Genomic DNA, 107344 nt, shown 5'->3' on the forward strand with positions numbered 1-107344 from the left:
CACTCTCAGTGAATCCAAAGGAGCAGAACAAGAGTGGTGGTCATTCGAGTTCATCTAGAACTCAGAGAAATTGGAATTCTAAAGGCAAGAAATGGGAATCAAAACCCAAATTTCAGCAGAAATCTCCTCTGCACAATTATCAGAGTGCAAATGCACCTCAGTCTGTGGGTCAGGAGGTTGCAAAGCCTCAGTGCAAAGTGTGTTCTAAGTATCACTTTGGTGAGTGTAGATACAAAGGGAAACCAAAGTGTTTCAACTGTGATAAATTTGGGCATTGGGCTAGGGAGTGTAATGTAGGCAGGTCAGTGCAAAAGGCAAATAATGCAAGTCAACTGGAGATGACAGGAAATCTGTTTTATGCAAACAACACTGTCACAGAACCAAAGGTGAATGGAGAGTGGTATGTAGACAGTGGTTGTAGCAATCACATGACAGGAAATGTCGATTTGCTTGTTGAGGTTAGAACCAATGTAGCTGGTAAAGTCCAAATGCCAACTGGAGATCTTGTGAATGTTGCAGGAATGGGATCTTTAGTTATTTATACAAATAAAGGGAGAAAATATGTTAGAGAAGTAATGTATCTTCCCGGGTTAAAGGAGAACTTACTCAGTGTTGGTCAGATGGATGAACATGGATACTTCTTGGTGTTTGGAGGTGGAATGTGCAATGTGTATGATGGTCCATCACTAGAATGCTTGGTTATGAGAGTGAAAAAGAAAGTAAATAGGTGTTATCCACTGACTTTGTTCTCTGAAAATCAAATGGTGCTGAAAGCAAGTGTTACTCACTCCACTGAGATTTGGCACAGGAGATTTGGACATCTACATTTTGGTGGTCTCAAACAATTGAGAGACAAGGAAATGGTACATGGTTTGCCACAGCTTGCAGAGTACAATGGAGTCTGTGAAGGATGCCAATTTGGTAAACAGCACAGAGAAGAATTCCCTAGAAATCAGGTGTATAGAGCAACTGCTCCACTTGAATTGATTCATGTCGATTTGTGTGGACCTATGAAGACTGAGTCACTTGCTGGAAATAAGTATTTCATGCTGCTGATAGATGATTTTACCAGAATGATTTGGGTCTATTTCTTGAGATATAAGTCAGATGCGTTCAACTGTTTTAAGAAATTCAAAGCTATGGCAGAATTACAAAGTGGTTTCAAGATTAAAACATTGAGAAATGACAGAGGAGGGGAGTTCAAGTCTGCAAAATTTGATCAGTTCTGTGAGAAAGAAGGTTTACAAAGACAGCTTACTCTTGCATATACTCCACAACAAAATGGAGTAGTGGAAAGAAAGAACAGAACAGTGATTGAAATGGCGAAATCTATGTTGCATGAGAAGAGGATGCCATACTTTCTCTGGGCAGAAGCTGTGCATACATCTGTGTATATTCTGAATAGATGCCCCACAAAGGCCTTAAACAACATTACACCTTTTGAAGCTTATTCTGGTAGAAAGCCAGGAATAGCTCATCTGAGAGTATTTGGATCTCTGTGTTATGTTCATGTTCCAAGTGAACAGAGACATAAACTGGAACCAAAAAGTCTAAAAGGAGTATTTGTGGGGTATGCAACTTGTGAGAAGGGGTATAGGGTGTTTGATCCATTATCTAAGAAGTTGTTCTTGTCAAGAGACATTGTGTTTGATGAAGAAGCTGTCTGGAATTGGGAAGAGAACTCAGGGTCAACATTTCTTAATACTGGAAGTTTCATGCACAGTGATATAAGCACAGAAAGTAATGACAGAATGGTGTTGTCCCCTACATCACCTATTCTATCTCAGTCTAGAAGAACTCTTAATAGTGAAGACTATGAATCTGAATCAAGGTCACCTATCTTAGGTGAATCTTCAAGCATGTCAAATGCAATTGAAGGACAAAATCAAGCATTTGACAATACACCTTTGAAATGGAGAAATCTGAATGATGTATTGGCTCAATGTAATCTGTGTATCATGGATCCAGAGAAGTATGAGGATGCCAAACAAGATGAGTCTTGGTTAAAAGCTATGGAGGATGAGCTGTTTATGATTGAAAAGAATAGCACCTGGAAGCTTGTTGACAGACCAACTGAAAAGCCTGTCATAGGGGTTAAATGGGTTTACAAAACCAAATTAAACCTTGATGGTTCAGTGTTGAAGAATAAAGCCAGGCTGGTGGCAAAAGGCTATGCACAAAAGCCTGGTTTGGACTACAATGAGACTTATACACCGGTTGCTAGGTTGGATACCATTAGAACCTTAATAGCTTTGGCTGCACAAAAGAGCTGGAAACTGTATCAACTAGATGTGAAATCGGCTTTTTTGAATGGAGTTCTACAAGAAGATGTCTATGTTGAGCAGCCTGAAGGTTTTGTAGTAAAAGGCAAGGAAGAAATGGTGTACAAACTTCATAAGGCCCTCTATGGTCTAAAACAAGCTCCGAGAGCTTGGTATGGAGAGATAGACAGTTATTTCTCACAGTGTGGTTTCAAGAAAAGCTTGAGTGAACCAACACTGTATATAAAAGCAAGGGGAGAGGATATTCTGATTGTCTCTATCTATGTAGACAATATTGTCTACACTGGCAATTGCAAACCAATGCTAGAAGAGTTCAAAGAAGATATGAAAATGAAGTATGAGATGACAGATTTAGGTCTCCTTCACCACTTCCTTGGGATGGGAGTGATACAAACTGATTCCTGCATCTTCATTAATCAGAAGAAGTATGCTAGCTCTTTACTGAGCAAATTTGGTTTAAATGAAGCAAAAACTGTCTCAACTCCTTTGGTAGCTACGGAAAAATTGTCTAAAGATGATGGAAGTGGATCTGCAAGTGATGAATTGTATAGGAGCATTGTGGGAAGCCTTCTATATCTCACTGCTACAAGGCCGGATATAATGTATGCAACTAGTTTATTGGCAAGGTACATGCACTGTCCTACCAATAGACACTATGGGACTGCAAAGAGAGTACTCAGATACATCAAGGGAACTCTGGATTATGGCTTGGAGTATGTGAAAGGAAGAAAATCATGTTTAATTGGCTTCTGTGATAGTGATTGGGGAGGTTCATTGGAAGACAGCAAAAGCACATCAGGATATGCATTCTCCTTTGGCAGTGGTGTGTTCTCTTGGGCTTCTGTCAAACAAAACTGTGTGGCATTGTCCACAGCAGAAGCAGAGTACATAAGCGCATCCGAAGCCACAGCACAAGCAATATGGCTGAGATTTGTCTTGGAAGATTTTGGAGAATTACAAACTGTAGCCACTCCTCTTCACTGTGATAACACATCTGCCATTGCTATCACAAAGAATTCTGTGTTCCATCAAAAGACAAAACACATTGATAGGAGGTATCACTTCATTAAGGATGCACTGCAAGAAGGAATCATTGATTTGATATACTGTCCCACTGAAGAACAGATTGCAGATATCTTCACAAAACTTTTGGCTAAGGATCGGTTCAATTTTCTCAGGGATATGCTTGGTGTGAAATCAGCTCAAAACTTAAAGGGGAGTGTTGAATTATAAGTATTTGAGCTGAAAAGTTTTTTAGAATAAGTTTATGTTTTGAATTGGTGTATTCACTTGTGCAAATGAGGCAAAGTGTAAATGTCTAGTTTTGTAAAAAGGCCATGAGTGCCATGTGTTGAGTGATCCATGAGATTAGAAAGATGTGTGTCTAGGATGAAATGTAGTGTATGTGTGGTCCCAAGTGCTAGGCCATCAGTTATGTAAAAGCATGTGCTTCGTGTTTTTTCATTAACATAGAAAGATATTCCTCTGCAATTTGACAGAGAGTAGAAGAAAACTATTCATCTTCCATTGTGTTCTTCGGTTTGTTTTTGCTCTTAGTTAAGCTTCCTTTCTTAAGTTTAAATCTCTTAAAATTCAGAAACACTAACAGGGAGAGGGAGATTACCACTGTACCGACTCCCCATAGGGAGATTGAAATAGTATAGGTTGGATTTATTTGAAATTTGAAGCACATGGTAAGAATATTTTTGGAAAAAATGTAGGTCAAATTTTCTATTTCTCGTTTTGCTTGATTGTCCATAAATTGAATAACCATATTTCATTAGTTCGAAAAAAAATAATACAATTTCTCATTAAAATTGGAGACAATAGACAATGAGACAATAGGGAAAGGAAAATGCAGCGACATTTTTAGGCATAGAACATGAGTTAAATATGACAAACATTAGAAACAACATAAAGCCTTTTCAGAGCTTAAAAGGTCGCTCAATCCAAATTGGAGGTCGGTTGGTCATTTGCATTAGAGTCGTAATATCTTCTGGGTAAGGTTGCGAAAAGCTTTGATCCTTGACGTTATACACACCAAAATCATGTGATTTCAAGGGTTGGAAAGCTCCTTGACGCATGTAATCATGGTTGAAGTATATGCAGTTAGATTGACATCCTGAATATTTTGAAGCCACCAAAGCTATCGAAGAGTTATCACCAACGAAGAGAGCAACATCACCCAATTCGTCTATTTCAGTCCACTTACTTGTGAGACTTGAGTTCAAAAAGTCTGAATTGAACAGTCACGCGTTTGCCATCTATATCATCCGTACACCTTTCGACCATTAAAAATCTTTTCTCGTTTAAATCCACAAGGTACCTCTTGACTGGCAGTCCATTCCTTTCCGGTTCATCCAATATCAGATTGCACTTGTATTGAGCAGTAATATCAAAAGTGACAAGATTTTGGTTGCGTCGATCAACGCCATAAACTTGATCTTCAACAGGAACAACATCTTCAATTATATGCCGACTATCGTCAACAAAAGTCCATGTTGTGTCTTTGCCGGGTCTAATAAAGGCCATTTGACAATATCCCTCGCATATCACCGCAACAATGTAATTGTCTGCACATAATACAGGGTCTGCTGAAAGTATAGCTTTGTAGGCAAAATAGTAGCTGATAGACGAATCCCAATTCTCCAATGGTGGAACACCGCCGATGAGTGGAGGAAGGCGAATGATGGAATTTTCTTTCTTTCTCGCCCCTTTAACCCTAAAGAATGGATTAACCAGGGTTACTACAGAATCCTTGTCCACATATATCAACCATCCCTTTGAAGAGCCGCAGAATCGCACGTTAGGAACCTGTACGTGAAAATCAAGGACCTTATTCTGCATGACATCGCACAATGACCATGTGCCTCTTTTTGCAGTCTGAATCATCAAGAGCACTGGAGTTGTCACCTTAGCACGCTGATTGTAGTTATCCTTTGCCACAGAATACCACCACTTACAAACAATGCTGAAATGCAAATAATCCTTTGGCGACTCCAATCTCTCTAAGACGGAATCTAAAAGGTGCTTATGCAAAATTTGCCAAACTACTGAAGCCATAGCTTCGACTTTCAAGCACGAATTTGCTTTGTCTCGGTTTTGTTTTTTTTTTTTTTTGTGAGCAAAACCCGTACTCCTCTTGTTTATTTATATACACTAAATTCTTTCCTTCCTGGTAGTGGTAACATCGTAATCCCTCCCTGCAAGAGTAGGAGAAGATGATTTTAAGGACTAGGAAACAATAAATTACCCAAGTCTCTAATAAGTCTCTAATGCTTGTTTCCCAAAACAAATAGATCGGAGTACCAGGATTTCCTATAACATTAAGGAAATTAATTACTCACAAACAAAAGTTTTTTTCCGGCCGCTGCTGGTCACTCACCCATTTTTATATGTGGCCATCCGATTGAACATGTGAAGTGCATACAACGAACTTGATTATGCAAGGCTGTGTAAAAGAGTAAAAATGTATGTATTTATTATTTCCTTGTAAATAATAACCGGTCTTTCATTTTAATATTTTCTTCTCTTTTCATATTCAAAAATCTCTCAATATGGAAAGTTTATTTAAGCAAATTTAATAGAGGAAATTTCAAGCATGAAAAATTCAAATTCGTAGGTTTGCAAAACCTGAACCCTCATTCTTGAAAGCGTCCTGGTGCGAGGAATTTCAACACGAACCCTTCTGGGTTTTTTTTTAAATCAGTTCATGGGCTCTTCTTTGTTTAGGATATTTAGCCTCATAAATTAATCTACCGTTAGATTAGTTCAAGAGCTCCCTTAAGGGGGCGTTTGTTTGGCCTCATTAACTGGGACTGGACTGGACTAGACTGTAGTCCCATGTTTGGTTTGTATTGGAGCTAAGTTAAATGGGACTAAATGGGACTCGCGTGAATTAGAGGCCTTGCTAGGAGTTCTTAGCGAGATCCCCGCAAAACCACGGGATTGTTAAGACCTTCGTCTTCTCTCGTCTGTTCCTGCACTTCGTATCCTCTCTCTCCCTTCCTCTATCTCTTTGCACCGACATCCCAGACTCGGATCAATGTCGGCACCAACATCTAGTCCCTGGGCTTCTAACTTCTTTCTTCTGCGGCCCCGCCACTGTGGCTAGGCAGTCAGCAGTGCTTGCTCTCCCGTGGCCCGATCTGGAGGAACAACATCTCACAGCCGATGTGGCCACACCCACCGCTTAAATATCAAAATTCGACACGGTCCGCCGTCCACGCCCACCGCCGAAATCTCAAAATCTTATCTGTTTTTTTTAGCGTAGAGTTGCAGATGGCGAAAAGAACCACCAAAATCCACCCAGATCTATATCATTTGCCATTAGTTGGGGAAGGAGTAGAGAAATGGATTGAAAAGGGGAGAGAAAGTTGTTATGGGGACGAAGAGAAATAGAGAGATGGAAAAGCAGAAAGAGGGAGATAAAGACCGGACGGAAACAAAGAGGAGAAAGAGAAGTTTCCAGAGCAGGATTTTTTTGGAAAAGCATGGAAAAAAGTAGAATTAATAAAAAAATATTATTAAATATGTATTGAATAATACAATATTGTAGTTTGTTAAGTATCTACTTTTTAGTCCGACATTACATCAAACGCTTCACTAAGTTAGTCTAGCTTAGTCTAGTCTAAGCCAGTCCAACTTAGTCCCTGAAGCTAGTCCAGTCCGAGACAGTCCGGTGCAACAAACGCACCCTAATAGTCCTCAAGATGAACATGTAACATCTTTTGATTGAACCAAATGTGAGTATGAGAAATACTCACTTTGGCCCCAAAAGTAAGTATGAGAAGTATTTACTAGTGAGTGTGTAAGTACTATTGTTAAAATTTCTCTCTCGATAAGTATCATTGTTAACATTTTTCTCTCGCTAGCTTGACAAAACCGGGTAAGTAGGAGTTTTTACTAAAAATGAATTACAAGTAAGGTCCTCTTGTAATAAATAGGACACGACTAACACAACGTGAGGCCTCTTGTGAAGAGGTTGGAGGAGCTACGGACAAAAAGAAGACCCAACTTAACCTTCCTACTACTTTGCCGCTGCAACCATGGTCGCTGAGATCCGAAGTTTTGATGAAGATATGACTGCAACTGTGGCAAACAAACTTCCCTTCATAGTCCTTCTTGTGAAGCTTTTTGGCATGAGTGACCACGCCACCTTCTTTATCAAATTGTTTCCCACAGTTAAAGCAGACGAATTTGGGGAAATCCTCATGGACAAGGCAATTGTGTTTGGCCAAATCATCTTTGCTGGAAAACACAAGACCACAAGCGCTGCACTCCGTCATCTGCAAGGTTAAAAAGAAAAAGGGTTTTTAAACATTAGTCCTTGCAAAAGATTAAAATTTAAAAAAAAAACCTGGTGCTAGTTACATATTCAATTTAATCCCTTAAAGTGTACTTTTATCAAAATTTATATTCAATTTTTGTTATTTAATGTGTATTTTTATTTAATCTCTCCACATTAAATTTTAATTTTATTAATATGCATATTTAGTTCTTTAATTATAAATGAACATAAATGAGAAAATATTAAAAGAAATTTGTGATACAAAATATATAAATACATGATTGTACTGTGCCGAAATATATATAATTGACTTTTTTGTACCTACATGATTGTACCGAAATATATTATAATGAACCTAAATGTATGTACCGAAATGTATTATATTGAATTAATGTACCTAAATATCAATACCGAAATGTATGTACCGACGTACAGAAATGTATGTACCGACGTACCGAAATGTATGTACCGACGTACCGAAATGTACGTACCGAAATATACGTACCGAAATGTACGTACCGAAATATATATACCGAAATGTACGTACTGAAATGTATTATATTGAATTAATGTACCTAAATGTCAATACCGAAATGTACATATCAAAATATACGTACCGAAATGTATGTAACGAAATATATGTACCGAAATGTATGTACCGAAATGTACGTACCGAAATATACGTACCGAAATGTATTATATTGAATTAATGTATCTAAATGTCAATACCGAAAAGTATGTACCTAAATGTATGTATTGAAATATAGTATATTGAATTAATGTACCTAAAAGTCAATACTCAAATGAGATGTATTAGGTTCGAATCTCGTGGATTGCGAATTCGATACCAAATTAAGTTGTCTATTGTGTGGCTTAACCGAACCCCCATCGCCTTAGTGTAAAATATATCGTTGTACTTAAAAAAAAAAATAAATAAAACTCAAATGTATGTACCGAAATGCATGTATATGTTTGTATCGATGAATTAATGTACCTATATGTTTGTATTGATGGATTTACCGAAACATTCAAATATATTAATGTACCTAAATGAAGAACATACAAAATTGTTATCTGACTATATATTATAAAAAAAATTAGTTGCCTAAATGTAGACATTAAAATATTATGATAAATGAAATGAAAATTAAATTTAAATGTAATTAATACATTAAAATAGGAATAAAAAGATAAATAAAACATCAAAATATAACTAATAACTGAGATGATTAAATGTACTAGGGACTAAAATTGGATTTTAATTTTACACAAGATTATAGTGTAAAACTCATCTTTTTTAAGAATTAAAATGAAGTTTTCTAAAAAGAAAAATATCAGAAAAGAAAAACAAAATAAGATGCATCATAGAAAGTGGGAAAAGAAAAGAAATGCATATCATATAAGCAAAAAACCTTCCACTTTTGGAGTTTCTACTGCAATAAAAAGCAACTAGGTTTTTGAAGTTTTGAATTGCCTTGCCTATTATATGGCAAGACATGCAAGTAATGAAATCAGCCAACAGCTAATGAATACGGTCACTCTCCATCTATTAAATTTCTTCACCTAAGTTTTCTTTTCTCTCTCTTTTTCCAGTCACTCTCCATCTATTAAATTTCTTCACCTAAGCTTTCTTTTCTCTCTCTTTTTCCTCCCACCAGCGAATTGTTTGAGCTTGAAATTTCAAAATATAAATCACTGCAATTATTTGAGCCTGAACTTGCCAGATCTGTAAATGTACTACTTGTGCCTGCCTAAAATATGAATTAGGTTATGTCGCATAAATCTGTGTAAAGTAGTGCTTTTTTATTTCAGTGTGTTCATGCATCAATGGTTTTAGTCTACTATCTGCAAGCTCATGAATGTGTTATGTATATTGCATGTCTCTATTGATGAACGCATGAGCCCAAATATATGCATATGGATGGTCCTGATGACTGTTCTTCTCTGTGCTGCTTGGATCCCTACCCCCAAACTTCAATGTAATTATATTTTCAATGAAGTGTGAGAGAGTGAGAGAGTGAAAGGGGTCCATTAGCATAGAGGTCTTCTCAGCTCCCCACTGTGAGTATCCCTGGACCTCATCCTGTGCTCATTCTGTATTATGTGCTTGCATTTGTGTTGAATTTGACTACCATGAATATTCTTATGAATGTGATGATGAATTTTGTTGTGATGAATGGATGGTTGAATGCATACTAAGATGAATGGATGAATGTATGAATCCACAAGTAGTTGAGATTAGATCAAATTAGTTCCGAATGCAGCCTGCAATCACAAATCAAAAACCTAATTAGATAAGTAAAGAAGAATAACAAGAATTAAAAATTGCAATATTTTTTTTTCAATTTTCTGATTTTGTGTTGTTGTGATTTTTGTAGTTAGGAATAAAAACAGGAAAATAAAATAATAAACGAAATAAAAAGAAAAGAGTTAGAAAAATTGGGTTGTCTCCCAATTAGCGTTTTAGTTAACGTCTATAGCTAGACGGATTTGAAAGAAACCGGTGATCACATTACTTGTCATTTTAGAATCAACCACTCTTTTGCAGCATCATAAGGCAATGGTAGGTAAGGATTGTCTTGAACTGTGCATTTAAATTCATTGGTTGAATCTTTCTTGTAACTCCGCCTATGTAAGTTTATCTTACATTGCCGGTCCCAAGCCCGGGTAAAGGAGGAGGGGGAGGGCGTCAGGTAGTCGACAGCCGGCACTCCACAGTTACGTCGAATCCTTATGAAAATGAATTCAGAACGAAATCGCGCTAAAGCTAGGGCGTCACCCGTAAGTGGCGCGCTGTGTGGCCCGAGCACAGTGATAAGTGAGCAAGGGTCGCTGTATCTCCATAGGCACCCGGATGCAGTGTTAAATGAGCAAGGGGGCCATAAAAACTTCTTTTCGAACGACTCCACTCAAAGTTGTTTGGGAGCATATGCACCTATCAACTTTACACGGGACACACAAAAGAAGTACTTTGATTCCATTGGACGGGGGAGGGTGAAGAAGCTAGGACAGAAGGGTAGAGTTCAGGAGAGTAGAATGCGTTTAGGAACGTGGAATATAGGAACCTTAACGGGAAAATCTATGGAAGTAGTGGAAGTTATGGTGAGGAGAAGGATAAATATTATGTGCCTACAAGAAACTAAGTGGGTTGGTCTTAAGGCAAAGGATCTAGAAAACTCAGGGTTTAAACTTTGGTACTCGGGCACAAATAGAACGAGAAACGGTGTTGGCATCATCGTGGACAAGACCTTGACACAAGATGTTGTAGATGTCAAGAGGGTAGGAGATAGAATCATGGCAATCAAGATTGTAATATGACAAGAACTTATCAATGTGATTAGTGCATACGCACCTCAAGTAGGGTTGGATATGAGTTCGAAGGAGAAATTTTGGGAAGACCTTGGAGACTTGGTGCAAGGAATTGCTCAGACGGAGAAGTTATTTATAGGAGGAGATTTAAATGGACACGTGGGCAGAGAGACAGGCAACTATGGAGGTTTTCATGGTGGCCATGGTTTTGGGGAGAGAAACGAGGATAGGGAAGCTATCTTGGATTTTGCAATGGCATATGATCTCTTCTTAGCCAACACCTTCTTTAAGAAGAGAGAAGAACATGTGATCACCTACAAGAGTGGGTCGTCAAAAACACAAATAGATTTTCTTCTAATGAGGAAAGGGGACCGTATAACTTGTAAGGATTGCAAAGTTATACCAGGAGAGAACATGGCTAATCAACATCGCTTGTTGGTGATGGATGTACATATCAAAAGAGTGAGAAAAAATAACAAGACTTGGAAGTGCCCAAGGACTAGATGGTGGAATCTAAAAGAAGAAAAACAAGTCATTTTCAAAGAGAAAGTAATCACCCAGTGTGTGTAGGATAGAGAGGGGGAAGCTAGCCAAATGTGGGATTCCATGGCTAGTTGTATCCGAAAAGTAGCAAAAGAGGTATTAGGAGAGTCCAAGGGCTTTGCCACACACCAAAAGGAATCTTGGTGGTGGAATGAGGAGGTACAAACAAAGGTGAAGGCTAAGAAGGAATGTTGTAAAGCCTTATACAAGGATAGGACCGATGAAAATGGTGAAAGGTATAGAAAAGCGAAGCAAGAGGCGAAGAAAGCTGTGAGAGAAGATAAGTTAGCGGCTTATGACGATATGTATAAGCGACTAGATACCAAAGAAGGAGAGTTGGATATCTATAAACTAGCTAGAGCAAGGGAAAAGAAGACAAGGGACCTAAACCAAGTGAGGTGCATCAAGGATGAGGATGGAAAGGTTCTTGCTACAGAGAACGCGGTTAAAGATAGATGGAGAGGTTATTTTCATAATCTTTTCAATGAAGGACATGAAAGGAGTGCTTCTTTAGGGGAGTTGAGTAACTCAGAAGAGTGTAGAAACTACTCTTTTTATCGTCGAATCCGGAAGGAATAAGTGGTTGTAGCTTTGAAGAAGATGAAGCATAGAAAAGCAGTAGGCCTAGACGATATACCAATCGAAGTGTGGAAAGTTTTGGGAGAGACATGTATAACATGGCTCACTGACCTTTTCAATAGGATTTTGAAAACGAAGAAGATGCCAAATGAGTGGCGAACGAGCACTTTGGTGCCTATCTACAAGAATAAGGACGACGTACAAAATTGCATGAACTATAGGGGTATTAAGCTAATGAGTCATACAATGAAGCTCTGGGAGAGAGTCATTGAGCATAGATTGAGGCAAAAGACATGGGTTTCGGACAACCAATTCGGGTTCATGCCAGGGCGCTCAACCATGGAGGCAATCTATCTCTTACAAAGATTGATGGAAAGATATAGAGATGGGAAAAAGGATTTACACATGGTCTTTATAGATTTGGAAAAAGCGTATGATAGGGTCCCAAGAGACATTCTTTAGAGGATTTTAGAGAAGAAAGGAGTACGAGTAGCATATATCCAAGCTATAAAAGATATGTATGAAGGAGCAAAGACTGCCGTAAGAACTCATGAAGGACAAACAGAAAGCTTTCCCATAACTGTAGGATTACATCAAGGCTCATCCTTAAGTCCTTACCTTTTTGCGTTGGTAATGGATGAGTTAACAGGACATATTCAAGATGATATTCCTTGGTGTATGCTTTTCGCAGACGATATAGTATTGATAGATGAAACTCAGGAAGGGGTAAATGCAAAGCTTAACCTTTGGAGAGAAGTGTTGGAATCTAAAGGTCTTCATCTAAGCCGATCAAAGACAGAATATATGGAGTGCAAGTTCAGTGCAAATGGAAGCCAAAACGAGTTAGGAGTGAGGATCGGAGATCAAGAAATACCAAAGAGCGATCGTTTTCATTACCTAGGATCTATCTTGCAAAAGAACGGAGAATTAGATGGAGATCTCAACCATAGAATACAAGCTGGATGGATGAAGTGGAAGAGTGCATCCGGAGTGTTGTGTGACCGCCGTATGCCACTGAAGCTCAAGGGTAAATTTTATAGGACGGCAATAAGGCCGGCGATGCTGTATGGCACAGAATGTTGGGCGGTGAAGCATCAACACGTACACAAAATGGGTGTAGCGGAGATGAGGATGCTTCGTTGGATGTGTGGGCACACAAGAAAGGATAAGATTAGGAATAAGGATATCCAGGGTAAAGTAGGAGTAGCCAAAATTGAAGGAAAGATGAGAGAAAATCGGTTACGGTGGTTTGGACATGTACAAAGAATGCCTACTGACGCTCCGATTAGAATATGCGACTATGGGACAGAGGTTCAGGGCCGAAGGGGCAGAGGAAGACCTAGGAAAACTTTGGAAGAGACTCTAAGAAAAGACTTAGAGTACTTGGATCTAACGGAGGACATGACACATGACCGAGCATAATGGCGTTCAAAGATTCATATAGCCGATCCCACTCAGTGACTTGGATTTTCCAAGTCTCCAACCGAGAAGTTTTCCTCACTCGGGAAATTAAGGGAATACTACCTCAACCTACATGCTCCACTCACAAAGCTTCAACATACAAGCTTCAACAAAAGAAAATTCAGAGAACTTAGCGAAGAAGGCTTTGGTGTATTTAACACAATACGTTGAAATGAAGGAAAGCTATTTATTGATATCCCCGATAAGTCACAAATATGTACATATACATGAGTCAAAATAAACGAACAAGAGGGAGCCTTCACAAAGGTTGCTTAGGAGAAGTCTCAGCAGTCGGTAGAGCCCCAGAAAGAGCAGGCACTGGAGAGGGATCATTTGGAGCCGCAGTACTGGACAGAACCCTAGAAGGATGAGGCATCAGAGGTTGATCATTTGGAGCTTCATTACGCGGTACAGCCCCAGAAGACGAAGGCAATAAATGCCTTTGGAACAAACCCACAAATCTCTGATGATCAAGTAAAACCTGACCATCAGATTCCTTCATCTGGTCAAGCTTCCTCTTCATGTTTGTAGCATAGTCATGTGCGAGCCGGTGTAACTGTTTATTCTCATGCTTGATCCCTCTAATCTCCTGTTTGAGACTCATCACTTCAGCCGCCAATGATTCAACTTGGCGGGTTCGAGCAAATAGGCGTTGGGCCATGTTAGACACAGAACCTGCACAATGAACACTGAGAGCCAGAGAATCCTTAACAGCCAACTCATCAGACCGTTTAGAAAGTAGTCTGTTATCTTTGGGAGTGAGAAGGTTCCTGGCCACTACCACAACGGTCATATCATTCTTCATCACGGAATCCCCAACGGTAAGAGGACCAGTAGGGGAGACGAAGGATGGGCGCCATATGTTGTCTGGAAAAGGCGTGGCTGCCTCTTCAACAAGGTTCAAGTCAAAACGACGGTCGGAGGGGCCAGACATTTTCAAAGGTGTTGAAGAGAGAAGAGGTCGGACAAATCAAGATCTTAGAAGTGCAAGAATGGAGCTTCTACTGGTGGAGATTCAAGTGTGTTTTGGAACTTAATGCCAGCCTCTATAAAAATCTGCACTCGACGGAGCTTCAGAAATCGAAGAGGCGTTTGCTTTCTCAAAAGCTGGGCTGCTCAGAGACCACGAGACGTTTGCTTTCTCAAAAGTTGGGCTGCTCAAAGACCACGAAGGCGGATCTCAGAAATCGAAGAGGCGCTTGCTTTCTCAAAAGCTGGGCTGCTCAGAGACCACGAGGGCCAATCTCAGAAATCGAAGAGGCACCTACTTTTCCAGCCTTGTCAGCACCTGTCAGCTTTGCGGAAATTATGGGCATTATGTCGAAGATTTCTGGTGAAGTAGAAAGCACATGAATCTTACTGTTCAATCACCCACTTCCCACACACAACATTAGCTCATGGGTACCACAGATAACTTTGCCAAAGTTCTCTGACAAAGTTGAGACACGTGAAGCTTGTAGCTCCCACTACACCGCTCTGACCAAGAAGGGTAAAAGAATAGCAAAGAAACAGCACTAACAAAGTTTAAACACATAAATTTTGAAGGTCTAGCTACCATATTATTACCCACAAGGGTAAAGGAACAGTACCATTGCTGGATAATTGGAAAGTCCCTGTGTGTCAACCTCTGTGCTTCGTGGCAAGATAGATTAGCAAACATGCCCAACCTTTTCTCACATTCGAGAAAACACTCCCAACAAGATTGCTTGCTCCAAAATCGAAGAGGCACCGCCCTCCGAATCTCGAGAGCCAGACTCCCAACATGATTACTTTCTCAAAAATCGAAGAGACACCGCTCTCCGAATCTCGAGAGCCAGACCCCTAGCAGGATTGCTTTCTCAAAAATCGAAAAGGCATCGTTCTCCGAATCTCGAGAGCCAGATCTCCGACAGGATTGCTTGTTCGAAAACCGAAGAGGCACCACTTTCCCAACTTCAAGAGCCGGATCTCCTTGGATAAAGCTTGTCTGTAATCTTTACACACAACATCAGCTTTCCAGATACCACATACCACTTTTTGAAAGTGATCTGACAGAGTTAAAACATGTGAAGCTGGCAGCTCCCACTACCGTGTTATGACCAAGCAGGGTAAAGGAATAGCATTACTACTTGTTGTTAGGGAGACTCCTATATATGTTGACCTCCATCCCCAACAGACAGGCAGACTTGCAAAAATGCTCAACCCTTCTTCATATCTGAGAGGGCACTCCCAAAGAAGCCTTTCGAAATATTCAGCTTTCTTTCCCCCCGATAATACCTCTGCAAACAAGCTATACTAGAGCAAGAATATCTTATATCATCAGGGTTAAAAGCAAGAGTATCCCATATCATGTTTTTTCCCTGTCTTTTCCTTTGGCCTTGTTCTTACCTGCAAGACAAGGAGAAAGAGAGCAATCAGTCAACACTTGGAATCAAGCTTCCAGTCAGGAACTGACTGCCTGGAACCCCTTACTTGATTACTTACCTGGCATTGCTCTCGAGTACTCATCTTCAACATCTTATGCTTCCAGGGAAGATACCGCATCTGCCTGAGGAACATATAGGGCAAGTGAGAAGGATACAAGGAAGCATGTGGAGACAAGCGTAACAGCACACGTGCCGATACATCCACTACTCTGTCAAAAGCAAAAGTATCCCATATCAGCAGGGTCGAACGTACTATAGATTTGATGGACTTGTTTTGACCCTCAAATTCTTCAGTCGGCCTTATACTCTGGAGGAAACCAGAAAACCCTTCAGCCCAGTTCAAGAATAAGCCTGTGGAAAGTTACTTCTTCAAAAGCAAAAGTATCCCATATCATCTCTTCTCATTTTTCTTCTCTTTATCCTTCATGCTGCCTGCAAGATAGGGAGAATGTGAACAATCAGCCGGAACTCGAAATCAAAGTTCTGATCTGGGACTGATTGCTTGGAGCTCTGATTGCTTACCTTGTCTGTCACCTCTTTCAGCAGATCCCCTAGCTCAGCGACTTGGATGACTCCTACTACATGGTTTGTATCGCGCTTGACCAAGCCTGAAACTACAAGTAAGCTTCAAGTGAAATTGATACATTACCTTGTGCATCTCCACCAGTTAAAGATACCACCCCTGGATGGAGAAAGAGTACTTCCAGAGAAGATGCCACATCTACCTACGAGACAGATAAGGCAAGTCAAGACGATACCACACTCCGGAACTTAGAAGTTTCGTGATTACGAGATCATTCTCCCACAATATTTCCTAATGTCATTTGTATTAAATCATTCACTTGTACTCACTAAAAGAGAGCTTGAACCTATGTACTTGTGTAAACCCTTCACAATTAATTAGAACTCCTCTATTTCGTGGACGTAGCCAATATGGGTGAACCACGTATATCTGGTGTTTGCTTTCCTATTTCTATCCATTTATATACTTATCCACACTAATGACCGGAGCAATCTAGCGAAGATCACAAAAAGCGACCGTTTTCGCTACCTAGGATCTATCTTGCAAGAGAACGGAGAATTAGATGGAGATCTCAACCATAGAATACAAGCTGGATGGATGAAGTGTAAGAGTGCATCCGGCGTGTTGTGTGACCGTCGTAGGTCCCTGAAGCTCAAGGGAAAATTTTATAAGACGGCAATAAGGCCAGCGATGTTGTATGGCACAGAATGTTGGGCGGTGAAGCATCAACACGTACAAAAAATGGGTGTAGCGGAGATAAGGATGCTTCGTGGGATGTGTGGGCACACGAGAAAGGATAAGATTGTGAATGAGGATATCCGGGGTAAAGTAGGAGTAGCCGAAGTTGAAGGAAAGATGAGAGAAAATCGGTTACAGTGGTTTGGACATGTGCAAAGAAGGCCTACTGACGCTCCGGTTCGAAGATGTGACTACGGAACAGAGGTTCGGGGCCGAAGGGGTAGAGGAAGACCTAGGAAAACTTTGGAAGAGACCCTAAGAAAAGACTTAGAGTACTTGGATCTAACGGAGGACATGACACAAAACCGAGCGCAATGGCGTTCTAGGATTCATATAGCCGACCCCACTTAGTGGGAAAAGGCTTTGTTGTTGTTGTTGTGGTTGAATCTTTCTTGTCCACCATTTTTTGTGATTAGTCTTTCAAGGCAAATAAGGTCTCTTCCAGCGAGGCTTGTGTCTTCCTTGAACTGAATTAAATCTTGTATTTAATACCCACAATTTATGCACTGGACGAATTTGTCTATGAGGAATTTGGCTGCCACAAAACGTCTTCTTTTCCTTGTATGTCTTAGCCTTCTCAATGGACCTGCACTCAATTTCTGCAATTATGATTGGCTTTGCTGGTTCATTGTCTGTTACAATAGCAAAAATTATTTTATCTTGAGTTGTTTGCCCTGTATCTAAATCTGGCATATTTGTCAAGTGCTGGTTATGTGTTGGATTAGCTTCTGAATTTATATGAATAACCCTTCGAACATGTCGGTTCCAATGCATTCATGCAGCTTTGTTGGTTGCTTTGCAGCCTCTGGATAGGGAATGTGTGGCATATAAGTCTGGGTAGGAATGGGTTCTGTGGGAATTTCAAGATTAGCAGTTTCCTCCATTAGGCGAAAGTCAATGCCTAGTGGCTTCTTAATTCTAGCGTCTTCTTGCATGTAGTCATAACTCTCTACACATTGCGGTGTTTGAATTACACACCATTCCTCTGAATCTTGTGGGCCATCAATTTGTTGACAAGGAAACTCGCATTCCTTGTGTTCGTCCCATTGATGCATGAGCTGCCCAACTTGTTGCGCCAAATTATCTAATGAAGCCTAGGTATCTTGAATCATACGGTGGTTGTTTTAAGAGGATTTAGCCATGTTTTCGATTGCAATCTCCCAATCAGCTTTTGCTGGTGCATGAGGTTGTTCAAAAGGTTGATGGTTACCCATTCACATATGATTTTGATGCTCTGGCCATGAGGAATTTTAAAATTTTGAGTAGGAAGTGCACCTAGGCTTTTGAAAAATGTTCCTCATATTAATATGGTGCTGCACAAACTCTGGAAAATACTGCCTTTAAGGACAATACATAATATCATGGGTATTTAAATTGCAAAGAGCACAAATTGTAGGTGCTTCTTGTGAGGCTCCAAACCAATCCATTGCTGCAATTCTCTTAAAACCAACAAATTGTTACCTAAAAAAAATTAAAATCAAGTAAATAAAAAATATATACAAAAAATAATTAACTAAGAGTTGATAAACACAAATTATTTAAAACAATCCCCGGCAACGGTGCCAATTTCTTGATAGGATTTTTATCACCTACAAAAGTATGGATAAAAACACTTAAAAATACTTGCAAGAGTACAATGTTATTGTAGTATAATTGGCTCAAGTAAGGTCGTTCTCCATAGGGATTAATTTAAAAAGATCAAAGCGAAATCAATTATCAACTAATTAATTAAAACAAAGTTTTTAATAACCTAAATTAAGAAAAACGAATTTAATTAAAAAATTACTTAAAAACTGCAACGTTAAAGAAGGAGAAAGAAACAGTTTTTTAGAATTCCAAGTGAGAAAGTATTAAGGTTCTGCCGTCACCCTAACAATCCTATATAGTTCTTCTAATTACTTATGACTTATACATGCATATTTTGAATGTTAGGTTTTCCTAAAATATGCCCTACTTGGAACTTCCAACATAAAACGTATATCTAACATGCAACCTGTTCGTGGCGTCCAGATCGAATGTGAATATGCAAAACTCATTAAGTTTTGTGAAAACCTTATGAAAAACCATATAACCCTTAAGACGTGTCGCTCATCCCAAGAAGTGTAATTAACCATAAGAAGCCAGACCAATTTCAGGGACAACCCTCCACCAAAATTGCATCAAATTACTTTTCTTTAATGGTGGCCAATCATCAAGACAATTAGATAGTTTAAACCGGTGATTAATAATTCAAAACCTGCATGCATAATATCATAAGCAAATTGAAAAGAAACTACATATTCTTGCTAAGGCTCGTCGTCTCGCCCTAGCAAACGGAAATTAGTTACGAACAATCATAAAACTAAATATTATTAAAAACATGAATAGAAAACACCTTGAAAATAAACTTGAAGCGTCAAAAGCTCTCTAAAGCCAAAGTGTGTGCGTTCTCCTCCTTATCTCCCTCTTAAACCCTAATGGCTAAAAAGCCTTATTTATACTACTGCAAAATAAAACCCTACCTAGAAAAGGTCTTAGAATAAGATTAAGAAACCAAATCAATTGAAATAAATTAGGAAACATAATTCTAAATTAACTTGGAAATTCGCCCAAAATTCTTTACACCCACGTTTTGGACCCATATCAGCTCCAAAATTGGCCCAAAATATCTGAGTTTAAAGCTTGGACTATTCAGAACACTTCTCCAGAAGGCCACAAACTCATCTGAGATCATCTTGGGCTCCAAAAACTGCACTAAAGCCCAAAAACAACACTTTCCAGCAACGTACACTGCTAATTCAGTATACTAAAAATTTATGGCACAACGAAGTCCAATATACTAAAAATTTGGTGTGGTAAGGGTACTAGATTTTTCCGTAACCTGCTAAACTTTTTGGGTGGAAAAATGTACATATTACATATAGTAACTCCATGTGATAGAGCAAATTCAGTAGATGAATGATAACATAGAGATTGGATGGTATTGGTAGTAAAGTTGTTATGCAACACTTTTAAAATATGAAAATGCATCGAGAAATATTATAATATGTTGTATGTATGTATATATATATATATGAAAACCTTAAGAATTAATATATATATATATATATATATATATGTGTGTGTGTGTGTGTGTGTTTTGTTTAGTAAATTCTTGAATTGTTTTAATTTGAACGACCATATTCATTAGTTAAAGAAAACAAAAAAAGAATACCATTTCTCATTAAAATTGGAGGAGCCAACAGCCAATAGGAAAAGAAAAATGCAGCGACATTTTTAAGCATAGAACATGGGTTAGGATATGGCAAACATGAGAAAGAAAAAGTAAAGCCCTTTAGAGCTTAAAAGGTCGGTCAACCCAAATTGGAGGTCGATTGGTCATCTGCATAAGGGTCATAATATCTTCTGGGTAAGGTTGCGAAAAGCTTTGATCCTTGACGTTGTACACACCAAAATCATAAGATTTCATGGGTTGGAAGAATCCTTGACTAATGTTGTCGTGGCAGAAGTATATGCAGTTGGGCTGACATCCTGAATATTTCGAAGCCACCAAAGCTATCGAAGAGTTATCACCAACGAAGAGAGCAACATCACCCAAGTCGTATATTTCAGACCACTCACACTTGTGAGACTTCATTTCAAAAATTCTGAGCTGATGAGTCATTCGTCTCCCATCTATAACATCACAATACCTTTCAACCATTAAAAATCTTTTCTCATTTAAATCCACAAGGTATCTCTTGGCTGGCACTTCTCCCGTGTAGCCGGCATCCAATATTACATTGCACTTGTACTGAGCACTAGTATCAAAAGCTACAAGATTGCGTCTTCCTTGATCAACGCCGTAAAATTCATCTTTAACACGAACAACATCTTCAATTATATGCCGACTATCGGCAACAAAAGTCCATGTTGTGTCTTTACCGGGTCTAATAAAAGCCAATTGACAGTATACCTCGCATATCACCACAACAATGTAATTGTCTGCACATAATACAGGGTCTGCTGAAAGTATAGCTTTGTAGGCAAAATAGTAGCTGATAGACGAATCCCAATTCTTCAATGGTGGAACACCGCCGATGAGTGGAGGAAGGCGAATGATGGAATTTTCTTTGTTTGTCTTCCCTTTAACCCTAAAGAATGGATTAACCAGATATACTACAGAATCCTTGTCCACATATATCAACCATCCCTTTGAAGAGCCGCAGAATCGCACGTTAGGAACCTGTACGTGAAAATCAAGGACCATATTCTGCATGACATCGCACAACGACCATGTGCCTCTTTTTGCAGTCTGAATCAACAAGAGCACTGGAGTTGTCACCTTAGCACGCTGATTGTAGTTATCCTTTGCCACAGAATACCACCACTTACAAACAATGCTGAAATGCAAATAATCCTTTGGCGATTCCAATCTCTCCAAGACGGAATCTAAAAGGTGCTTATGCAAACTTTGCCAAACTACTGAAGCCATAGCTTCAACTTTCAAGCACGAATTTGCCTTGTCTCTCTATTTTTTTTTTCTTTTTTTCTTTTTTCTTTTTTTGTTGTGAGCAAAACACGTACCCCTCGTGTTTATTTATATACACTAAATTCTTTCCTTCCTGGTAGTGGTAACATCGTAAATTCGTAATCCCTCCCTGCAAGAGTAGGAGAAGATGATTTAAGGACTAGGAAAATAAATTACCCAATTCTCTAATGCTTGTTTCCCAAAACAAATAGGTCGGAGTACCAGGATTTCCTGTAACATTAAGGAAATTAATTACTCGCAAACAAAAGTTTTTTTCGAACTAAAGATACATTGCCGCTGCCTCTTATATAGCAAGGCATGCAACACAAAGCAGTAGAAATCACTCTCTTTATGACAGCTAATAGGTAATAAATAATGTCTCTTTCCCTCTATTAATCTTATTTAACTAAACTTTCCTTAATCTCTAACAAGTTAAGATATTCATAGAATTTTTTTTATCGAAATGGAAAGATCAATTAACCCTTTTGTGTTTACTATGTCATACAATAAGCTTAAATCATTAGCGAGGAGAAGAGAAAGGAAACCAGGCTGGGACATTGTTAAGGAAGTAGCACTGAATGCCCCTTGCCGCTATTGGTTCTGGTGTTGCTGGTTTTGCTGAATATGTTGAGAGTTCTGATCATGCTAATATTGTTGGAAGAGCATTACATGGCCGGTGCTGGTAAGCGTAAGTACAACTCTGTATTGATGCTTACACTTTTCTGAAAATGGAGACTTCGTAAAAGTAGAGAGTTTATATTCTGTATGAGCTTTCAACAATTTATGATGGGGATCTAAGATAAAAGGAAGGAAACAACACTATCAGCAGCATAACGAGAAAAAATAAACACAGAAATTGAACTAGTTTCCAAACCAACATTAGGCAGAAAGTAGATTCAACATTAACAACCAGCACGAAACACACAATCGGATGTCTTCAAATCTAGCATTGAATTAGAATCAATTATTGCAATTGAGAAGTTGGCCCTAAAAAAGTGGCTAAGTGGAGGGCTACATTTGATCAGCGTGATGCCCCTTTGGCCAAATAATGGTTTGGTAGGCTCCACAGAATTATACCCCAGCTATCAATTTGAGATGAATTTTTGGCAAATCAGGTCATCGTTTGCCTTTTGGACAACCTTTAGCCCTCCCCATTGGAGATGGCCTAACTTGTAACCAAACTACCCTTGAAAAAATGACATAAGCTTGTCAACCCTGAACCCACCAATTACTAGAGAGCCTAAACAAAACCAGTTCAATTGAGCTGAAAATTTAACAAAGTAAAACCGGAATAAAGAAATTATAAGCTAAATTCTTATCAGAGAGACAGATTTCAGACTAGTAACAAAATATTAACGAAATTAAACTAGTCAAACTCTTAAGCAAGTAGAAAAACAAGAAGATCGAGCAGCAGAGTCAAAATTTTGAAGACCAAGTAGAACAAAAAATCAGTGAGCTCTTTGCATTCCAGAGATCGATCGATCATAGCTTAATATACATAACCAAAACGAATAATCCTAACTAGCTGCAAAAATTTAAGCCAAAATACACGGCCGCAAATGACCTCAAGAATCGGGAGCTGTACAAGCGGAACGTTACCTTTTCGTCGACCAAAAATTTGCAGACAACTTTTAGAGAGAGTGAAACGGCAGACCTAAAACTTAAGGGGTGTGCTATCCACATATCCTATTTTACTTCTCACATATCTTTTGATAATTTTTGTCTGTTGATCTTCTTAAATTCATTCGATCCGAATGTTAAAAATTAAAAAGATGTGTAAGAAGTAAAATAGAGTGTGGATATCACACCCCAAAACTTAAAAACATGAAGAGTGAAAACAGTAGTGTTTATATACATGGCTGCATTTGAAACTCTAGAAGAATATTATTCTTGCTCATATTCATCTATGCACATTTGTTCAAGCCTTGTTGTCAGTGTATGGTTGAGATGATTCTAGGTGAGTCTTGGGTGTGTTGATCCATAAAGAAAGAAAGAAAGAAGCCAGGTTAACTTCTCTATCTATACTTGGCAAGTTATTTGGTAGCGTTACTCGGTAGGAGTAATGTTAGGTATACCAAAATTTTAAATTTAATTTACAAACTAAATAATTTATTACCAATATAAAGTAGGAAACCTTAAAAAAAACACTCTCGGTACTATTCATTTTAACAAAAAACCACATTTTTACACTAAAAAGTCAATCATGTACTATTTACTTTACCTTCTATTTTATCTTTATCATTAAAACTCAAAGTTTTCAAACCATTTTCATTAGTTTCTTTATAAAATAAGCACTCCAGCATATCTATTTCAACATTTAATCCCAATGTCTATATAAATTAGACAAACAACACCACCCCAACGTGCATCATAACCCTATTTCTTTGGGATTTGGATCCTCTCCTGGGCCCAAAGAGAGGATCTTTCCGTACCACCCAACCTCCAAGCCCTCCAAACCCTCACTATTCCCTTGGATAAAACGCAACGTCTACGACTACACCTTACCCGTCATCCTCTTCCTCTGCATCTGTTCCTACTTCTTCGGCCTCTGGCAAGTTGGCAACACGGCGACACCACCGCAGTCACCAAAACCGTCACCTCGCCAACCTTCAATCTCCCATGCAAATCCTCCAACGAAATCCAAACAACATCAATCACGTTACCCCTAGATTTCAACTCCCACCATAGCCCCAACTTCACCGCCACCACGTCCTCCCACTCCGCCGCCACAAACGAGTACCCGCGCTGCAACGCGAAATACAGCGAGTACACGCAATTAATAAACACTTGGGTAAATAATTCATTTTTAACTCGAATTTATAATGGTTATTTCTTAGAAGAAAATTGGTGACCGCATGTGAATTTTGACAATTTTCGATATAATATGACCTAAGGCGTGGATTAGAAGAAATTTTTTATTGTGACCGGAACACGAATAATACATTACGTGTTTTTATATAAGTGGTGAGAAATTGTATTCTTTAAGTTCTTAACTTTTTAACACACATATCCTACCATTTGTATAGTGACACATGGTGTACCACCTCGTGTACCGTCACACTGAAAAATTTCTCGTGGATTAGGAATAATTTTATATTGATCACCTATTTGTATCATCTTTCTAATAGAGATAGGGTCTGCCAATACATGTGAATCTTATTTCCATTAAAGAAATGATACAAATAGGTAGTAAAAGTAGTATTTTGATGAATTTGTGGTAGTTGATGATTACAACTAAATAGGAAGGGGAGGGGCGATTTAATTTCCCAAAATAAGACATTCCCTCCCTCTTAATTTTTTTGCTTTTTAAATTTACAAATTAACCCCAAAACTTGAGAAAGGAATCTCGCACGAATATCAAGTGCAAATATTTTACTATACATTGTTAACTATGCATATTTTGGTCAACCATGAAGGCTAAATTATTGGTTCCTCTATCCGAAATAAAACATTTCGATTTAAATAATTTCATCAAATCTTAATTACAGTGTTGATGATCTGTAGTTTACGACAAATCAATTTTTAAGAGAAAGATACGTGTTTGTATATCAAATGTCATGATAACATATATATTTTACATAGTCTAATTGTAACCTAATCGTAACATCAAATTATGACATCAAGTTGATCATGTGTTATAATATTTTTCGAGAAATAATTTTCTGCACCTTATTTCAAAGTTGATCTCATGCCACAAATTTTTTCGAGAAACAATTTTTCACACCTTATTTCTCATTCTGCACATTGAAAATAATTTTTTTTAATTTTTAACAAAGTCAACGCCGTTGACTTGGACACATTCCACTTGGCAGCCATGCGATGTTAATTTATTGTTTCCTCTACGTGCATGCAATGCAGGTTGCAAGTTGGGGAGCGTACCCGCTGTCCCGCGACATCCTCACCATGTCGTTCGCGCCGAGGGACACGCACGTGTCGCAAGTCCAATTTGCTCTGGACCGAGGAGTGCCCGCCCTCATCGGAGTCATTGCGTCGAGCAGACTTCCTTACCCTTCTAGAGCCTTTGACATGGCCCATTGCTCTCGCTGCCTCATTCCTTGGGGCCAACACGGTAAACTTCATATCAACTCCAAAATTCACATTTGTTACCGGTAGTGGCGGATTCAGATTTTCAAGATCCGGGGGGTCCCAATATAAAAGTTATATATATATATATATATATATATATTGGGGCCAACATGGTAAACTTCATATCAGCTCTAAAATTCACATTTGTTACCGGTAGTGGCGGATTCAGATTTTCAAGATCGGGGGGGGGGGGGGGTTCCCAATATAAAAGCTTTATATATATGACTAATTTGGTTCTATATCATTATTTTCTACTGAATTTAGTTCATCGAATAAATCAAAATTAATCTCAAGGGTAATAAAACCAACAAATTCTCCTCAGCAACTGTTGACCCTAGAAATTACAAAGCCTACGTGGCGCGCAGGCCGAATATATTCTAAGCTAACTACGTCCTTCGGTGATTGCGGGGCGTGCCAACTCGTCGGCCGAGGCTCGGCCGAGGAGTAAATTTGATGATGCTGCGTTGGGTCGCGCTACTGACTTCTGCGTCTTGCGATTGCGGCCGAGAAAGGAACGCGTCTCGGCCTCTCGGGTTCTCGAGCCTGAAGACAAGGCTGCTATTTCTTACAAAGTTCACGAACCGAATTCGGCTTACAATGTGCCGAATGTAATAACTGTAACACCTCACCTCGCCGAGAAGGCTAATGAGATGACCTCGACCAACAAGGATTCGAAAACCCTTCTCGACCGAGACTTGGATAGGCAATCGACCGTTCTCGCCGCAGTGCTGTTGATGCCAACGGAAGATACTGCGAGACCGACCGACTCTACGGTGACAGAGCTATCTATGCCGACTTAAGATATCACCGGTTGCTTCCACAGTGCTGTTGATGCCAACGGAAGATGTGTCAGCGAAAAAAGAAAAGAAAAAGATCTCAAGTTGTGAGAGTTTGCGCAGGGCAATTTTGTATTGATGTTTGTGGGGTCGCGCTACTGACTTCTGCGTCTTGCGATTGCGGCCGAGAAAGGAACGCGTCTCGGCCTCTTGGGTTCTCGAGCCTGAAGACAAGGCTGCTATTTCTTACAAAGTTCACGAACCGAATTCGGCTTACAATGTGCCGAATGTAATAACTGTAACACCTCACCTCGCCGAGAAGGCTAATGAGATGACCTCGACCAACAAGGATTCGAAAACCCTTCTCGACCGAGACTTGGATAGGCAATCGACCGTTCTCGCCGCAGTGCTGTTGATGCCAACGGAAGATACTGCGAGACCGACCGACTCTACGGTGACAGAGCTATCTATGCCGACTTAAGATATCACCGGTTGCTTCCACAGTGCTCTGTATTTATAGGAGCAAATGTTGTGTGACGCGGCCAAATAATTTTGTAGAGTCCAAGTGTAACTCTATTTTGTGGAATTGACCTTGATCCCGTATCAAATATGACGCGCATATCCTTCAGATAAACCCTGATCCCGTATCAAATACGCCGCACATATCGTTCAGATAAATAAAGCCTACCTAGGCTTTATCACATCTCACTAGAGATCTAAACCACCTAGGCTTCTTATTAAAAAACATGAGAAACCTTTAAACCCATATTGCCATCACCATGCAAAACCATCATCTCCATTGTCGCATGCCACGTGCACAAAACCAATCCCAAAAAACCATGCATTAGGATAGAATCTCCATATTGCACAATTCTTTTGCAAATTACACGTTTTGGCATGTTTGGATTTATCCCTTATCACTTCATTATCTTTACATCCCATGCATGCATGTCCAGCAAAACAAACCAACCTGATTCAAAGCTCACTTCCCCATCACAACTCTACTTGCCTCCATCCCATTTATTTTGCATAAAAACCGAGATAGCTTATTAAAAAAATAATTATTACGATTAAAAATCATAATATTATCTCTTAACAATAATATCTAAACTTTCTTATCCAACGGTTGAGAACCATGCTTACTCAACGGCTTCGATTGCTTAGGCCGATGTGTAAAATCGGGTCCAAACATTGCCCCCCAGTTTCCGTGAGCTTCGGCTCGTAAGCCGAATGGTTAAGGAAATTAATTGCTCGTAGCCAACAACACTTCGTTGTATTGCCGAAACAAATTTTGTCTATCGGCATTAAAATCACCTATGTTCTGCCAATGTCATAACCTCCCTCATTTCCTTTACACATATATGCCGAGGCTTATACATGAGGTGGTCGAGGCCGAGGCCTTTGTAAAGTGGCCGAGGTCAGGACCGAAACAGAATAAGACGTCGGCCTGCCTATATATATAAACCCGTTTTACTCGGCCATATACAAATCATTCCTGACAGTGCAACAACACGATGAAACCACGTGGTCTTGATCAAAATCTCGTGGTATCGTCGAACAAGAGAAAAATTTCTCGGCAAACAAAAAGCACATCATGCTATTATGAACTCATAGTTGAGCAAGTGTGGCCGAGAAGGTTTTATGGCATGATAATCCACCTTTGGCCGAGCTCGACCTGCTTATATATATATATATATATACTCTCCACCGCATGGCATGAATTGATCTGCACCCATACATCCATTGAGGCCTGCATGCTCTGTCGTCCATGATACCCAAAGCCACATCCAGAAGGGTCTTGTCTTCCATCATTCAAAGGGATGTCAAAAATACTTTAAAGTCGAGCACGAGCAGCTTATCATCTCCATCTTCGACGACCCGAGTGTCAACAATCATGAAAAGAAGCATGATGGCGCTGCTATATATATATATATATATATTAAACCCAATGTCAGCAACGCAGCAAATAAACATTTCAGAAACTAGCATACTAGGCCGAGGTCGAGAAAAGGCAGGTTGAGAAAAATTAGAACGAGCTCGAGAAACATGGGGCCGAGAAAAAGGGAGCTCGGCCTGCCCATAATTCATCAATATGCTGCTGTCTCCTAATATATATATATATATATATATATATATATATATATATATATATATATATATTAACTATGCATTATTCCACCGTTTACCATTACCAATCTTTGAAAAGCCAACCTTTGAACAGTCAACTCCATCCACGCATGGCGTTGCGAGACCTTTATTTCAAATATGGGTACGGCACGACCTCTGAAAACCTTAAACAAACTTGTGTTCATCCAAATCTCCTCAACTTTTTTGTAGTTCTTTTATTCGGCCGACTCCAAAGCCAATCTCGTCGAGTGAAGATCGGGCTACGCGAAGGCCTAACTGCAAACGTCCGTCTTTTCTCGGCTTGACTAAAGAAACAACCTTTTAAGCCGAACACACCATATTTTGAATTGCCGCACCATCTTGTTACCCCCTTTATTTCCTTGAGCATCGGCTGATCAGCCGAATGGTTAAGAAATATATTCTTATTCATGATAGCTCGGCCTATTGAGAAAACTGGCAGCTCAGCAACGCCAATTATACCATCTTCTTAAGCATCGGCTGAATAGCCGAATGGTGAAGAAAATAAATTCTTATTTTTTATTCTATTTTTTTTTTTTTTTAGCAAAAGAAAACCAAAGTGGCCGAACCATAAAGTGGAGGAGGCCAACGATGCTTTATTCCAAGCTGAGATCTGGTAATAACGAAATTTTGAAATTGAGTTCGCCTTGAGTCAAATAAAGAATTTTCTCCAAATATTTTTGACTTGGCGAAATATTTCCCACTTTCGGCTGCCGAATATGTTGAACAATTATTATGCCCCCCAGGCATAATAATTTCGCCAATTTCGGCTTTTAACCCAAATAACTTGGCCGAATGGAATTTCTCTATATCGGCCTCATCACTAATAATCATATCGATTGGCGTGGTTTTTCTGGCTAGGCCTATGTCTCGGCCTTGTTCGTCATTGGAGCACTTTTCTGGCGAATCATTTTTTGAGTCGATTTGTGGCTCAGAAACTTTAACTTTTTCTTCTAGGCCTACCACACTTTCAGTCTCGACCGAAAAAATAGGTGGCCTAGGTTTTTCTTCTTGGCCGACCATATTTTCAGCCTCGACCGAAAAAATAAGTGGCCTTTGTTCTTCGGCCAAATTAACAATTTTCTTAGGCCGATGTCTGATTACGGCCGGAGCGAAAAATTGCCCCCCGGACTTTGGGCCTAACCATTTTTCAAATGGAATTGATCTGTAATCAGAAACATAAGGAAAATTTTCTTCATCTAGCCAGGCATTAAATCGAGCCTTGTCTTCATTTACCCATTGCCCTTGTAGTATAACAGGAGCTTTCATTTTCAACATGCAAGCGAATGACTTTTGCATCTCTCTACGGCCACGAAGGACTTTTTCTGCTTCCAAAGATTTTTTACATTCCTCATTATGTTTTTTCAATTCCTCCAGGAGCTCGTACAATCGGCTACGTTGAGCCAGATTGGAATCTTGATATATCATATGAACTTCGTAGTATAGCACTGGTCCCACTGGGCGTGCCAAAATGTTGACCCTAGAAATTACAAAGCCTACGTGGCGCGCAGGCCGAATATATTCTAAGCTAACTACGTCCTTCGGTGATTGCGGGGCGTGCCAACTCGTCGGCCGAGGCTCGGCCGAGGAGTAAATTTGATGATGCTGCGTTGGGTCGCGCTACTGACTTCTGCGTCTTGCGATTGCGGCCGAGAAAGGAACGCGTCTCGGCCTCTTGGGTTCTCGAGCCTGAAGACAAGGCTGCTATTTCTTACAAAGTTCACGAACCGAATTCGGCTTACAATGTGCCGAATGTAATAACTGTAACACCTCACCTCGCCGAGAAGGCTAATGAGATGACCTCGACCAACAAGGATTCGAAAACCCTTCTCGACCGAGACTTGGATAGGCAATCGACCGTTCTCGCCGCAGTGCTGTTGATGCCAACGGAAGATACTGCGAGACCGACCGACTCTACGGTGACAGAGCTATCTATGCCGACTTAAGATATCACCGGTTGCTTCCACAGTGCTCTGTATTTATAGGAGCAAATGTTGTGTGACGCGGCCAAATAATTTTGTAGAGTCCAAGTGTAACTCTATTTTGTGGAATTGACCTTGATCCCGTATCAAATATGACGCGCATATCCTTCAGATAAACCCTGATCCCGTATCAAATACGCCGCACATATCGTTCAGATAAATAAAGCCTACCTAGGCTTTATCACATCTCACTAGAGATCTAAACCACCTAGGCTTCTTATTAAAAAACATGAGAAACCTTTAAACCCATATTGCCATCACCATGCAAAACCATCATCTCCATTGTCGCATGCCACGTGCACAAAACCAATCCCAAAAAACCATGCATTAGGATAGAATCTCCATATTGCACAATTCTTTTGCAAATTACACGTTTTGGCATGTTTGGATTTATCCCTTATCACTTCATTATCTTTACATCCCATGCATGCATGTCCAGCAAAACAAACCAACCTGATTCAAAGCTCACTTCCCCATCACAACTCTACTTGCCTCCATCCCATTTATTTTGCATAAAAACCGAGATAGCTTATTAAAAAAATAATTATTACGATTAAAAATCATAATATTATCTCTTAACAATAATATCTAAACTTTCTTATCCAACGGTTGAGAACCATGCTTACTCAACGGCTTCGATTGCTTAGGCCGATGTGTAAAATCGGGTCCAAACAGCAACATAATGCAATTAGTGACTCTACAAAGATAAAATTTACTAATGTAAGATATATCTTATTAATTGAGAGTTGGGGCTAGAGTCTAGGATTAAAAAACTTATATGAATTTGGAAGAAATTAAATTAGGTAGCTAAAGGCGGTGGAACGGCAAATGGTGGTGGGGAATAGGGTAACTTGGGTTTAAAGTTAGAAGGTTGCGACGATTGGGGTTAGGAGTTCTTAAATATAATTTAGGGATATTGGAAAAGATCGGGGTTCTTAGACGAGAAAACAGAGATATTTTAGTTTTTAAATTTTTTATAATGACTAGGCTAAAAAATGTTGTCGTTTTGGCTACGTCTTTTAAAACAAAAATTAAAAACCTCTTCTTTTTCTTTGTTATAAGCACTGTTGCCTGCACATCCGTGGAGGCAACAAGCCTCTCCACTGCACTTGCCCAAATTGTTGAAGGGTCCCGAAGGTCGATCACAAGTGTTTCTTCGAGCTTCCGAAGGGTCCCGGGACCCCTCAAGTCCCTACATGGATCCGCCAGTGGTCATCGGCTTATATTATAACCCGTGAATTAATTATTACATGTCCGCCTAATTTTGTACATTTTGAATTGGAACAGACGGGATTTACTTAACGGAGGTGGATTGAGTTCTGCGACCGGGCGGGTACTGGATTCTATCGGGCCCACCGATCCTCTGGGCAAAATATTGGAAGGGTTGGGAAAGAACCAAAGAGGATTTGAATGAGGAGCAGACTTCCATAGAGGATATAGCCGAGGGCCTTTGCTGGAAAAAGTTGGTGGAAAAGGACGACATTGCCATTTGGCTAAAACCAACCAACCATTTGAGTTGCGAAAACAACCGTAAGCTCGGCAAGGCTCGCAATTTCTGCTCCTCCAATGATCCTGATACGGCTTGGTATGTGTTCACTTTAGTTTTGTCTTTTAAAGTCATAAATGTTACGGTTTTATTAAGATTAGTGTCGTGCACAGAAAAACATAGAACTATTTCCTTAAACTCATCTATTTCTTTTTCTTGTAAAAAATGCAGGTACACAAAGTTGGAGACTTGTTTGACCCCATTGCCAGAAGTTTCAGATAATGAAGAAGTTGCAGGAGGAAAATTGGCAAACTGGCCACATAGGCTCAATGCAATCCCGCCAAGGATTAGCAAGGGAGCTGTGGAAGGTGTGACGGCTGATGTTTTTAAGCAAGATTCGGAGCTGTGGAAGAAGAGGGTTTCGTATTATGAATCGGTGAATAATCAGCTCGGAAACCCTGGAAGGTACAAAAACATTTTGGACATGAATGCACAACTGGGTGGATTTGCTGCTGCCGTAGTTGATCTGCCTGTCTGGGTCATGAATGTCGTTCCGGTGGAAGTTAAGGCTAACACACTAGGAACCATCTACGAACGAGGACTGATTGGAACATATCAGAATTGGTAAATCCAATAACATTTTATCATACATTTTTTATGACATATATAAATATTTCAAGGCCGGCTAACACACTCGGAGTTGTATTACTTTTGCAGGTGTGAAGCAATGTCTACATATCCAAGAACTTATGACTTCATTCATGCTGATTCAGTGTTTAGCCTGTATCAGGATAGGTAAACCTGAAACTCATAATATACTTCAAATGTTTAAAAAACATTTGCTAAGCTTTACGTGCATTAGTTATTTGTGTGTGACAATTAGTAAAATGTACCAATGTGTGTCACAGTCGAGTTGCAGATGCAATGCAGATGACATTTTGCTGGAGATGGACAGAATTCTGAGGCTAGATGGGAGCGTGATCATTTGAGATGATGTAGATGTGTTGGTGAAGATCAAGCATTATCAACGGCATGGAATGGGACAGTCGGATTGTAGACTACGAAGACGGTCCTCACGAGAGGGAAAAACTGCTGTTCACCGTGAAAAAGTATTGGACAGTTCCTGCTGCAGCTGAAGATGAATCTTCCTCCTAGCATTGGCATTTTGTTTTGCTCTGTTTGGTACTTAAAATTCATGATTCTCTTTGCAAGGCATTTGCTCTTCCAGCCGAAAGCAGCTGATTTTTCATATAATGGAAGGGTTCTATCCAAATCTCAATTTTCTCAGACCAGCAGCTGATTTTATATTACAATCTAACAATTGAGATGTTGTGCGAACACATGTTCAATACGAACAAATGGAAAAACTATCATTGTCGATCATTAAGTGGCACATTTACACATTGAGCGGTGTAGCATGATTTCAAGTGTTTACTACACTATCTAATTGGTCTAATACATAACACCTGATGCATCATTTGTGAATTTCATACTCTAACAAGCGTTTGTATCTTAAAAAATAACAAAATTTAACTGGGTCATGAGACCTACATGATTTTCCCCTACACGAAATTGTTCATCTAACCAGCAGTAATTAGGTGATTCATACATGAAGCCACCTCTTCCTTGCCCAATTGCCACCTATAAATGGACTTGATTATCCTACAAGATAATCCATAGTTAATCAGAAATCTTAATCCATACAATTAGTATTAATTACCTTATAACACAAACGGTGGAGTGGTAATCATGGCATCCTTCAAGTATCTTATCAACTCTTTCAGCTGCTTCCAAGCTGCTACAATCCTTGTGTTGTTGATTGCCCTGAGCCTCTCAGTGCATACTCAGAAGGCTGATGCTCAGGGCGGCAGTTGCTCGGCCGAGCTGAGCAGCCTAAATGTGTGTGCACCTTTTGTGGTGCCTGGCTCCACCAACACCAACCCGAGCTCTGATTGTTGTAGCGCGCTCCAAGCCGTCCATCCTGAATGCATTTGCAACGCCGTCAGGGTCGCCGCTCGCCTCCCCGCCCAGTGCAATCTCTCCCCCCTCACTTGTGGTTAGTCAACTAAAAGTATATGTTTAATTGATCATCGTACATTAATTACAATTTGTAGGATTAATTAATATCGTTTTATACTTTAATCCCTTTTGCAGACACCAACTGATGCGCTACTACGATGCTGCCAAGGGCATAATGTTGAAGTTTCATCATTTTGCTTATGTTGTCTTTTTTCCTTTTTTCTTCCCTCGAATGTATGCTCTCATCTGTGATGATATGGGGATCAGAGAGAGAGCCTAATGTTGTTGAATAAAATGGGAAAAATGTTTCAACTTTGAGGAACAAGAAGTTTTTGAATTCTACTCCGATAATAATGACAACAATATATGACCTTATCGAGAACATATGACTATAAGTCTACTTATATGGGTATATCATCTTGACATTGAGGGCAAAACTTTGCGCAATGAAAATGTCGTTTCTTTGTTACTGAAAGGTCTTCGAGTCATAGAAATAGCCTATTGGCAAAGTAAGAGTAGGACTGTGTAAAATAGACATTTCCTTGACTCTTGCAATGCGGGGAGCCTTGTTGGATCGGTGTCGCCCTTTTATATCATCTTGACATTAAAGCCTGAGGATGCTCAAGCTTTCACTTCAAGTAGCACTGACTGCAAATGGCAAGTACTCTAGTACACTAAGAATTCAGAATATAGATGCATCCCTACAAAAGTCCGCCATTGTATGCTCAAGCTTTTATGTTCATGTCTTGTTAGCCAGTTTGGATCTTTCGATGTTCCTTACACAGGGTTTGTACAACTTTGAAACGAAGCGGGTCGTTCAGTGCATGCACGAACAAGCTAAAACTGGTGATAAACCAACAAACTGATCCTAACATGTTCTTTTCGAACGAACACGATTCACGTGGTCATTCTCAACTACTGCAGGTAGATGATGGCGGAGCCACCCACAAGGCTAAGGTGAGTTGTAGCCCAGGAAGGTTTTCTGTAAAAGTAGTGTTATCCATACATTCATTTTTACTTCTCACACATCCTTCTCAATTTTCGGATGTCAGATCGAATGAATTGAAGATGATTAATGGAAAAAAATTAATAAGGGTGTGTTAGAGGTAAAAATAAGTGTGTGAATAACACTATTCATTAGTGTGAATAGCACTATTCATTAGTGTGAATAACACTATTCAATACATGTCATTATTTAATGTATATATAGCAGAGGATAGGTAATCAATAATACGTTTTATGCTACAAATTATAAATTAGTTATATCTCTCGTCCTCCTTTGTCCTATTCATAAAGGAAAAATATCATTTATCACATGCGATTTAGCCTATGTGCTTCTTACTGAAGAAAATAAATTTTTTTTTTTTAAATCCACAATTAGATCCCTATTTTCACATTTCCTTACTTTCCTCTGCGATTTTCTAATGAATATCACATTTGGTATGCTGTAAATCTCTTTATTTACTTATTCTTGATTTAATTAGTAGGTTAACTATTTATATGGTCTTTGAATTTATCAATTAGGGTTATGATTTAGAAAATAGTTTATATTCGGTGTAGTTCTTTTATTTGATTATTATATAATTTGATATAAGCAAATATAATTTTATGCTACTAATTTCAGCCAACCTATCCAAGAAAAAAATCCTAACTCCGCCCTACCATCTTGTTGACACTCAACTGTTCATGTTTTTTTTGGAGGTTTTCTGTAGGCTATGGATCCCGATGTCCAAACTCCTTCGTCCTTTGGGATTTTTTTTTAATTTTTATTTTTAAACGGCAGATAGAGCACTTCAGAGCTCCTCTGTTAAACTATGTTGTATAGTGTAGAGTCTCAAATGTCTGAAATGCCTATTTTTGGTTTCTAAATATAATTTTGAAGAGGCACTCTTCATATGATAATTTCTCCATTTATCCTTTCATTTTTCTGTTTTTGTTTTAGTTGTAATTCTCCAACTAAAAACTGCAAGTTTTCAGAAGAGAACACTTGGGGCAGACTTAGTCTGACCATCAAATATCGACAAGTATATTGACTATCGTTGTATTGATTAACCATAATTCAACTACATAGTTGTCGATATGTTTGTCAGTTGAAGTCTACGTGTAAAGCAAGCACCACGGGGTGGCCCCTCCACATAGCTCGTTCTGAGTTCGATTTCTAGTGCTGGTGAACGCACGATAATGGCGAGAGGGCAGTTAAAATGCCTCTACGAGTCATCCCGTTGTTAAAAACTCATTTTGCCTTTAGATGGCAGAGTTGAAATTTGCTCAACATTTAACAAATGGATCAATGTGCATATTGTAGCCCAACTAGAGATGTAAAACCCAGGAGGAAAGCCCAACACGAATATTGTAGACACTCCAAAAGTTCTTTGTATTTTGCATTTTAAATGCGCCGGGCCCACCCAACTGTGCGACAAAGCTCATCCTTGTCCGCCTCCCCCACTCTTAAAATTCTTCAAAACCCCAAACACTCGTCCACAATCTTTGCTTTCATCTCCATCACTCACTCCCTTGTCACTCCAACACTCCTTATTTCTGCTTTTGGCTTTTGGCTTCTCCCTCACGCACCCCCCACAAATTCCCCAACTCCGTCGTCCCATGTGCTTCTTCTTTCCACTGCAATGAGAAATGGGATTTTTCCGGCGACTCTTCGGCCCCAAACGGCCCAAAAACAACCCGTCTCCGACGAACAAGCACACCACTAAGGAAAAGAGTCAAAAGACTACTACTTCTGGGTCTAACAAGCACAAGCCCGGCGCCTCCACGTCATCACCTGCTGCTCAGGAATGGGCGGGCCTGGACGCCAACGAGCATGCCATAGCCGTAGCAGCCGCTACGGCCGCAGTCGCTGAGGCTGCTCTCGCGGCGGCTCATGCGGCGGCTGAGGTCGTCCGCCTCACTAATGGCGCTCCACCAGGGACCTCCTCGCAAGTCAGCCTTCCCACGGCGGCGCCTTCAACCGTCCGCCGCCATCTCGCCGCAGTGAAGATACAGTCGACTTTCCGGCGATATCTGGTAAGTGACTTCGCCTTTTTTAATTCTTTTCCGTTTCTACCCCTGTCCGTAGCTGAAATTACCTTTGGAAATGGCAAGTTTTCATTTTTCCAAGGATCTTCCCTTCCTCTTTTACTACCCAATTTCGAAGTTTGGAGCTTCATAACATAGATTTTCACAAAAAAAATACAAATTTAGATTTCCGCCGACACTGCTGCAGTTGACGTGTCAACTCGCTGGGTCGCTGTCGGACGTGTTCAGGCAGTGATTCTCTGTGGTATCCACAGAATTGTGTACTGTACCTTTACCAAATGTACGTGTAATCCGTACTTACCATGTTCTGGAGTATTCTTCTTTATTCGTCACACAAGGGTTACTATGGTCTTTTCCACTTGTATTTAGAATGTCCAAGATGACGTGGGCCCAGCTGATTGGACAGTTACATCCATCATTCTTCATCAACAATTTAAGGCTTGATTGAAAATTCATTTAAAAAAATTTAAAGTATTTTTAGAGAAAATATTTTTAAATTTTAAAATCATTTAAAATGTTTTTTTTCGAAATTAACTTGTTTTCTTTCATAAAGATTCATTGCAAAAATATATTCACCGAAAGGCATTTAAGCTATTTTAAAAGCAGTTTCAAACAAAAAATTTTACAGTATGCTCGAAACATAAGTATATACGTTATATATCATTATATAAATAAAGAGATATTTTAATAAAAAAAAAAACCTTTATCTACTTGTATAATATCTTATGATATACCACTGCGTATGCCGGCTTCCTGGAAAAATATCTCCTTCCGAAAGAGCCCCAATTCTATTCTGCCGTTGCCTGTTACCAATGCCAGATTACATGCGGAAGGACAAAACTGTCATTTTGTAGAAATTTAACCTTGGTACGGTATTCCAGCTAGGCTGGTGGGCCCATTGTAGCCTTTCTGTTGATATGATGGCTATGTTCTCCCTTTCTGGTGGTATGATGATGGCTTTCACTTGAAGAAAAACTGCTCCCATACTTTCCTTTTTCCACTTGCGTTCAAATTCAAACTGACTAGTGGGAATTTGATCAAGTTGGGATTTATTTAGGGGTATGATATCCATCCTCTTTTTTACTTCTCTTACATTCTTTTAATTTTCGATCGTCAGATCGGATGAATTAAAAAAAAAATCAAAGAACATAAGGAAAAGTAAAAAAGATATGTGGATAGCACACTTCTTTATTTAACTTAACCTTTGATTAATTAATAGAGTAAGTAGCATAGGTTAACTTGATGAAATTGCAATAGGATGCTTTTACTTAAGAGCCCGTTTGGGACGTTTGGGACGGTTTACGTAGAAATCACTTCTGCTAATAAGCACCTTTGTGAGAAATGTTGGACCTGAAAGCAATCTTAAGTTCTTATGTCAAGTGTAGTAAAAAACGTTATTATACTTTTTAGAATCAGTCTCAAACATGCTCAAGTATGTGACTTTATATTACGCAGATGATTGATGGTTTTTTTTAATATTCTTGTTCTTTCTTTTGTTTGATTATTTAGTAGGGAATCCTTGTTAGTGAGATCATGATTTCATCCACAAGCCTGTCCCTTTCTATAAGTTGTAAGCTAGAGATGAGTTGTCAGTGTCCTACCTAATTTTCAAATTCACGGGAAATAACGTCACGGTTAAGAACTTAAGAAATTGTTTCATACGTTCGATGTGTACTGTATTTTGTTAATTAGTAGTACGCTGCAATATCGATGGTCTGATTGCCCGAAACTTTGTGGCACTGTGAAAAGGCAAGAAGGGCCCTAAGAGCACTCAAATCACTAGTGAAGCTTCAAGCTTTGGTGAGAGGCCACATTGTGAGAAAGCAATCGGCAGACATGCTCAGGCGTATGCAGACACTGGTTCGAGTCCAAGCCCGAGCGCGCGCAACTCGATCGCTCATGTCTGAATCACTACATTCTAGCAGCAAATCCTTCCTATCGTATCACCCGGTAAGCAGACTTTATACTATGTATCATGAATCCGCCACTAGTGTTTTAGTGATTTTGATTACTATATGTCGAGTCCAACTTTGCTTAATGCGACGTAATTGGTATTCATTTTCTTTGATGTTTACTTGCAGCTGCCAGAAAGCCCTGACAAAATTGGACACCAGCACCGCGTATATAGCAGCAAATTTGACGGGCCCTCGATACTGCAGGTATTTACTTCAATTGCTGTGTAATGTAGAATTTCATTCAGGCCTTGTATGATACTTTACAATTACTTACATGTAATTGTGGGATTCCTTTCAATCAAATTCAACCCTTGTGAATGAAATTCAATCTTGAGACATTGTTGAACTTTATTTCTTCGATGTTTATCTCGATTTCATTTGTTTAACTTTAAATGAAACTTGGATTTAATCAAATTACTGTACGCCGTTATTTTTAGAGATGCGGTTCAAATTCAAAGGTAGACAGAAGACGGCTGGCGTCAGGTTGGTTAGACCAGTGGATGGAAGAAAGTGCACGCCGAGATGGTTCACTGAGATATGAGCACTCAGATGATATGAAGGTTGACAAAGTTCTTGAAGTAGATACTTGGAAGCCTCACTTGGGGTCCCAACGTAGACCCCAGACCTTTCAAACAGCACATCGCGTTCTGTCTTCAGATCATTACAACCCAAGCTTTATGACATATGACTCTCCATCAAAACGCTCGACAAAAGGATCAAACTTCAATCGAAATCAAGCTCCTATCGATGTTGTTTCACTGCCATCTCTGAAATATCCCTTGGCAACGGATGAAGCAGCTTTTAGGACCACCGAGAACAGCCCACAAGCATTTTCTGCCTCCTCTAGACCTGGAACCAGTGGTAGAAGATGTCATCCCTTCACGCCGGCAAGGAGTGAGTGCTCGTGGGGTTTCTTTAATGGGTATGCCGGTTGCCCTAACTACATGGCTAACACGGAATCATTCCGCGCAAAGGTCAGGTCACAAAGTGCCCCTAGGCAAAGGCTTGAGTTTGATAAATATGGTTTGACCAAGAAGTCTGTTCCGGAGTTTTGGGATGCAGGAACTTATTCAGATACGAGTTTTGCTGAGGATGGTGACCTCCGAAATAGAGCCTTTTTCAGCCCTAGCCGCCTGAATCGAGTCGGAAGCTCCAATCCACGGTGATGTTGCGTGTCTTCTTTTTCCATATATGTATTTCTGTATGGTAGCGATGTTTGTGAGTTTAATTACTTGACCTTAGATGTACAAACACTGTTCTTACCATCAAACTCTGGCACTATGGTTGTCAAAATATGAACATAGCTTCCGAAACTGCGACTGTACCTTCACGGATTCAAACTCCATTACGATGTAATTTTGATTGTGTGCTTGTATACATATCAAACTTTTAATCTAGTATTGCTTGTAAGACCACTTGAGCCTTTAGAATAATTTCCTTTTTATTTTCTCATACCAATTGGTTGTCTTGCACCAAAGAATAACTTACATCGGGGATATATCCCGCTTTCCTCATCTCACTCTGTCACTCATCACGTGATAGGTAGAGAGAGTGCAGATATATCCCCGTGACGGAGAAGTGTTCCTTTGACACCCTAAAAGTCGAACCTAGCTCCCTCCTCTGCAGTTGAATCCCGACTCTTTATTTTGGTCTTCCACTTATATAGTTTTCAAAACCGACTCAGTGCAAATTTGTGACTCATAGTATGATGCACCATCATGTATACATCATTAGGCATCCATCACAAATCAAAATCATAAACGACAATTCGGAGAGAAACTTGCATACACCGGATATCATGACGGCGGCATCTCAACCAAATTACTTAGGCAAAGTGGAGATGACATAGGCACATTTGGGTTGTAAGTCGCGATGAGGGCCATCAAGCATCTACATGCAAATCTCCGATTTTCAATGGTGTCAGCAATAACCTTGAGACTGGCCATAGCATTGCAGCACGGAGACCCCCAAAAACGGGGTCCGGCATCCCGTAGGTGATGAACGTGTAGCACATGGCAACCAGTCACGTCATGGAGGTGCATTATTCTGTGCTAGACTTCAATATCATTGAGGTATCGTTTGGTATGCAGACGGGACGGGACAGAACGGAATGGGACGGGACAGAACGGAGAGGGAGTAAAGATGCCCTCGGTTGGAAACAAGGAGGACGAAGAAGGAGATGCAAATGTTATAATTTTGTGTTCCACGGATTTGGAACGAGTCGTTCCAGGGGGGTGAGGCGGAACAAAAATTCACCCAAAATTCGTCCCGTGGAACAGTGCTTTCTATCCGTTTTAGGTGCATCAAACGTGGGACGGAACGACTAGTCCTACTCCGTTCCGTCCCATCCCACGTACCAAGCGGAACCTGAAGGAAACAACAAAGTTAACGTCGCCCAGATCATCATCGATTTTTGGCCTCCCATTTTGCACAATTCCATCAACGTACACCACACTCCACTAGGTTTGAAGTAGCCAAAAGCATCATGTGTGTTTTTATATTGATGTGAACGTTGGATTGGTGTAAAATAAAGAACGTGTGGATCTTCATGAATTTTGAATGAGCCATACAACTGTTGACCAAAAAAAAAGTCAAACAATTAAACCGGGATCAGGTAAAATCAGAATGTTAGAGGATTGTTGATAACATGGTTTCGTGGTGTAGTTGGTTATCACGTCAGTCTAACACACTGAAGGTCTCCGGTTCGAACCCGGGCGAAGCCATTTCAATATATTTTTGGCATTTTTTCAGAACATTTTTTTTTTAACTGCAAATTTTTTGCTCCTCTATATTTGGTATTAGAATTTCTCCGGATCTCCGTAATGAAAGTTTGACACGTGTACAACACTCTAAAGATCATTGGCATCCATAACGGCTACATGCAATATCACAGAGCTTCGTTTTGGTCTGAGTCCTTCTCTGCCCCAACCCCCTCAATTTCTAGGTAATCAAAATTCAAACCAAAAAGGAGCTCTGTGATTGTTATACTAACATTTAGAAATATTAATTCAGAACAATTTAATGAAGACAAATTGCAATTACAAACAGGGACATATGAAAAGAAAAAAAAAAATTGAATGTCCCAATCCACAACAAATACATTGTATGTAGAAAATCAGTTTCTCACTTTCTAAAACAACTAAAATTTTTTTCGGCAAGGTTTTTATCAAAGCCCATGTTATGGACCCTTATTCAATTTTGTACGTTTTCAACTACTATTAATGAATATTGTACGTAATTCACAAAAAAAAAAAAAGTTAAATTTACATAACTGACTCCGGCAGGAAGATTCGGGTTCTCCAACCACCCAAAGCGAGGGCGGGCCATCAAGATAAAGCCGATGAGGAAACCCGTAAGAAAACCGCCAATGTGAGCAAAGTTATCTACGTGTGGTAAAATTCCAACGGCAAGGTTTATGACAACAATGATTAAAAGTGTGAGAAGGGCTGCAACCTGCGGAAGCAAAAGCGAAATACAGTAAATTAGCGAACATGAAAGTTAAACGTCAAGACTATTTTAAAGTGCTAATAACAATTTCCTTTCTTATTCAATATCAAGGCCATATAAACCTTGTTGGTGTAGATGGTCCAATTTGTAATTAGTTCTGAAAGCATTGCTCCTAGAAACCCGAAAAGAGCACCAGAGGCACCAACGGAGATGTTCTTTCGAATAAAAAGCGAGGAAAGTATGCTCCCTCCAAATCCACACAGCAGATATATAATTCCAACTCTTACTGCCAAATTAAGATTATATAGGATCAAGTGTAAGACAGACCATGTATTAGATATATAATAAGGTAGCTTAACCGAAAACATAACAGAAAAAAATTGGTTCCATGAAATTAAATTCAAGACAGACCTGATAAGCTCTAGAAATATGTGCAACTTATTCAGTAACTCCATTGAAAGGAGTCTAGAGCCAATGGACCTGGGGATTCGGGCCACTGAAAAGAGAGAGAGAGATCCGGACTCTTAGTTTGTGTAAGGTGGTCAGTAGAATAAACTCATGAAGACCGCATTATTTAAAATAAGTGTTCCGGATCTTCGAATTCGTTGACACCGGACAAGAGATCCACAGAGGATCTCAATTCTATTGGACGAGCCAAAAACTTCTGACAACATTAGTATTAATATGCATGTTGTAAGAAACTGACATTTTTTTATACTTGAAATCTTGTATCCGTTGGCTTTCACAAGCTCTAGGTTGAGCATCCAATGGCTACTAATTTGAGACCAAAATAATAAAAAGAACCTTGACCTTATATACAATTTGCTAAAACTTGAGACAACCCTTGAAGAATTTTGCATACTGTAGGGGATTCTCAACATTGAATCTAATTTATTGCCACAAAAAATTCAAAATTTGATCACCAAAAGTTCAAGTGGATCCAAAAGAGCAAATACCAGAATTTCAACCACCAAAACAGAAACACCAACAGACAAAAAACAGAAAATTGGAAAGTGGGTAAGAATTTACTAAATTAGAAAACCAGAGAAAGTAAAATTACGTGGAGGAAGAAGGGCCGAATAGAGGGTTCTCCTTCAAAGACTGAAACGACAACCGAAGAGGGCTGTCCCACATAGGTCGGGTGAGGACACTCAATTTCGGCCTACATATACCTCAATAAATGAATTACGGCCTACATATATACCTCAATAAATGAATTACGAAGACAAATTAGCATCCTACTCAAAAAACAGAAAATAAGACACCCTTACCAAGATGATACCAAACAATATCAGACACTTTTTGGATCTGCAGGTTGAAATTTCGATCGGAAACGGGAAAGTTACTCGACCCGCATCTTTTTTCTGGAAGAAAAGTAACAAAGCCTTATTACCATAAAATTCGACTTTTTGTCGGAAAACGTAATCAGAATTCGATTGGACCCAAACCCTATTAAAAAGAAAATTCAAGAAAGGTACTCGATACCTCAAAATTTGAAGACAAAGGGGTCGTTTTTTTGAGGAGTTGGAGAGGCACGTTTTCCATATGTGGTGGAGCCCTAGTGACAACATCTGAGCCACTAGCAACCGTATTGGGCAACTGAAAGTCCTACGCCGAAGCTGTCAAATCGCCCTCCCCAACAGGGTTACGACTCCGATTCCTGGAAATACGACTTCCATTTTGCCTTCGCCTGGAAATACAAAGCCCGGTACGGTTGCCAGTTGCTCAAACGCTGTCACTAGGGCTCAAGCACAACCCATCGTAAGGACACTAGAAAACGTGCTGGAGTTACCGGTCACATCTGAAAAGACAACCGTGTCGACTTCCAAGGTATCGACTACTTTCTTGAACTCTTGATTTTACATCAAGGGTTTTTTTCTTTCTAATTTATTAACTTTTAAGAGTTTGCGAAGGGGTTTTGGGTCAAATTATTTGATAATAGGGGGCGCTATTTTCTAAATAGTTTGTTGTGCGAATTAACATGGCTTAACGATAGGCTTTTTACTTTCTTTCAGAAAAAAAGGTACAATTCTACAACTTTCCACAATGTTACGATCGAGGGCTTAACCTCCGGATCATATCCCAAAATTTTTCAATATGCATTGCCCAATACGCCCGCCAGTGGCTCAGACGCTGTCACTAGGGCTCCACCACATCTGGAAAACGTGCCTCTCCAACTCCTCGAAAAAACGACCCATCTGTCTTCAAATTCTGAGGTATCGAATACCTTTCTTGAATTTTCTTTTTGAAAGGGTTTGGGTCCAATCGAATTCTGATTACGTTTTCCGGCGAAAAGTCAAATTTTATGGTAATAAGGCTTTGTTACTTTTCTTCCAGAAAAAAGATGCGGGTTGAGTAACTTTCCCGTTTGCGACCGAAATTTCAATCTGCGGATCCAAAAAGTGACAAAGCCTTATTACCATAAAATTTGACTTTTCGCCATAAAACATAATCAAAATTCGATTAGACCCAAACCCTGTAAAAAAAGAAAATTCAAGAAAGGTACTCGACACCTCAGAATTTGAAGACAGAGGGGTCGTTTTTTTGAGGAGTTGGAGAGGCACGTTTTCCATATGTGATGGAGCCCTAGTGACAACGTCTGAGCCACTAGCGGCCGTATTGGGCAATGCATACTGAAAAATTTTGGGATACGATCCGGAGGTTGAGCCCTTGGGCGTAACATTATGGAAAGTTGTAGAATCGTACCTTTTTTCTAAAAGAAAGTAAAAAGCCTATCGTTAAGTTGTGTTAATTCGCACAACAAACTATTTAGAAAATAGCCCCCTATTATCAAATAATTTGACCCAAAACCCCTTCGCAAACTCTTAAAAGTTAATAAATTAGAAAGAAAAAAAAACCCTTGATGTCAAATAAAGAGTTCAAGAAAGTAGTCGATACCTCGAAAGTCGACACGGTCGTCCTTTCAGATGTGAGCGGTAACTCCAGCACGTTTTCTAGTGTCCTTATGATGGGTTGTGCCTGAGCCCTAGTGATAACGTCTAAGCAATTGGCGACCGTACCAGGCTTTGTATTTCCAGGCGAAGGTAGAATGGAAGTCGTATTTCCAGGAATCGGAGTCGTAACCCTGTTGGGGGAGGGCGATTTGGCAGCTCCGGCGTATGACTTTCGGTTGCCCATTACGGCTGCTAGTGGCTCAGACGTTGTCACTAGGGCTCCACCACATATGGAAAATGTGCCTCTCCAACTCCTCAAAAAAATGACCCCTCTGTCTTCAAATTCTGAGTTATCGAGTACCTTTCTTGAATTTTCTTTTTTACAGGGTTTGGGTCCAATCGAATTCTGATTACGTTTTCCGGCGAAAAGTCGAATTTTATGGTAATAAGGCTTTGTTACTTTTCTTCCCGAAAAAAGGTGCAGGTCGAGTAACTTTCCCGTTTCCGATCGAAATTTTAACATGTGGATCCAAAAAGTGTCCGATATTGTTTGGTACCATCTTGGTGAGGGTGTCTTATTTTCTGTTTTTTGAGTGGATGTTAATTTGTCTTCGTAATTCATTTATTGATGTATATGTAGGCCGAAATCGAGTGTCCTCACCCGACCTATGTGGAACAGCCCTCTCCGGTGACTCCAAGGCCTTCAGAGCAACTTGCCAAAATCATCATGTGTGTTTTTATATTGATGTGAACGTTGGGTTGGTGTAAAATAAAGAACGTGTGGATGTTCATGAATTTTGAATGAGCCATGCAACTGTTGACCAAAGAAATAAAGTCAAACAATTAAACCGAGATCAGGTAAAATTATAATGTTAGAGGATTATTGACAACATGGTTTCGTGGTGTAGTTGGTTATCACGTCAGTCTAACACACTGAAGGTCTCCGGTTCGAACCCGGGCGAAGCCATTTCAAATTTCAATATATTTTTGACATTTTTTCAGATCAATTTTTTTTTAACTGCAAATTTTTTGCTCCTCTGTATTTGGTATTAGAATTTCTACGGATCTCCGTAGTGAAAGTTTGACACATGTATAACACTCTAAAGATCTTGCCATCCAGAACGGCTACATGCAATATCACACAGCTTCGTTTTGGCTTAAGTCCTTCTCCGTCCTAACCCCCTCAATTTCTAGGTAATCAAAATTCAAACCAAAATGGAGCTTTGTGATTGTTATACTAACATTTAGAAATATTAATGCAGAACAATTTAATAAAGACAAATTGCAATTACAAACAGGACCATATGAAAAAAATAAAAATGAATGTCCAAATCCACAACAAATACATTGTACGCAGAAAATCAGTTTTTTACTTTCTAGAACAACTAAATTTTTTCTTGGCAAGGTTTTTAACGAGGCCCATGTTATGCATCCTTAGACCTCGTTTGGCTCCTCGGACTGTACTGACTATTTCAGTCGAATAAGATAAATAGTCGTCGGATAAAAAACCCAATTTTGAGTTTCTAATCCATTGAATTAAAAATACCCAGATGAAATCCCCCCCCCCCAATTTGAGTTTCTAATCCATTAAAATAAAAAACCCAGATGAAATCTCGCCCAATTTTGAGTTTAATCACCACATATCAACAAAATCTAGGAACAGTTAAGCCAAAAAAACAGATAATGTCTCTCCAGAACAAGAACGGCGTGATTTGAGTTTGATCTGCCACCTCTGGTTTTCCGTTAAAATCGGCTTGATGTTGATCAGAAGTGTGGATGGTGAAAGAGGGAGAAAGAATACCATGAGAAAGAGTTAGCGATGTGCAGGGCAGATGGTGAGATAGCTTGGAGAAAAGCCAGCACATTTTTATTAACGTGAACCCGACTAAATAATACCAAGGTTTTAGATGGGATAAACAAGTGGGTGTAAGGGAGATAAAATAGGTGGGGCTAGATTAATGGTCCGATGCTTAATTAGTACAAAAGTTCTCCAAACATCTGTTTCGTATTATATAATACTATCCGGTGTTCTATACAGTATGCCAAACGAGGACTTATTCAGTTTTGTACGTTTTAACTACTATTAATGAATATTGTACTGAATTCCCCCTTCAAAAAAAAAAATAACAACAACAACTAAAATTTACATAACGGTGTTAATTTTCTTCACAATGCCATCTAGATGTGGGAACACAGCTGAGGTAGTGACACCAATGGCAACGGTCATTTCCGTTCTCTCCGCGGTGGAGCATCAACAATGCAAATGTGAATCCGACGATGAGCAGAACGAGAGAGAGTATCCATAGCACATATTGGTATCCCTTGTACTTGGACTTGACGACACTGACTCCGGCAGGAAGATTCGGGTTCTCCAACCACCCAAAGCGAGGGCGGGCCATCAAGATAAAGCCGATGAGGAAACCCGTAAGAAAACCGCCAATGTGAGCAAAGTTATCTACGTGTGGTAAAATTCCAACGGCAAGGTTTATAACAACGATGATTAAAAGTGTGAAAAGGGCTGCAACCTGCGGAAGCAAAAGCAAAATACAGTAAATTAGCAAACATGAAAGTTAAACGTCAAGACTATTTTGAGGTGTTAATAACAATTTCCGTTCTTATTCAATATCAGGGCCATATAAACCTTGTTGGTGTAGATGGTCCAATTTGTAATTAGTTCTGAAAGCATTGCTCCTAGAAACCCGAAAAGAGCACCAGAGGCACCAACGGAGATGTTCTTTCGAATAAAAAGCGAGGAAAGTATGCTCCCTCCAAATCCACACAGCAGATATATAATTCCAACTCTTACTGCCAAATTAAGATTATATAGGATCAAGTAATTGATAAGGCAAGTAATTCACTTATACAGAAACACTCCCAAACGAGCCATACCAAATCCGAATTGCTGCTCAAGGCGGATTCCGATGAAGACAAGGCTGAGCATGTTAGCAACCAGGTGGATTATGCCAGCATGCAACCAAATGCAAGTGACCAGCCTCCATCCCTGATGCTTATGCACAACTTTGGTCCACTCCAAAGCCCCTAACTTCTCTAATCTTCATTTAAAAGTAAGACAGATCATGTATTAGATATATAATAAGGTAAATTGGTTCCATGAAATTAAATTCAAGACAGACCTAATAAGCTCTAGAAATATGTGCAACTTAGTCAGTAACTCCATTGGAAGGAGTTTGGAGCCAAAGAACCTGGAGATTCGGGCCACTGAAAAGAGAGAGAGACCCGGATTCTTAGTTTGTGTGGAGTGGTCAGTAGAATAGACTCATGAAGACCGCATTATTTAAAATAAGTGCTCCGGATCTCCGAATCCGTTGACACCGGACAAGAGATCCACAGAGGATGTCAATTCTATTGGAAGAGCCAAAAACTTCTGACAACATTAGTGTTAATAGCAACTCCCTTTGTAACGATCCCAATTTTCACCAAAAAATCAATTAAAAAATGCCCCAGATGCTCAAAAGGTTTCTCAAGCTGACAAGCTGTTCTTCCAATCCAGCTAATTTATTGCCACAAAAAATTCAAAATTTGATCACCAAAAATTCAAGTGGATTCAAAAGAGCAAATACCAGAATTTCAACCACCAAAACAGAAACACCAACGGACAAAAAACAGAAAATTCGAAAGTGGGTAAGAATTTACTAAATTAGAAAACCAGAGAAAGTAAAATTACGTGGAGGAAGAAGGGCCGAATAGAGGGTTCTCCTTCAGAGGCTGAAACGACAACCGCCCGAGAAACCTCGCCGTGCACTTCCCCTCCGCGGCCACATAATTGTTCTTGGGACAGTTATTGACGTACATGACCAACAGAAACACTCCAATATTGGCGACAACAATCATTGGCACCAACCAAGAAGTCCACTGGGCTTCCGAATCATCGACCCCGTACGAGGACGACGAGTAGCTCTGCTGTCTTGCTCTGTTTTTCGCTCGCCTGTTTTCCACATCTTCACAAGCTGCAGGCATTTTGTTTGGTTTTTTTGCGACAAAAAATGGTGGTTTTTTGTTCTCTGAAACTCTCTGGGAACTGGGATTTTAATGGAGTTGGTGGGAAGGTGTTTTAATGGAGTGGGAGAGTGGAAGAAAATGGTGGGCTCGCCATTTTCTGGTATCAAACTGCTGCAGTCTCCATCGTTGGGTGTTACTGTTACATAAGCTGTTGAGCTCTGTTTCGGGGTCAATCGGTGGTCTCCACGTCAATAGTCACGTGCCCTCTCACGTTGATATCGTCACCGGTGAATTGGAAAGGTATTGACGTGGCTTAAATTGATTGGTTGTGTTGGGTGTTGAAACCATGCAACTGTGGACTCGTTTTCCACCGACCGTTTCGTTTTGCTTTTTCATATAAAAAAGAAACGGACGCAGAATACTCTTTTGCTTTTTTTTTTAATTTTTTTTTTATACATTGATATTTTTACATTATAGGGAGGAAAATATCAGCAAAACCACACAATGGACAGTCTAATTTGGTATCAAATTCGCTATCCACATGATTTGTATCTAAGACCTCTCATTTCTAAGTGAAGATAAATACAACTAGACCATAATATTGAGTGACTACTTTTTGCTTTTAAATGCGATGGATTGCTTGTACACGTTTTAACTGGAAAGGAACACGGTATATACCTCCAGGGGTCCAATTCCAAGTAAAAATTTAATAGAGAAATCGGAATCTTGATTTATGTGAGGTGGGCCAATAAAATGAGTTAATGGCCTTCGAATTCAATTTGAATGGCCCGGATATGCTGGTCTTTAGACTCTGAACAATGTGATCAGGAGAGAATTTCAACTCTGGAAAAAGACTAAATTATTTTCTCAAGCTCTTTGACCTTTTGTTTATATTTGTCTGAAACATTAGTTTATGCTCTAAATTTGTGGAAAGAAAGTAATCTTGTTTGTTGTTTCATGATTTTCCTACCATTTATAACTTATATATATGCTCTATCTTGGAAAATGATCTCATCAAACCATTATAATTAGCTGGTTCTAAAGTTTTTCACTTTATTCCCCACCTAGTGCTGCATGATTCCTCTTTTCGTTTCATGACGTACGAGTATATTTATGTTATATATTAGGAAAAAGTTTTTTAATAGTATTATTATTGTAGTAACTCGATAATATATCAAAAAAATCTTGAATAGTATTGTTATCTTAGTAACTCGATTAGAATAGGATTGTTAAAAACGAGAGCATACGATGGAAGATGAAACAGGCACATCAATCTGCAGGAATCCTGCTAACCATTTCTTTTGTGTTGGTCGATCAGAATGATGTGCTGGTGGAGTTTGTTGGGTTGGTCTGAGGTTCTTTTGTTGCTTTGCTTACTTATGTATACCCTACTTCCCCCCTTACCATCATCACATTTTGTACCTACAGTTGGGAAATTTCTTCCTGTCCCTCTTGATTCTTCCACAGACTTCTGTAAAAGGGTCCACAACAAAAGAAACCCTAAGCCTAAGATCGAAACACTAATCACCAACTGATTTTACTTTGCAAGCATGCCAATCATTGTAGATCAACTTTTACTTTTACTTTTACCCTTTAAATCATTGCAAGATAAACAATTTTCAAGCATAAGAAGAACTTTCACGTTACTTGGGATACTTTCAGATCGACAAATCTTAAAATCAAGAGAAGGGCTTTCATGTTATTCGACATTCTTAAGCGAATCCATTTTTTAACTCACTGCTAAAAAATTTAAAATGCAGACAAATTGCCACTCCTCCTTTATTTACTTACTCAGCTGCAACAAAGATAAAAGTTCGATGAAAGAACAAACCAGATTACATCCAGGACAATCAATTATCAATCATCGACCCACTCACAAAAAAAATGAGCAGAATCTGAGAGATGATCATGTTCAGCGCTTGCCCTTGGCCCGACTACCACCACAGCCTTGGGGCCCTTGGGTCCAGCACCCTTTGGCAAGTTCCCTTTGCCTTGAGACTTTTGTGACTCTTAGCCTTTGCTTCTACCTTCTTTGCATTCTTTTCGTCCTTGGTTTCCTTAATCCTCTCCTTAATCTCACTGCACAATGCACACATGATGAAGTGATATATATAATTATAAACTACTAATCATTTCTTCTTAATTAAGCCTAGCGTTGTTTATAAAATTGATTAATGATGAAATAATTTAACATGGAAAACATATACCTACCTAAAAGTAGCATCTCGAACCTCAGGTTTCTCACTTCTTCTTTTATATATGATCGATCTCCAATGTAGCTCCCACTATGGACCTTGAGTATGGTTTTTACCTGGGAATCAGATTGAACATATCTTATGCCCTTGCCAGGGTACATTTTATAACCACTAAAACGACACACTTTAGTTCTGAAATCCCACTTGCAATAATAATTACATTAATTACCACAAATTTTAATGAATAAAATGCCGATTTTGACCAAAAATTGAAAATACAAATTCAGTGAAACAACCAACACATTAAACCCTAATTAATACAATACATGTTTGTGGAAAATGGAAAATACAATGCACTCAAACCTATCAAAATAAATGTTTGTAATTATTTGTCTATCATATTTTTCTCAACAACCAACCAAATCGATCAATAAAATGCACATGCAAACGTACGTTTTCATCTAATTCTTACCCAATACCCACCATCATGAATTAACATATAACCGAATGTAGATATCTCAGTTCATTCTGCTTGCATGGACATATACACGAACATATATATAAATATAAAAGAAATACATAATTGGTGCTTCTAGCATAAAATACTTAAGCGCTTTTTTTTCATAATTGACTTACATTTTTACTAATGATTGATTCAAAAAACACTCATCAAAATTGTTTTCAATTATTTTGAAAACACTTCCAAACGAGTCATAGATATTAATACCTGAAAATAGTATAAGCAAATATTTTATGAAAGAGTAATGCTAGGTAAACTAACCTTTTAGACCAAATTTGTAAATCATGTAATATGTCACCCATAGAAAATAATATGTTAATAAAAAATCATGTCATATAGAACAAAATATAATTAAATAGATGATCTCTATAGCATTAGTCATTATAAATTTTTTGGTTCAGATATGACAAAGGGTTTTGGCTTTGAGTAATGCTACACTTACCGCCTAATTGTATCATCTTCCTAATAGAGATAGGGCCGCCAACGCATGTGGATCCCATCTGTATTAGAAAGATAGTGCAACTAGATGATAAGAATAACATTTTTGTTTGACTTTTGACCAAGAAAAAAAATAAGGAAAACTAAACAAAAATAGCTTGAAAACTTTAAGTTTTAACGATAAGTACAAAATAAAAGGTAAAGTGAATAGTACCATGATTGATTTTTTAGTGTAAAAATATGATTTTTCGTTAAAATAAATAGTATCAGGAGTTTTACGTTAAAGTTCTCAAAAAAATATGGATCGCTGTGAGTGGGACCACGTGATTATTTTCAAAAGCTAAGAATTTTATGGGCCTGCGAATTTCTTCCGTTAAAGAAGAAACACTTGTGGTGCCAACTTTGGAACATTGGGCTGGGCTTTATGGTCAGAAATTCGAATTGTGTAAAATGTGAACCCAACGGAGGAAAATAAATTGTTATATTCAATTTAAATAGAGAAAAACATAAGCGTATATTTGAAATAAATCAGCTCATCAAATCTTACTCGATTATGGTAATCTGTATTTGTGTAGTTTAATCTTAAATAAAAACTAAACTGGTACAAATATGGGAAATCACTTAGTACTACAGTCTAGTGGTATTCTTCTTCATTTGTAAGAGAGAGCTTTTTAGGTTATATTCTCGCCAAAGACTGATTGAACTACATTATTGCTGGCCCATTATGAGGTTAAGCTGATCCCCTCCCCCTTAGTGTAAATGATATTGTTTGTTCAAAAAAAAAAATATGGAGCCTGCGTACGAGATTTTATGTTTAATTTCCTTCCAAGGTGATGAATTCATATTTTTATAACTTAGTTTAATCTTTGATAAAACAAAAACAAAATCTTTGATTTAAAAAAAAAAAAACTTAGTTGAATAATTAAAATTATGTAAAAACAGTTCTTATGAGTTTTTAACATCACAAAATAAACCCAATTACGGCCAATGCTGCGATTTGTGAATCTTTAAAAAAAAATTAGAAGAAAATATTGAAAATCCGATCTCGTGTTCGAGTTCTTTTTCACACCAGTAAACATTGTACATTTTTAAAGAATAATTACGAAGCTTTATATTAGTATTCAGCTTCAAGTTGGAAAAAAGATGAAAGAGTTTCTATTTATTTTGCACCAATATAATGATACTACAAAATCATTAATTCAGAGATATATATAAACACACGATAAAATAATTTATGACACCCATGAATCGTAATATACCAAAGTTGGCCACTACGTGGAAACCATGCATGCACTCATGCACTAAACTTAATCATCGTAACATTACTATATTTATAAGTTGTTTTAATGTATATTCAACACTCCATAAACCACTACAGGGTGGTTCAGTAGTTGGGACTTTTAAGCTCGTATTCCACACGGCACGTTCTGAGTTTAATTTTTTACGCTAGTAAATCACATGAAAAGTTAATACGCCTCAGTGAGTCTTTATGACAAAAAAAAAATGAATTGTCGTGACAAAACCACCAGATAATCCATTTTGTAAAAAGAACACTCCATATAGACAAAGGGCATGCTAATTACGGTCAATTCATCAACCCTCGATAACTTTATTTTGTATACGTTGGTATGCATGTAATATTTTTGAAAAACTGTGAATAAGAAGGAGAGTTGGATATCTATAAACTATCTAGAGCAAGGGAAAAGAAGACAAGGGACCTAAACCAAGTGAGGTGCATCAAGGATGAGGATGGAAAGGTTCTGGCTACAGAGAACGCGGTTAAAGACAGATGGAGAGGTTATTTTCATAATCTTTTCAATGAAGGACATGAAATGAGTGATTCTTTAGGGGAGTTAAGTAACTCAGAAGAGTGTAGAAACTACTCTTTTTATCGTCGAATCCGGAAGGAAGAAGTGGTTGTAGCTTTGAAGAAGATGAAGCATAAAAAAGCAATAGGCCCAGACAATATACCAATCGAAGTGTGGAAACTTTTGGGAGAGACAGGTATAACATGGCTCACTGACCTTTTCAATAGGATTTTGAAAACGAAGAAGATGCCAAATGAGTGGCGAACGAGCACTTTGGTGCCTATCTACAAGAACAAGGGCGACGTACAAAATTGCATGAACTATAGGGGTATTAAGCTAATGAGTCATACAATGAAGCTCTGGGAGAGAGTCATTGAGCATAGATTGAGGCAAGAGACACGGGTTTCGGACAACCAATTCGGGTTCATGCCAGGGCGCTCAACCATGGAGGCAATCTATCTCTTACGAAGATTGATGGAAAGATATAGAGATGGGAAAAAGGATTTACACATGGTCTTTATAGATTTGGAAAAAGCGTATGATAGGGTCCCAAGAGACATTCTTTGGAGGATTTTAGAGAAGAAAGGAGTACGAGTAGCATATATCCAAGCTATAAAGGATATGTATGAAGGAGCAAAGACTGCCGTAAGAACTCATGAAGGACAAACCGAAAGCTTCCCCATAACTGTAGGATTACATCAAGGCTCATCCTTAAGTCCTTACCTTTTTGCGTTGGTAATGGATGAGTTAACAGGACATATTCAAGATGATATTCCTTGGTGTATGCTTTTCGCAGACGATATAGTGTTGATAGATGAAACTCAGGAAGGGGTAAATGCAAAGCTTAACCTTTGGAGAGAAGTGTTGGAATCTAAAGGTCTTCGCCTAAGCCGATCAAAGACAGAATATATGGAGTGCAAGTTCAGTGCAAATGGAGGCCAAAACGAGTTAGGGGTGAGGATCGGAGATCAAGAAATACCAAAAAGCGACCGTTTTCGTTACCTAGGATCTATCTTGCAAAAGAACGGAGAATTAGATGGAGATCTCAACCATAGAATACAAGCTGGATGGATGAAGTGGAAGAGTGCATCCGGTGTGTTGTGTGACCGCCGTATGCCATTGAAGCTCAAGGGAAAATTTTATAGGACGGCAATAAGGCCGGCGATGCTGTATGGCACAGAATGTTGGGCGGTGAAACATCAACACGTACACAAAATGGGTGTAGCGGAGATGAGGATGCTTCGTTGGATGTGTGGGCACACGAGAAAGGATAAGATTAGGAATGAGGATATCCGGGGTAAAGTAGGAGTAGCCGAAATTGAAGGAAAGATGAGAGAAAATCGGTTACGGTGGTTTGGACATGTGCAAAGAAGGCCTACTGACGCTCCGATTAGAAGATGCGACTATGGGACAGAGGTTCAGGGCCGAAGGGGTAGAGGAAGACCTAGGAAAACTTTGGAAGAGACTCTAAGAAAAGACTTAGAGTACTTGGATCTAACGGAGGACATGACACAGGATCGAGCACAATGGCGTTCTAAGATTCATATAGCCGATCCCACTCAGTGACTTGGATTTTCCAAGTCTCCAATCGAGAAGTTTTCCTCACTCGGGAAATTAAGGGAACACTACCCCAACCTACATGCTCCACTCAGAAAGCTTCAACATACAAGCTTCAACAAAAGAAAATTCAAAGAACTTAGCGAAGAAGGCTTTGGTGTATTTAACACAATACGTTGAAATGAAGGAAAGCTTATTTATTGATATCCCCGATCAGCTACAAATATGTACATATACATGAGTCAAAATAAACACACAAGACGGAGCCTTCACAAAGGTTGCTTAGGAGAAGTCTCAGCAGTCGGTAGAGCCCCAGAAAGAGAAGGCACCGGAGGGGGATCATTTGGAGCCTCAGTACTGGACTGAACCCTAGAAGGAGGAGGCATCAGAGGTTGATCATTCGGAGCTTCATTACGCGGTACAGCCCCAGAAGACGAAGGCAATAAATGCCTTTGGAACAAACCCACAAATCTCTGATGATCAAGTAAAACCTGACCATCAGTTTCCTTCATCTGGTCAAGCTTCCTCTTCATGTTTGTAGCATAGTCATGTGCGAGCCGGTGCAACTGTTTATTCTCATGCTTGAGCCCTCTAATCTCCTGTTTGAGACTCATCACTTCAGCCGCCAAGGATTCAACTTGGCGGGTTCGAGCAAATAGGCGTTGGGCCATATTAGACACAGAACCTGCACACTGAACACTGAGAGCCAGCGAATCCTTAACAGCTAACTCATCAGACCGTTTGGAAAGTAGTCTGTTATCTTTGGGAGTGAGAAGGTTCCTGGCCACCACCGCAGCGGTCATATCATTCTTCATCACGGAATCCCCAACGGTAAGAGGACCAGTAGGGGAGACGAAGGATGGGCGCCATATGTTGTCTGGAGAAGGCGGGGCTGCCTCTTCAACAAGGTTCAAGTCAAAACGACGGTCGGAGGGGCCAGACATTTTCAAAGGTGTTGAAGAGAGAAGAGGTCGGACAAATCAAGATCTTAGAAGTGCAAGAATGAAGCTTCTATTGGTGGAGATTCAAGTGTGCTTTGGAACTTAATGTCAGCCTCTATAAAAATCTGCACTCGATGGAGCTTCGGAAATCGAAGAGGCGCCTGCTCAGAAATCGAAGAGGCGTTTGCTTTCTCAAAAGCTGGGCTGCTTAGAGATCACGAGGGTTGATCTCAGAAATCGAAAAGGCGTTTGCTTTCTCAAAAGTTGGGCTGCTCAAAGACCACGAAGGCCGATCTCAGAAATCGAAGAGGCGCTCGCTTTCTCAAAAGCTGGGCTCCCCAGAGACCACGAGGGCCGATCTCAGAAATCGAAGAGGCACCTACTTTTCCAGCCTTGTCAGCACCCGTCACACGCACACTCAGCTTTGCAGAAATTATGGGCATTCTGTCGAAGACTTCTGGGGAAGTAGAAAACACATGAATCTTACTGTTCAATCACCCACTTCCCACACGCAACAATAGCTCATGGGTACCACAGATAACTTTGCCAAAGTTCTCTGCCAAAGTTGAGCACGTGAAGCTTGCAGCTCCCACTACATCGCTCTGACCAAGAAGGGTAAAAGAATAGCAAAGAAACAGCACTAACAAAGTTTAGACCCATAAATTTTGAAGGTCTAGCTACCATATTATTACCCACAAGGGTAAAGGAACAGTACCACTGCTGGATAATTGGAAAGTCCCTGTGTGTCAACCTCTGTGCTTCGTGGCAAGGTAGACTAGCAAACATGCCCAACCTTTACTCACATTCGAGAAAACACTCCCAATAAGATTGCTTGCTCCAAAATCGAAGAGGCACCGTCCTCCGAATCTCGAGAGCCAGACTCCCAACATGACTACTTTCTTAAAAATCGAAGAGAGGGTAAAGGAACAGTACCATTGCTGGATAATTGGAAAGTCCCTGTGTGTCAACCTCTGTGCTTCGTGGCAAGGTAGACTAGCAAACATGCCCAACCTTTACTCACATTCGAGAAAACACTCCCAACAAGATTGCTTGCTCCAAAATCGAAGAGGCACCGCCCTCTGAATCTCGAGAGCCAGACTCCCAACGTGATTACTTTCTCAAAAATCGAAGAGACACTGCTCCCCGAATCTTCGAGAGCCAGACCCCCAGCATGATTGCTTTCTCAAAAATCGATAAGGCATCGTCCTCCGAATCAATCGAAGAGGCGCTCGCTTTCTCAAAAGCTGGGCTGCTCAGAGACCACGAGGGCCGATCTCAGAAATCGAAGAGGCACCTACTTTTCTAGCCTTGTCAGCACCTGTCACACGCACACTCAGCTTTGCAGAAATTATGGGCATTCTGTCGAAGACTTCTGGTGAAGTAGAAAGCACATGAATCTTACTGTTCAATCACCCACTTCCCACACGCAACAATAGCTCATGGGTACCACATATAACTTTGCCAAAGTTCTCTGCCAAAGTTGAGCACGTGAAGCTTGCAGCTCCCACTACATCGCTCTGACCAAGAAAGGTAAAAGAATAGCAAAGAAACAGCACTAACAAAGTTTAGACACATAAATTTTGAAGGTCTAGCTACCATATTATTACCACAAGGGTAAAGGAACAGTACCACTGCTGGATAATTGGAAAGTCCCTGTGTGTCAACCTCTGTGCTTCGTGACAAGGTAGACTAGCAAACATGCCCAACCTTTACTCACTTTCGAGAAAACACTCCCAACAAGATTGCTTGCTCCAAAATCGAAGAGGCACCGTCCTCCGAATCTCGAGAGCCAGACTCCCAACATGACTACTTTCTCAAAAGCGAAGAGAGGGTTAAGGAACAGTACCATTGCTGGATAATTGGAAAGTCTGTGTGTGTCAACCTTTGTGCTTCGTGGCAAGGTAGACTAGCAAACATGCCCAACCTTTACTCACATTCGAGACAACACTCCCAACAGGATTGCTTGCTCCAAAATCGAAGAGGCACCGCCCTCCGAATCTCGAGAGCCAGACTCCCAACATGATTACTTCCTCAAAAATCGAAGAGACACTGCTCTACGAATCTCGAGAGCCAGACCCCCAGCATGATTGCTTTCTCAAAAATCGAAGAGGCATCGTTCTCCGAATCTCGAGAGCCAGATACCACATACCACTTTTTCAAAGTGCTCTGACAGAGTTAAAACATGTGAAACTGGCAGCTCCCACTACCGTGCTATGACCAAGCAGGGTAAAGGAATAGCATTACTACTTCTTGTTAGGGAGACTCCTATATATGTCGACCTCCATCCCCAACGGACAGGCAGACCTGCAAAAATGCTTAACCCTTCATCATATCTGAGAGGGCACTCCCAACGAAGCCTTTCGAAATATTCAGCTTTCTTTCCCCCCGATAATACCTCTGCAAACAAGCTATACTAGAGCAAGAATATCTCATATCATCAGGGTTAAAAGCAAGAGTATCCCATATCATGCTTTTTCCCTGTCTTTTCCTTTGGCCTTGTTTTTACCTGCAAGACAAGGAGAAAGAGAGCAATCAGTCAGCACTTGGATCAAGCTTCCAGCCAGGAACTGATTGCCTGGAACCCCTTACCTGATTACTTACCTGGCATTGCTCTCGAGTACTCATCTTCAACATCTTATGTTTCCAGGGAAGATTCCGCATCTGCTTGAGGAACAGATAGGGCAAGTGCGAAGGATACAAGGAAGCATGTGGAGACAAGCGTAACAGCACACGTGCCGATACACCCATTACTCTGTCAAAAGCAAAAGTATCCCATATCAGCAGGGTGGAACGTACTCTAGATTTGATGGACTTGTTTTGACCCTCAAATTCTTCAGTCGGCCTTATACTCTGGAGGAAACCAGAAAACCCTCCAGCTCAGTTCAAGAATAAGCCTGTGGAAAGTTACTTCTTCAAAAGCAAAAGTATCTCATATCATCTCTTCTCATTTTTCTTCTCTTTATCCTTCATGCTGCTGCAAGATGGGGAGAAGGTGAACAATCAGTCGGAGCTCTGATTGCTTACCTTGTCTGTCACCTCTTTCAGCAGACCCCCTAGCTCGGCGACTTGGAGGACTCCTACTACATGGTTTGTATCGCGCTTGACCAAGCCTGAGACTACAAGTAAGCTTCAAGTGAAATTGATACATTACCTTGTGCATCCCCACCAGTTAAAGATACCACCCCTGGATGGAGGAAGAGTACTTCCAGAGAAGATGCCACATCTACCTATGAGACAGATAAGGCAAGTCAAGACGACACCACACTCCGATACTTAGAAGTTTCGTGATTACGAGATCATTCTCCCACAATATTTCCTAATGTCATTTGTACTAAATCATTCACTTGTACTCACTAAAGGAGAGCTTGAACCTATGTACTTGTGTAAACCCTTCACAATTAATGAGAACTCTTCTATTCCGTGGACGTAGCCAATCTGGGTGAACCACGTACATCTTGTGTTTGCTTTCCTATCTCTATCCATTTATATACTTATCCACACTAATGACCGGAGCAATCTAGCGAAGATCACAAAAAGCGACCGTTTTCGCTACCTAGGATCTATCTTGCAAGAGAACGGAGAATTAGATGGAGATCTCAACCATAGAATACGAGCTGGATGGATGAAGTGTAAGAGTGCATCCGGCGTGTTGTGTGACCGTCGTAGGCCACTGAAGCTCAAGGGAAAATTTTATAGGACGGCAATAAGGCCAGCGATGTTGTATGGCATAGAATGTTGGGCGGTGAAGCATCAACACGTACACAAAATGGGTGTAGCGGAGATGAGGATGCTTCGTGGGATGTGTGGGCACACGAGAAAGGATAAGATTGGGAATGAGGATATCCGAGGTAAAGTAGGAGTAGCCGAAATTGTAGGAAAGATGAGAGAAAATCGGCTCCGATGATTTGGACATGTGCAAAGAAGGCCGACTGACGCTCCGGTTCGAAGATGTGACTACGGGACAGAGGTTCAGGGCCAAAGGGGTAGAGGAAGACCTAGGAAAACTTTGGAAGAGACTCTAAGAAAAGACTTAGAGTACTTGGATCTAACGGAGGACATGACACAAAACCGAGCGCAATGGCGTTCTAGGATTCATATAGCCGACCCCACTTAGTGGGAAAAGGCTTTGTTGTTGTTGTTGTTGTTGTTTGTTGAACTTAGGTTTACGCCATCAATAATGGAGCCATTGAGTTAGAGTTGGTATGAACAACAATAATTCTTAGTTTTTGGTATGAACAACAATAAGTTCACGACCAACTATTTAGACTAAATTTTGTAAAACATGTGACATGGTTTTTGATAATTTGATTATTACTTAAGTTTTGATTAGCATGCTTATTTTTTTATTAGGGACACATCACATGATTTGCAAGTTTAGTCTAAAAAATTGGTCTACATAGCATTACTCTAAGTTTTTATTATTTTTATTTTAACAAACTATATTATCTACACTAAAGGGTTAGGGGTTTAGGCTAAGCTTTACAATGGGCTAGCAATGATGTGGTTCAAATTCGTCTTTGGCAAGAATCAAACTTAAGATCTCTTACTTACAAGCGAAGAAGAATACCACTAGGGCGTAGTACTAAATGACAACTTTACTCTAAGTTATCTTGTAACAATGAGGCCACTTGTAAAGTACTTATAGAGTTAAGATTATTTTTTATACTGAATAGCAAAAAAGGATTTATCAAAATTATAAATGGCGCGGTAATGATATTCAATAACTTTGCGTGAAAGAAAAAACTTATGCGGTCAAGGTTATAGATATGGATGACATATTTATAGAATTTCGAAACGGACATGCACCTGCGATGCACGTGCAGTAGGATAAGAATTAAGGTACAAAAATGGAAAATGAAGTCAATTAGATACGCACGTGAATATATTATCGTAAAATATAAACCAATTAAAAATAAAACAACTGTGTGATTTTTTTTACGTAACGGCCTTTTAATAAAATTATATATCTTATTATGACCGCATCCATTCATGTAACGGCCTTTTAATAAAATTCCATATCTTATTATGACCGCATCCATTCATATCTGAGAAAATAGAAAGATAAGAGAAAGTTCAATGTATTTGCTAAAAAAATTCAAGTTCATAGTTTTTTTCAAACTTTAACAAATTCTAATGTACATATTATTTTTGAATTTATAAAAATAATTCTAATGGAAATCATAACTAATTGTAATTTTGTAAAAGAAATTGAATGGATTTGGACAATGCATGCACATTGTAATATTTGAAAAAAAAATGAAGGGTATTTTTGTAAATGAAGAAGCTATATTCGATAATAAAAATGGAACTTTAACGAAAAACACACGGTACTGTTCACTCTAACGAAAAACCACATTTTTACACTAAAAAGTCAATCATGATACTATTCACTTTACCCTTCATTTTGACCTTATCATTAAAACTCAAAATTTTCAAATTATTTTTATTAGTTTTCTTTAATAAAAAACAGTGATGTCATACAGCAACCAAAGTACACCAAACCCTGCGGTCTAGGTGGGCGTTTAGATTTAAGGAATTTTCTCAAATGACTATAACGCCCTCAGAAAGCTCATCAACAACGATGTGGCTTACACACCGAATCAAAACCCCGCGAAAGGCAAGTACACAAAAATGAGAGCACCGCACGCGCGAGAAAGCAGATTTGGGCGGATTTCACGAACCCTGTGGGCCCTCTACGCCCCTTCCTTTTCTATTTCTCTCCTCTCTGTCTCTCTCTCACTCCTCTATATAATAAGATGCGTTTAGTGAGAGTTAGAGAGAGAAAGTTTTAGAGTGAGAAAATTTGGTGTGCATGGAGGAGGAGAGATGGTGAGAGGGAAGGGAGGGTGCAAAATTTATGCCAAATTTTGATTCAATGAAGGCGTAGAGTTAGAGAGAGAAGGAAGAAGAAGGACAAACAAAATTTATTTAACAAAAAAAAAGGGTCCATTGACTCTTTTGGATTTTAATTTTTCCTCTCTGGGGTAAAGAAAGAGACTTGTAAGTCAGCTGCAAATCTTCAACTCCCATTGTTTAATGCCATTAATTATTTTTGGTTGATCGGTTTTTGTTGTTTGTGGTCAATTATCTGTGGCTTCTTTGGAAAAATGTTCTTTGAAATGATGTAACTCTTCATTTTAGTTTTTTACATTGAAAATCGATAGAAGTAGTCTATGAGTTTGTCTATCGTCGGTCATTTTTGTTATTACGTGAGAATTTCTGTTAAATTGAAGGTTGTCTAACAACCCCTCCATCTTGTTTTTCATTTAACGAAGATTTTCACGAAATGATCCAAATAATTGAGATTGACAAATTCCGGATATTACTTCTATCAATTTTCAGTGTGAAGATCCAAGTTAGGAGTCATTCCAAATTTTAAAAATCATTTTTGCTAAAAGCTATTATCTGTTTTACTTGTGAAAAAAAGACATGATTTTTTCACTCTGAAATTTATATGATTTTGATTGGTTTTGACTCTTTTTGTAGTATTTGCCTGTCCCTTTCTCTTCCACAGATCCCATAAGAGAGGGAGAGAGAGAGAGAGAGAGAGAGACAGTGGGGGTGTTGTGAAAATCCATTTAAACATCTGGTTAACTCTGTGTGACATAGACGGAGGGAGGCTTTTAGTACTTTGCTCACTGTCAAAATTAAAAGGTAAACCTTTTCGCCGTACTGGGTTGGTTGCATGCCATCCAACCATCTATCTGTAACTTTGTAAATTGTAGAGAGAGAGAGAGAGGGAGAGTGAGGGGAGGGAGGAGAGAGGGGAGGTCCACCGAGTCTATTTGAGGGGGGTGGGGAGAGAGAGAGAGAGGGAGGGAGGAGAGAGAGGGAGGTCCACAGAGTCTATTTGTTTGCTTGGATTTGGTTAATGATGTAATCCAAAAGTCGTAAGTATTATAGTGTGAATAAGATAAGCGTTTTTCTTTCTCCCCTTCAACATTTTGTGCTTGTTTGTCTTCTCCTTTTCCTTCGGCCAAAATTTTGGAGACCCTTTGGGAGTTCAGTTTCCCTTTCTTTTAAAAAAAATAAAATTTAGGTATTTCAATCCTGCCAAACAATTAGGGTTTGTTCTCATAGTTTTGGGAGGAACGGAAGTGATGGGAGAGGAAAGGGGATTGTGTATGTCTGAACTGGGAATCAGAAAATAAAGGGGTTTTCTAACTTTTTTTGTCCTGTTGCTCTTTCCTTCCTTTGTCTGTAAACAGATTTTCTAGAGAGAGAGAGAGAGAGAGAGACAAGGGAGATTTCTAGAGAGAGAGAGAGTCATGCATGGGCGTTGACAAAGGAAACAGCTTTTTCTTCTGTTTCTACTTGGAATGCAATTCTTACTTTTTCAGTCTTTAGCTCAATCTGGCAATTTCTTGGGTAAAAGGTCAATGATTTAGAATAAAAAACTCATTAGCAGCATACCCTTGTGAAAGTGATAGTGACTACTTATTTTCTAGGCTATAACCTGCAGAGCCAGCTTAGAGAGAGAGAAAGAGAAAGAGAGTCAACTAGTCAACAAATTCAGAGAAGCTTTAGGGTCTGTAGAGTCTAAAGGGTTTCAAATTTTCAATATTTTCAGTCAGTTTTTTCCACAAATTTTAATGAGTTTGGGAGGTTTGATCAGTAGCAGCGGGGGTGGAAATAGTGGACGTGGGAGAGGAAGAGTTGTGGCTGAAATTGCTCCACATGCCCCTTCCTTCATGCCTAGTGGCACCATTGCACACGCACACTTTCTCTCTTCCCCAATCCCCAATCCCAGGCAGACTTCCTCCTCTGCCCTCTCTCTCTCCATTGTATGCTGCTTTCTCTCTTTAAAAATCCATCACCTTTCCCCCTGATTCATGTCTTAAAACCCCATTGTTTGTTTCTTCTTCTTTTTTTGGTTTTTGATGTTATTGATGATGTTTTTGTTTGCGTCTGTTCTGTTGTTGTTGATGCCGTTCCTGTTGGTGTTTGGTTTGTGCAGCAGAAGATGGACGGTCACGGTGAACTTGGTTTCGCCGAGAATTTCGACCCCGGGATCATCGGAAGGCTGAGGGATGATGAGTACGAGAGCAAGTCGGGGAGTGATAACTTTGAGGGCGCATCTGGGGATGATCAGGACGGCGGCGGAGGCGACCAACGGCCGAGGAAGAAGAAGTACCTTAGGCACACTCCTGACCAAATCCAAGAACTTGAAAAGTACGTTTTTTCCCCTCTCAAATTCTTAATTTTATCAAAAAGTACTTGTTTTGGTGTTTTATTTGGGATTGTGGGACTTGATTTGTAAAAGGGGTCTGTTTTGTTTGTCTGTTGTTTTGTTTTTGTGTAGTTTTTTCAAAGAGTGTCCTCATCCGGATGAGAAGCAAAGGTCGGAGCTCGGCCGCCGTCTCGGCTTAGAGTCGAAGCAAGTCAAGTTCTGGTTTCAAAACAGAAGAACTCATATGAAGGTATTGTCACATTACTTACTTGGTCACTTTGTTGTTTGTTGGTATTTAATTTAGTTATGTGTTAGATTTGGTGGTTGATTTTGTGAATGATGGAAATGTTAATTGGTCATTTTGAATTAGACACAACTCGAACGCCACGAGAATATAATTCTCAGGCAAGAGAATGACAAGCTGATAGCTGAGAATGGTGTGATGAAGGATGCTATTTCAAACCCAGTTTGCAACAATTGTGGTGGTCCGGCCATTCCTGGTCAAATATCGTTTGATGAACACCAGCTTAGGATTGAGAATGCTCGATTGAAGGAAGAACTGAACCGGATATGTGCTCTGGCGAACAAGTTGCCCATCTCCTCCTTGGGCATTCCTGGCTCTATTCCGAATGCAACCTCTGGTTTGGAACTTGGGGTTGGAAGGAATGGGATGGATGGTATGAATGCTGTAAGCGCTGGGTTGCCAATGGGGCTTGATTTAGGAGATGGGGTTTCAAGCTCTTCCCTTATGATCCCTCTCGTTAAGACCTCATCAGGCATGATGGGGAATGAGGTACCATTTGAGAGATCTATGTACATAGATCTTGCATTGGCAGCTATGGATGAATTGGTGAAGATGGTTCAGGTGGATAGCCCCCTGTGGATCAAAAGCTCAGATGGGACAGATATATTGAACATTGAGGAGTACCAGGCATTTTCTTGCATTGGTATGAAGCCTAGCAGCCTTGTAACTGAAGCCACAAGGGACACTTGTGTCGTAATAGTAAACAGCTTGGCTCTCGTTGAGATATTGATGGATGCGGTATGCTATCCTACTCTTTGTTTCAAGAAGCTTTTGATTATTTGTCTTGACTTACCTGTTAGCATGAGGATTGATAAATATTGATGTCGTTGATATTTGAACATTGGAGTTTGTAGATTGAGATGATATATTTGGTCCCTTGATTAATTTTGACTATAATCCTACAAATAGAATAACTTTTTAAGCTAAGTGTTTGAAATTCAAGTTAACCATTATATTTTCTTTGAATAGAATCGATGGGCAGAAATGTTTCAGTGTTTGGTCGCTCGAGCCTCCACCATTGATATGATATCCAACGGCATGGATGGGACCAGAAATGGTGCTCTTCAACTGGTATGTGTCTCTTTGCTCTTCACTCTTATCCACCTTATGATGCAAATGTGGAACTCATGAGGATTTTGTTCTGTAGATGTATGCTGAGCTTCAAATGCTATCCCCTTTAGTCCCTGTCCGTCCGCTGAAGTTCCTCCGTTTTTGCAAGCAACATGCAGAGGGTGTATGGGCTGTGGTTGATGTTTCCATTGACATCAATCAAGAAGGTCCCAACACAAACCCGTTTGTGGACTGCCGGAGGCTTCCTTCCGGATGCATTGTACAAGATATGCCTAACAATTGCTCCAAGGTAAATTATAGTCGATGCCATTTCTTTATTTGTTACATTTAACTTTCCATGCAATCTTATGGTTATTTATGAACCAAGATTATTGAGCTGGCCTTTGCTGTGTATATTTTCCTTCTACGATATAACTGTGGTTGTTGAGTTACATAATTCGAGTTTGTTGAGAACGCAACAAGGTGAAATTATGGGCAGTAAAATTCCCAGACATAGACTTGTGCTTCCAAGAATTTACGCTTTCGATATCACCCAACAAAACTGCTTTCTCTTTGATGAGATTGCTCTTATTGTAATGCACGTAGGACTTAACTTGGAAACCGGTACCCTTTATTAGTATTTTACTGAAGAAGATGCTTCTTCCTTGTACTTAATATATAGTCTTCGAATTTCGAAGCCAGGGTTGCTCATTGTCTGTATTTAATTACCCTACTGCTGCTCTGAGAGATGAGAAAATCAAGAATGCTCCCAGTCTAATACTAGAGAAAACCATCGTATCTGTTTCCGCGTCTAAAATATAATATATCCATAAACCCTTATGTGCAGGTGGACGTAAAACCCTTGGAAATTTCAATCTTTGTAACATAAACTAAGTATTTGATGCTTCTATTCCTCTCTCTCTTTCCGTCTTTAGTGTTTTCTTTATCGTCCACGAGACTGAATGACCTGGATCCAGTTTTATAGTGTTATATATTGAATTCCATGCAGTCTGATTTTCTGTGCACTATTTTACTACATTGTTCGCTTCTCCACAAGCCGCAGTTTTGACTTTTTATGCTTTATGTTTTCCTCAAACTTGTTTGCTGCACATTTATCCGTATCGATTCATGTCAACTTATCTCTAGGTGATATTATCTCGACCCTCATTGTCTTTCACATATCGTTCTCTCTCTCTCTCTCTCTCTCTCTTACTCACAGACACACACATACATACACATGACATGTTTGCATTTGAACTTGGCAAAATGGGGCACTTTGGTAAATTCATATGGTGGCTGCATGGCCTGATTGATCATAAAATAGGGAGCGGTTAAAGCTTAGTTTTGGACGTACTTTTTGCCTTTTCTAATTATGAAATGCTATCTTCTACGTATGAATCAAGTTTCATGACCAAAAATAAAAGATACAAACTGAATTTTGGGTATTGAAAGAGCTATCTTTTAAAATATTATTGGCTTTCTTCATTTTATTTGTGTAGGTAACATGGATTGAGCACACTGAATATGATGAGAATATTGTCCACCACCTCTTCCGGGAATCACTGCGTTCGGGTATGGGCTTTGGTGCACAGAGATGGCTTGCCACTCTGCAAAGGCAATGTGAGAGCCTGGCATTCCTCATTTCGTCAGCCAACTCCAATGAAGATCTCTCAGGTCACTCCACTCCCTTCTATTACATTTCTCTAACGAATACGCGATGTTTCATATTCTGTTGTCTGACAAATACGTGTGTTCAACAGGGATAGAGGTCAGCGGTAAGAAAAGCATGCTAAAGCTTGCACAGCGTATGGTGGATAACTTCTGTGCTGGGATTTCTGCCTCGTCTGTGCGCAAGTGGGACAAACTTTGCTTTGAAAATGTTAGTGAAGATGTGAGGGTTATGGCCCGGAAGAGTATGAATGACCCCGGCGAGCCACCAGGGATTGTGTTGAGTGTCACAACAACTGTTTGGGTTCCGGTATCAAGGCATAGGGTGTTTGAGTTTTTGCGGGATGAACAGTTTAGGAAGGACTGGGACATTCTGTCCAGCGGTGTTCCAATGCAACGCATTGTCCAAATTGGCAAGGGCCAAGGAGGTGCCAATAGTGTTTCTCTTCTTCGTGCTAACGTGAGTGGCTTCTCATTACTTTTCTACTCTTTCTACTTCCCATATACACCAGTTGTCTTATTTTGTTTGTGTTATTTTTCCTGATTTCAGGCGCCAGATGCCAACAACAGTAACGTGCTGATATTGCAAGAGACGTGGACTGACCCTACAGGCTCACTTGTAGTGTATGCACCGGTTGACACAGAATCAATAAATGTCGTGATGCGCGGTGGAGATTCTGCCTATGTAGCTCTTCTGCCATCAGGGTTTGCAATCCTTCCTGGTGGCCCGCCTGGCTACGGAGTGGTCAAATCTGAAGGCAATGGCTATGGTGGCGGTGGCGGATGCTTGCTGACTGTTGCATTCCAAATTCTGGTTAGCAGCCTTCCTACAGCCAAAATCAACATGGAGTCGGTTGAGACAGTTAGCACACTCATATCTTGCACCATTCAGAAAATAAAATCGTCTCTTCTAGCAGCGTAATGTTTTGAAGACCATGCCCATGCATGCATACCTGCTTAGCTTTTGTTTTTGCTTTATGCGTTTTGGGAGAAAATATATGATAGATGGGAAAACATAGAAGATTAGGATGATACACAGTGAAGGAACTCGAGATTGAGACGTGTCGCGAACAGGGGTTTTGAGTCAAGAACGAACCGCTTTTGGAGAATTTCTGTGTGGTAGATTGCTTAAATGGTTTTCTGGTGTGGTTTTGAACTTGGAAGAACAAAGAGTTCGTTGGTTCGGGTATTGACTCTGTGGACCTGCAGGAAAAAGGGTAGCCTCGGCTCGGTCTGGTTGCGTTTTGTTAATTATTATCGATATTTAGCATACAGAAGTATTATGGCATTGTTGGAAGAAACCTTTTTTTTTTTTTATGCTAATGGTTATATTTTGGATTTTGGATGTTTAATGTTGCTCCTAGTTTTAATTATGGTTTTTTTATTTTTTTGGTGAAATGATACGATAGCTTTTATTAAGTCTCATCAAGTGTTTAAATCTTGACCGAGAGCAATTTGAATAAAGTCAGGAGGTTCTTTGAACCATACTCGTGACTCATGACTACATGAACTAGACTTGGCGAGGCAATGAGCCACACCATTACATTCTCTCGGGATATACAAAATCAAACATCCCATAAACTCAAACACCATCTCATCGATTTTCTTGTTAATTTGAATGTTGAAAGTTAAGGTTATCTCCAACCGACCCAGCCAAAGGGTAATAGGGCTGAAAATAGCTCGGAATGACACGAAAACCGTCTCCAACCAAGGGATAGACCAAAGAGCTTATGGGCCCCACCAGGCCAAAACCCCCAAAGCAGGCCAGCTCAGCCCTCCAACGGCAAAATGTCAAGCAGTCTTACAGCTCAGCCCATTTGATTGCCAACGGCTACTTGGCATCAACATGACGCCAACTAGCAACAGCTAGCTAATGTCACAGTGCCGTCAAGTTACTGTTGGAATTTGAAATTTTTTTTTTGGGCAAATTTAAAAAAAAAATTTAATTTTTTTCTTATAAATACCTAAGTCATTCCTACATCATTTCTCACATACTTTTCACTATTACATACTATCTTACCTCATTTTATTTCAATTATTCACATTTTGTTCTCTTACCTCTTCCAATAATCTTTCCTTTAATTTTTTCAATAATTTTCAAATGGCCACATCTGCAATGAAATGAAGGGTTTGGACCTAAAAAGAAGATAAAGCTCTTTGCAGGGCTTATAGATGGGTCTCAGAAGATAGTGTCAAGGGTAGTTCTCAAACAAGTGAAGGTGTTTGGACTCATACGTCCAAAAATTACAATGAGTTCTACGAATGCACCACTCCATCGAATCCCTAGAACCACAAGAGTTGTTCTTCAAGATGGAGAACGACACAATCTCCACCCTAATACTACTTGGGGGGAGTTATTCAAACTTAAACAACATTAAACAAAACATTTAACAACATAAAACTTAAACACCTACTCCATTGTTCTTTTTGCCTAAAGATATGAAACAAGATCATGTTGTAGGTACTTATTTGTGGCACGCGAACGTATCATCCTATGATGCCTCATCTACCCATTTAAAGAGATATTACCAGTTTTTGGATCTAAGGGCAAATATGGTCCATCATATATTTTCGCATCAGCTGGGGAGGCATAGGCCAACATTTGGAGTGCAATAGTAACCTTTTGATGAGGTGATAAACCAGGGCGGCCTGATCTATCCATCTTATGTCGAAAGTATGGATTGAGATTATATAAAGATAAGAAATATGGAGGCTTATTCATTTGGTGGCAAGTAGCACTCAAAATATGTCCGAAAATCTTAGTTTAATATGGTAGTTTAATTTAATTAACCATATTAATTCAATTAAAATAAAAAATTATGTTTGGCCTATGATCTTTTGGCCTTCTCGATTGGAGATGACTTTTTGTCAAATGGCTATGTTTGGCCTATGACCCTTTGGCCTCCTCGTTTAGAGATGGTATAAAATATGGCATAACATTGTTCATTAAAATATAATTTCTTGCAGGGCTATAGGGCTAAAGTGAGTCATTTGGCCCTCATTCGATTGGAAATGGTTTAATCTATTTGGGTCTCTCTTTTTTCCTTTAATTATTAAAAGGAGTGATACTCGTATTCATTATTGAATATTGTGTTCATGTCACATTCATTATCTTAACGGATTCTTAACAAGTCACATAATAATGGCTCGAATCGTTAGCGGGTCGTATCGTTTCATATCAAGCTAATAGTTTATGTAAGAAATTGTCATGTCTAATGCTTAGACTTGGCAAGCTGGTCGTGTTCATGTTTTACCTGTAAGATTTTTATCGAGTTCTTAATAGGTGTTCAAAATACGATTCAACTTGATAATGGATTAACCTAAAACCTGTCATTTTGTGTTAAGTTAGCAGATTGTGCAAGAAATTACCATGTTTACAATTTTGTTTAACAATCAATAGAAATTATACGTTTACTTATTAAAAACTAAAACTTTTTTAAAAGTCGTATCATATTATTTTTGTAATATAACAACTCTTACAATTTTTTTAATAAAAAATACTTAAGAGGAACAATAAATCATGATTTATGCACGACTCATTTAAAAGCTGGCCAAGTCCCAAACAAACAAAACCAAGCAAACGAAATACATCTTAGTCAAAGGAAAGGACTTACTTGCACCCTTTGAGATGCCACCGTGGCATAATGGTCTATTTTGCAATGTCATTTGTCACGCGAACAAGTTAAAACATGTAACATTATATTCATTTGTTTGGAACGTCATGGTCTCATTCGTGAGAATTTAGGAAAGTGAAATCACTGTCCTAGTCCAAAGAAGAGAATTTGGAAGACAAATGAAGACCCAAATGTGGCCCAAATTTTCCAAACAATTTGCTGGCCGAACGGAAAACTGTTGCCCAACTTTCGAAAGCAGTCCTTCAGTTTCCCGTAATTTATTATTTTCCACGAACATTTCAAACTTTCTTACACTGACACCCGCGCGAGCCCAAGTAACTTTTCTCGCCGGTCGTCTCCTACTTCGCATCGTCATCCCCAAAAACCCTGCGCAAAACCCTAAACCCCAGAACACCAAAAATGCGCATATTCTTAACCTACTCAACCAATTTCTTCAACCCCAAGTCAAAAACCCTAAACCCCATCACATTCCTCCTCTGCAATCTCACCCCGACCCGACCCAAATCGCAGTCGACCTCCATCCCCAAAAAACAAGGCAGAATCCGCGACCACGGCTACGACAACTACATGGAAATCGAAAAAAAGACCCGAAAAGTCCTCAAATTTCAGGACCTCATCCTGTCGCAGCCCAACCAAATCATCCAAGTCTCCCGGCTCGACCTCCTCGCCCGCCGCTTCGGCTTCAAGCAGAACGAGGCCGGCGTTTTCGTGCTCAAATTCCCCCACGTTTTCGAGATTTACGAGCACCCGGTTCAGCGGATCCTCTACTGCCGGCTGACCCGAAAAGCCCACCTCCAGATTGAGCAGGAGAAGCAGGCAATGGTGGCACAAATCCCCGACGCCGTCACCCGCCTTAGGAAGCTCCTGATGATGTCCAACACCGGGCGGCTCCGCCTCGAGCATGTCCGGATTGCGAGGGCGGAGTTTGGTCTGCCTGATGACTTCGAATACTCGGTAATTCTCAAGCACCCTGAATACTTTAGACTGTTTGATGCGGAGGAAACTAGGAACAAGTACATTGAGGTTGTCGAGAAAGATTGTAGTTTATCTGTTTGTGCTATTGAGAAACTTAGGGAGATTGAGTATAGGGAGAGAGGAATTGATGCCGAGGATATAAGGTTTTCGTTCATTGTGAATTTTCCGCCCGGGTTTAAGATTGGGAAGTACTATAGGATTGCGGTGTGGAAATGGCAGAGACTTCCGTATTGGTCTCCGTATGAGGATGTTTCCGGTTATGACTTGAGGTCGATTGAGGCGCAGAAGCGGATGGAGAAGAGAGCGGTTGCTGTGATTCACGAATTGCTGTCGTTGACTGTGGAGAAGAAGATTACATTGGAGAGGATTGCTCATTTTAGAATGGCGATGAATTTGCCGAATAAGTTGAAAGAGTTTCTGCTTCAGCATCAGGGGATTTTCTATATTTCGACTAGAGGGAATCACGGGAAGCTTCATACAGTGTTTCTTAGAGAGGCTTATAAGAAGGGTGAGTTGATAGAGTCAAATGATTTGTATTTGGCGAGAAGGAAATTGGCTGAGTTGGTTTTGATTAGCCCTAGGAAGGCAAGAATGGATAGTGAATTGGTTAGTTACCGCAGAGATTGGGAAGACGATGAGATGGGGCACGTTGGAAGAGAATGTGTTGGGAATGCTTTTGAGGATTTAGGAGGAGGGAATGATGATAGGCGGGAAAGGGATGTGGAGGATGGTACGAACTCAGATAGTGGTGGTGATTATGACTCCGATGGATGAGGGTGATCGATTGTGGTGAAACTATGGAGGAAAAGGATTTCCATGGAGCAGAGTGGCTGAGATAGAACTCGTATTTGGTACTTGAATCATCACTGTTGACAGTTATGGAAGTTTCAGAGGAAAGGAGAATATCGACTACTGTATCATCTAACTTAAGTGTCTCTGAAACATGATGAGTGGTTGATGATCAAGGGTGGCATTTACGTGAAGCAGAATTGCTTCATCATGGACAGCACCTCATGTGGAGCTGGATTTTTGAAGATTGGAGGGCAAAGTTTCGATGCCAGTAGCCTTTTACGCTTGTGCAGAACTTGAAGAGATCCTGAAATTGAAGTTTTTGAGGTGAGTTGCCATTGCCTCTTTACCTTGTGAATTTGAAAGAAACCATTTTTGAAGCATTTGAATACATTGAACTTAAGCGCGAATAATTGGACGAGATTTGCCTTCGGAGATTGGTCCTGAAAGTTTCTTAAATTAACCGAGACTGTCACCACATGTTGTGTTTTGTAAGATAGACTGCATGCGAACAGATTATTCTGCGTACCTTTGATCCTGAGGTGAAGTATCACTGCATTCAAAAGGATCCTAAAACCCAAAATTTCAGGCAAATGTGTGGCTAGGTGAACAGGATCATTGACAGCCTCCCGTACTTTGGTTAGGCCAATTGATCAAGGCAAAATGGGTATGCCCGTTCCATTGCATCTTATGTTTAAACGCCAAACAAGAAACATTGATGGTGTTGGCCATTTGGTCCAAGAGACAAGGGAGAAGCTTCTACGGTAAACGGATCTATCGCTACCATGACCTTCAGTGCGACAGTGCCATGATGACATGTATAGAAAAATCAACACTTGGTATTGTTTCGGTGGCATAGGACATCATGGTGACATTATTGATGTCAGTATCAACGATATAATGACATGCGGTGAAAACTTGACACTTACCATTATAGCATGGAATTAGGATACAACGTAACGCATAACAATGTACCCATTTCTTGTAACTTCTCTTTCGGATATAGAGGCCACAGCCGCACTAAACTTTCACCGAATTCTTTGCGTACAGGTGGAGTTTAATCGATGAGAAAAATCTTCAAGTCTTGCACTCAAACCTTTCTCACGTGAAAGCGATCCCCCACCCTCTATAAGTAGTGTGAGTGCTCCCCATTCCTCAACCGTCCGATCTCAGGTGATCGATTTTTACTAACATCATCGGCAGTCGTCGGCGACTGAGCATATCCCACGTGTCCGTTTTCCGCAAAAAAATATCTAGTTGGCATGATGAGCAGCTGTGCGTTCACTTTCTCTTTTTGGTCGCGTTCTGCACGCGTGATTATCGTGGTCTGCGGACCACCTGATCTCTTTTGCCACTTATTTTGTTCAAAAATCCTAAAATCCCATGGATGTATCGCATACATTGCTGATTTGGTGAATTGTCATCTAATCCATGGGAATTTTAAGTATTAAATAGTTGTTTGGAAGTAGTTGTCTCTTTATAAAAATCTTGATATTGCCAACTTGAAAGGGGAAATACTTTTCTTATTGTAAAAGCCGACTCATGTTTCCATTCAATTTTCATTATGAAGATGTATTACGTTAGGATCCGTTGCTCAAACTGAATCATGCTAACGTTAAGAAAGTCTTGAATCGAGTGAAATAAGAGTTTTACGAGAAAACTTCATTCAATTCTCGATGGAAATGGAGTTTTGTGAATTCTCCTTGGAACTGGAAAATCATTTGGAAAAGTGAACCCTAATCGAACAGAAAAAGAAAATAACATGAATTCGTATTCAAACATTTTTAATCATTAGATTGACAAGTTCACTTTTATTAGTAATAATGTAATATATCATTGATAATGTTATTCACACATCTATTTTTACCTTCCACACATCTTTGTTAATTTGTTGTCATGGATCTTCTTCAACTCACTTGATCTGAGGGCCAAAAATTGAAATTAGTGTGTGAGAAATAAAAAAAGATATGTAGATACTTATGAAACACAATCTCCACTCTACCAGAGGAAATTGTTGATTTAAATCTCATAAACGACAGCGATTGTTGACTACTAAATTGAAAATAAAAATATTAAAAGTAAAATCACATTATTATATTTTTCAGGAGGGCCCAAGGCCTTCCCTTCTCCATTGATTGTCTGTCAAAAACCAGCACGCTCCTGCCCAAAAAGTCAAACCCCCATATCCAAAAATCCTCCATTTTCGCATCCCATCTGTCATTCTTCGACCTCACTCCCTTTTTCTATCATATTTAGGCTGTAAGCCTTCCACGACGGTGGACCTAAATTATCCTTTTCTTTTTCAATTTATTTTCCAAATTCCACAAGCTTTCGTATTTATAGGTAGAGACAGAGAAAGCGGGACGGGGGTAGAGAGAGAGAGAGAGAAGGGGGAAGGAAATGGGTAATTCATTCGGTTGCTCCGCCTCCGGCGAACGGCTGGTTTCGGCGGCGAGAGACGGGGATGTAATCGAGGCCAAAATGCTCTTGGATTGCAATCCCTGCCTCTCCAAATACTCCACCTTCGGCGGCCTTAACTCCCCTCTCCATTTCGCCGCCGCTAAGGGCCACAACGAGGTGCTTTGTCCGTCCTCTCTTCCCCTTTTCTTTTCTGGGTTGGTTTTTGTTTTCAATTTTTTAGCTGGGGATTGTTCTTTTTGATCGGATTTTCGATTTTTGTTGTGGGTTTTCTTTTCTGGGTTTGATTCAGATTGTTTCTTTGCTGCTGGAGAATGGAGCTGATGCCAATTCCAGGAATTACTGCGGGCAGGTACGAAAGTTGTTGCTTTTTCTCATCTAGATTATGATTGTTTGTCAGACAGTAATTTAATTTGTGTTTCTGAATCCCCATTAGAGTAAATTTTGGCATTTGGGTATTGATCTGGTTAGAAAGTTTAGTGATTGGTTTGCTTTGTCGCATAAATCGAACCCTCTTAACGAAAAAATTGAAGCTCACGAGGGGATTGAACTAATTTCATGCTTAAGGGCCACAGATCGGAAATAGTTAGGGAAATGCAGCTGGTATATTTTCCTTTATGTTCGACGAAATTGTTGTTCTGTCTTTGATACGAATGTTGATTTAAGTTATTTGATTTCTGTGTTTAACATTAAAGACAGCATTGATGCAAGCATGCCGATATGGACATTGGGAAGTTGTACAGACCCTCTTGCTCTTCAGATCCAATGTAAGTTTTGATTGTCTCATTGTTTTTTTATTGCTATTTAACTGGATTGTAATATATGAGTAATGAATCTTTCATAGTGAAGCTAGATATATCAGTTATGCTTTGAAACACTGTAGTCTTTTTTTCCACTTAGAAAAAAATATTGATTCGCAGCACAATATTTAATCATAGTATTTTTCTTTATACTAGGTCACAAGAGCAGACTATCTAACTGGTAGGACTGCTCTTCATTTTGCTGCTATAAATGGGCATGTAAGATGTATAAGACTTGTCGTGGCTGACTTTGTTCCAAGTGCTCCCTATGAATCTCTGACTGCTCAGACAGAGTGCAACAGAGGTGATAGTGCAAAGGTCGTGAACAAAAATGAGCAAAGGTATTTGTGTAGCTTCTGTTTTATTTGTCAAGGAGATTTTTATGAATGTAAATTCTCCCACGATTGGAGCAATAATGAAAAGAGTAGTGATGTGGGATTGCTTTCCATTTCTACAGATTCAAAGCGGCTAAGTCGCTAAATTCATTTTCTGCATGAAGTTTTCCGTGCACTATGTAAATAGATGCAAGCTCTGTTTAGCCCATCTAAATTTTTGCTGGTGTTATATCGCCAAGATATTTATATTTGTTTAGGTTTTGAACAAACCGTTATCGGATAGGTTATGCTTTTAGATTGTACAGAAGCATTTGATCTACACATATCTCTCTTGCTATTTATTCATTCTATTCCAGTGCAGTGCTTTATCCAAACTTGTAAATAAGGTAGCAGATTGTGGTATTACTGCTCTCCATATGGCTGCATTGAATGGATATTTTGGTTGTGTACAACTCCTACTTGATCTTCAAGCAAATGTGTCTGCTGTGACGTTTCATTACGGGACTTCTATGGATTTGATAGGTTTGCTTTTTGTTTAGTAACTTGTACATTAACCGAAGGAATGTTGCTTTCCCATCCTGCTTCAAACTGAAGTGGAAGTTTATTCTTTGTAGGTGCTGGAAGTTCTCCACTGCATTATGCTGCTTGTGGGGGTAACTTAAAGTGCTGTCAGGCAAGAACTTATTAGTTTTGACGGCTTGTAAATTAGTTTCTCTCTCTCTCTCTCTCCCTTGGATTTAAACTGATGGTGTCCGTATTTTTCAGATCCTCCTTGCAAGAGGTGCCAGCAAGATGACTTTAAACTGCAATGGGTATGGGTCTTTTGGTTTTCACAATTAATGTTCTGTTACTATTAAATGATTAATGTGAAGTATATTTTTTCAGGTGGCTTCCAGTTGATGTTGCCCGAATGTGGGGGCGCCACTGGCTTGAACCACTTCTAGCACCCAATTCTGACTCATCAATACCAGCGTTCCCCCTATCAAGTTACCTATCTTTGCCTCTCATGAGCATAATGAACATAGCAAGGTATCTCTTGAACCAAGTACATCTATGGATACTAACACTTACCAAGTTTCTGGATGTCTAGTGCCTGGTGTCGAGAGTTTCACCCAAAGGATGCCACATACTCATGGACACATTCAAATCCTTAGTTAGGAAAATTTTAATGAGTGTATCAGTGTCACCACATAGACTCAAGTTCTTTGGAATTTACTGCAGGGAATGTGGATTTAAGGCTGTGACAACATCAGCGGACGACACAGATACTTGTGCTGTCTGTCTGGAAAGACCATGTTTGGTGGCGGCAGAAGGTTTGTCCCGTAGTGGTTATTTTTCATGTCTTATGCTTTCCTGATACTTTACAAACTACCTTTTCCCATAGTATAGCTGAATGCTAACATTGTTAGCTAATCCTATAACTATTGTAGTTGCTTACTGATAATCCTTTCCCGAGGTCCTTAATAGTCTTGGGAGGACTTTAGATTTGATTCATTTAACTGGAGTAAAAGCCTTCTGCTGTTACCATGATAATAATTCTGATAGCGGATATCTGATTGCATGTTTAATTCATTGGTCCTATTTGTTTGTTTTAATATTGTCTTAGATGGGTGGGCACAATTTTACCAAGTTACCAACCGGATAAGAGGCAAAATGGTTTCTTGGCCTCTCATGCTTGCAGTCTTAAATTCAGAGAACCCAATATTTTCAACCAGTATGTGCATAAATACAAATGAGGCATTCCAGTAATATCTTGAAAACAAGAAATGCCAACTCGGGATAAAGTCATGTGTATATGCAGTATGTAGTTTGTGGTGATAGATTGCTTACTTAATGGGTGAGCTTGATATTTCATAAAACCCCTATGTCTTTTTTTTTTTTTTTTTTTTTTTTCTATTACTGATATGCCATCCTTTAAAATATTGTATATCTCTTGGATTAACATTGAAATCTTATGAGTTGTTCCATTTTCGCGCTCAACCGCTGTTATGTTAAGTGTCTACATTATAGAAATTCAGTTATCTTATGTACAAGATTATACTCATCCTTCGTTTACTTGTACCTTCAGGCTGTAAGCATGAGCTTTGTGTAAGATGCGCACTCTATCTTTGCTCAACAAGCAACATACCTTCGGAAACAGTGGGCCCACCTGGGTCCATTCCGTGCCCATTTTGTAGGCATGGAATCATCTCCTTTGCCAAATTGCCTGGCTCCCCGGCAAAGGAAAATAGACTACAGATGTCACTTGGCCTTTGTACCCCTTGTATACTTCACCCTCGTGACCCAGAGCGTCTATCTCCAGCTTGTGCACCAGAGATCCGAAAGAACCGTGTGGCTTCAGTTTCTTCAGATATGCTCTGTGCAGTCACCTGCAGTCCGTTTCCTTCCGTCACCATTCCTTTGTGCACCTGCAATGATGGTCCATGCCCACCATTTGAATCCCGGGAGGTAGAAACCGAAGATGAATTGCCCAGACATCCCCAAGCAATATCAACAGACCAGGATAAGATGGAAGGGCCGAGACTTGGAAAAACAACATGTTCAAGCATGTTTTGGAGCAGAAGAAGCTGCACCAGGGAGCATCAGTGCAATGCTGAAATAAATGCTTAATGAGTTTGATGGCGATGGCGTGCCTTCTCATGTGTCCCAGTCAAAAAGGAATTTTTGATTTTACATCAGCGTTGTGGGGCGCCGTATGTTTGATCCCTTCTGGCCGTGGAGTGTATGAAATTAAGCAAACCCGCATTTGCCTCCTGTTTTTGTTCGGCTGGCTGCATGGTGGATTTCGGTATTGGCATCACAGTGTAATGTTCTCTTATGGTATTTCCGGCGGCTGTAAAATTTGTATGTTTGGAATATACATTGATTGTAATTGAATGTGAACAAAGAAAAGAAAAGAAAAAATTCGTTTCACTACATTTCTTGAGAGATTGTGCACCAAACAACGACAGTGCCAGTGAAAATAGTGTGCTCTTCCTCTTTCGCATTATAGCGATGTTCTAATATAACTAATCTAAATATTGCAATTTTTCTCTTTTCCTTCCCCAATCTTTCCTCCCTTTTGCTTACATTTTTATGGCCCTATAGTTCACGGATGCCATTGCTATGAAGCTTTTTGTATCTCAGTGTTATCTAAGGGTTGTCTCAGTTTGATCTAAGCTTGTCCGGATAAGGCCCTTATACCTTTTTCATCTCTAACTATCGTTCCTCACCATAAATCCTCAACCATTTATCCCTGCTTCTCAGCTCATCAGGTGTCTCCTCCAAGGACCTCTGCCGGTGACACTTTGGTGGTTTGTAACTTTTAAAGAGCAAATCACACCATTTTGGTGTGATGATGGGAGTGTTCATAGCTCGGGTGGCTTGTCTACCCTCATTTTCTGTTTATTCATTTGATTTGTTAGTCCTTATTCTAAGCGGTAAAATCTTTGTGACAGTAGACGTAGCTGTTTTACTTTTTCAAATGTAGGTTTCTTTTTTACTTTTGTGTTGCTAAGTGCGTTTTTAATGTAATTTATCATGCATAATTGAGGTTTTGCTTTGTTGTTTTAGACACTCTCTTTGAGTTGTCCTTATCTTGTGTTTAACCAACTTGGTCATGTTCAAATTAGCATTCTCTTTCGCATGATGGGATAGTTTGAAGTAACGCTAGAAGAATTATATTCTCAGATAAGCATGCCACGTTGCAATAGCACGGCGACACGTAACTTAGCTATGATGCCTAGCTACATGAACCGAATCACCAAACACCAATCAACAATCAACAGAAGACAAAAAAAATGACCGACGGGACCTACCACTGTCCCAAATACCTGGTACAACTAAATAAACAGTTGCCAACGTACGTACATAATAACAAACCCTAGTACGTACGATCATATGCATAGTTGCATATTCTCTCTCTCTCTCTCTCTCCACGCTTTAGGGAAGACCAGCACAGCAGGAGATACAAAACTTCAATCTTTTTATGATATTTTTAATTTTATTGATGTTAATCCAGTACTAAGTTATCAACATCTTCTTCTAGCAGCAGTTGCCCGTTGTGCATTGAAGTAGACGGCAGCCACAGGCAGCCCGAGACCATTCTCCTGCGAGAATATTCTGGTATTGAAATTGTCTCTGGAAGCTGGAGCTCTCACTGTTTGTCTTCCTCTCTGCTTGAATAGCAGGAATACGTACCTGTGAATGCCTACGACCGGCCGTGGAATTTCATACTCGACAATCTCTTTTCCTGTTAATTATATAAAACCCAAAATCTCATATTTAGCTAAGAACAAATCTTCGTTTAGCCCTAATCTTGTGTGTGTGTGTGTGTGTGTATATCACTGTATTGTCTGCAATGACTAGTTAATTACTTACCAAATGAGACATCAGTGGTGCCAGGAATGTCTGTGACCATCCTGAAATATATATATAGTTTAGTGAAAGTTAAATTATTGCAACAAATAATTAAGTTACAATCTCTGAAACTGTAGTATGCGAGTTTGTGTGACAAGTAAAATATATACAAACCAGTGGAGATGTTCTCTCAGGTATGGTTCGCTGGGGCTTGGAAAATCTGGGTCTGTCATTATCTTCATCAGAAGCAATCATCCGAAAACAAAAGTTAGTTATATAACAGTAGTACTATCAATATATATTATCTTCATGTAGCAAATAAGTAATCACAAAGTATTGGTGAAATTAACTTACTAAGGTATAAGCAGTCCTCATATCTTCACCTCCGATCTCGACGCGAGGTTTAGCAGCAATGACAGAAGGCATGAGCTCATGTCCATTAGCAACTTGTCTGTTTGGGTTGTAAACTACATTCAGGTTCACAGTTGGGGTGAAGATGTCCACAACCTCTCCTATCACTCTTCCAAGAGTTAGTGGCTCCATCATCCTTGACATACAAAAGAATTGGAGTGAGTGAGTGTTGAAGAAATGTTATATATCTTTGTGCTAGAAAGTTGATCATGCAGTATACTGGAAGTGAGACTATGTTGGCTTTTATAGGCACAAAAAAGGCCCAGAAAGCATAAATTAATAATATTACTCAATTAATTACCATTCAGGGAATAAGAAGTTTGTAGATAAGTTGACTAAAAGCATTTACCCGGTGTTCCAAATTCAACTTTCCCTCCTTCCATATCGTTGTCTTAAAATTACATTTGGGGAAGGGGTGTGATATCCACACCCTATTTTACTTCTCACACACCTTTTTAATTTTCGGTAGTCGAATCAGATGAATTAAAAAAGATCAACGGACATAAATTATCAAGGATGTGTGAGAAGTAAAATAGGATGTGTGGATAACACACAGAGAAAGGACATTTGAAATAAGATTTCAAATTCGAGTTATCTTTTGGATGTGGTGAGAAGCCACTAGAAGGATGAGTCCTTACTTTGTTGAGTTTGAGAAAAGAGATCCCTCTGAAAAGTATAAACATAAATTGGTATCTCTCTGTAGAATCTAATGTCATTGCCTTATTGGGTAAATGAGAATGAAGAATATAACTTTTTCTACTTAAAAAAACAATATCTTGGGAAATCTTGGGAAAATGGGAATTCATCTTTTAGAGGTGCTTAATAATTCTCCACGTGCACACATGCTTTCTTTCCAACATTAGAAAGGAAATAATTCTCTTATCAACAGGTCTGGAAAAAGTGTTATAATTTATCTTGATGGAGAGCCACAATGTTATTTCCGAGACACCGGAGGAAATACACCATAATTATACTTATCATGCATACTTCTACTGTACTCGATCACTTAAACAAACTTCAAGAGCTAGTTAAAATAACTTTATTTTAAGATGAGTGATTTTCACATTCTTTTTTTTTTTTTTACTTTAGACACTCATCCTCTTAATTTTGTATGTTGATCGTATATTCATTTATTCAATTCAATATGTAATTCGGTCGTACCCAGTGCACAAGGTTCCCGCTTTACACAGGGTCTGGGAGAGGTGAATGTCGGCTAGCCTTACCCCCATTTATGGAGAGGCTGCTCCCAAATTTATTCAATTCAATAACTAAAAAAAAAAAAATTGCATGAAATGAATAAAAAGATGTTGAAATCACTTCCTTATTTGTAACAGTAACATGCAGCTGCAGATAGGAAAAAAAAATACTTCTCTACAAAACTTTGATTTATATACAAATTCAAAGTTTTAAGCAAGGAGATTAGATGAATTTTACCCTAGAAATTAAACATTTGACATCCACCAATAAATCTCTTGAGATATTGCGTCACGCATAGGGCTTCAAAGGTGGGAAGGTATCGATCTAGAGAAACACGATTGTCAAATTCCCACAATGCATGATATCAATTTCTTTAGTAAAAACCTATACAGAACATTGAACCCTAGAGTTTGACATGACATCACTTCCTGTTATTCATGTATTCTGGCTGTAAATACTGGGAAATTATATCTTAATCGTGTTGATTTAGGAACAAGGTTGACTGGCACGGAAAATAATTGGCATATATATTCTCAGGATAAAAATGTGTATCTATAACTATTTATATATAAAGTCGGAAGGCAAAAATGATGGATCATTCTCAATTCTAAAATATTATTCTCTAATTACGATTTTAAAATTGTTAATGTAGACATCGAAATTTCGGTAAATAAATGTTGACCGATAAATCAAAGTGTCAACGCTCATGTATTACATAAATTTTACACGTAGCGTGTGACTCAACGAAAATTGAAATGAGTTGGAAAAGTCATCAAATAGGACACGTGTCAACACCTGGTAGAAACGACTTATTTCATCTGGGATATTATATTCAAAATTAGGCTTTGGAAAATTCTATAAATACAAGCCTATTTCATTCATTTAAGAGGGGAAAATCATTAGGCAAAACTCTTGAAGCTCTGAAGCTCTGAAACTCCGAAGCTCTCAAGCATCCAGGTTCCCGAAGAATCAAGAAACTGTTCTTCGTTCTTCGTTCATCGTTCTTCCAAGATCAAGCCTCGACGGCCCTTGGATCAACAATCATCCACCAATTCAAGATCAAGCCCCGACGGCCCTTGAAGAAAGTGTTCTTCGTTCTTCGTTCATCGTTCTTCCAAGATCAAGCCCCGACGGCCCTTGGATCAACCATCCACCAATTCAAGATCAAGCCCCGACGGCCCTTGAAGAAAGCCCCATCGTTCATCATCCGTTCATCCAAGATCAAGCCCCAACGGCCCCTTTGGATTAACAACGTCGACAAATCCACACATCCAACCGTTCTTCAAGATCAAGCCCAAAAGCCCTTGAAGATCCGTCCATCACTGTTCTTCAAGATCAAGCCCAAACGCCCTTGAAGATCTGCTCATTACCGTTATTCAAGATCAAGCCTCAAACGGCCCTTGAAGAAACATTCATCCTCAAGATCAAGCCCCAACGGCTCCTTGAAGATCCGCTCAAATCCACCTCCAAAGATCAAGCCCACGACCCTTTGAAGAAACTTCCAACAGTTCATCCAAGATCAAGCCTTGACGGCCCTTGGATCAACGAAATATCCACCAATCAACACCTTACGGAGATCGAATCAGAGGATCAAAATAGAGAGAGATTGTAACCCAAAATCATCAAAAATACATAATATTTGTTTGTGCGCGTTTGTTCTTGTCTCTTTCGTTTCAGGAAATTTCCGTGTTCACAAATTGGCACGCCCGGTGGGATTATCTCTACCTCTCATCTCTTTCTCCGTTCCAAGCACACCTCAAAGTCAATGGCATCAAGCAAGGGACAAGCCGTTCTTGCAACCACTGAGGGAAGGATCCTAAGCACTTCTGCCGCAAACGGACAATCCATTGGCGCCACGACCGCTCCTCAACATGCCACTTCAAAATTGGTGCCGCTAAAAGAGCAAGGGGAGCATCCAAGGTGTGAGTCTGTCATCAACCTGACCTCGCTGGAGGCACCGAAGCATGATGCTGAGGCACATATGATGACATCCCAAAGCAGCCAACGACATTCTTCATCAGCATCCTGGATGTCTAAAGGAAAGTCACGTCTATTGGTCGCACAAGTCATGACTATCGGCGTTACCTCCGTTGAAGAACAACTGGCTCAAATGAATGAAGCGATCGCAAGGCTAACCCGAACTGTGGAAGAAAAAGACTTGCAAATTGCAGCACTAGTCAACCGACTGGAGGCGCAGGACGGCGATAAACCCGACCCAGAGAATGATCCACTAAAGAGAAAAGATGACGAAGAAGATGAGCCTCAGGTGGAGAAAAACGATGCAAAGCCGAATCCAGAGCAAGCAGCGGCACTCATGGGATCTCTTTCTATCCAGCAGCTGCAAGAGATGATCACCAACACCATCAAGGCACAGTACGAAGGGAGCTCAAATACCTCCGGGTTGTACTCAAAGCCGTATTCAAAGAAGATCGACGCCTTAAGGATGCCGAGGGGTTATCAACCACCAAAGTTCATGCAATTTGATGGAAAGGGAAACCCGAAACAGCACGTTGCCCACTTCGTTGAAACTTGCAACAACGCAGGAACCGAAGGGGATTACCTCGCGAAGCAGTTTGTGCGCTCGCTGAAAGGAAACGCCTTTGAGTGGTACACAGACCTAGAGCCTGAGTACATCAACAGCTGGGAGCAGTTAGAGCGGGAATTCCTCAACCGCTTCTATAGTACCCGCCGCATTGTGAGCATGCTAGAACTGACGAGCACGAAGCAATGGAAGGAAGAACCAGTCATGGACTACATCAACCGATGGCGTAATCTAAGCCTCGACTGTAAGGACAGACTCTCCGAGATTTCTTCAATCGAGATGTGCATCCAAGGCATGCAATGGGGTTTGCAATACATCCTTCAAGGCATTAAACCACGGACCTTCGAGGAATTGGCTACTCGCGCCCATGACATGGAGTTGAGCATCGCCCATCATGGGAAGAAAGAACCGATCGCCGACTACAAGAACGACAAAGTTCTTGGGACAAAGGTGGAAAAGGCCGCATGGAAACCCACCAAGGAAGCGATGACGGTCAACACAGCTCCCGTCAAAATCTCCACACGAGGCAAGGCGATTCAAACCGAAGCTTTTCGTGATCAAGAGATGCGTAGACGCACTTTGAAGGAGCTTGAGGAGAAGATTTATCCATTCCCCGACTCTGATGTAGTTGCCATGCTGGATGACCTGTTGGACAAGAAGGTGATCAGTTTGCCCGAGTGCAGACGGCCGGAAGAGATGAATCGTACCGACAACCCAAGATACTGTAAATTTCACCGCTTCATCAGTCATCAAACGGAAAAGTGCTTCGTACTGAAAGATCTCATCCTGAAGCTAGCACAGCAAGGGGAAATCGAGCTTGACCTCGAAGACACGGTGGCGGCACACACTACTACTATCGTGTTTGAATCACTCGATCCTGTGCATCTCCGAAGCATGCATGATCATTCCCGTCAATGTTCAAGTCACATGGCACCTCCTACACAACCATCACCGGGGGCAAGCAACCAAGATGCATCTACTGGTGATAAGAAAGGGTGGACATCGGTGACCTACAAAAAAACGAGGAAGCCAAGACCACAAGCCATAAGGCCAAAAGAGGAGCCTAAACCCACCCCTCGAACTTCAGTCTTCGAAAGGCTGAATTATTCAAAACCTAGAATTGCAGCACTTGATCACATCAATGGTCGAGACCAAACTTCCGTCTTCAAAAGGCTTGAGACACCAACACCGCAAAGATCAGTCTTCGAAAGGTTATCAAAGCCCAAGAAACAAAGCGGCACAGCTCTCCGCAACGGTCGGCTTTGGACAGACTTGAAGAAACTAAGAAGCCTTCTAGAAACAGGAAGACAACGCCAAAGAGAGAGAAGCTCGACAGTCTAGCAGGAAAAAACGATGTTCAAAGCTTGATTCCTTCAAGGATGAAGCGCCAAGCAACTTTGGAAGTCGACACAAAAGGACCACTGAAGGTAAGGAGGTGCACCATCATCTACACCGGCCAATCTTCACGGCAACAAACCCAAGAGGACCGCACTGAAGAGAAGGCCCGAGAAGACAAAGAAGACGAAATCCTGGAAGAAGACGTCACTTCCGGCTCTGTCAACTCAAAATCTTCACCTCAATCGCTGGGGGCATGCTCCAAAAACATGCCAGTCAAGCCGAGTGAAGTTGAAGGATGGACTTATGTCACTCCGAAGAAATTGCACAAAAAGCATATGTCTTCTCCACAAGCTCACAAATGGGAAAGGGGGCAAAACAGCTCCTGTTCACCTCTAGAACAATGTGAAAGTGTTGGAGATAATGAAACTTTAACGCGAAGATCATCCATCCCCATCACGATGTGTGACATCTTCCCAGAATACTTCTTCAACTACTCAGTCAAGGCTCCTTGCTATGAAGATTGCGAGGAACGACTCTCTCAGATCGCTTGACGAACCAAAGCTCCTTGTCCACACGAGCCTAAACTGTAGGACACAAAGCTCCTTGTCCGCACGAGCCTAAACTGTAGGACACAAAGCTCCTTGTCTGTAAGAGCCTAAACTGCAAGACACAAAGCTCCTTGTCTGTAAAAGCCTAAACTGCAAGACACAATGCTCCTTGTTCGCACGAGCCTAAACTGCACGAACCAAGGCTCCTTGCCTGCACGAGCTGAAACTGCAACACGGCACCAAATGCTCCTTGTCTGCACGAGTTGAAACTGCAAACGGCACCAAAAGAAAATACCAAGAAAAAAAAATTGTATTTGAACTACGTTTCGACTTGATCTCTTTGGAAGGGTACGTAGGCAGCTTGAATATTCAATTTCAAGTTCAGTCACAACAAATAAAAAAAAAAAATTAATAATAATGTTTTATTAGAACAAAAATATACATATGTTTTATGTATTTAAAAAAAAAAAAAAAAAAAAAAAGAAGGAATACATACGTTATTACTTGTTTACCTAAAAAAAAAAAAAATGTATATATGTTAAAGTGGGTCTTTTTACACTTAAGGTCCGTGCCAAATCAAAGAAACATAAGTTAAAGTACACAGAAATGAGCAGCCAAAAATCCAGGCCCAAGCCATGCCCTCTTGACCTCCATCGGATCCTATGCCTAATGGGCCCTCTCGCCCTATTTTTTTTTACTGTCTGAAGTCACACATTTACACCAACACAAGCGCAGAAACACCATCCAGAGAGGAGAGAGACCCGAAAACCTGAATTGCGAACCCGAAAAAAAAAAAAATGGGCAAAGATCTGAGCGATGACCAAGTATCGTCGATGAAGGAGGCGTGCACGCTCTTTGACACCGACAACGACGGCAAGATTGCTCCGTCGGAGCTCGGGATCCTAATGCGATCGCTCGGCGGCAACCCGACCCAGGCCCAACTCAAATCCATAGTCGCCGAGGAGAAGCTCACCGCCCCCCTTCGACTTCCCTCACTTCCTCGACCTCATGGCCAAGCACATGAAGCCCGAGCCCTTCGATCGCCAGCTCCGCGACGCCTTCAAGGTCCTCGACAAGGACTCAACCGGCTTCGTGTCCGTGTCGGAGCTCCGGCACATCCTCACCAGCATCGGCGAGAAATTGGAGCCGTCCGAGTTCGACGAGTGGATCCGGGAGGTGGATGTCGGGTCCGATGGCAAGATCAAATACGAGGACTTCATTGCCAGAACGGTGGCCAAGTGAGGGACGTAACGGTGCGTTTTGCATGGGTGAAAGTGTTTCGTGGAAGTAATTTGGGGGTAATCGACGATTCGATTAACTCAGGCGACACTCGCATCAGCTCGCCCAGGCGGTCATGGAGCTCAAATTGTAGAACAAATTCCTCAAATCTCAGTTCGAATGGTTCCAGAATCTTCAACTGCCAAAGCACGGAAACCAATCATGGAGCTCGATCGACTTGAACGAGTGCAAAGTGTACAAAGCCGAGTCGGTCGGTGAGCCCACTGGTAAAGCTGCCGTCGCTGTGTCAACTCGGACTGATGACGAACGACATCAACAACGCAGAGCACGATGAGCAAGGTCAAGGTCAAAGTTAAAATCAACAGAAGGAGATTTAGATTCAGGGCTGAGCCGGGACGAGATTTCACCTCCATCGTCGGATTTGAAGCCTCGAAACTCGCGAATCTCCTCCATCTTCTTCCCGGTCGTCTGCCCGGCCGTGGTGTCGCTCAGCGCAACAACCATCAAGCCCCTATCAACAAATTGAGGACGACGACCACGCTTCCTTGATCCACGACTACCGATAACCGGAGGCGGAAAGGGAGAGAAGTCGCCGCCGCCATCTTTGCAGAGACTCAATTTTTCACCCTCTTGACCTCCAACTCCACCTCCTCCGGTTGAATTGAGAGCGGAAACGGACCTCAGAGACGAATCCACTATCTGGGGAATTGCAGAAACAGCAGGTCCAGCCCCAATTCCATCCAAGTAGAATGCTTTCTTGGGCTTGCTGACCACGAAACTGTCATCTCTGCTGACTCTGGCTGAAGCAGTTTTAGCAACACCTCCCCTGTCAGTGTTGAACACATACGCAGCAGCAATAGCAGCAGCAGAACCAGGATCAGCGGTTGAAGGCGGCGGAGCAGCAGAACCAGCAGCCGCACGGGTGCCCGCGGTGCCAGTCCATGAACACCAAGTTCTGCTACTACAACAACTATAGTCTCTCTCAGCCACGGTACTTTTGCAAGGCGTGTAGGAGGTACTGGACTCAGGGCGGGACCCTCAGGAACGTCCCCGTCGGCGGCGGATGCCGGAAGATGAAGCGCGCCAAGGGTGGTTCCTCCTCGGCGTCAGCATCTCGGACCGTGCAGCCGCAGCCATCACAGAAAGAGCAGGACATGCAGAACACTCTGGGAATTGGCGGCGACTCCGTTGGGATGTCCACGGAAAACCCGAGCGGTGGTTTGGCTGTTCACCATCAGTACTACCCTGGTGCTTCTCATGGGTACTTGTCATCTCTTGCAGGGCTTCAATCTCTGAATCAATCTCAGCCGTTCAATGTTGGGGGTGGTCATGATCCTGCCTCGAACATGAGCCTGCTGCAGGGGTTCAATCTCCCAGCTCCTGCGTGGAATGGTCAGATGGTTCAGTCGCAACCACAGCAGCAGCGCAGTGAGCGGCGGTGTGCAGCAATCTCTGGCAGCCTGCTCTTCTTCACCACCGTTAGCTCTCCCCTTCTGCCCATCAGTTCCAAGCAGCAACGGCGACGGCAAAGTCTCCGACATCAAGGTTGCACCGCTCTTCTCTTGCCTCCTCCTCCGTCTCTTGCCTCGCAACTGCCAGCAATTTCAAAGACCGCTGTCAAACGACTAGCCGGCCGAGAAGCTCTTCCTCAAGCTCCAGCTCAAGTTCATCCGCTCCGCTGCCTGCAAAATCCCCTACCCATCACCCAAATTTATACAAAAAAAAAAATATGAAAAAAATGGATGGTGGAGCAAAGTGGTGCTGGCACCACGTGAAAAAAAAAAAAAAAAGAGGATAAATGATGGAAGCTTGCTGGATGCACGACACAGGAGGATGGTGGATCAAAAGTTTCTGATGGTGCCCATATAATAAAAAAAAAATGATGATGGTGCATCTGGCACCATGTGACAAAAGAAAAAGAAATGGTGGATTCATCCAGCACCGAGAAAAAATAAATAAATAAATAAATAATAATTATATATAAAAAAAAAAAAAGCATAGAGAGAAATAGAAGGTTCATTTTATTTATTTTTCTGGAAATTTTACATAAATTTGCATTATACATAATTAAAAAAAAAAAAAAAAAAAAATCAAATCAAATCAAATTTACAACAGGAGATATTCAAGGACGATCAGGTGGCGCCTCACAACTCGGCGGAGCTCCAGGAAGAGTAGGTGCCGGAGGTTGACTGCTTGAAGCCTCAGCAATCGGCAGAGCCTCAGAAGACGAAGGCAAATGCTGCTGGAACAAACCCACAAACCTCTGATGATCAAGTAAAATCTCACCATCAGATTCCTGCATCTGGTCAATCTTCCTCTTCATGTTTGTCGCATAGCTATGTGCGAGCTTATGCAACTGTTTGTTCTCCTGCTTGAGCCCTCTAATCTCCTGTTTGAGACTCATCACTTCAGCCGCCAATGATTCAACTTGACGGGTTCGAGCAAATAGGCGTTGGGCCATATTAGACACAGAACCTGCACACTGCACACTGAGAGCCAGAGAATCCTTAACAGCCAACTCATCAGACCGTTTGGAAAGAAGTCTGTTATCTCTGGGAGTGACAAGGTTCCGGGCCACCACCGCAGCGGTCATATCATTCTTCACCACTGAATCCCCAACGGTAAGAGGACCAGTGGGGGATATGAAGGATGGGCGCCATATGTTGTCTGGAGAAGAAGGGACTGCCTCTTCACGAAGATTCAAGTCAAAACGACGATCGGAGGGGCCAGACATTTTCAAAGGTGTTAAAGAAAGAAGAGGTCGGACAAATCGAGATCTTAGAAGTGCAAGAAGGTACAAGCAAAAAATTCAAGTGTGCTTTGAAATGAACTGCCTGCCTCTATAAAAGATCAACACTCGACGGGATTTCAGAGATCGAAAAGGCGAGCTCAGAATTCGAAGAGGCCATTCAAAAATCGAAGAGGCAAGATCAGAAATCGGAGAAGCATCTTGCTTTTCCAGACGCGTCGGCACCCGTCACACGCAAACTCAGCTTTACGGAAATCACGGGTAATTTGTCGAAGCGCCGATCCCAGATATCGAAGAGGCGCCAGTCTTTTTCAGCCGCGTCATCACCTGTCATATGCGCATTCAACTTTGCGTAAATCACGGGCAATTTGTCGAAGATTTTCGGTGAAGGAGAAAGCACGTAAAAGTTTACTGTTCAATCACGCGTTAGTTGCCGACACAAGTAAAAGAATAGTACCTCTACAGGTATTAAGGGACCTCCTATAACTGTCCACCCTCACCTTCCATAGCGAGGCAGACATACAGAACCTTTCTTCATCTTTGAGAATGCCTTCCCAACGAAGCCTCTCGAGTCACTTAGTATTCCTTATTCCTTGGGGTACCTCTGTAAACCAATAACTTCAAAGCAAAAGTATCGCATATCACCAGGGTAGAAAGCAAGAGTATCTCATATCATGCGTTCTCCCTGTCGTTTCATTTGTCCTTGCTCCTACCTACAAAGACAAGGATAAAGAAAACAATATGCCGGAACTTCCACTCAAATTCGGGTAAGGAACCGACTGCTTGGAACCCTTCCCTAATTGCCTGCCTAGCACTGTACTTCCATAGAAGCTGTCACATCTACCTGGAGAACAGATAAGGCAAGTGAAAATGATACCTTGCAGCATGTGGAGACAACGTGCTGAAGAAACAAGCAGAGAAGAATGCGGCATGCACAATCAACTCAGCAGAATGAGTCTGAACTGAGAAACTCGAGCATATGCCACATTCTGCCAGAAGAATAGATAAGGCAAGGGAAATGATACATTGAAGCATATGGAGACAAGCACAAAGCACGTGCCGATTCATCCGCTACTTCTTCAAAAACAAGAGTATCTCATATCATCAGGGTGCAATCACTCTGGACGATGGACTCGTTTTGACCCTCAAATTCTTGGGCCGACTTATTAGGCGTTGTGGGCTGCATATGCCGATTCACCACCCTTGAATCAAATCCTTAAAGATCAAGTCACCAACTGGAAGAAAAAAACCTATCAATCTTGAAGATCATACCGTTGACCAAACTGCTCAGGTGTGAATTGGAAAGATTGAGCAAAGCAACAAGTCGTCACCTTCACCTCGTGCCTGCCTGCCATGTGTTCGAGTCAACCTTCAAGAATCAAGCCTCAACGGCCCTTGAAGAAGCTTCCAACCAAATTCAAGATCAAGCCTCGACGGCCCTTGAAGAAAATCACAAGTCCGATTCAAGATCAAGTGTCTACCACCCTCGAATCAAAATCATGTTCAAGATCAAAGCTGTGGAAAATCAACAAATTGGAGGAATCCAGAAAATCCTCCAACCCAGTTCAAGATCAAAGCTGTGGAAAGTCAACAAGCGCAACAAAATATGTGCCGATTCACCCACTACCAAAGCCAAAAGATCATCTACCACATGAAGCTCCTTGTGGTCCAATTTCAACCTTCAAGATCAAGCCTCGACGGCCCTTGAAGAAATCTCAAGCCCAATTCAAGATCAAGCCTCAACGGCCCTTGAAGAAATCTCTAGCCCAATTCAAGATCAAGCCTCAAACGGCCCTTGGATCGACATCTACAATAAGGGACTTCAAAACGCATCTCCTACACGTGACAAGCACATGTATACGACGTGCCTTGAAGTGGGGGCATTTGTAGACATCGAAATTTCGGTAAATAAATGTTGACCGATAAATCAAAGTGTCAACGCTCATGTATTACATAAATTTTACACGTAGCGTGTGACTCAACGAAAATTGAAATGAGTTGGAAAAGTCATCAAATAGGACACGTGTCAACACCTGGCAGAAACGACTTATTTCATCTGGGATATTATATTCAAAATTAGGCTTTGGAAAATTCTATAAATACAAGCCTATTTCATTCATTTAAGAGGGGAAAATCATTAGGCAAAACTCTTGAAGCTCTGAAGCTCTGAAACTCCGAAGCTCTCAAGCATCCAGGTTCCCGAAGAATCAAGAAACTGTTCTTCGTTCTTCGTTCATCGTTCTTCCAAGATCAAGCCTCGACGGCCCTTGGATCAACAATCATCCACCAATTCAAGATCAAGCCCCGACGGCCCTTGAAGAAAGTGTTCTTCGTTCTTCGTTCATCGTTCTTCCAAGATCAAGCCCCGACGGCCCTTGGATCAACCATCCACCAATTCAAGATCAAGCCCCGACGGCCCTTGAAGAAAGCCCCATCGTTCATCATCCGTTCATCCAAGATCAAGCCCCAACGGCCCCTTTGGATTAACAACGTCGACAAATCCACACATCCAACCGTTCTTCAAGATCAAGCCCAAAAGCCCTTGAAGATCCGTCCATCACTGTTCTTCAAGATCAAGCCCAAACGCCCTTGAAGATCTGCTCATTACCGTTATTCAAGATCAAGCCTCAAACGGCCCTTGAAGAAACATTCATCCTCAAGATCAAGCCCCAACGGCTCCTTGAAGATCCGCTCAAATCCACCTCCAAAGATCAAGCCCACGACCCTTTGAAGAAACTTCCAACAGTTCATCCAAGATCAAGCCTTGACGGCCCTTGGATCAACGAAATATCCACCAATCAACACCTTACGGAGATCGAATCAGAGGATCAAAATAGAGAGAGATTGTAACCCAAAATCATCAAAAATACATAATATTTGTTTGTGCGCGTTTGTTCTTGTCTCTTTCGTTTCAGGAATTTTCCGTGTTCACAGTTAAGACCTAATATTATACCATTGGTCTCATGCAATTGAGGCCGTTGAATGAACAAAAATTCTAACTGTTGGATGGAAGAACTGTTAAGATTTTTTTTGTGAGTGTGGATATTATTATGATTACTCCGGATGTTATCTTGAGCCAATGTCAAGACGGTGTTATCAACAAATGGGATGATAGCTTTATTCATGTGTTTATCCATGTGTGGTCTATTATTAGGGATGCAATTCCAACAAATTTCCATGTGGTCTTGGTAGTCAGAATGCAGTGTCATGGATCGTTAGGCTTCTCAAAGGATAATGATCACCACCAAAGAATGGTCAAGTTATCACCACCAAATCCATATAATTATTTGTGAGATAAATTCTTGATCTAAATAATGATTATATAAAGATGGGACGATGACTAGCATGTGTGGCGGTTTGGTAATGATCGAGAAGTGATAATGATTTAACACTTTGCACAAGCTTGAGCAGTGAAAGAGTTCTAATAGTATGATGGAATTCGAATTGGTACTGGAACTTATCAAGCAATGCATGTCCCTATAAATATAAGTGGTTTTGCAACGTAGGGATGACCTTCAACTCAACGTATAAATAAACGCTTTATAGAAACCTCCTTATGCTCTAGGAAAATACCCCTCTGTTAACAAACTCAACACATATGGAATCACTCATCATTGGAGCCATGAAATCACTCGGTCTAGGAGTACCTTTAGTTTGGTTAAACTACACCACTTCTAGTTTGGTTGGTTATCTATTTCAAGTCTCAGCTAGTGAAGGGTCTTCGATTCTTTTGCCTAAAGAAGACACTTCCCAGCAAAGTGAGGTGTTCTACAACGGGTTACTCATAGGTGCCTTTCAGAGTTCGGCATTCAACCAATCAAGCCACTTTCACTATAAGTACACTCATCTCTAGTCTCTTTATCAACAAGCCTGGAGAGTGTTATATACACACATTACTTAAATATTACACGTCTGGCGTTTTTAGATGCAAATATACTTGATTAAGTTTAAATAATCTAATTTATCAACCAATTCCTTTTCAATTGATAAAATAGCTAACTCATTCAATCTTTCTTGTGACATACTTGATCAAAGGTAAGATTTGTTCAACTTTAATTTTGAAAAACTTCTTTCTGCATAAGCACCTGTAAGTGGTAAGGTTACCAAAAGTCTCTAAGCAACCCATGCATTTGCAAAACAACCATCCATTTGTCTCAAATAATTCAACACTTCCATTGAATGATTTATTTGTCTCAGATAGTTCAACACATCCAAATATGAAAGAGTACACAAAAAACTAAACTCAAATAAGCCAACAGTACTTCATTAGCATACCTTTATATAGAGTTCTCGTTGATATATACATACCCTCAAATTTATAATGTTCCTTACATTAGCAAACAACAAATTGACAAAGAAACAAACTAAAACTCAAATTCCACCCATATATAAACAAAGCAGAGGCAAACAATCAAGATAAAGAATCAAACAAACCTATTTTGTTGCAAGGATGGAAATTCTGAAACACTGAATTACCCAAGAAGAGCCCCAAATTCGGGTTGTCAGGTTTGTGAAGACGAATCGAAGAGTAGTGGTTTGTTTGTTTGTTTTTTTGCGAAAATAAAGAGAGAAAGCGATTGGGCTTATATCAAGAAACACCTAATTGTTATATGTTAACTCTTTTCAATCTATAACGTAGTTAATCCTTCGGGAAACACATAATTGTTATTGGATGTTGGAAAGACCAAAAAAAAAAAAACACGTTTCCTAATGTATTTGGCCTTCCTAATTATATTTGGATATGCTGGTTTTGGGTTCAAGTTGGACCTTTTATTTTGTATGCATAAATTTGAAAAAGAAAAATCAAAGTAAAGCAACACCACCTAGTTTCAAACTGCAAACACACTCTATTTCAACCATGCCAACAACTCATTCGCTAAATTTGGCTTACTTATTAATTTATATTATATCCACAAAATATATAGAAAAACTACCCTCAGGGCCGATCCTGTTTGATGGAGAGCTGGCATAACGTTAACCAATTAATCTCTTGAGATGTTGCGTCACGCATAGAGCTTCAAAGGTGGAAGGGTATCGATCTAGAGAAACACGATTGTCAAACTCCAACTATGCATGGATTTTGAAATGACATCACTTCCTATTATTCATGCATTCTGGCTGCAAATGTTGGGAAATTTATCTAAATCGGGTTGATTTAGGAATAAGGTGGTCTGGCATGGGAAATAATTGGTTTATATATTCTCAGGATAAAAATGTATATCTATATCTTTATAAAGTCTGAAGGAAAAAATGATGAATCATTCTCAATTTTAAAAATATCTTTTTTTTTTAGTTAGGATTTTAAAATAGAACAATATAATTTGAAAAACAATCCAGACCAACAGAAAAAATTACCCACGCAGTGGACAGTTTTTTTCTTTTAGTTCATTAATTTTTTAAATAAATTATTTTTAAACAAAAATAAAAAGAATAAAAATTACAAGTAAAGAATAACATGTAAAAGAGTAAATTGTCAAACATGTGTGGCAAGAAGTTAGTAATGTTATAAGCGGGAACAAGATTATTCTGCTCATTTTACTTTCATTTATTATGAATAAAATTGGGGGAGTAGGTACGGACGGAGGATTTCTGAGTGTAATGGTCTTTACCCATTCAGGGAAAAGTAGACACGCAACTATTACCAAATAGCTAATCTTGTCTAATTTTTATTCATTTGATTAAAAAGAAAGTTTTTCACTTGACAAAAAATGTTTATTCCACACATATAACACAAGTTAAGATATTATAAATTCATAATTCTACAGCACCATCTTCTTTTTTTTTCGATAAACAGTTTTCTTAATTTTAAATAACAAATGAAATCATTCAACCAAAAAAGTCTGAATGGAAAGGAACTAGAGAAAAGAGCCTATGAATTGAGAATCTCTGGCAACCAACGGTATGGCCTGTATGGAAGGCAGATTGTCTGCCCTCTTGTTTGAGTGTCATTCTTATCCCTTCTTATTTGTGCTGTCACGGTTAAGCCATGTCAACATTTTATATTCTTATTGTTTTTTATCTTATTATCTTTATAAAAAAAAATTAATATAAAATGTTGATATGACTTAACAATGACTGCACAAAATAGAAAGTGATAGAAAGGGCAGCGCAAACAATCTGCCTCCGGCCCGTACGGGGTGTTCAACAATGTAGCTGCTGCACTCTCGTCTCGCGAATGCCTTCACTTTCGGTTGTGCATATGTTCACCAGATATGAGGGAACCGGGCCCCTTTCCAAATACTATACCTCTGGCTGCTGCTGTCAGGTCCTCTCACCAATTCAACACGTGTTGATATACTATTCATTGGACATGTTAAGCGTTTATCGGAAGATGACGACTAAAACTTAGTTGCATGTAGTGTTCGGAATTAAGATCTTTTACTTTCAAGTGAAGATGAATATCACAAAACCGTAGTACTAAATTAATTGTCTAAATCAGTTTTTACTATTCTCTAAAGTTTCGTTTTAAATTTTCAGATTTATCAATAAATTTACATCGAAAGAAACCGGTATCAACATCGATATTGAGTATCCAAGAATATTTCTACCAAGATATTTTTATCGATGTCGATGTTTTAACTTATGCAAGATGTGTCCTCCTTTGAGCACAAATATTTAAATGTGAAAGGTCTCAAAAGACAAAACCAAAGGAATTTGAGAGGATGCAAATTAATCACTTGCCGGATGGACAACGAATCATTGAATGAGGAATTAACCACTCCAAACTTGCCACCTCTTTCGATTAGAAACCCTGAAAAGCCTTTTCATTTTATTCCTGTAATTGACTGCTGTCTTCCTCACTCAGTCTTCTCCGATCATCACTTTCAATTACGGGCAAATCTGTGAGACTTCTTTTCCTCCACATTCGACACGTTTCTTATCTTTTTGGGCAGCTTTACTTTTCTAGTCAACTACGTTCACGTGTCTGTTTCTTGGACGTTGAATCAATGTGTGCTTTCTGTAGAACAAACGAAAGAATAGAATCCCATTGGCCTTGTTTGAGGGTTTCCGGTTTTTCACCGTTGTTTTTATCTTGAGTTGTGTTTGAGGAATTGAATTCTCTATCCAAATGAAAAACATCAATGTCTCAAATACAACGAGATCATCAAAATCAGGATCGTTTTTGAGATTTTGTGGATTTTGTGCTTAAATTAGTAACCGTCCTTTTGTTCTTGTATCTTACTATATAATCTTACCAAAATGTAGTAAAACAATAAAAAAAAAATCTTATGTGATCAATAAACAAAATTAATAGTAAACATTTAAAAGAAGCCAAGAAACAAAACAAAATGATGAATAATGTAGTCATACACTAAATCCAAAGGCAGATCTTTAGCAATAAATGATATTAAAATTTTGAAATAGAAAATCCACATATTCTTTCCTTAATCTCTTTATCTCCCACTCCATTCTCTCGGTCCAAACAAGAAACAAAGTAATCAAATCGCAAAGTTAATTAATCTAACCATACATCAGGTAAAAGTTGGGGGCCTTTTGCAATTGCACAAGTTGCTCTCCCTCAAAGCCGGCACCGATCAAAACACACCGGTATACTCCTCATACATTTTTCCTTATTTCGAACTTACCCGACTAAGTAGGTAGGTGGAAAAATACAGCAATTGTTACTTTATGCGACTCGTTGCTACAATATTTTCCGTAGTAAGAAATTGCAACTGGAATTAAAGATCAAGAGGCAAATTGAATCCCTATAAAGTCCAATTTGAACAAGTTGAGCCGAATTGGTCCATTGACAAAGGATTTCGGCGAGGTTCAATGGTTAGCCAACTTGGATGTGCATGACCAATTGAGTGTTCCTAATCTTTGGCCCATGAAAGCAGAGCAAAACCCAAATATAAATAGTGAAATCTTGTCTCATTAATAATACGAATTTAAGCATGTACCTACTATCGCTAGTTAGTATTACTTTTGGTAGTATTTCTTTTCACTTGGAAATAAGAGGTCTTAGGTTTGAATCTCTTGGATGGTGAATTCGATACTAAATTAGGTTGTCCATTATGTGGCTTAGTAAAACTTCCCCTATTTTTAGTGTAAAAATATTGATGGACTAAAAAAATTAAAAAAAAAATCATGTACCTACCATCTAATAACATGTCATAAAAAACACACGGTGAGAAATCAAAGCCTACCATCAATCCATCATCCAGAACCACTCGAGGGAATCAATAAATCTACGGTTGTCTCACAGTCACAGTCACAGATGTTGCGTCACCCATAGAGCTTCAAAGGTGGGAGGATATCGATCTAGAGAAACATGATTGTCAAACTCCAACAATGCATGGATTTTGACATGACATTACTTCCCGTTATTCATGCGTTATGGCTGTAAATATTGGGAAATTTATTTTAATCGGGTTGATTTAGGAATAAGGTAGACTGGCATGGAAAATAATTGGTTTATATATTCTCAGGTTAAAAATGTATATCTAAAATAAAACAATATAATTTGAAAATAATACAGACTAACAGAATAAAATTACCCACGAGTGGACATTTTTTTTTCTTTCTTGTAGTTCATTAATTTTTTAAATAAAAATATTTTAAACAAAAATAAAAAGAATAAAATTACAAGTGAAGAATAAAATGTAAAAGAGTAAATAGCCATAAGTGGGAACAAGATTATTCCACACATTTTACTTTCATTTATTATGAATAAAATTGGTGGAGCCTAATCTTTTCTTCATTTGATAAATTCCACACATATAAGACAAGACCACCTTTTTTTTTCGATATACAGTTTTCTTACTTTTAAATAACAAATGAAATCCTTCAACCAAAACAGTCTGAATGGAAAGGAAATAGAAAAAAGAGCCTATGAATTGAGAATCTCTGGCAACCAACGGTATGGGATGTTCAACAATGCAGCTGCTGCATTCTCATCTCTCGAATACCTTCACTTTCGGTTGTGCATATGCTCACCAGATATGAGGGAACCAGGCCCCTTTCCAAATACTATACCTCTGGCTGCTGCTGTCAGGTCCTCTCACCACTTCAACACACGTCGATATACTATTCACTGGACATGTTAAGCGTTCGTTGGAAGATGACATCATTGAGACTAAAATTTAGTTGCATGTAGTGTTTGAAATGTTTATTGGAAGATGACATTGATAAACTTGGTATTCAAAACTGTTTTGTTATTACACTCTTACATACACGCATGCAATAAACAAATGCAATACAAGTGGTGTCCTTGCTGCCCACGATGCAGCAACCAGAACACAAATGCAGAAACCATGTGGTAGTCTAGCTGTCAAGGAATGTTGTATCCATGTGCAACATTCCTTTTGTCCAGGCTGTACAGCTAGTGGAATTCTTTTCTCTTTAACAGTTATGATCCTTTCGGTTGCAGATTGCAGCGGGAAGGTTTGGTGGTGCTGACGTGGACCGATCATTAGGGTTTGGAGATTTATCCGAACTAGGTTTATCACGCCCCCGCAAGCTGACGGGGCGTTGACGAACAGGAAGCTTGGAGATAAGATAATGGAAGCGGACAGAGGACAAACCCTTGGTTAAAAAATCGGCAATTTGGTCTGTGGTAGCTACATAACCAACTTCTATTTCCTTGCGAATGACCTTGTCCCGGATGTAGTGATAATCCACTTCAACATGGCGCATGCGAGCTTGATAAACGGGATTGGAAGCAACAGCAATGGCGCTGATATTGTCACACCAGAGACGAGGTGGCTGTAATGGAAGATATAAATCACGGAATAGATTGCGAAACCATGAGAGATGGGTAGAAGTATAGGCAAGTTGACGATACTCCGCCTCTGTGCTAGACCGTGACACTCCACGTTGCTTTTTCGAACTCTAGGAAATTAAATTATTGCCAAGAAATATGCAGTGACCGCCAGTGGAACGACGGTTATCAGGGTCGCCAGCGTAGTCAGCGTCAGCGAAGGCAGTTAGAGTGAGGGGACTGGGTTTGTAAAGTAAGCCGTGATCATGTGTGCCTTTCAAATACCGTAAGATGCGTTTGACTGCAGCCCAATGCGCAGTAGTTGGAGAGTGCATGAACTGACACACTTGGTTGATAGCGTAAGCAATATCAGGACGTGTAAATAGAAGGTATTGAAGGGCGCCCACAATACTGCGAAAAGAAGATCCATCTGAGAGAGGCTCACCATCATATAAACTCAAGCGTTTACCACTGGGAACTGGCGTTGAGATGGGCTTGGCGTCAGCCATGTCAGTTTTCTGTAGAAGCTCCAAAATATACTTGGATTGAGTGAGATAGAAGCAGAAGGCGTCCGGGAAACCTCCATCCCCAAGAAGTAGTGTAAGGGCCCAAGATCTTTCATTGCAAAATGAGTACCAAGCTGCGTGATAAACTGAGACAAGTGATCATTGTTGTTCCTTGTGATTAAAATGTCATCCACATAGATGAGAAGATAAATGATTGTTGAGCCATCAAAATAGGTGAAGAGAGAGGAGTCAGCTTGGGAAGCAGTGAAGCCCAAGTCTTCTAGTTTCTGAGAAAAACATTGAAACCAAGCACGGGGTGCTTGTTTCAAACCGTATAGAGACCGTTGAAGTCGACACATATGAGAGGGAAACTGTGGATCAACGAACCCTGCAGGTTGGCGCATATAAATTCCTCATTCAACGTGCCATGAAGGAAGGCATTTTGAACATCAAGCTGGCTGATAGGCCACTGAAAGTGAAGAGCAATAGAGAGAATGAGCCGAATGGTGGCATGTGTGACCACCGGACTGAAGGTTTCGCATAAATCAATGCCCTCTTGCTGATGAAAGCCATTGGCAACTAGGCGAGCTTTAAAACGCTCGATGGAACCATCAGAGTTCGTTTTGATGCGATACACCCATTTATTAGGTAACACGTTCATAGAAGACTTGTAGGGTACCAAAGTCCAGGTGCCAGTACGCTGTAAGGCGTTGAATTCATCCGCCATGGCTTGGCGCCATTGGGGAGACTTATTTGCCTGTGAGAAACATGTGGGCTCAACCAAAGTATTAGTAACGTTAGTGATGCAAACATATCTGGGATTTGGTTTTCGAATTCCTTGTTGACCACACGTGATCATGGGATGAGTGGATGGAACAGTATGTGAAGTGGTGTTGGCAGGTTCAATATTCACGTGAGTAGTGGGAGTTGATGGGTGAGAATGAGAGTCTGGGGTAGGTAGCGGTAGGGATTGAGGGAGTGAGGTGGCGACAATCGGTGTTGGAAGGGAATGAGGGGTCGGTTGTGGTTAGGTGTAATGGAAGGTATCAATGTCGAGGACATGGTCCAACTGACGAGGGTTTGACAAGGTCGGAGGAGCAAGTTCTTTAGATGGAAAACTCTTTTCATTGAAAACGACATGACGAGACAGAAAAGACTTGCCAGTGGTAGGATCATAACATTTATAACCTTGATAATTTAATGAGTATCCTAAGAAAATGCATTATTTTGATCGAAACTTAAGTTTAGAATCAGTGTAAGGACGTAAATAGGGAAAACAAGCACAACCAAATACTTCGAGAAAATCATACTGGGGTGATTTTGAAAACAGTTTTTGGAAAGGAGAGACGCCATTCAAGATTTTGGTGGGAAGACGATTAATGAGATAATTTGCAGTTTGAAAAGCGTCATCCCAGAAAGTGTGAGGGAGAGACGCATGAGCAAGTAAAGTTAAGCCAATTTCAACAAGATGACGATGTTTGCGTTCCGCGAGTCCGTTTTGCTCGGGATGATGAGGACAACTGAGTCTATGATGAATGCCATGTTGAGAGAAAAGGTGTTTAAAAGAGGAATTGACAAACTCTCCTCCACCATCAGATTGAAAAAATTTAATTTTGGTGTTGAACATATTTTCTGCAAGCTTTTTAAAATTAACAAAGGTTTGAAAAACATCAGATTTTAACTTTAAAGGATAGAGCCATGCATAACGAGAAAAGTCATCCACAAAAACAACATAATACTTGTAACCATTAATTGAATAAGAAGGAGAAATCCATACATCTGAATGTATTAATTCCAAAGGAAACAATGACTGGGAAGAAGATAAATTAAATGGCAACTTATGACTTTTGCCAAGGGGACATGATGAACAAAAGTCGTAGGTTGCATTACCAGTTAAAGGTAATTTATTTTGGGAAATTAGACGACGCAAAACAGAAATTGCAGGGTGACCTAACCTAGAATGCCAAATAGCATCCGACACTCTAACACCGACAAATGCAGAGACTCCATGGTTGACCACAGAAGAACTGGAAAATGGATAAAAACCATTTTTACTCCGGCCTTGCAAAAACATCTTCCCCGTTTGAAGGTCCTGAACACGGTAGGAATTGGGATATAAGGTCAGTGAACAATGGTTGTCTTTGGTAAATTGATTGATGGAAATAACATTAGTAGAAGCATTAGGGCAGTGAAGGGAGTTGGGAAGGGTAAATGAGTGATGGGGTGTGTGAATAAAAGAAGTGCCAACATGAGAAATGTGCAAACCTGATCCATCCACCACGCCATTAACATTGTCAGTGCCATTGTAGGGACGAGGATTTGAAACTTGATTCAAATCATTGGTGATATGTGCATTGGCTCCAGAGTCAAAAAGCCAGTTTTGGATGCCAGAGGGAGAGGCAGATGCCGGAGACGGTGCAGCAGCAGCATAAGCTTGGAGACGTGGAGCAGGAACACGTCTTTCATAGGCCATATTGAGGCGATTGAAACAATCGATTGCAGAATGGCCGTGACGACGACATATTTGGCATTGGATACGGCCACCAGATTGGGTTAGAGAAGGAGGAGCACCAAAAACGCCATCATGAGGTTGTCGGGATGGAGGAGCATGGTGTTCCTAGCTTTGAGGACGAGGAGAAAACTGGCCACGGCCACCATTGAAGTGACCACGGCCTCCGCGAGGAGCACCGCGACCACGGGAAGGTCCTGAACGACCTCTTCCAGCAGCAAGGGCAGTGAGCCCATTTTCAAACACAGTATGAAGCTTTTGACGTCTCTCTGCACCAAGAATAAGAGCCTCCAAGGCACTGTAAGTGATGGCCTCATCCCGTGCTTGTGCAGAAGCAACAGTACTCTCATAAGCAGGCCCAACATTATTTAAAATAATGGCAACAAGATCAGAGTCAGTCACAGGAGAACCAGAGAGGGAGAGAGTGTCAGCAAGACAATTAATGCGATCAAGAAACTCAGCAATAGAGGAATCACCACGATGGGTATTCATAAGCTCACTACGCAATTGGAGGAGACGGCCAGTAGACTGAGAAGCATACATGTCACGTAAACAAGTCCATGCAGAAAGAGAACTTGTCTTACCAATAAGAGAGGCAAGAACTGTGGGATGGACCGAACTGTTGATCCAAGATAGAACTATAGCATCTTGCTGAATCCATGCATCAAAGTCAGGATTGACTTTATCAGTGAGTTGGCCGGCATCATCCTTCAAGAATGCAGGATGAGATGGGTTGGTTCCATCGACAAAGGACACCAGATTCCTGCTACGAAGCAAGGGCAACATCTGGGCATGCCATAGGGGATAGTTGGTACGATCCAACTTGATAGTCAGAAAGTTGGAAGCATTTGGAAGAGAGGGAAATGAACTGGACGCCATGAGAGAAAAAAAAAATTAAAGCTTTTGGTCGTTAGACTGTCAGCTCTTAGATACCATGATAAACTTGGTATTCAAAACTGTTTTGTTATTACACTCTTACATACACGCATGCAATAAACAAATGCAATACAAGTGGTGTCCTTGCTGCCCACGATGCAGCAACCAGAACACAAATGCAGAAACCATGTGGTAGTCTAGCTATCAAGGAATGTTGTATCCATGTGCAACATTCCTTTTGTCCAGGTTGTACAGCTAGTGGAATTCTTTTCTATTTAACAGTTATGATCCTTTCGGTTGCAGATTACAGCGGGAAGGTTTGGTGGTGCTGACGTGGACCGATCATTAGGGTTTGGAGATTTATCCGAACTAGGTTTATCAGACATCACTGAGACTAAAACTTAGTTGCATGTAGTGTCTGAAATTTTTTCGATACAGTCGCTATTTTCATAGAAATATTAAAAAATCAAAAAAGGATATAGAAAGAGGAGGATGAAGTCTAAACTTCAATCCATATTGAATAAACTATTAAATTTCGTTTAAAATCAATGGAATTCATCAGTATTTCATACATATTGTTTAAATATCACAAAAGCTCTTATATTTTGTCTAAATCAGTGTTTTTTTTCTTTTAGTGCATCGATATATTTTACCCTAAGGGAATGAGGGAGTTCAACTAAGCCACACAATGGTCAACCTAATTTGGTATCGAATTTGTTCTCTACGATATTCGAACCCAAGACATTTCATACCACCAGACCGTAGTACTGAATGACTTATCTAAATCAGTTTTTGATATTCTAAAAAATTTCGTTTTAAATTTTTATATTTTTTAACAAATTTACATCGAAGAAAACCGATATCAACATCGATATTAAGTATCTAAGAATATTTCTACCAAGATATTTTTATCGATATCGATGTTTTAACATATGCAAGATGTGTCTTCCTTTGAGCACGCATATTTAAATGCGAAAGGTCTCAAAAACAAAAACCAAAGGAATTTGAGAGGATGCAAGCACTTGCCGGATGGACAACGAATCATTGAATGGGGAATTAACCATTCCAAACTTGACAACTCTTTCGATTAGAAACCCTGAAAAGCCTTTTCATTTTATTCTTGCAATTGACTGCTGTCTTCCTCACTCACAGTCTTCTCCAATCATCATCTTCAATTACGAGAAATTTTTAGTTGTGATGGAAACACAAGTGATACACCACGTGTTTTAATAAGAGTGGTGATAAATTTTATTTTTTAGATTATTAACCTTTTAGCATAGATATCCTATCATTTATATAATGATACGTGTTGTACCATCCGTTTATCTGTTACACTAAAAATTCTCTCTTCAATGGGCAAATCTGTGAGACTTCTTTTCCTCCGCATTCGACACGTTTCTCATCTTTTTGGGCAGCTTCACTCTTTTGGTCAATTACGTCAACGTGTCTGTTTCTTGGACGTTGAATTGATGTGTGCTTCTGTAGAACAAACGAAAGAATAGAATCTCTTAGCCTTGTTTGAGGGTATCCAGTTTTTCACTGTTGTTTTTATCTTGAGTTGTGTGTGAGGAATTGAATTATCTGTCCAAATGAAAAACATCAATGTCCCAAATACAACGAGATCATCAAAATAAGATCATCTCTAAGATTTTGAGGACTCTGTACCTAAATCATGAACGGTCCTGTTGTTCTCGTATCTTATTACATAATCTCACCAAAATGTACTAAAACAATAAAAAATTATCTTATATGATCAATAGACAAAATTAATAGTAAACATTTAAAAGAAGCCATGAAACAAAACAAAACGGTGAATAATGTAGTGATACACTAAATCCAAAGGCAGATCTTTAGCAATAAGTGATATTAAAAATTTGAAACAGAAAATCCACATATTCTTTCCTTAATCTCTTTATCTCCCACTCCATTTTCTCAGTCCAAACAAGAAACAAAGTGATCAAATCGCAAAGTTAATTAATCTAACCATACATTAGGCAAAAGTTGGGGCCCTTTGGAGGTGGGGGGCCTGTGCAATTGCACAAGTTGCTCTCCCTCAAAGCCGACAGTGATCAAAACACACCAGAAATTTACTCCCATACATTTTTCCTTATTTCGAACTTACCCGACTGAGTAGAGTAGGTAGGTGGAAAATTACAGCAATTGTTACTTTATACGACTCGTTGCTACAATATTTTCCATAGTAAGAAATTGCAACTCGAATTAAAGTTTAAGAGGCAAATTGAAAAGTTTCCCTGTAAAGTCCAATTTGAACAAGTTGAGCCGAATTGGTCCATTGACAAAGGATTTTGGCGAGGTTCAATGGGCAGCCAACTTGGATGTGCATGACCAATTCAGTGTTCCTAATCTTTGGCCCATGAAAGCACAGCAA

General features: G+C 40.0%; 10 protein-coding genes, 2 non-coding genes and 2 pseudogenes across 17 annotated transcripts; 9 read left to right on the plus strand and 5 right to left on the minus strand.

Annotated features, from left to right (window-relative positions):
* Positions 1-4490: 4490 nt before the first annotated feature.
* LOC114825913 (uncharacterized) lies at positions 4491-5345 on the minus strand. The gene has a single exon (XM_029104963.1). It carries the CDS (start codon positions 5343-5345, stop codon positions 4491-4493), a length of 855 nt encoding a protein of 284 aa, XP_028960796.1.
* Positions 5346-20443: 15098 nt separating this feature from the next.
* On the minus strand, positions 20444-21583 carry LOC103440115 (probable F-box protein At1g44080). The gene has a single exon (XM_008378787.1). The coding sequence runs from the start codon at positions 21581-21583 to the stop codon at positions 20444-20446; it is 1140 nt and encodes a 379-aa protein (XP_008377009.1).
* Positions 21584-22197: 614 nt separating this feature from the next.
* Positions 22198-33477, plus strand: LOC103440116 (probable methyltransferase PMT16; annotated as a pseudogene).
* Positions 33478-33765: 288 nt separating this feature from the next.
* LOC103439724 (protein MEN-8-like) lies at positions 33766-34495 on the plus strand. Its single transcript, XM_008378315.4, has 2 exons — positions 33766-34150; positions 34249-34495. The coding sequence occupies exons 1-2, from the start codon at positions 33844-33846 to the stop codon at positions 34257-34259; spliced, it is 318 nt and encodes a 105-aa protein (XP_008376537.1). The 5' UTR covers positions 33766-33843; the 3' UTR covers positions 34260-34495.
* A 2094-nt stretch (positions 34496-36589) lies between these two features.
* Positions 36590-40411, plus strand: LOC103439725 (protein IQ-DOMAIN 23-like). The gene is made up of 4 exons (XM_008378316.4): positions 36590-37131; positions 38893-39093; positions 39225-39302; positions 39536-40411. The coding sequence occupies exons 1-4, from the start codon at positions 36745-36747 to the stop codon at positions 40262-40264; spliced, it is 1395 nt and encodes a 464-aa protein (XP_008376538.2). The 5' UTR covers positions 36590-36744; the 3' UTR covers positions 40265-40411.
* Positions 40412-41747: 1336 nt separating this feature from the next.
* Positions 41748-41821, plus strand: TRNAV-AAC (transfer RNA valine (anticodon AAC)). The gene has a single exon. It is a non-coding gene; the product is annotated as a tRNA-Val (tRNA).
* A 4511-nt stretch (positions 41822-46332) lies between these two features.
* On the plus strand, positions 46333-46406 carry TRNAV-AAC (transfer RNA valine (anticodon AAC)). The gene has a single exon. It is a non-coding gene; the product is annotated as a tRNA-Val (tRNA).
* Positions 46407-47425: 1019 nt separating this feature from the next.
* LOC103410374 (RHOMBOID-like protein 2) lies at positions 47426-49649 on the minus strand. The gene is made up of 4 exons (XM_029104964.2): positions 49125-49649; positions 48329-48492; positions 48081-48244; positions 47426-47964 (listed from the first exon to the last, which is right to left on the minus strand). The coding sequence occupies exons 1-4, from the start codon at positions 49415-49417 to the stop codon at positions 47596-47598; spliced, it is 990 nt and encodes a 329-aa protein (XP_028960797.2). The 5' UTR covers positions 49418-49649; the 3' UTR covers positions 47426-47595.
* A 13718-nt stretch (positions 49650-63367) lies between these two features.
* Positions 63368-69402, plus strand: LOC103439730 (homeobox-leucine zipper protein ANTHOCYANINLESS 2). Of its 5 annotated transcripts, none has more exons than XM_029106147.2 (9): positions 63368-63512; positions 64816-65030; positions 65161-65278; positions 65399-66070; positions 66302-66403; positions 66480-66692; positions 67882-68056; positions 68143-68510; positions 68601-69402. In XM_029106147.2, the coding sequence occupies exons 2-9, from the start codon at positions 64822-64824 to the stop codon at positions 68970-68972; spliced, it is 2229 nt and encodes a 742-aa protein (XP_028961980.1). In that variant the 5' UTR covers positions 63368-63512; positions 64816-64821; the 3' UTR covers positions 68973-69402. The 5 variants fall into 5 exon arrangements, with proteins under 5 accessions (XP_028961980.1, XP_008376544.1, XP_008376545.1 ...); XM_008378322.4 differs by lacking the exon at positions 63368-63512 and adding an exon at positions 63672-64642; XM_008378323.4 differs by lacking the exon at positions 63368-63512 and adding an exon at positions 63687-63748.
* A 2567-nt stretch (positions 69403-71969) lies between these two features.
* Positions 71970-74377, plus strand: LOC103439729 (protein ROOT PRIMORDIUM DEFECTIVE 1-like). Its single transcript, XM_008378320.4, has one exon. The coding sequence runs from the start codon at positions 72085-72087 to the stop codon at positions 73432-73434; it is 1350 nt and encodes a 449-aa protein (XP_008376542.1). The 5' UTR covers positions 71970-72084; the 3' UTR covers positions 73435-74377.
* A 1189-nt stretch (positions 74378-75566) lies between these two features.
* On the plus strand, positions 75567-79920 carry LOC103439728 (E3 ubiquitin-protein ligase XBAT33-like). 2 transcript variants are annotated; one of them, XM_008378318.4, is made up of 10 exons: positions 75567-76026; positions 76160-76219; positions 76563-76634; positions 76824-77008; positions 77364-77524; positions 77617-77675; positions 77768-77814; positions 77888-78031; positions 78224-78315; positions 79071-79920. In XM_008378318.4, exons 1-10 carry the CDS (start codon positions 75850-75852, stop codon positions 79610-79612), a joined length of 1539 nt encoding a protein of 512 aa, XP_008376540.1. In that variant the 5' UTR covers positions 75567-75849; the 3' UTR covers positions 79613-79920. The 2 variants fall into 2 exon arrangements, with proteins under 2 accessions (XP_008376540.1, XP_028961981.1); XM_029106148.2 differs by having other exon boundaries at positions 75650-76026; positions 76567-76634.
* Positions 79921-80638: 718 nt separating this feature from the next.
* Positions 80639-81981, minus strand: LOC103439727 (CEN-like protein 1). The gene is made up of 4 exons (XM_008378317.4): positions 81695-81981; positions 81515-81576; positions 81362-81402; positions 80639-81233 (listed from the first exon to the last, which is right to left on the minus strand). The coding sequence occupies exons 1-4, from the start codon at positions 81893-81895 to the stop codon at positions 81013-81015; spliced, it is 525 nt and encodes a 174-aa protein (XP_008376539.1). The 5' UTR covers positions 81896-81981; the 3' UTR covers positions 80639-81012.
* Positions 81982-87889: 5908 nt separating this feature from the next.
* LOC139197839 (uncharacterized) lies at positions 87890-89752 on the minus strand. Its single transcript, XM_070825828.1, has 3 exons — positions 89683-89752; positions 89023-89652; positions 87890-88911 (listed from the first exon to the last, which is right to left on the minus strand). The coding sequence occupies exons 1-3, from the start codon at positions 89750-89752 to the stop codon at positions 88790-88792; spliced, it is 822 nt and encodes a 273-aa protein (XP_070681929.1). The 3' UTR covers positions 87890-88789.
* LOC103406508 (probable calcium-binding protein CML13) lies at positions 88174-88663 on the plus strand (annotated as a pseudogene).
* Positions 89753-107344: the final 17592 nt, after the last annotated feature.

The sequence above is a fragment of the Malus domestica genome, chromosome 07 (assembly GCF_042453785.1).
Source record: "Malus domestica chromosome 07, GDT2T_hap1".
In the NCBI taxonomy this organism is placed as follows: domain Eukaryota; kingdom Viridiplantae; phylum Streptophyta; class Magnoliopsida; order Rosales; family Rosaceae; genus Malus; species Malus domestica.

What these genes read in the sequence shown, in the direction of transcription:
- LOC114825913 (XM_029104963.1), bottom strand. Translation starts at nt 5,345, where the DNA reads ATGGCTTCAGTAGTTTGGCAAATTTTGCATAAGCACCTTTTAGATTCC.
- LOC103440115 (XM_008378787.1), bottom strand. Translation starts at nt 21,583, where the DNA reads ATGGCTTCAGTAGTTTGGCAAAGTTTGCATAAGCACCTTTTAGATTCC.
- LOC103439724 (XM_008378315.4), top strand. Translation starts at nt 33,844, where the DNA reads ATGGCATCCTTCAAGTATCTTATCAACTCTTTCAGCTGCTTCCAAGCT.
- LOC103439725 (XM_008378316.4), top strand. Translation starts at nt 36,745, where the DNA reads ATGGGATTTTTCCGGCGACTCTTCGGCCCCAAACGGCCCAAAAACAAC. An exon ending in CGACTTTCCGGCGATATCTG is followed by an intron (nt 37,132 to 38,892) that starts GTAAGTGACTTC and finishes CACTGTGAAAAG; the next exon opens with GCAAGAAGGGCCCTAAGAGC. An exon ending in CCTTCCTATCGTATCACCCG is followed by an intron (nt 39,094 to 39,224) that starts GTAAGCAGACTT and finishes GTTTACTTGCAG; the next exon opens with CTGCCAGAAAGCCCTGACAA.
- LOC103410374 (XM_029104964.2), bottom strand. Translation starts at nt 49,417, where the DNA reads ATGCCTGCAGCTTGTGAAGATGTGGAAAACAGGCGAGCGAAAAACAGA. An exon ending in TTCGGCCCTTCTTCCTCCAC is followed by an intron (nt 48,493 to 49,124) that starts GTAATTTTACTT and finishes TTTTAAATGAAG; the next exon opens with ATTAGAGAAGTTAGGGGCTT. An exon ending in TGAGCAGCAATTCGGATTTG is followed by an intron (nt 48,245 to 48,328) that starts GTATGGCTCGTT and finishes TTAATTTGGCAG; the next exon opens with TAAGAGTTGGAATTATATAT.
- LOC103439730 (XM_008378322.4), top strand. Translation starts at nt 64,451, where the DNA reads ATGAGTTTGGGAGGTTTGATCAGTAGCAGCGGGGGTGGAAATAGTGGA. An exon ending in CTGCCCTCTCTCTCTCCATT is followed by an intron (nt 64,643 to 64,815) that starts GTATGCTGCTTT and finishes TGGTTTGTGCAG; the next exon opens with CAGAAGATGGACGGTCACGG. An exon ending in CAAATCCAAGAACTTGAAAA is followed by an intron (nt 65,031 to 65,160) that starts GTACGTTTTTTC and finishes GTTTTTGTGTAG; the next exon opens with TTTTTTCAAAGAGTGTCCTC.
- LOC103439729 (XM_008378320.4), top strand. Translation starts at nt 72,085, where the DNA reads ATGCGCATATTCTTAACCTACTCAACCAATTTCTTCAACCCCAAGTCA.
- LOC103439728 (XM_008378318.4), top strand. Translation starts at nt 75,850, where the DNA reads ATGGGTAATTCATTCGGTTGCTCCGCCTCCGGCGAACGGCTGGTTTCG. An exon ending in CCAGGAATTACTGCGGGCAG is followed by an intron (nt 76,220 to 76,562) that starts GTACGAAAGTTG and finishes TTAACATTAAAG; the next exon opens with ACAGCATTGATGCAAGCATG. An exon ending in ATGTTTGGTGGCGGCAGAAG is followed by an intron (nt 78,316 to 79,070) that starts GTTTGTCCCGTA and finishes TTGTACCTTCAG; the next exon opens with GCTGTAAGCATGAGCTTTGT.
- LOC103439727 (XM_008378317.4), bottom strand. Translation starts at nt 81,895, where the DNA reads ATGTCAAGGATGATGGAGCCACTAACTCTTGGAAGAGTGATAGGAGAG. An exon ending in TGAGGACTGCTTATACCTTA is followed by an intron (nt 81,577 to 81,694) that starts GTAAGTTAATTT and finishes CTTCTGATGAAG; the next exon opens with ATAATGACAGACCCAGATTT. An exon ending in CTGAGAGAACATCTCCACTG is followed by an intron (nt 81,403 to 81,514) that starts GTTTGTATATAT and finishes TATATATTTCAG; the next exon opens with GATGGTCACAGACATTCCTG.
- LOC139197839 (XM_070825828.1), bottom strand. Translation starts at nt 89,752, where the DNA reads ATGGCTGCGGCTGCACGGTCCGAGATGCTGACGCCGAGGAGGAACCAC. An exon ending in TTGGCGCGCTTCATCTTCCG is followed by an intron (nt 89,653 to 89,682) that starts GCATCCGCCGCC and finishes GACGTTCCTGAG; the next exon opens with GGTCCCGCCCTGAGTCCAGT. An exon ending in CTTCAAATCCGACGATGGAG is followed by an intron (nt 88,912 to 89,022) that starts GTGAAATCTCGT and finishes GTTCGTCATCAG; the next exon opens with TCCGAGTTGACACAGCGACG.